At 41.9% G+C, this 139,809-nt stretch overlaps 10 protein-coding genes across 17 annotated transcripts; 6 read left to right on the forward strand and 4 right to left on the reverse strand.

The window, feature by feature from the left end:
• Positions 1-3,950: 3,950 nt before the first annotated feature.
• traf2a (Tnf receptor-associated factor 2a) lies at positions 3,951-16,835 on the reverse strand. 2 transcript variants are annotated; one of them, XM_048243960.1, is made up of 10 exons: positions 16,622-16,835; positions 16,001-16,079; positions 15,584-15,682; positions 14,738-14,899; positions 14,465-14,539; positions 13,902-13,976; positions 12,347-12,847; positions 11,803-11,980; positions 6,852-7,000; positions 3,951-4,674 (listed from the first exon to the last, which is right to left on the reverse strand). In XM_048243960.1, exons 1-10 carry the CDS (start codon positions 16,807-16,809, stop codon positions 4,456-4,458), a joined length of 1,725 nt encoding a protein of 574 aa, XP_048099917.1. In that variant the 5' UTR covers positions 16,810-16,835; the 3' UTR covers positions 3,951-4,455. The 2 variants fall into 2 exon arrangements, with proteins under 2 accessions (XP_048099917.1, XP_048099918.1); XM_048243961.1 differs by lacking the exon at positions 13,902-13,976.
• A 1,392-nt stretch (positions 16,836-18,227) lies between these two features.
• On the forward strand, positions 18,228-43,069 carry pole (polymerase (DNA directed), epsilon). Its single transcript, XM_048244254.1, has 48 exons — positions 18,228-18,694; positions 18,805-18,940; positions 19,104-19,184; positions 19,296-19,340; positions 19,423-19,515; positions 19,850-20,004; positions 21,219-21,363; positions 21,457-21,537; positions 21,712-21,819; positions 22,081-22,191; positions 22,299-22,384; positions 22,486-22,605; positions 23,238-23,370; positions 24,094-24,207; positions 24,539-24,751; positions 24,911-25,018; positions 25,274-25,402; positions 25,658-25,760; positions 27,253-27,399; positions 27,693-27,838; positions 28,118-28,266; positions 28,711-28,803; positions 28,940-29,084; positions 29,213-29,370; positions 30,112-30,307; positions 30,728-30,942; positions 31,541-31,643; positions 31,931-32,134; positions 32,966-33,172; positions 33,724-33,936; positions 34,331-34,474; positions 34,607-34,747; positions 35,437-35,590; positions 35,885-35,991; positions 36,453-36,629; positions 36,835-37,058; positions 37,614-37,834; positions 38,215-38,419; positions 38,549-38,722; positions 38,973-39,098; positions 39,207-39,339; positions 39,578-39,773; positions 40,109-40,240; positions 40,550-40,743; positions 41,367-41,567; positions 42,216-42,341; positions 42,457-42,546; positions 42,705-43,069. Exons 1-48 carry the CDS (start codon positions 18,627-18,629, stop codon positions 42,813-42,815), a joined length of 6,861 nt encoding a protein of 2,286 aa, XP_048100211.1. The 5' UTR covers positions 18,228-18,626; the 3' UTR covers positions 42,816-43,069.
• Positions 43,070-46,087: 3,018 nt separating this feature from the next.
• Positions 46,088-50,760, reverse strand: p2rx2 (purinergic receptor P2X, ligand-gated ion channel, 2). The gene is made up of 12 exons (XM_048243744.1): positions 50,560-50,760; positions 49,553-49,688; positions 49,092-49,163; positions 48,624-48,699; positions 48,443-48,539; positions 48,237-48,317; positions 48,008-48,149; positions 47,719-47,846; positions 46,981-47,071; positions 46,836-46,901; positions 46,663-46,740; positions 46,088-46,544 (listed from the first exon to the last, which is right to left on the reverse strand). The coding sequence occupies exons 1-12, from the start codon at positions 50,697-50,699 to the stop codon at positions 46,446-46,448; spliced, it is 1,206 nt and encodes a 401-aa protein (XP_048099701.1). The 5' UTR covers positions 50,700-50,760; the 3' UTR covers positions 46,088-46,445.
• A 252-nt stretch (positions 50,761-51,012) lies between these two features.
• pes (pescadillo) lies at positions 51,013-64,230 on the forward strand. 2 transcript variants are annotated; one of them, XM_048244397.1, is made up of 15 exons: positions 51,013-51,167; positions 52,012-52,091; positions 52,283-52,436; positions 52,969-53,078; positions 53,174-53,345; positions 53,509-53,598; positions 55,285-55,401; positions 55,506-55,583; positions 55,991-56,080; positions 60,102-60,232; positions 60,710-60,835; positions 61,608-61,792; positions 61,958-62,103; positions 62,231-62,398; positions 63,778-64,230. In XM_048244397.1, the coding sequence occupies exons 1-15, from the start codon at positions 51,144-51,146 to the stop codon at positions 63,862-63,864; spliced, it is 1,758 nt and encodes a 585-aa protein (XP_048100354.1). In that variant the 5' UTR covers positions 51,013-51,143; the 3' UTR covers positions 63,865-64,230. The 2 variants fall into 2 exon arrangements, with proteins under 2 accessions (XP_048100354.1, XP_048100355.1); XM_048244398.1 differs by having other exon boundaries at positions 61,961-62,103.
• A 1,648-nt stretch (positions 64,231-65,878) lies between these two features.
• gal3st1a (galactose-3-O-sulfotransferase 1a) lies at positions 65,879-72,429 on the forward strand. 2 transcript variants are annotated; one of them, XM_048243682.1, is made up of 3 exons: positions 65,879-66,203; positions 69,981-70,128; positions 70,632-72,429. In XM_048243682.1, exons 2-3 carry the CDS (start codon positions 70,001-70,003, stop codon positions 71,776-71,778), a joined length of 1,275 nt encoding a protein of 424 aa, XP_048099639.1. In that variant the 5' UTR covers positions 65,879-66,203; positions 69,981-70,000; the 3' UTR covers positions 71,779-72,429. The 2 variants fall into 2 exon arrangements, with proteins under 2 accessions (XP_048099639.1, XP_048099638.1); XM_048243681.1 differs by lacking the exon at positions 65,879-66,203 and adding an exon at positions 69,534-69,862.
• A 2,373-nt stretch (positions 72,430-74,802) lies between these two features.
• On the reverse strand, positions 74,803-76,425 carry vps36 (vacuolar protein sorting 36 homolog). The gene has a single exon (XM_048243824.1). It carries the CDS (start codon positions 76,333-76,335, stop codon positions 75,187-75,189), a length of 1,149 nt encoding a protein of 382 aa, XP_048099781.1. The 5' UTR covers positions 76,336-76,425; the 3' UTR covers positions 74,803-75,186.
• Positions 76,426-76,552: 127 nt separating this feature from the next.
• On the forward strand, positions 76,553-85,481 carry lztr1 (leucine-zipper-like transcription regulator 1). 4 transcript variants are annotated; one of them, XM_048243820.1, is made up of 20 exons: positions 76,553-77,213; positions 77,407-77,469; positions 77,555-77,611; positions 77,747-77,826; positions 78,097-78,205; positions 78,426-78,506; positions 78,637-78,694; positions 78,872-79,011; positions 79,243-79,444; positions 79,705-79,815; positions 79,956-80,048; positions 80,147-80,242; positions 80,764-81,013; positions 81,250-81,419; positions 81,594-81,780; positions 82,421-82,547; positions 82,726-82,902; positions 83,139-83,244; positions 83,666-83,746; positions 84,210-85,481. In XM_048243820.1, exons 1-20 carry the CDS (start codon positions 77,044-77,046, stop codon positions 84,324-84,326), a joined length of 2,475 nt encoding a protein of 824 aa, XP_048099777.1. In that variant the 5' UTR covers positions 76,553-77,043; the 3' UTR covers positions 84,327-85,481. The 4 variants fall into 4 exon arrangements, with proteins under 4 accessions (XP_048099777.1, XP_048099779.1, XP_048099778.1 ...); XM_048243822.1 differs by having other exon boundaries at positions 81,594-81,750; XM_048243821.1 differs by having other exon boundaries at positions 76,554-77,213; positions 82,753-82,902.
• Positions 85,482-87,375: 1,894 nt separating this feature from the next.
• Positions 87,376-88,760, forward strand: cldn26 (claudin 26). Its single transcript, XM_048244119.1, has one exon. It carries the CDS (start codon positions 87,708-87,710, stop codon positions 88,365-88,367), a length of 660 nt encoding a protein of 219 aa, XP_048100076.1. The 5' UTR covers positions 87,376-87,707; the 3' UTR covers positions 88,368-88,760.
• Positions 88,761-92,240: 3,480 nt separating this feature from the next.
• On the forward strand, positions 92,241-119,631 carry LOC125294519 (apoptosis-inducing factor 3). 2 transcript variants are annotated; one of them, XM_048243346.1, is made up of 20 exons: positions 92,241-92,721; positions 98,871-99,085; positions 103,660-103,876; positions 104,284-104,393; positions 109,007-109,116; positions 109,223-109,267; positions 109,480-109,576; positions 110,819-110,931; positions 111,588-111,674; positions 112,245-112,336; positions 113,957-114,087; positions 114,945-115,060; positions 115,179-115,250; positions 117,040-117,103; positions 117,399-117,475; positions 117,762-117,879; positions 118,075-118,173; positions 118,506-118,581; positions 118,798-118,902; positions 119,392-119,631. In XM_048243346.1, the coding sequence occupies exons 2-20, from the start codon at positions 99,055-99,057 to the stop codon at positions 119,432-119,434; spliced, it is 1,803 nt and encodes a 600-aa protein (XP_048099303.1). In that variant the 5' UTR covers positions 92,241-92,721; positions 98,871-99,054; the 3' UTR covers positions 119,435-119,631. The 2 variants fall into 2 exon arrangements, with proteins under 2 accessions (XP_048099303.1, XP_048099304.1); XM_048243347.1 differs by having other exon boundaries at positions 103,663-103,876.
• Positions 119,632-120,812: 1,181 nt separating this feature from the next.
• si:dkey-98f17.5 (uncharacterized protein LOC569123 homolog) lies at positions 120,813-136,345 on the reverse strand. Its single transcript, XM_048243348.1, has 12 exons — positions 136,029-136,345; positions 134,152-134,263; positions 133,105-133,198; positions 131,535-131,589; positions 128,605-128,745; positions 128,118-128,278; positions 127,468-127,566; positions 124,540-124,685; positions 123,900-124,071; positions 122,758-122,870; positions 122,568-122,656; positions 120,813-122,401 (listed from the first exon to the last, which is right to left on the reverse strand). The coding sequence occupies exons 1-11, from the start codon at positions 136,141-136,143 to the stop codon at positions 122,602-122,604; spliced, it is 1,263 nt and encodes a 420-aa protein (XP_048099305.1). The 5' UTR covers positions 136,144-136,345; the 3' UTR covers positions 120,813-122,401; positions 122,568-122,601.
• Between the last annotated feature and the right edge of the window lie 3,464 nt (positions 136,346-139,809).

A 139,809-nucleotide genomic window follows, 5' to 3' on the forward strand; every position in this document is an offset into this window, starting at 1 on the left:
TAAGCAGGCTCATTTGGAAGTTGCATAACAGCCCCCCCCTATTTTCCAGATATTATTCATCAAAATCAAACAGTCCATTTGGGAGAAATTTTATTTCCATTCCGAAGTAGATGTCTTTAGAGACTCTGTGACTCAGGTGGGCAGACAGACAGACAGGCTTCTGCAGAGGACGGATGCCCCGAGGCAAAGCTGACTCATAGTGTAAGTAATGTAGAAAAATGGGAAATCTTAGTCCATTAAGGGTGAAGTCAACAAGAGAGCCTTTTAGGTTGAGATGATTTCAAATATGCTTTACGCCACTACTTTCCCTGAAGAGATCACACACACACACACACACACACACACACACACGCAAAGGGAAAGGGGAGAGACACAAGAGACAGGGGCCACTCACTCTTTCTCTCTCTATTCCTCTCTTTCTGCAGGTTTCTGTAATAGCCATCATGTCAGGATTATGAGGAGGAGCCTTCCAAGGCCACCCTTTGTTTCCTGAGAGGCAAGGCCAGGAAGGGAGCACCACTGTGTGGGCATACGAGGAAGAGCAGAGATGCTCAGATTAAAGGAGGAAGACACGAGGAGGAAGTGCTCTTGTGGGAGTTTGTGTCTGTACTGTGGATTTGTGTGCAGGCAGTGATTTGATGAAATGAGCAGATGACAAATCTGAGCATATCTAAAACTGATCGGCTGATTGGAGAAGGGATGTGTGTGTGTGTGTGTGAGAGAGAGAGAAAGCGAGAGAAAAGAGAGAGCAAGAGAGAAAAGAGAGCGAGCGACCAATATTGCCATCATTTCACTTACAACAAGAATACAATGCTCATTTCCACACCCATTTTTTTTTTTTCAGAGACAGAGAGAGAGCACCCCCTTGTGGTGGTTTTGAATGTGGTCAAATTCTGCAATGACATTCTATCTGTGAACAGCACACATAAGAGGGAGACACTGATTTACCTTTAACATAACTTCTTTAATTGTTTTGCATCCACTTGCCACTTGTCATTGTACATTTCTAATAATGGATTGGAACAAGAACATTTCAATATTTCAAAGCCAAATGTATAAATGGTTCTTGATGAATCCACTTGGTCAAAAACAGATTTGCTTAAAAAAACTTTAAAGAAGAAATTTCTGTAGATGACAAGTTATTACAATCACAATGACAAAGTTAGTAGCTCACATACATTACTTTGATAGTCCATCAAATGTTACTGGCTTTTCCCCAAAAACTATATAGCAACAATGAACAGGACAATCTGCAGAATGGTAGCCAAGTTACAGATGGGCTGGTACTGAGCAATAGAACTGGAAGAAGTCGTATTTTGTCTCATGTCAGCAGTCAGATACTGTAAACCCCTCTGGTGAAAACTGTCCACAAATCTCAAATGCAACAGCCTAGTTTTGAATCTGGAATAAGTCATTAAGTGAAGAGATGTAAGCAGGTGTCATGTAGTTGTTAGCAGACCTGAAGAATGTTAAAGGGATACTAAGAATACTATGACACATGCTAATGCAAAGTTGAATGTACGCTAAATAACTGATTAGCAATATTCCTATACAAAAACTGCAAGCCAGCTAGCATTGTACTATGGGTGAGTGTATTCAATATGGGGTGAAAGAAACTCAGGAATGGTCAAGCTGCAAAACATCCTGTCTCATTTGTTAAACCTCAGCATATAAACCATATGAAATCTCTTTTACTCTGTCCTAACACACCAGAGAGACAGATGCCACACAGGAGAAGAGGAAGGTCACTTTAAAATAGTATAAATATCTGAAATGGTATATCATACAGTGTGTATCTAAGAGGCAAATTATGTGCCCCAAGCTGAAGAGTGGCCTATACCAAATTAAGGGTTTAGGTTTATTACAACAGCTACTTATGAGAGGCAAACAAGTCGTGTCTACATGCAAAAAAGGCTAACCTGCAACAACTTCCAAGCATCTAGCCTAGCCTTGCTAGCATCACCAAAAGGTTCACATCAGGTTCACAACTCAGTGGCTAACTGTATTTACAAAAGACTGCTTTCGGAATCTCATTAGGGCAAAATAATAAAGCTGTTTGACATAGGAAGTTGTTTTTTTCTCTCAATCTATTAAACCAGAACGCACTCAAATAAATCTGGAGCATGAGAGGAAGAAGACAACAGAGACACACTTATCTATAAAAACGTAGTGTTGGATTATGCAATAGGGAATGTGCTAGAAATGTTCACTGAAGCCCAAACATATTTTGAAACCATCCCAACTTGATATATGTATGCATTATTTAGTCATAGAATCTATAATTACATTATAGATATATATAAAATTCATATTTATGTTATACTCACAGCTCACACCAAAAACTGTGTGACTGCATAATATTTATATTTATACATAAATGAGCAATATAAACACACACACGCACACACTAATACTGCCATATCTATACTGCAATCAGTAATAAAAAATAAAAAAAGGAATAAAAAAAATAATCAAATGTATGGTCTACACAAGTAAACCAATTATTTACAATATGCAATTCCTACTGAAACTTCTCATGCACAGAGAGATTTCAATATCCATCGAGACTGGTTTGAAAATAGGCTGGGTCAACATGTACTGTATAAGGTTAATCTCAAAAAGTGTATGGAATGCCAAGATGAGCACAACCTCCGGAAAACAAACAAGTGAAACAAAATGTCCCAGTATGGAAGACAGTTCAGCCCTTTTGAGAAATGGCTTGTTGCTCATTATGGAGGTTGTCCCAAAATTCTACAGATTACACTGGCTATGTACTGCCATGTACAAGGTCACACAATATTCACACCTCTAAATCTATTGTGATCCCAAAGATATGTCTTCATGCTTCTCAAGAGGGGAAAAAAATGTTTTTTTTTTCTTTTACACTGCAAAAAACCAAGAGCAGTACTTCTTCACGGTTTCACGGAACACTACATCTGAAGGGATATCTCTTTTACGTTCGCAGGAAAACATTCATAGATTATAGTATAACCACTTGCGACTAAAATTCAGGAGTCTATTAGTCCAAAAATAGATCAAACTTTCTTTTTTTTTCTTTCTTGTTTTTCTGGAGTGACGTCTATGAGAAGGCCCAAGCAGCACAACAGCAGCAGAACACCCAAAACAGGAGAACATCACACACAACTAATCACTGGCCCTTAAACAGCGGCAGAAAAACAATCACGCTTAATACCAATGTCCCTCACAAATTTAAACTAATAAAGAACCATACCCATCAACATATATATTCCTTCTGTCAAAACCTGACTGTCTTGCCATCGTAAATGTCCATGTTGTTGTCTGACTGGCAGGGAGCTGAATAATGGATTTAAGACACAGAGAAGTTTAAGTCAACAGTTGATGTGTGTGAACTTTCTCTTGAGGCAGTTGTCTTTTGTCTTGAGCAGAAACAAACAGAGACAACCAACTCCCCCATTCAGGTCAGTGAGGAACCCTGATCTGCTGCTAACTAGAATGTATCTTCCACAGATCCAATATGCAAACCAAGCAAAAAGGGCACCCGAAAAACAACTGGTACTGTAATACAGAGAAGCCAAAAAGAGCTCACACAGACGCAGACACACATGTACACATCACATTCTCCCTAACTTTTTTATATACCTAAAATGTCTGCACTTGGGACCTTATGGAATTCAAGCAATGTCCACCACTACATATAATAATAACCAATAAACACAGGAGTCCAGATCATAGGCACACAAAGCTAAGGAGGAATGTCAGAAGACTTCAATGCATACAGTTTGCCACAGACTAGCAGTTAAGATTATGTAGCAGATTAGAGGTGCGAAAGGCCAATCATGGGCAACCGCTTACTGTTATTGTAACTCCACGTCTGTCTATGCAAAAAATGCACTCAGGTTAAAGAAAATTTAAATGTAGCACGGCTACAGAAGCCAAGATATTGAAGACACTAAATAGAGGAGTGGAGTGGGGGTACTGCAGTCTGCTGAAGGAAAGTCTTCAAATTCCGTAAAAGGCAGTGTGCCTCTCAAACATGGCACAGGCGATAAGGAAAGTTCTGTACATTACAATCACAGCTGACAGCTAGCCACCTCTACGAGCGTGCAGAGGAGAGGGTCCCTTATGGCGGCCGGCCTTCTGGAGTCGGAGAGACCCGTACTCACCCTGACCAGAGCGGGGAAAAAAAATAAATAAAACGCACCATTTGTGGGGCCACATTTCGGCTACCACTTCAGAGCACGGATTAGCAGTGTCCAAATTTACTCTTCTTTTTACTGTTCGTGACGATCTGCTGAACAGCGCCAAACTCCAAGGGGCATTGGCCCGCCCCAATGCTCGAAAGATCAGACGGTAACTCCGACCGCGTGTGGAATGGCTGAAAGCTCAGGCAAAGCTTCTGGAATCGAGGCACCAGGATAGAGAAGGAAGGAAGTGGGTGGTAGTGGTCAGTGGGGGAGTGTTTGGGTGCTACACCTACAGACCAGTCAGGTCCACTATGGCCTTGATGAAGATGGTGTCGTCGCGGATGTAGGAGTTCTTGGAGTCGAGCTTCGAGAGGGGGCAGAAAAGCGGGCAGCCACTGGCGATGTTCATGTCGCTGACGGGGCGCTGGAAGGACGAGGAGGAGATGTCGGGCCGGAAGGCGTCGATGATATGCTCGCGGTTGTTCTGGTCCAGCAGCATGAGCGTCACCTGGGAGGTAGACCAACAACAGGCTTTGAGATTTGAGATCCGGAAGACGTTTATGTTTATTCATTTAGCAGACGCTTTTATCCAAAGCGAGTTACACATGTCAATTATATTACAAGGGCCATTTTCCCCAGAGCAACTCGGGATTAGATGCCTTGCTCAAGGGCACAATGGTGGAAGTCAGGAATTGAGCCCACTGCTCAGGCTACTGCATGCCAGTCCAGCTTCTTAGCTACTACACTACCACCGCCTCATCTGAGAACATCTGAGATCTCAGGGCACTCACCTAGTTCGGTGACCTCACATAGCCAAGGACATACAAGCAACACCCAAAATATACAGTATCCACCTAAGACTAAAAATGACTGTGCTTCCCATTGGCCCTTGTGCAGTTGTAGCTTCGCTTTCGTTTTGCTGTGAGACACCGCCGAATGTGGGTAACCAAGTCTCTTAATACTGATCTTGGTGCAGCAGTGTCAAGGAAGGCTTGGCACTTACTAGGACAGTCACTTTTTTCAAAAGTCAAGTTTGAACGGAATCAAACAAACAACCCCGATCGGGCTTGCAATGAACAGACATTTTTGCTATTTATGAAATTCTGCAGTGTTTGAGGAATAGGAGTGTCATGATTTCGTTTTTAATTTTCGTGACTTTTATTTTTAAATTACATCTCAATCACGAACTTCGAACTCAAAGGTAGAATCGGCGATGTAGCCACACCCCCAATGTCACATCCAGCATGTGTGCCAAGACGTAAAAACACACACGCGCACACACACACACACACACAGAACTGCGGGGTCAACACTCCTCTAATTTTAGGCTGCAGGCAGTTAAAAATACACATCAACCGACCGAAATCGAAGCCCCTCTTGCTGCTCTGAAATCACCGGTGTGGAAGTATTTTGCCGTTCATTCACGTCAATTAACACTAACTTAGCCTACTCAACTTAGCATATAAAAAGATTATCTAGTTACGGTCCAAAATTACTTCAAGGCTTAAAATGCACATTGATAAGTACATATTCCATGAACACTAACCTTGGGTCTCGTCGGAGTGTGTTGAACCAAATTATCATTCTGTGTTGTTTCATTTCACTATGTTCATGTCTCTGTTTAATGTTCTGCTGTTCGGGGGGGGGGCTTGCTCAAATTTGTGAATTAAAAAGTTTTAAAAAATGTTATCCGGTGTGTTTCGTGTCTTTTGTTGGGAAAACTATGTGTTTATTTGTTCAGTCATTCAGCTATTTGTATCATGTCAATGAAGAATGGAGAAATGGAGAATTACACAAAGTTATTCATAACTAACAAAGTATAACAAACAATAACAGCTAAACAGCTACATTGAATTGTTTTTAACTGGATTTTCAACGTTTTTATTACCTCTATAGCTATATTTAATTATTGTTAACTTAACTCATGAGAGCATCATGTTTAGTTGATACTAGTCAGTGTTTCCCACAGAACTGAATTCTATTTGTGGTGGTAGGTTTGCAGAATTAACTTGAATGCAACAGTTGTTAGCAAATTAGCGCAGCATGGTTATGATGCTAACCAGATTTAAGTACAATTTAGTACAACCTGGAAAATCATTGTGTGGTGGTCAATGTTTATATTGTGGTGGGCCGTCACAAATAAGTCAATGTATGGGAAACACTGCTAGTAGATGGTTTAGCTCGAAGAGGCCTATTTTGCCTGTAGAAGTTATTGAGACAACTAATTGAAGACAGCTGACATATCAAATTTGTAAATTAAATAGTTTTAAAAATTAAAAATGTAAAAATGTATTTTGTTGAGAAAACTATGTGTTTATTTACTATGTGTCATTCAACAAAAGTAAAGTTAAGTAATAAACAAATAAACAAAAGTAAAGTTAAGTACTAAAGCAAACAAACCCCCAGAGGTGGAAGTTTTACAGCATTTAGTTTTCCCCCATGTTTGAAATAGTAGAAATATAAATAAAAAAAAAAGTGTGCATACTTAATTTTAGTAGTTCATGTCAGAATCTACATTTTCGGTGTCCCTTAAACTTCCCATTTCTCTGTCTTTAGAATATATCATAAACAAATGCAGTCATAAAACTATTACCAGTATCATTTATGTGAAGATGCAAACTACTGTCCACCATGTGACAGACTCTGATTTTCTAATGTGCTCATGTACAGTTATGGCTTACTTACTTTCTGGTTGAAGGGCCACTTAAGCAGGGCATCACTGTGTCCCCTCATCACCACGAAGAACAAAGACAAGTGAGTGCCACGTCCCGTTCCGTCCCCATTCAGGTAGATGCGGAGACACATCTTGTAGCCATATTTACTAGTGTAGAAGGCTGAAAAACAACAAACAAACACAAACATGCTCAGAGGGGTATTTCACAAAACCTAGATAAGGGATTAAGCTGGGATTTTTAGGTTATCCTGGATGAATTTAGCCCTGACTTGGTTTCACAAAAGAGATGGCACATAAGTTACCATGGCCAGGCTAACAGCCAAGGTAAGTTAATTCTAATGGTAATTTTGTCGTCTTATTGGTTCTGCTAGCTGTCATTCACATCAGACCTCCATGCTAATTTTTAAGGAGCTTTATTCCATTTATAAACTATTTGCTAAATGTATTTGCTCGCAAAACAAAACAGATTGTCTGCCTACTACCATATGGTTATTATTTTAATTGTGATAGCCTTATAACTAGATGTACCGCATAGCGGTACAAAATATGACCGCCGCTCAGTCCTGTACATCCGTTCCGCGAAAATAAATCACACTTCAATTTGTCTCCATATTTTACTCCATCCCCCACTCTTGAAACTTTTGTGTATGCTTGTTTGGCATGCCTGAGTGTGTGTGTGCGGCTGCACAGAAAGTACCCTACTGGTGCTGAAAAGGTGAATAGATTGTAGAATAGCCAAAGAAGATGTAGAATTGTTATAAAACCTTTAAAATCTCTAAACAATCACAAGTAGGGCAGTTCATCACAGTTCATCCATTGCAACTGGATTGATGAAAGGTCACTTACACCTGTAGGCTACATTGTATTTGGGAAAAGCAAAAGGTATCAGCATAATGTTATTTATTTATTTATTTTTATGTATTTATAAACAAAAACATCTCTGTCAGTTCCATGTCGTTTTCAACAGCTATCAAAAACAAAGGTCATTTTGGATGGATGGATTTTTGTGAATGTTTCTTCTTCTACATAAGATTTTAGTCATCTTTAGTTCATGTAATACTTTATTGTCAATGCACAAATTAAGTAACAGTAGTCTGAAACGTTATTGTTAATGCACAAATTAAGTAACAGTAGCCTAGTCTGAAACGAAATGCTGTTTTACATCTAACCAGTGGTGCAAATAACTGACATGTCCAAATGGGCCTTGATGAAATGCGCCGCTAGACTGTTCATACACATTTTAACGGGCCAAAGTTGAAAAGCTTTTGTCCGTTATTGTTAGTGCAAATATAGGCTGATTCATGTTCCCTTGCATTGTTTAACTGAGGTCCATGGCTAGTCTGGCTTTCATCAGACCAAGCTCAATCTTTTAAGAAATCAAAAATAAATAGCTGGCAGATCAGGCTGGGTTCACCCAGACTAGTCCATAGGCACCCGATATTGTTTAATTTTCCGATTGAGATATACACGCTCTGGCTATTCTAAATGCAAAAATGCATCAGGGAGTTATGACAAAACGGTAACTAACAAACTAGATCCTAATAGAAAGTTGTTAGCTTCCCTAAGCTACAGGTAGGATTATAAGGTAGGCCTAATGACAACATAAATTGTCAATAGGCTATGCTGGCGACACAAATAAAATCTCCTTTGAAACCAATGGCTTACGCCTTACAGTATCAAGCGGACTTAAACTGTCATATCGCATGAAAAGTTGTAATAACATTCACGCAGCTCCATGAGTCAAGGAAAGCGCCGAATGAAGTAGCCACTTCTAAATGGGACCCACTACACAGTAGCTTAAGGTGTTTTGCTAAAGCAGCCATAATGAAATGAAGGTGTCATTGTTTGGATACTTCACACACACGTGCTTTTTTAATTTCACAGACTACAACTACCAAGCTGTAATCAAAGCACATCGATTCCCCTCTCACACCCTGCACGCACTTAAAACAAAATAAACAGGCGTCTCAGTCTCACGCATGTATAGGCAAAACTGTATCAGACCGGTGTAACGTTGGTAAATCTTCCATTGCACAGAATGATTTTGTAGCACGTGCAATAAATGACAGTCGAAAGATACAAACAGTGCTGCTATCAATTTGCTTGGTATAACCGCATTTATAGTTTTCTACAAATGCAATCAATCAAATGCCTCCATCACTCAACCAACGCTAACGGTAACATTACCTAGGTCCTTATTGATATTACAAGATTAATGTACCTGCAGTAAAAACCAAGCATGTCCGAAACATCCTTAGATTTATTTCGCTTCAAGAAGAAATGGGAATTACACTTCATGTGAACATCGCCCTATCCTTATTAGATGTTCACGGTAAATTACAGTCCTTGTATGAAGCGCCCATTGTTTTTCCAACCCACTTTTAACTTCCAACAAAATTACGTCTCACTGCAACGATGCGCCATCTAGTGGACAAACGACTACTTCTCGCCAATACTGAAAATGCAGCCATGATGATGATGATGAATATTTATTTTGGCTTTCTTTTAATCCTACTGATTTTCATTTTTTACCGGGGGGGGGCAAATCACAAATGAGTGATTATGAGCCAGGTTGATGTGGGCCCTTGAGACCAACATACCATAAAAGATTCACAGAGAACTGTGTCTGCCCTACCCTCCTTTCGGGGTCCAGTCCAGCGGTGGGCTGCAAAAAAAAACAAAAAATGACGGTTCCATGCTATCCATGTGGGGGTACATGCTCACCAAGTTTTGTGTACCCCGGTCTTTCAGTGTCCCTGAATCCTTTGTTGGTGTATGCGCCACTAAATGTACACATAAATTATTTTATTGTAAGGCCCCCATGAACGAAAGTACACAAAACTTGGCATGCATTCAGAGGGTGTCATAATGATCCTACTCTTTTAATTTCGTGCAGTTTTGACCTTGTCAGCCAGAGATATTGAGATAAAAACACCTCATTTTTGCTTTTTTTTTTTTTTAACTAGGTGGCGCTTTATACATGAAATAAGTGGTAATGGGATGGGTTGACATGCCCCCTTAAGACCAACATACAAAAAAAGGTGGACCTCCTAGGCCCCACGGTTCTCGAGATATTCACAGAAAACTGTCTCCGGCCACCTACAGGCCAGTTGGTGTATAGTAACATAAATTAATTTATTGTGTGGCCCCCATGAACGGAATTCCACAAAACTTGGCGTGCATACATAGGGTGTCATAATGATCCTACACTTCCAATTTTGTGCAGTTTTGACTATGTTAGGTCACAGATACCTTCAATTACACCACCTCATTTTTACTTTTTTTGTGTTTAACTAGGTGGCTTTATACATGAAATGAGTGGTTATGGAATGGGTTGACATGGCCCCTTGAGATCAACATAAAAAAAAATGGTCCTCCTAAACCCTACGGTTTTCGAGATATTCACAGAAAACTGTGTCTGCCCTACCCTCCTTTCGGGGGGTCCAATTCAGCGGAGGGGCTACAGATCAAAACGAAAAACGATGGTTCCATGCTATCCATGTGGGGTTACATGTCCACCAAGTCGCGTGTACCCCGGTCTTTCAGTGTCCCGGGAATCATTGACGGAAATTTGGGCATGCGAAAAAAGAAAAAAAAAAAATAATCTGACTAAACCTATATGACCGCCGCCACAGCGGCGGTCATAATTATTAACATAGGTTATAGGTACTCATTGTTTGCTTATTTTATTGATAGACATTTGATGAATAGCCTAGGGCCTACTGTAGTTGATTGGGAGTGGAGGGGCAAGTTTTCGAAGGTATTTTCAACTACAATATTAATATTGGTATATCATATATGTGCATATTTGCAGTGGCAAGCTTTCTTATTGACGCTATTCGAGACAAGGAAGCACTCACATGGGTGCATAATGAATTTACATTCAGTTGGTCTACCACGCCTACTCCTGCTGTTGTACAGAAATAGCCATGATTCCCCATTCCAAAAAGGACAACTTTACTTAATTGTTAGTCTATGTCAAAAGCCATTGTTCACTTTGTGTGAATGACGCTATTTTCCGCGTCTTTTTTATTCCAACCGTGGGCACTTTGGAGCAGAAACGAGAACGCGCACACATCCTGAATTACTTATACCTGGCTTGACATAGTCGCTCCTACTCATCCTGGATTGGCATTAGTGAAACGAGTTGAGCTAGGATGACCAGACAACGCTATGTCAAACCTCGCTTTATCACTTATCTTGGATGTCTTAATTCTGCCTTTGTGAAACAGAACCTGTTTCTGCTAAATATTACACAAACAGTCAAGGAATAGGCCGATCTTGTCTATAGTATATCTCATCTAATTGGCTATTACGTTATCTATTCAAACAGAAAACAGCAAAGGTGACTGGAGCTTTTGTTGTGCAAGTTTTGGGTTGGGTTTTCTGAAGCGCATCCACACTCAGTGGAATTCTACTCAAGCTATTTACCCATGAAGTCTCTGTTACGACCCCCTGTACCCCTTCAGGCCTGACATGGCCATTGCATGGGCAATGCAGCCCTAGCTTGCCCAAATTAGCTAATCATACACACCTGGTGAAGGTGTGTGGGTATTTAAGGGGTTGTTCTCTCTTGATTTGGGCACTTTTCTGTTAGGCACATTCTGTTGCAGGCACCTCTGGGTTATCGCTCTCCCACTAGCACTTTCTTTCTATCTTGGAACATCATACTGACTTTGGCATACACGCACCCACATTAACACACTTGCATACATGCTTTTACTTTCCCCTAGAAATCCTTAATCCTTACCTATTTTTTGGTAATGGTTATTTATTGCTTTTGGTTACTTTTAAATAAATACTTTATTGGTTAAAGTTATCGCTGTTGTCCCGACTCCCTCTTTACTGTATGTTGCGGCTTAGAGCCGGGTCGTAACATCTCTTAGACCCTTTAGTCCCGTCAAAAGGTGCTACAACCGTTTAAATAATTCATTATGGGGACAACTTGTCAGGGAAACTCACCGGGGGAGAACATTGCAGGAGCTCTGCCGGCCACAGCATCGGCCCTTTTCTTACTGAAGTCCGAGATCTTCCACACAAAGACGCCGTCATAAGTGGCCGCCGACATTTCCTTCATCTTTCCCTCCATCTCCACGATGGAGAGATCCCTCAGACCCACCGTCCGCTCCAACTGACGCACCTGGGGAAAACCAAAACATGGCATTTCAAGCCAACAGCGGAGAGCTTGAAAAGTTAGCCTGGTCCATCTAATAGCACTACAGGTAACAAAGAAGCACTTATGTATGTAAGAGATAATGAGGAAAGGAAATGAAAGGAAAGTCTTTAAGATGCAGGTTCAATGAGATAATAAAAATAACATTAAAAAGGTTTAGATGGACATTAAAACGTGCAAAAGCTACATTTAGTGTTTTTAATATCAAAATGACAGGAGGCAGATTTCCAAGGCAAAAAATGAAATTGAAGATGAAGTGGGAGCAGTTAACATGGGAATGGATGACCTTGTAAATGTTGAACTTCCTTCCACTGACACACGTGGTCTGTTCACCTTGTTGCTGAGTATCTCAATCTTGTCCTGGTCCAGGCGGTGCTGGCGGTTGTAGGCCTCCATGGTGGCGGACGAGCGCTCCATCTCACGGTTGAGCACACACACGATGTTCTCGAACGTGCCCACCTTCAGTTCCAGCTCCTGGCAGCGGCGCCCGAGCTCGGCCACCTTGGTCTTCTCGTTGTGCAGCTGCAGCTCCAGGGCGGCGCCCACGCCGGTGGGCAGCGGCGTGAAGGAGGTGGACAGCGTGGGCGTGGGAAGAGGGAGGGTTAGGGGTGCGCAGGCGCCCTGCACGGGAGCCCCCGCACCCAGCTGGCCCATCTTCTGCTCCAGGTCCTGCAGCGCCTGGTGCAGCTCGTGGATCTTGTGGCTGGCCAGCTCCAGGCTCTGGGGCTGCAAACTCTCCAAGTTCACCTTGATGCCCATGATGAAGTGCAGCAGCAGGTTCAGGTGCTCGTAGGAGCAGGCGCGCTCATGCTCCTGGATCTTCTCTTTCTCCACCTGATAGGGGACGGGCGCACAGACACGCACACACGCATGCAAACACACACAAACCAGGCATTAACTTATACAAAACATGATAAGCATGCAGACCCCCCCTAAACACTACTGAGACACAAGCAACGACACACTAAGGGCGTTTTCACACAGACAGCCTTTAGTTTGTTTTAAACAAACTCGAGGATGTTTGAGCCTTTGTTTCAGTTTGTTTGTGTTGGTCGGAATGCAACAATCGCACTCGGGTGTGCACCAAATTGATCAGTCCGAGACCTCCAAAAAGAGGTGGTCTCGGTCCGCACCATCTAACGAACTCTGGTGCGGTCCTGCTAGTGAGAAACCCAACCTAAAACAAACAGGTCCAACGGTCTAGTTGTAGTGAATTATGGGAGTTAAGATCACTGGAATGTTGGTAAAATTAGGTACATTTAATTTCCTATTCACTTCCTAAATAAATGGCATGCACAATTGGTCCTAACAACGTGAAACATGGGACAAACGTGGATGCATGAGGAGATACAAACAATGCTTCATACATGTATGGTCGGCTGAGTAAATCAGATTATTTTCTAGCTGCAGTCACGACTCATTTCCAAACTCCACAATTTGCCAAGTCACAGATGCCAACAATGAGCCAAGATCACCCGCAAAACTGTCACTCCAATGTGTAGCTTGAAATAGCCGGAAGAAAAAAAACTGAGGAAGCTGTCTGCTCAATTCCCACACAGTTTGGTCCGCCTAGAAACAATGCGTGTGTGAAACCGAACCGGACCAAAGTTTGTTTGCAACATCGTACCAATTTATTGCCTGCTGCGGACCAAACAACCGAACTATAGGTCTGAAAATGCCCTAAATGTGGTGTGTTCGCCTTGTTGCTGTACTGCAATGTGATACAAACATACCTTTAAACAAATTGCAAGTAATGCAATTTGGAAATCGAATGAAATATGCATGTGTTGCTAACATTTTAACATAACTAGACATGTGTTGTTAAATTGTACAGCATACAGTGCATCCATTTAAGAAACAAAACAAGAATCTGGAAAAAATCACTCACTGACATATCGCAGCCCACCACATGAAATCTGCAGGGTGCTCTAAATTTAGTACAGAGCTTGATGTGGTCCACATACTGTCAGGAGAAGGGAAAATGAAAAAGACTAAAACATCAAACAATGCACATGTCATTCCAAGACCAGCCAATGAGGTGAAAAGCACTTTTAATCACACACATAAAAAAAAAATACATTATTACTTAAGCAAAGCTAATTACGTAGCCAAATTCCCGCTCAATAATGCACTTGACTTCCTTGAAATGGAGAATGAGGGGGATGTATGCAACCAGCCTTGAATTTCCAGTTGTAATCCTTCACATTTCCATCAAGCTGGTAGAGGCACTGGGCGTTATGCTGGCCATCTGCTGAGCCACTCTCTGCCCTGGCAGCATTGCTACCTCTGGCACAATGCAATGTCTCATCTACTTAAGTACTGCGAGAGCTTAAATACACCACTCTGATTAGGCATCTTAAAAGCTAGCTAATTTAAGGACAGCACATCCATGTACCTTCTGTTCTGTCAATGATGCAGATCAACAGTGGGGGTAGACTTCAACTTACTGACCTTTTCTCTGGGAATTTTTTTCTTGGCACATCCTTCACATATCATTGGGTATTTTGGACATATTTCATCATGAGCCTACAAATATCAAGACAGAAACAAGTGATTGATTATGCTATGTGTCTGTACAATTATCTATTTAGTTTATTCAACAGAATATAATAACACATATTATTCATTGTGGCTTCAAGTAGAAACGTATGGTAAATACTGGTTGAGTTCAAGAAATACTCTGATTAAATGCATGCTCGTACATTTTGAACAAATGGCCATTACCTTGATATCTTTAAACTGAAAAGGTTCTTTGCAGTATTTGCAATTCAATGTTCTTTCCGGGCATTCTCGTTCATTGTGCCGTTCCAACTCATTAGCCCGGAGAAGTTCTTTACAGGAGGGACATGAGATGATCATATAGTCACACTTTCCTTCGTGGGTAAGCTACAAAAATACAAATTGACAAAGAAATCTTCAAACTTTATTTACAATATTTTAAGACTGCAATATAATATAGTGGATAAACCATATCTAAGACAGATTAGAGGTTCATAGTTGTTCTACCTACATTTAGTATACCCTTAACATAATATTCAGTTGTTAAAGCTGCAGTTGGCAAGTCTGACAGATTGAGGGGACTGTTTACAACTCTCATGCCCCTCCCCCACTACCAAGCACCCTCTCATCGAGTTTGTGCTCGTCAGTGCACCAGACTGCACCAGACTTGACAGTCAGATCTCACACACCCCTGCTCTGATTGGACCAGAAGAACCGGGAGCTGTGGATTTTTGCAAAACAAATAACAGGCTCTAGGTGGAGGTAGAAGTGCGGGTTTTTTCTAAAACCGGCTGATTTATGTTGTTCTGTCGGAGCATAATGTCTTTTTCAGTGAATATGATCAAAAAAAACTTGCCAACTGCAGCTTTAAGATGACTTTTTATGTTAAATTAACATACAAGTGAAGTGTTAAATTAAGCGTTAGAAACTAAGCTGTTAAAAGAGCAATGAAGAGAAATTCAGAAATTCAAGGATCAAGAGGTAAAGAAGGAAATATCTGCTGGAATATAATATTCCATTATTATATTATTATTTCAAATGTCAATAACAGCTCATGAAAAAGCTCTTTACCTCGTATTCTTTAATGCTGCCCGTCCAAGAACAGCCTTCATTAGGACAAACAGCTGCTAGAGCCTCTACCTCTCTTCTTGCTGCGTTGTCAGGAAAAGCCTGAGATTAAAAATAAAACAAAACAAACAAAAAACATATTGCTTATTCTTAAAGACATTCAATGTGGCTTCACTGTGATTGACTACAGTTAGTCAACAAATTCCTCCATTAATATGTTATCTAAAATACATTGAGTGAATTACTTAACTACTGGTTAAAAAGCAACAACAATGTCAGTAATAATTAGGCTACTGTAACAATTTATCCCAACATTTTAGGAAGTCACCAAAACTGATCCATGTAATACATACTATTAAAGTCAGCTGAAGCATACAAGTTGATGAGTGAGTGAACTGAAATCGAGTTAACGTTACTTACACAGCCTTGTTTTAGAATGGATGTTGGTTCCTCAAATATCTCTTCTTTAATACAAGCACTGCATTTCTGTGGTCCAGAACTGTGAAGTCAGACATAACCACAGTCAGCCTCTTTAAAATTACAGACTAACACTAGCATTAAATCCGCCGATATAATTGCATCATGACTTACTAACAGTCAAGGACATAATTTATATTTCCACTGCCTTCATCATGTAGATGTAATACAGTTGCATTACGGCAACAGTGAGAATTGCATCGGGTCACACACCAAAGGGTAGCAATAAGGCAAGAAGGCTGGATAGCAACACATGACAGATTTCAGCCAACAAGCACGCACTGATTTCATTCGTTGGGATCTGGTGTCTTTTGAAACTGAAAGGAACATTGAAGCAGTACACAAAGGAAAGGGATGCATTCGGAAAATACAGATTGTTTCTTTGCCTGTTCAGATCAAATATGTTGTCCTCGACGTGTAATGCCAACGCAGCTTCATTATATGTAAAGCTAAATGATAACCAGCTAACAAATGTTAGCCAACAGGCTTGGGTTAGCCCGTAAATACTAGCCCACTAGCTAGTAACATTAGCTAATAGCATCTTGCCTCAGGAACGGCGCTTACCTCACAGTTTTGTTAAAACAGTATGAACAGAAACGATGACCACATTGGGCTTGGAAAGGCCTTCTTAAAATTTTCTGACAAATATTACACAAATGTTTGTCCTCAAGCTTGTTGGCCAGTATTTTCTTAGGGAATCCGGGTTTGTTGCCTTCTAATGAAGATGGTGGTGATGGTTCCTGTGCAGCCATTATTCCCGCACGGACATGTGACCTGGCTTTCTGCTATGGATAAGGGAGAGTGATTGAAGCTTTATCCATAGCTTTCACTTATTCTGAAGTGAACAGCAGTTGGAAGAAGGAACAAATCTGCAAGGGGAAAAGACACAGTTTTATATTAAATGTGATTAGGGTTTTATGAGACAAGAAGTAGGTTACCAGCCCTTTCAGTCAGTAGAGTCACTACAAAAACATGTCAACAGTGTTTACAAGTTTATACACTGATTCAGAGCCATAGAAAAATATTTTTTTATCTACCGCTCTGCACTGATTATATTCCCTCTACATTTCAAAGAAATATACCAATCAAATGCCAGTTGTCATTCTCACGTTCATTCAATGGAGTGTAAAGTGCATCATTATAATACGCCCACACTAATAAACACGACACTATCTACTGTAAGATGTGGACTACTTTATAATACCTGACTGTTAGCCATAATAATGTCTATCTGTAGGCCTACCTATCAAGACTAATGTATTGTGCATCATAAAGTTAAGGTGTGAAGCTGCAACAAGTAGGCCTAAGCCAAGGGACAATTTGTCCCAATTTTCCTCTCATTCAAAATAAGACAATATCCAATATCAGACATTTAGGCCTAGGCTACTTGGGGGGCTGTTAATTGCCATTACACAACACTGTAAAGGAAGGTTGAAACATAAAGCCTCAAAACCCCACCAGCCAAAATTAACTTCTTGCCATCAATTTCCTGAGTTTGTCCACCTTTTCAGTCACATGATCCTATTTGTCAATTAACTCTAAAGTAGTTTTTTTTTTTTTTTAAAGAGAAATGCTTGCAATTTAAGGATTTTGTGAGACAAACAATACAGAGAAATGAAAGGATGCATCAATCCTCTTATCTGGAATGCTGAAATTACTTCTTTAAAGAATGACTATTATAATCAATTCTTAACCTGTCCTCTGATTAAAAGCACAGAATCAGCAACACACTTTCTTTTTCCTGTACCTTGTTAGTCACATTATATTGTGCATGTTATATTTTCAAACCAAATAAGTAAAGTCCGCTTATTATCATATCCACAAATTGTGATTCTCAAGGACTCACTCACATTCCTCTAATTTAAGGACACTGACAGCTGCAGACCCTGCCATGCCCCCACTCCCCAAGGGCTACCAAAAAAACACACAATAAACACAAAATGAAATGAAATCTACTCTGAATAGTGGAAAAGTACAGTTGATTTAGAACTTTGCCATATATAAAATACTGTGTGGCGGCCCACTATCCGACTGTGACTGTATGAACCAGGTGAAATCAGAGTTGGCAAAAGTTGCTGTGCGTCCAGAAAAAGGAAATGTGGGCGGGGTTTACTTATCCTCGCGGAAGTTGTCAGCTGTTCTCGCGGCAACTGTAGAGAACGCGCCAAATTCCGACTTCTTTGCATGAGGACTGTCAACAACAAGTTAACTGAAAATGGATATAACATTTGGGGATTTTATTTAGCCACAGAAAACAGTGGGCTTTTTCCAAATATGTTCTTCGGAAATAGGGAGCAGTCATTCAAAACAGTTCCCACAACGCAAAGCAAAAACCGAAACGAGGTTTAAACGGTTTTCTTTTGTGCTGTTGTTGCAAGAAAGTTGACCACCACAGGTAACTTGGAGCTAGCTTAGCTATTTAACTTTAACGTTACTGTCAAAAGTGTGATATCTACCTCACGTTATCTTCCCTACGTTACCTACCAATTTAGATAGTAATTGTTCTGTCGGATAGATAGAATTATAATAGTACTTATCTAGGAGTCGACTTCGCCTACGTTTCTCCAAGATGGTTCTACAAAACAGTGGAAGATTCAAAGCTGACAGAGGAGGAGGAGGGGACCAGGAAAACCAACAGTAAGTTCCCTTGCCAGTTACTGCTGATAATGTTACCCTTTGTTGATATTTTTGTTGTAATAATGACCATGAACCATTTGTAATCGTACATTGTTCCTTGTGTCTCCAAGGGATGACATGTCCGGGCAGTCAGCGGCCAAGCGGCTGGAGCGCAGTCAGTTCACTGATGAGATGGATGCACGCTTCGGCTTCGAAAGGATGAAAGATCCCGGGGAGAAAACGGGCTGGTTGATGAATATGCACCCGGTATGTATGTGCTCATTTCATGCGCAGCCCGATGTTTCCTCTATGTAATCATTTATGATGTCCTTGTGCTGGATATATACCGTAGGCCTACTACAAATAAGCATTATGAAAGGGCTCAGTGTATTGACCTCTGATGTTCATGGGGTTGTCTGTGATCATATAGACAGAAATACTGGATGATGACAAAAGGCTGATAAGTGCTGTGGACTATTACTTCATCCAGGACGATGGAAGAAGGTTTAAGGTGAGTCTATTGATGTTAAGTCCGTGCTTAGTGAGTATCCTGGAAGATATTAAAACACAAATCCTGTTTTGATATAAGCATCATATAACCAAACATTACTCCTCCTTGCAGGTGGCACTTCCATTTAAGCCATACTTCTATGTTGCTACCAGAAAGGTATGTCTGGAAATCAACAAAATAATTTGTCAGTGCATCACCCTGAACTGGTATGATGATAGGTTTGTGATTTTTGTTGCAGAATTGTGAGCGAGAGGTCATTTCATTCCTGTCAAAGAAGTTTCAGGGGAAAGTGGCTAAGCTGGAAGTCTGCCCCAAAGAAGACCTGGACCTGGTAAGATAGTCACAGTATTAGTACTCATAGTAGTCATAGCACTCATAGTTGTCATGGTACTCATCGGCGTATTGGGAGTTATTAGGGTAAAAGGGTGTAAAATTCTGATAATGTTGCACAATATGCATTTCTGTTTCAAAACTGTTTTAATAGTTTGACAATCTCTTCCCATTGTTTTCCTGTAACTATAACATATATAACTATTTCTTTATTTCATATATATGAATGCCTTGTAATTAACAGGCTTCTCATTAATACTCATTGTCCATGTCCTGTAGTACCACTTCACATGCAGTAATAAGATCTCTTTGATTTTGTTTGTTGCACTTTGTAGGCAAACCATCTGGTTGGACTTAAAAGAAATTATGTCAAGCTGTCCTTCAACACAGTAGACGATCTGATCAAGGTCAAACGAGAGATTGCCCCAGCTGTTCGTAAGAACCGAGAAAGAGAGAAGTCCAATGAGACCTATACAAGCATGCTGTCCAGGTAGGCTACAGTTAATACTTTTTCATACCACTGTTCAGGGGCCGTATTCACAAAGAATTTTAAGGCTAAAAGTAGCTCCTAAGTGGCGAATTTAGGAGCAACTCCTAAAAATAATGGGCGTGTCACTCCTAACTTTAGGACTCCTAATTTTTTTCACTAAAAGTAATTCACGAAGAATTTTAGACCTACTGTAAAAGTAGCACTTAAGTCTGGGACAGCTTAAAAGAAGTCGAGAGGACTCCTAACTCACTAAGACCTATTCACAAACAGCTTTTTGTGGCATTTCACGCTATGATGTTTTGAAATGCATTAAGCCTATCGCGGCAACAGGAGCTTCCAATCGCGAGGGAACAATTTTGCATTCATAAAAGGGATGCAATAACCCCACCAACAACAACCAAAACTACTCATTGTTAATATGTAAATTAAATGTAACGTTTCATTGTTAATCAAATTAAAATGGTCTCCTCTTTGCAAACCTAGGCATAGCCTATGGTGACAGATTAATTTAATAATGTTGCAAAGGTACTGCATCAATCCGTAGGCCTATGTTTCATTAGGCTAATAGGCTATTTGTTTTCCCTTACTCTTTATTCATTTAGGCTAGGCCTTTTTATTCAGTTATTCATCATCTTCCGTCCTTCGCACTAGGCCTACTTGTGTAGCGCACACATTCTCAGACCTGTCACCTGTCACTCATCATCGTAAGGGAGGTGTTTGGAATCATTCCTGCGTTACAATCATCAGCCAATCAGGGTGGCCACTTCAGTCAAGCTCGTGCATGAGTAATGACGTCATCCATAGCAACGAAGACTCACTCTTAGTTTAGGAGTTGTCATTTTTCCTTACTAAGAGTAGGTCTGAAATGCTTTGTGAATAACTTTTAAGAGAAAACTCCTAGCTAAAATCTTTTAGTGCGATTTAGGAGTACTCCTAGTGGTAAGATAAAAGGCTTTGTGAATACGGTCCCAGGAATGCTGTTTTAGCTACTAGTGACTTAAGCGGTTTGAAGGCTCAATAGACATCATTCACTGAAGACAGAAACTGACAGCTTAAATCTTTGGCCATGGACAGTTAAACATTCTGCTTACTTCTTTCTATGCTTTTGTCCATATACGTTTGGAAGTTTAGAGGAGCTTTTCTTTTGATGGTCTGTAATTTGCCAGTTATGTATCTGGGAAAAGTAATATTGGTATGTTTCTTTTGATTGTCAGTGCATTGGTTGGAGGAAATGTCACAGCAGGGGATGAGGACGGACCGTCCAAGAAGATGGCAGATCAGTTGGATAACATAGTGGACATGAGAGAATATGACGTGCCCTACCATGTCCGCTTGTCCATTGACCTGCAAATCCATGTGGTAAAGACTTCAGTACATTTACTGCAAAGTGAGTTGTAATCATGTGTTATATTACTGATGCCCTCTAATTGCCATTTCTGTTTTTGTCCCAAGGCTCACTGGTACAACGTCCGATATCGTGGCAGTGCCTATCCTCCTGAGATTGTACGAAGGGATGACCTTGTGGAGCGACCGGTGAGTAGGAATAATTACCCGCTCTTTCCCCCTGTTGGCTTAAGTTGGTGTCATTCGCAAACATAACTGCAAACATAAAACTGAGTTGTAGTCAACACTTTTTGACATTTCCCATTTTATCCAGTTAGAAGTTTTGCACTGCTGTGAATTCACACATTGAGTTGTTTTATGCAGGATCCAGTTGTGCTGGCTTTTGATATAGAGACGACCAAGCTGCCCCTCAAGTTCCCTGATGCAGAGTCGGACCAAATCATGATGATCTCATATATGATTGATGGACAGGTTAGCGCATTGTTTTTACATGCTTATGTTGGATGTGACATGATGCTGACTGATGTGATTTTTCACATAGATTGTTGTTTCTCGAGGTCACCGAGTACTGTCAGTACAAAACAGCCAACAGCTAGAGAAGCCAGGTAGCTGCAGTGCTACATTCTGGGAGCATGATTTTAAAGATGCCTCCGGAGTGTACCACTGTAGCTAGACTCTAGCTGGAGTTCTCTTTAATGATTTCACTGTTAACCATGTCCTCTCACTTTTTAGGGCTTTCTCATTACAAACAGAGAAATTGTCTCTGAGGACATTGAGGATTTTGAGTTTACCCCCAAACCAGAGTACGAGGGACCGTTTACAGTGTTCAATGAGCCAGATGAGGTAAGTTGTTGAGGTGTACCTTTTGGACCTGTGCGGCTCTTTGAGGTAAACGCTGACTAAAAGCTGTCTTTGAGTTTTGGTCTAAAAGCAGCTGATCTTTGTTTCAGGCTGCGCTTATCCAGAGGTGGTTTGAACACGTCCACGAGACGCAGCCCAACATCTTTGTCACATACAATGGGGACTTCTTTGACTGGTGAGCCGGACATGCCCACCTTGTTTTGTACATTGTTTTGATGTTTTTTTCTCTCTTTTCTATAATGTTCATTTCTGATTTTTGCCTCTGAATCCTTTCAGGCCCTTTGTGGAGACACGGGCGGCGCAGCATGGCTTGAGCATGCACAAGGAGATTGGCTTTCAGAAGGACAGCCAGGGGGAGTACAAGTCCAGTCAGGCCATTCACATGGACTGTCTCAGGTGAGCGATCCCACATATAAGCCATTTGTCATCTTTGGATCCCTCAATGCAGGGCTGTACAGTGCTACATGTAGCACATGCTACAGAAAATATCAGTCTGTGCTATGGATGATTCACTAGATAAGTGTAAAGGTTGTATCAGCGATTGCAGGCCCAAAAAAGGCCCAAATATACAGTAAATGATCACATTCATCTAATCTTTCCTAACGATCCGCTAGCTGCCTACCCCATAAGCAGGTCGTCAAAAAAATGCGTCTCTGTAGGCAGCCTAGGCTTGGCAACCACTCAAAAGCAAAATAAAGTGTTTCAACCAATAACCGATGAGATGCGCGTTTAGGAGTGTTTCAATTGCACTGGAGGGAGGGGGAGGGAGTAGCGAGCTAGCTCTCTGTTTTGTTTGAACATCAACAGAAGTGACGTTACCCCGCTATCGCTGATACAACCTTTAATGGGAACTTAATGGAATGCATTTTTGTATTTTTGTGTTCATATCTATGGTAGCACACATAAAGGCTTTTTGGTTTAAGTAATCCATGCAAAGATTTGTTTTTCCCCATATCAGAAGCCAGTCAGTCTTGAACATGAGATTCACACATTCTGAAGTGTAAACGATCCCTCTGCGCTCTTCTCAGGTGGGTGAAGAGAGACAGCTACCTGCCAGTGGGGAGTCACAACCTGAAGGCAGCGGCAAAGGCCAAGCTGAGCTACGACCCGGTGGAGCTGGACCCAGAGGAGATGTGTCGCATGGCCACGGAGGAGCCACAGGTGTGCTGACCACGCCCTCACAAAATCACACAATGAGAGCGCTTGCTGCAAAACATACACAAGAAGCAAAACCTGAATTTCCATTATCATAATAATGTTACGTATGATTAAAACGTTTTCTGGAAAGACAAGCTGTGAGCGTATCCTGGCAAATTCTGTAACAGTGCAGTACAAGGTCTGCTTCGACCCTGTTATACTCTGAGGTATTTTGAAGTTTTAATAAGCTTAAAGCAACACCAAAGAGTTTTTTATATCTTAAAATAATGTTTCCAAAATTGTTTCAGTGGTTCATCAACTCGTAACAGGGTGATCGGCAATTCTGCATTCGCTTAGTGCGGTTATAGCCGATAGAGGGCCACTATGTTTGCCAGATCGGGTAGCGGATCTGTAGTTCGATGGAATGAGACCTAATTAGAAACTACAAATTTGACTTGCATCTGATGTCGCAATACATCGTACTTTTATAAGTCATGCAAAATATTCTACCTTGTCTGTGGACATTTGCAAAGCCGGTGCTGGATAAACAAATAGCGTGCGTGCGACAGAGGGAAAGTTCTTTGGTGTTGCTTTAATGCAGTTTACACTGACTGATATTTACATGGACTGATATTTACGTTGGTTGGTCGGTTGGTTGGTTGATTTGATTTATTTATTTATAATTTAACACTACAAAGACTGGAAACCACATGAGTTCTAAAATGAAGTAAATCCTTCTTCCCACAGACCCTGGCCACTTACTCTGTGTCCGACGCCGTGGCCACATATTACCTCTACATGAAGTACGTCCATCCCTTCATCTTCGCTTTATGCACCATCATTCCAATGGAGCCGGACGAGGTAACCAGGACACACTGCCTGGCTAAGCACTCCCTTAACTGAAGCCCCCCCCACACACACACACACACACACACACACACACACACACACACACACACACACACACACACACACACACACACACACAGAGAGAGCATAATCCAGTTAAGTGCCACAGACAGCATTTTTTTAAACACCAGTGAGTAATTTAATTGATATAACCCATATGGGGAGAATGCATCAGTGTTGAGTGTCCATTAGCATGTCTGGGTGAGTTCCATTTGTCTTTTGAATCAAGAGGGTGTAATTCACACAATCATTGACTGTCTTGACTGTGTGTGTGTGTTTACAGGTTTTACGTAAAGGCTCTGGCACGTTGTGTGAGGCTCTACTGATGGTCCAGGCCTTCCATGCCAACATAGTCTTCCCCAACAAGCAGGAGCAGGTGTTTAACAAGTTGACCAGTGATGGTCACGTGATGGACTCTGAGACCTATGTGGGCGGCCACGTGGAGGCCCTGGAGTCCGGGGTCTTCCGCAGTGACATTCCCTGCCGCTTCAAAATGGTACGGCCCACATAGTTTTTGCAAGATTTTCCTACATGATTTCATGCTGTGGTCATATATGTGTTTTTAATGTAGTTCATTTTACAATGTTTGTCTAATTTTTATCTTTGTTGCTTTCTTTTGGTTTTTATTGTTTTTGTTTTTTTTTCAAATGGACAGAACCCTGCAGCATTTGACTTCCTCCTTCAGAGGGTTGAGAGAACTATGCGTCATGCCATTGAGGAAGAGGAGAATATTCCGCTGGAACAAGTCACTAACTTCAATGAGGTCACACATGCTACCTTGATCACCTCATAGTTGACTTGATCTTCTGCTCTGATCCTCTAATCACTGATATTTAAACTGTGACCATTATTTTTATTCCATTTATGGCCACAGTAACAGTCATACACATTGCTGCTGGTTATAACATGCAATATGGTCTTTAAAGGACTAAAAGCAATGTAGTAGTGGATGTTATTCGTACATTACTGGTGCATTACTTTAACAGTGAAGAAGATATTAATCCCCTGGCTTCTACAGGTGTGTGATGAGATCAAAAAGAAGCTGATCTCACTGAAGGAGGTGCCCAACAGGATTGAATGTCCTCTCATCTACCATCTTGACGTGGGGGCTATGTACCCCAACATCATCCTGACAAATCGCCTGCAGGTTAGCACCACAGTCCTAAACTTTGCAGTCATAAACAAATTAGAAAAAGCACAAATCATCATATGAAAGTTTTTAATGTGGCTTGAGAACTTTGCTTTTCTGCGATGGTGTCTGAGTTAATATGAGTGTGTGTTAATATGAGTGAGTGTGTGTGTTAATATGAGTGTGTGTTAATATCACTGAGTTAAGATCAGTGTGTGTGTGTGTATTTGTTTGTCTCTTGTTTCTTTTCTCCTTACTCCTCCTCTCCATCAGCCCTCTGCCATGGTGGATGAGGCCATCTGTGCTGCCTGTGACTTTAACAAACCAGGGGCTAACTGCCAGAGGAGGATGACCTGGCACTGGAGAGGGGAGATCAGTGAGTGATTTATGTCCAGGCAGACCCAGACCCAGACCCATGTTAATAACCACTGGAAAATGAGTTTTGAATTATTGAGATCTCCTAAAGGGTTTAATGATTTAGGACTGCTGCCTTATCCGATGGTTGGTGTGATTGTGTAAAGGCAGCAATGCTCTGTAGGGACTGAAGACTTGCATGGGTGTCATTGAGTGATGATTACATGTGCAAAACAATGTATTAAGTGCAACAGATCAGGTTTTGATGATTATGCGTTCAATGTGTTTATGACGTACAGGTAAATATTTTGTTAGATGAGAAACTGAAGGTCTACGTCAGCCTTTCTCAAACTGACCTGAGGCCCAGTCATGGCAGACTTTGGGGTCATAGGGCCCACCTACACAAACCCAATGAACATGAACACAATTATTATTGTTATGCTATATCATTATACATTTAAAGTGCTAACATTGTTCACAAAAAGTTTGTGAAAACATGCACATCAGAGGACTGCTTTACTAATGTAAAATATAATTACTAAAATAAATGATAATTTATGAGAATTAGTTCTCAAAACAACAGCAATTATACGGGTGCCATTGTTTTGGGATTTTTCCCTCATGCAAGCATCATACATGGTAGGCAAATGGAATAAATAAAATATTGACATGCTTTTTAATGAAATTTCATTCGAAGGCATGAATGTACAGTAAGGATTCAGGAAACACAATACCAGCTATTGTGTATGGTAAATGGCGGAGCAGATAGGCGTAAATCACTGATCTGGAGATCTTTAACAGGAAGACTAATTATGCTAATTAACAAAATTGACTAATTATGCTAATAAACAAAATTGTCTATACAATACTTAATGCTAGACAGACTATTATATTGTCTCTGCTCTGTTTTTATGAAAGTTGCAAGAATCCACAATATTCTATTAAATGTTACATAATTAAATAGCCTTCCAACAGGTTGACGCGGAGCTTTGATACCAACATCGAGGGGTTTCAGTTTCTCTCGCGCAGACACGTACACGCATTCATTGAATGAACGCTCATACCACCGCTTAACTGTATGCCTCTATGGTTGGCGACACCAAATTAGCAAGTCTTTTCCATAGTTTGAGAAACGCTTGTCTACGTGAATCTGTTTTCAGATTTGAGATTTTTCAAAGTACATTATTTGACCATCTCAAATTGCTTAGCAGTCCACCAAATACGAAGGAGCCCTAACCTTCTTATTCATGACCTGGGATGTGCAAATGTGGGTCTTATCAGACCTTACTAGACAGTTTCTGTAACAAGTTTTCCTTTCACCAACTACTTAGGTGTAGAGAGCTTAAGTTATTAATTTCTTCCAGCATTTAGTGAGATATTTACATGAATGCTCGTATGGTCGGGTTACCCCAACATTCTGATTCTATTGCTAGTAAACTTGTGAACATAGTCCTTTCTTGGTGTTTCAGCTGGGGGAAAAAATCAGCTCCTACGTTTTTGCTTGTCTTGTTCAGTGCCAGCGAGTCGCAGTGAGTTTCATCGCATCCAGCAGCAGCTGGAGTCCGAGAAGTTTCCTCCTTTCTTCCCCAACGGCCGCCCGCGGGCCTTCCACCAGCTCGACCGAGAGGAACAGGCTCGTCACGAGAAGAAACGTCTTGCCGGTGAGTAGCGCATCTCACACTTCCTTTGTACTCTTCTCCACTGTTCCAACTCCGTGGTACATCCAAGGCTGATTAAGTGATTAAGCGCTGCTATTAGTGTTAATAATACATGGCGTATGTCCCCTCCTCATGTCATCTTTGCTTCTATTATTGCTCACATGTGGAAGGTGATCAAGTCAGGCAGTTGGAGTTGAATAGATGGAGATTGTTTTGATTCGAAACGTGATTGTAAATAAATGTTCTAGATGCACGTGTGCATGATTGATTTGTCCTTGTCTGCGGTTTGTCTCTAGATTACTGTAGGAAGGCTTATAAGAAGGTGCATGTCACAAAGCTGGAGGCAAGAGTCACCACAATCTGCCAGAGGGAGAACTCTTTCTATGTGGACACTGTCCGAGCCTTCAGAGATCGCCGTTATGAGTTCAAGGGCTTACACAAGGTAGCCTTTATTACAGCACATCTGGGTTGACCGTGAAGCCTTTTCATGCGTAAGACTATCAGGTCTTTGCTCTCATCCTTGCAGACACCATACTGCTTTCAAAACAGATATACTCTTAAGATCTAAGTTGTTAAACACTTAACAAGTTATTCTCAAATTGTTTTTGTCTTCTCTGCATTGTCATACAAGATAATTAATGGTATTGATGGGGAACATTGTAGCTCAGTCATCCTCATCAGATGTTAAGCTGTCACTTGTCTCTCATGACTCTCTTTCTAGGTGTGGAAGAAGAAGCTGTCTCAGGCTCAGGACGCAGGCGATGCCGCCGAGGTGAAGCGCTGTAAGAACATGGAGATCCTGTACGAGTCTCTGCAGCTGGCCCACAAGTGCATCCTCAACTCCTTCTATGGCTATGTCATGAGGAAAGGGTATGAATGAATGAACACACACACACACACACACACACACATATATACACATGCACATCTACAGACACAGATATATATATATATATATATATATATATATATATATATATATATATATATATATATATATATATATATATATATATATATATATATATATATATATATATATATATATATATATATATATATATATATATATATATATATATATATATGTGTGTATATATATATATATATATATATATATATATATATATATATATATATATATATATATATATATATATATATATATATATATATATATATATATATATATATATATATACATACACACACACATACATATACATTCACATGCTGTGAATTATAACACGGCCTCAGTTTCATGCGTGTCTGTAACCAATAGAATCTCATGACTTGGTCCTCTGTGCTCTCTAGAGCTCGCTGGTACTCCATGGAAATGGCAGGAATTGTGTGCTATACTGGGGCCAACATCATCACCCAAGCCAGGGAGCTCATTGAACAAATTGGGTAAGATGTTGGTCCAATGTGGCTCAAGAGCACCATGCTCAGGATGCTCAGTGGTCCTAAAATACTTACTTTACGGCCCGTTTCCCGCTCATTGTTGTCTTGACATCTTGACACTCCGTTCTGCTTGGTTCTGCAGGAGGCCTTTGGAGTTGGACACGGATGGAATTTGGTGTGTTCTACCCAACTCTTTTCCTGAGAACTTTGTCATCAAATCAACCCATGAGAAGAAGCCCAAAGTCACCATCTCCTACCCGGGAGCCATGCTTAACATCATGGTTAAGGTAACCTGACCTATATCATCGATAATGTTTTGGTTTGACTTTTGTTTTGAGTTTTATTAGTATTACAGGTGTTAATGTTTTTGTAATGATTGTTTTTGTTTTGTTTTGTTTTGTTTTGTTTAATATAGGAGGGCTTTACCAATCACCAGTACCAGGAGCTGGTGGATCCGGCCAACCTGACCTACGAGACGCGCGCTGAGAACAGCATCTTCTTTGAGGTGGACGGGCCTTACCTGGCCATGATACTGCCCGCCTCCAAAGAAGAGGGCAAGAAACTGAAGAAGAGGTAATACTGAAGAAACAAACAAAATTAATTTAGTGTTTATATACAGGCTATCCCATGAGCCTCCGCATGGATGGCAAAGTGTTATTATCAATGGCTGTCCATACAGTAACTCTGGTTAGATGGTGTTCCCATTTATTGCGTATTTTAGTCTTGACATAAAACAAACCCGGTGCTGGTGGTGATATTAAATAGTGCTGTATTGCTGTAAGTGCGTGCTGTAGTGTGATGGCGGCATATTGTTGGCAACGGCTACGGTAATAACCGTATCTCCCCGACATCCGCACCTTCTGCAATTAACCTTCAAGCACTGTTCATATACGCGTGTTAACCCACATGACCAACACCCAGTGCATTACACCCCCCAGGCTAAAAGAAGTAAAACCAATAGGTAACTATTAGGTGACTATAAGGTGACTATATATAGGTCCTACAGTTTATTATGATAGGGATTCATGTTACTACCTGTCACTGTGTCTGTTTGTGTAGAGGGATCTCTTAAAATGTGAAGTGATCCATTTCTCATCAGATAAACTCAAGTGACAAAGTTATAAACTTCTTGGCAAATAAACTTGGCACACCTTACATGTTCTTTCAGTAGAGTTCCTCCTTGAGCTGACGTCTCCCTGTATTCCAGGATAACGGGGTGTTAAGCTCCCTACTGCTTTAGGGAATCAGAGATGCTTGCCATGAAATCGTGCCTTTAACAGCTCATGCTGCATCACCTGCATCTCTCCTCCACAGGTACGCTGTGTTTAATGAGGACGGCTCTCTGGCTGAGCTGAAGGGCTTTGAGGTGAAGCGTAGGGGAGAGCTGCAGCTCATCAAGATCTTCCAGTCCTCTGTGTTCGAGGCCTTCCTCAAGGGCACCACGCTGGAGGAGGTCTACGCCTCAGTGGCCAAAGTGGCCGACTACTGGCTGGACGTTCTCTACAGCAAGGTGCGTTTTCTACGCTTTACTATCATATGGTGTTTGGTGGTGAATTATCATAATATTCAGTGTTTCCCACAGAATTAAATTCTATTTGTAGTTGTAGGTTTGCAGAATTAACTTGAATGCAACAGTTTTTCACACATTAGCGCAGTGTGGTTATGATGCTAACCAGATTTAAGCACAATTTAGTAGAACCAGTAAAAATCATTGTGTGGTGGTCAGTGTTGATATTGTGGTGGGCCGTCACAAATAAGTCAATGTATGGGAAACACTGATATTATTCATAATGTCTCCACAATTCTTAATATGCTGTTCTCTCATTAATACATGATTGTAGTCTTCCTTGTCCTAGATAGATGCAGTGATGAATCATGTTAGTTCCTCATTCAGTATGCCCCTGTGGTCCTTACCCCTGCCCTCCTGTAGGCTGCCAACATGCCGGACACTGAGTTGTTCGAGCTGATCGCTGAGAACCGCTCCATGTCTCGTAAGCTGGAGGACTACGGCGAGCAGAAGTCCACCTCCATCAGCACGGCCAAGCGCCTGGCGGAGTTTCTGGGGGACCAAATGGTGAAGGACGCGGGGCTGAGTTGCCGCTACGTTATCTCACGCAAACCCGAAGGCTCGCCCGTCACTGAGAGGTAGATGGAACCTCTGGTTAACAGACTGGATTATTCCAACAACGAACTGAAAACACACACGCATTATGATTAATTAAATAATTACACCAAGGCTACACTGGGTGCGCAGCTGAAGCGCTCCGTTTGCAGGGCATAAAAATAGTTTTAGAAGGCTAAAGGTCTAAAACGTGCCACCATCACGTATGGTGTAGCCAGTTCCATTGATTACAGTGGAAGCTAATTGTTGCAGCAGACAAAACCCAAACGGAACGCTTCAGTTACGTGCCCGGTGTAGCCTCCCTGTTTAATCTTCTTTGAAACATTACAGAAACTGAGTTCCTTAGGGGGCGATCAGACAGGACGTGGTTTTTACCGCTTTTTTTTTTTTTTTATTGTTTCGTATTGGCAGCAAGCGGTTTGCGCACTGCTAATTCACCCAGACCACTTCACGTTCTTTTTGCCTGCTGTACCTCGCGTTTTTATGTAAACATAGTGCGCCTCGCGATTTATAAGCGGCAAAGCGTGTCCTGTCTGATCGCCCCCTTAGATAGTCTTTTTTTTTTTTTTTTTTTCAGACTACGAACTGTTCTGCAATTCTTTCTTCTGTCTTTTCCTGCAGGGCCATACCTTTGGCTATCTTCCAGGCAGAACCTTCAGTCAAAAAGCATTTCCTGCGCAAATGGCTGAAGATGCCCAGTCTTCACGAACTGGACATCAGAACAGTGAGTTATGGCATATCTTCCACAAGTTACTAGTCTAGGCTGTCTGCAAAGCTACAAGACAAAAATGTGATTATGTTAACAAACTAGTATAAGTAAAGTTGGAACATTGTATATGTACAGTATATGTATATATATCCTGTAGCAATCAGTTCAGATATATAGCTTTATGGAAGGTATGTGCTTTTAACTACATACATACACTTTTTTGAAAGGATGTCTTTGCATTAATACCCACAGAACAACCGTGCCTTTGTAACCTTCCCCTTGCGTCTCCTAATCGCTCGCAGATCCTTGACTGGAACTACTACATTGAGCGTCTGGGCAGTGCCATCCAGAAGATCATCACCATCCCGGCGGCGCTGCAGCAGGTGAAGAATCCGGTGCCCAGGGTGCGCCACCCCGACTGGCTGCACAAGAAGCTGCTGGAGAAGAACGACATCTTCAAGCAGAAGAAGATCAGCGAGCTCTTCACCAGCGAGGGAAAGAGACAGGTACCCAATCAGTGCTTATCTCATTTGTGTCACACAAATGCACAATCATTTTTATTTATTTATTTATTGCTCTAGAGAAGTGGTTCTTAACTGGTCTGGCTTTGGGACCCACAATTTCCCGTGTTCATTAAGTCACGACCCATATATCTTTTTACTGATCAAGCCATAGACTGTATACAGTATATAGAGCAGTCTATGGATCAAGCCAACAGATGCGGTGAGCGAAATGCCTGTATGCCTACTTGTTTGGAACATGCTGATGTTTGGCATTACATTTGTGAAGGACAGTACTTGACAGGTTTGTCAGGTTGACAGGTGTTCTTTGTTATGAGGCATTTTCTCAAGTTTCCAGCAATTGTGAACATGGCACACTGGGGTTTCTGCACCATTTTGTCTCAATTAAGTCTATTTGAAATGGGCGATCTCGTCTTTTTTTTTTTACCACAAGCTCCGCGACCCACCCAGAATCGTTCCGTGATCCACTTTTGGGTCCCAACCCACCAGTTAAGAACCACTGCTCTAGAGGGGTCGCCAAAAGTTTTAGAGGGGTCACATATGATTTGCAAAGGCTGCCATTGACCTAATTCCTTTGGTGTTTACACAGCCTACCTATAAGAGAAGACATTTTCTGCCTTTGCTTACAATGCCCATCTCACAACATTTGAAAACCAAATTCCGCCGATTAGAGAGAAGGAGGTCGCGAGACTTGGCCCATGTTTTGTGGGGGGTCGCCAGACAAAAAGCTGCTCTTGAGCATACCACTGCTCTAGAGCATACATCTGTTTGTTATGAGGCCCTGACCACTCCCTCCCCCACCCTGTGCTATCTCAGGTGGCCCAGACGCTGGAGGCCGGGGAGGCCGCGGACATTGAGGACTTTGGGAAGCCCCCGCGGCCGCTGCAGCCGGCCATCCTCATCAGCACCAAGCGCAAGCGTGTGTCCCAGGGGGAGGAGAGCCAGGCCGAATCCCAGGAGCTGGAGCTCACGCAGTCCTGGAGGGAGATCCTCGGCCCGCCGCCCCCCAAGGGACCATCAAAGGTGAGGGGGACACCCATGTGGTGAACAGGCTGCTTCCCAGCACCCTGGGCCATCTCGTGTGTATGTAGCATGCAGATAAGATGTATATCAGTATACCGGTATTAGAGTGTTTGCCTTTGTTGTGGATTGCTTTTGTTACTTTGGGAAACTCTTGTCTAAATACATATTCCAGCCTTACTGAAATCAATGCCATTTTGGTCCCTAGTGAAAGTTTATACTTGCTTTCATCCACAAATAGGCCCTGTGTTGTTTTTAGATCAGAGTTTCCCTTTTAAGATTACAGATTCTTGAAGTTCTGATAGGAAAACGCTTAAGAAAGTTGTTACAGTATGCCTTTAATGTAATACACTCATCACATTGATGTTAGTGTGAAGTTGTCTGTCAGTCTATTCTACCATTGAGAATAGTGTAAAATTGTGGCAGAATGCTGGTTGCTTGATCGTGTGTGTGTGTGTGTGTGCGTGTGTGCGTGTGTGCGTGTGTGCGTGTGTGCGTGTGTGTGCGCGCGTGCGCGTGTGTGTGTGTGTGTGTGTGTGTGTGGGATGATTCAGGAGGAGCTGCTGGTGTGGCTGCGCTACCATAAGAAGAAGTGGGAGCTGCAGCTGCGCCAGAGGAAGGAGCGGCGTAAGAAGCGGCGCCGGGCGGACGGCGAGGCCCTGCCTGCAGGGGGCGGCGTGATCCGCGACGGCCCCACCACCGCGCTGGGCAACTTCCTGCGCAAGACGGCCCGCAGCATGCTGGACATGCCCTGGCAGATCATACAGGTCAGACAGAGCAGTCATGCATACATACACACACACACACACACACACACACACACACACACACACACACACAACCAGTCAAAAGTTTGGGGTCACTTAGAAATTTCCATTCCATTATAGACAGAATATCAGTTAAATTGTTTTTTAAATCAGGGCAGCAGTTTTCAGATTACAATATGTGCTTACATAATTGCAAAAGGTTCTCAATTGTTGTAGAAAGAAATGGATGATCTTTAATACAATATCTACATTGCCCATTATCAGCAACCATTCATCCAATGGTCCAAAGGCATATTCTGTTTACTAATCTGAAATCATTTTAAAAGGCTAACTGAAAAAACATTGGAGAACTGTTTTACAATTATGTAAACATCTGTGTTTTCTCTCCTTTTAGATTGCAGAGACCAGTCACCCAGGCCTGTTTAAGCTGTGGGCAGTGATAGGCAGTGACCTCCACTGCATGAAGCTCACCATCCCCAGAGTCTTCTATGTCAACCAGAAGATCCAAAAGCAAGACGAGGGACCCACATACAGAAAGGTTTGCCTTCCCTTAAAGCTGGAATAAATAAATGTAGCCTCTGTGTATGGATAAGCAAAAGATGTTGTATCCATTGTGAAAATAAAAAATAAGTGAATGTTCGTGAACTGTTTCTGAACTGCCGTTTTGCAGGTGAACCGAATTCTCCCCCGCTCCAATGTGGTGTACTACCTCTACCAGTACACGGTCCCTGAGGACATGTACCAAGAGCACATCAACGAGATCAACGCCGACCTCTCCGCTCCTGACATCGAGGGAGTGTATGAGACTCAGGTACAGTGCTCTGTACTGTTGTGCAGATGAGTAGAGAGAGGCACGTCGGTTCAGATTATACAGCTACATGGACCGGTGGGCACACTGGAACCTCAGCTGGGCTAGTCATTTGTAAACTTGTAGACAGGCTCTAAACCAGTGGTCTCCAGCAGATGGTGTAGGTAGGCAGCGTGTGTGTGTGTGTGTGTGTGTGTGTGTGTGTGTGGCGCTTGTGTTTTTGTGTGTGTGTGTGATCTGCGGTGCAAGCCTATCAGTCGGTAAAAGATGCAATGCCATTTTCCACAGCAGTCTACAAACGGAGAAGGTAAATTGCCTTAAAGTTCAGTCTGCTGCTTTTGGGTGGAAATCAGCTATCTGAAGACATGCTGCTACTCCTATAAATATACAGTATATACATTGGTAGCTCTCGGCCACGTTCATTTAGTCAAAGTAGCTCACAGAGGAAATATGGTTGGACACCCCTGCGCTAGACATTGTAATGTTAAAATAATACCAGCTTTACATGCGTTGTTTAATCTGTCATGTGGTAATTGTGGACAGTATGTGAGCCATGTAGACCTGTCACCTTGTCAGTGACTCTTCCCACAGTATTTGGATCTTGTTTTCCTTGCCTGCCTTTCGAATCCAAATAAAAGCATTTAAATGTGGACAGTTGGTTTTGCTTTAGTCTGACCGTTTCCGTTCCTCAGGTTCCTCTGCTGTTCCGAGCGCTGGTGCAGCTGGGCTGTATGTGCATGGTCAACAAGCAGGCCGTGCGTGACCTTGCCGGCCGAGAGGCTGACACTTTTGACCTTGAGCACCTGGAGATGAGATCACTGGCTCAGTTCAGCTACCTGGAACCTGGTAAGGGATTGCACACAGTCGTATTGTATTGTTAGCACATTTTGTGAAATTGCTTTCTTGACTGTTCGATGTGAAATACTTCCAAGTTTGTTATTACTTTTATCTTGCTTACATGCTTTTTGTTGTTGTTCTGAAGTGTTTTTCCTCTGTGGATTATTTTGCAAGGAGTATTGTAAAGTACTAGCTGCAAACTAGCTGTAAAGGAGTATTGTAAAGTGCTAAATGTAAAGGAGTATTGTAAAGTACTAGATGTATTTGCTGAAATGGCCTCTCTGCTGATGTGTGCTCCTCTAGGCAGTGTGCGTCACATCTACCTGTATCACCACAGCCGAGGACACAAGGCGCTGTTTGGCCTCTTTATTCCGTCTCAGCGCAAGGCCAGCGTGTTTGTGCTCGACACGGTGAGGGGACATCTCTCTTCTGCTCTCTCTCTCCCTGAGCCTCACAAAGCCACGCAAAACAAGTGTCTCAAACGTCCTGTCTCAAAAGTGTCTTTACAGGGTGTACTGAATGTTATGTAGTTGACAACAATAAGTTGAAAAGAAGGTTTCTTTTTATTAGATAAGTTTGTTTCTTTATATCTCAACAACAGCAGCTTAATCCTACTTTAACGTCTTGAAGGTTGGAGATTTCTTCAGTGATTTGGTGTGGTAATATGATGTGCTTGGTGGGAGCACCTTTATGCATTTTGAATTCCTACCATTTTTTTCTGGAGGTCCAGTTTTTCTTCTCTATTTGGCACGGAAAGTTTGCGTTTACATGCATTGCAGAGAGTCTGCACCCCTGAAGATGCATTTCCTGATAGGATATCTGTCTTTTACTCATCTCTGTCTGTGTCCACTCCTCGGCTCGTCTGCTGCAGGTGCGCAGTAACCAGATGCCCAACCTGAGCACCCTGTACGGGGCAGAGCGCACAGCTCTGCTGGAGAAGACCAGCGAGGACCTGCTGCCCCCCGAGAAGCACCAGTTTGAGGTGCGGGCCGAGAACGACGCCAAGGCCATCTACAGAGCTGTGCAGCGCATCCTCCTCAACTACAAGGTACCCACCATCACTCTTATGCTTTTCCTAATATACTGTATATACAACATATGATGTACATAGATATTATTCCTATCGGACCTGACTATTGATATAAAAGCATAGAGAGTGGGATAAAAATAAAAGATTCATTTTTGGATGCTGGAACACTGTCTGCGTGTGTGTGTGTGTGTGTGTGTGTGTGTGTGTGTTCGTGTGTGTGTAGGAGGAGCGCCGTGGCCCCACTCTGATCGCGGTGCAGTCCAACTGGGAGCTGCGGCGTCTGGCGGCAGGCATGGCGGTGCTGGAGGAGTTTCCGGTGGTGCCGGTGCACGTGGTCGACGAGATCAACTACAGCGTGCTGGACTGGCAGCGCCACGGTGCCCGCCGCATGGTCCGACACTACCTCAACCTGGACAGCTGCCTCTCGCAGGCCTTCGACATGGCCAGGTGGGCACCCCCTCCGCCCTCGTCCTAACTTTATGCTGGCTTTGTGTCATGCCTCTTTCACTTTCACTTTCACTTTCAGCCATGCAGTTTTGTAGCCAACCAGATGTAGGGCAGTCGTTTGGGAAATACATATACATTTATTCATTTAGCAGACGCTTTTATGCAAAGCGACTTACATATGTCAATTACATTATAAGAGCCATTGTGCCCAGAGTGTCTTGTTCAAGGAAGCTGGGAATTGAACCCACAACTTTTCTGGCTACTGCATGCTAGCCCAGGTCCTTAACCACTAGGCTACCACCGCCCAAAATACTTACAGAATGATCGTGATGTACTTCTGGAATGAGAAATGGTTGTTTATGTGCAATCAGAGCAGGTCTAGTGCCTGCTCCCTAATTCTGAACACAGTGACAGCTTCACAGTAAATATCACAAAGTTCTTAAAGGCAACTTGCAAATATCATGAAAAGGCAAGTTGCAACTTCTCAATTAAAGCACATTTGTTTATCTGTATGCTTCCCACCAACTTACCTGTGTCTTATTCTCCCTTCTCCAGGTACTACCACCTGCCTGTAGGTAACCTGCCTCAGGACGTGTCCATCTTCGGCTCGGACCTGTTCCTGGCGCGCCACCTGCGCAAGCACAACCACCTGCTGTGGCTCTCACCCACTGCCAGGCCCGACCTGGGGGGCAAGGAGGCGGACGACAGCAGGCTGGTGATGGAGAGCGATGACCGCGCTTCGGTGGAGATCAACAGCCAGGGCTGCTACTCCACAGGTGACCCACAGGGCTACTGTTTATTCTGATCCAGTACATGCTGTTTCATACACTACATGCGGCCCTTTTCATTTAGAGGCAGGCTGTAGGCAGAGCTAGTGTCTTAGATATTCAAATAGCCACTTAATAGCTTCTTTGGTTATATGGTTCCACTTGTGTTTTTGTAGAAAGGGTCTGTGGACATCTTTTCTTGTTTAGCTGAAATCGAAGAATTAAAATGTTTGTAAAAAATGAAAGTTGAAATGACTGAATCGGCATCAATTGTAATTGGGACACATATCCTCCCTGTCAGAGCACTTGTATTTGTTTGGCCACTGAGTGGGAAAGCTCTTACACTCCTAATTCTAAGCTAACTTCGAATTGCCCATGATCTCCAACAGTGTGTGTGGAGCTAGACATCCAGAGTCTGGCGGTCAACACCATTCTGCAGTCCCAACACGTCAACGACATGGAGGGCGGCGCCAGCATGGGCGTCAGCTTTGACGTCATCCAGCACGCCTCCCTGGAGGAGATGATGACGGGCAACCAGGCCGCCACCGCTGTGGCCAGCTACGACGAGACGGCGCTCTGCTCCAACACATTCAGGTTGCCCCCATGAGCTCATTCTCTCATTCTCATTCATTTATATTGTTACTTTTGCAGTGATCGTTTCATATTGGGCCCTCTAAATGGGCTACGGTCTGTCTCTCTTTGGTGTCTGCCAAACATTGACAGGATCCTGAAGAGCATGGTTGTTGGCTGGGTGCGCGAGATCACACAGTACCACAACGTCTACGCCGATAACCAGGTGATGCACTTCTACCGCTGGCTGCGATCACCCAGCTCTCTGCTCTACGACCCAGCCCTGCACCGCACCCTGAACAACATGATGAAGAAGATCTTCTTGCAGTGAGTGCACACACAGTCTAATCCAGAACCTTCCCAACTTATAACACAATTCATTTTCATGCTGTCCCATCCTGTCCACTCTCCTGGAAAGTTCATGGAAGAAGGTGACGTAACATTTGCTAAAATGCAGTGATGACTAATACTGGTAAAAAGCACTATGAAGGTATCTATCGTGCTGTTAGTGTGCCTGTGTGAATTTATCTCCAGGATGGGTTTGTAAGAAACTGTAACTGGCACTGTTCTTCTGTAGATTGGTTGCTGAGTTTAAACGGCTTGGCTCCTCTGTCGTCTATGGGAACTTCAATCGAATCATCCTCTGCACCAAAAAACGACGCATTGACGACGCAATCGCTTATGTTGAGTACATCACTAACAGGTCTGAAGTCCCAACAGCCCATTTCTAGATCTTTGTGGTGTAAAAAGAGGTAAAGATGTTAGGAGTTAAATGTGTTGCTCTGTTTCTCTGGCCCGTCTGAAACGTCAGCATCCACTCCCGGGAGATCTTCCACTCCCTCTCGCTCACCTTCTCACGCTGCTGGGAGTTCCTGCTGTGGATGGACCCAGCCAATCACGGAGGGGTGAAGGGCAAGCTGCCCTCCAGCATCCTCTGTGGAGAGGTAGATATTCACACTCCAAATGTTGCATCTACACAAGCAAACATAGGACTGTGTAGTCTATTAGATAGATAGAGATAGAGATAGATAGATAGATAGATACTTGCACCTCAGTGGTGTTATGTGAACTACCATCCAAACGTGCGTGTGTGTGTGTGCGTGTGTGTGTGTGTGTGTGTGTGTGTGTGTGTGTGTGTGCGTGTGCGTGTGCGTGTGCGTGCGCGTGTGTGTGTCTTTGCAGAATGATGGTGGTAAGAAGAAAAAGGAAAAGGGCGAGGGGTCAGAGGAGGAAGGCAGTGAGGATGAGGATGAGGACGAAGAAGAGGTGGGTGATGGTGAAGAGGATGTTGAAGACCTGATTGAGAGCAACTGGAACATCATGCAGTATCTCCCCCAAACGGCGTCCTGTCAGAAGTACTACCTGATGATCATCTCGGGTAATGTCTCAACTCTCACTGCTGTTGACAAGAATTTCATTTCACGCTCTTCTCATCTTTGGCTTTGATCTTTCATTTAGCCAATCCAAGTGTCCGTTATTCGTAACTGTGCATTTTAGAATACGTAAAGAATTTAGTGAGCTTGACCTTGTAAAAAATGTAATTGATCTTGTAAATGACCATGAAATAGTTTTTTAAGTAACAACATTTACGGTTGGTTGGTTCAGTTAACTTTTCAGTTTTTGTTCATTTGTCATTTTTTGTGTAGGTTTCTCTATCCCTGATATGTAATAAACAATTTGGCCTTACACTGATTTGTGATTTGTTCTCTGTAGCCTATATTGCAGCTGTCTATCACAGCATGAGGGAGGAGCTACGGCGCAACGCTCCAGGAGCCACGCCCATCAAGAGGCGGGGCGGAAGCCAGGCCTCTCAGCAGGCAGCAGGGGACAGCAACTCCCTACCTGGTCAGTCAGGGTCCTCATCATTCACCAATACTTTACATATGGTTCATACTCATACACACTTTTAATTTGATCAGAGCACCTAGATTTAGACACAGCATAAAACTTAACAAGTATTTTCTTTTTATTTGTTGGTGAACAGTACAATTTGATATTTCTATAACTGATGTATGTATGAATTGATATAGGAAGTGTTAGTGTATGTATGTATGTATGTATGATGTATGTATTGATATAGCAAGTCAGCGCGTAATGGTGAAAGTTGGTGTTAATTAAGCCTGTAATAATCCCTCTCTCTGAACTCCCCCACAGGCATGATCAGCTTCTCTCAAGAGTATGTCTCAGGCGAGCTGACCCAGAACTTCTTCACCATCACCCAGAAGATCCAGAAGAAGGTGATGGGCACGCGCAACATGACCCTGCCCTCCGAGATGTTCCCCGCCCTGCCCGGCTCCCACCTGCCCCTCAACAACCCTGCTCTGGAGTTCATCAAATACGTCTGCCAGGTGAGCACCTGACATGTAAACATACTGCATGCATACATGTACGTCATACACCTATAATGGGGACAGTGGTAGCATAGCAGCTAAGGAGCTGGGCTAGCAAGCAGTAGCCTGAAAAGTTGAGGGTACAATTCCTGGTTGCCATAGTTATGCCCTTGGGTCAGGCACTTAACCTTGAGTTGCTCTGGGGAAACCAGCCCTTGTAAGAATTGACATGTCCATGTCAAGTCGCTTTGGATAAAAGAGTCGGCCAAAATGAGGAAGTAAAAGTAAGTACATCCTCTGAGGATGCACCTCTGAAGAGATCCAGCCCCTTTTTTACAGTAATGCCGTAGGAATTTTAGGATGGGACTAAAGTTGCAAATCCACAAGCAGCCAGGCAGCTACAATGCTACACTCTGGGTGGCATGAACATGGTGTGTAGAGCTGTACCTTGAGTAACAGAGATCTATGTGAAAAATGGCAGGATTTCCCCTTTAAATATGTCTAAAACAGGAGTGAAGATGCTGTTTTTAAGCATAAAGAGTAAGCATCTTATATCTGGTGCTCAGGTGATAGATGCTCTAAGAGTATGATGTTTCTGTGGGCGTGGCTCTCGGTTATACTGAAGTGCATTGTCCTCTCAGGTGCTGTCGTTGGATGGCAACATCGTGAACCAGGTGAACAAGCTGAAGCGAGACCTGCTGAGGCTGGTGGACGTGGGCGAGTTCTCAGACGACGCCCAGTTCCGTGACCCATGCCACTCGTACGTCCTGCCAGAGGTCATCTGCCACCACTGCAACTTCTGCCGTGACCTTGACCTGTGCAAGGACCCTTCCATGGCACAGGTCAGTATATTGTGTGTTTTGCCCTTTACTCTGTTCAAGGTACAGAAAACTACCACCAGGAATAACTGAAAGGTGGGACAGTCTTTGAAGGCCAAGCAGAAAATATACCTACATAGAAACAAAATGAATTTTGTGTGTGTGGGGGGGTGTTTTTATAACACAGGTGACATTAGTTCACGGTCACAAACCTGTAACATATGCAGCCAAATGCATATGTTTGCCACAAGGAGTCCCCAAACCTCTGGAAAATGGTATCTGGAAAATATTACCATTTCAGAGAAAGCCCATCTCAGTAGCCACCAATTTCAGAACAGTGAAAGTTGGTGAGCTTTGGAAGAGCGACATGCAAACAGCATGATGAATTTGAACACTATTTAATGGGAAGGGCAGCAATACAGAAACTGCATCTGTTTAATCATATTAGTCATATTTTTATGAGCAGGTATTTGTATTTGAGGACTTTTAAATGTTGTTGCAGTTGTTTATGGAGTTCTTTCATGGTAAAAAGGCAGTCTGGAGTGTCTTTGGGAGTGTTATCGATCGTTTCCATACCATAAAGGGAAAAAATCTATCTAACTAATCCTACTGTATCTAAAAATCTATCTAACTAATCCTACTGTATCTAAAAATCTAATTTCCACTCTGTAGGATGGCACTGTTCTGCCACAGTGGTTCTGCTCCAACTGCCAGGCCCAGTACGAGACGGACTCCATAGAGATGGAGCTGGTGGAGGCCCTACAGAAGAAACTGATGAGCTTCACCCTGCAGGACCTGGTAAGAGACTCACACAGACGATGCCCAATATGATCTCCGCACACTGCTGTCTCTACTTATAACCACAGTGTCCAATTCCCAATGATCACTCTCTCAACCTCTGTCTTTTTATCAGGAGTGTGCTAAATGCAAAGGAGTGAAGGAGGCCAACATGCCTCTGTACTGTCGCTGTGCTGGCGATTTCAACCTGACTTTCACAACCAAGGTCAGTGGCATAATGCATCAAACATCTAGAACTTAAAACGTATCCAACGTCTTAAGTGCGTCTAACATCTAACACTTAAGACGTCTACCATTTTATCATCAAAAATCTCCCACATTCTTTGGCTGTCTTGTTGATTCCTTTGCTTCCTCCCCATCTAGAGCTTGTCCGAGCAGATAAGAGTGTTCCGGAACATTGCGGGTTATTACAAGATGGGCTTCCTGCAGGAGACCATCGACTGGCTGCTTCTCATGAGCCCCCAGTTGGCCTAATGTGACAAAATCCCTATTAATAGAAACTGATGGTGATGGATGTCTGGGTGTGCACGTCGGTGTCCTGCAGATGTTATTGTTCCGCAGGCTGTAAATATCACAACATGGAGAAATTGTACATAATGCATGACCGAGGGAAGCATTGAAAAGCATTTGAAGTTAAAACATGAAAACACTTTTATTATGAGGATCTCTAAAATGAATAATGGACATTTTTGCAAGGTGTGTTTTGGTAATAAATTGTTTTATATTTATAAGCATGTACAGTGACAATCTCTTCCCACTGGTGTTGTCGTCTTGTATGTCTGCAAAACCGTAATACATTTTGATTGTCTTATTGATCGCCTGGTGAGTGGTCCCCATTAGCAGCAACAAGACAAAATGACGGGTAATTGGTCTCTAATGTTCCTCTGTAGTCTCCTGAATCAGCAGCTGGCAGTTTTTATAAGGTCATCGGTGCTCTTGTTAGGTTTGTTGCTTATTGCTTAATCATCAGCATACAATCTGTTTGGACCAACACATTTTTCCCAATTGCAGCACAGCAGTTGATGTGATCATAGACTGATTACCTAGCCCTCACAGACCACATATGTCTACTTTAGTCCCTCAAAAGCTTGTTACAGTGCCTATAAAAAGTACCCCCTCCCCCCAGGATATTTTCCATTTTATTGCTTTTATTTAAATGGACAAGATTTTTTTGACAAGAAGACCCTCTTTCATATTCAAGTGAAAATAGATTTCTGCAAGTAATGTCAATTAATCTTATGTAAAATAAGTGGTTGCATAAATATCCCCTTTAAAGTGACTAACATAATTCAACAGTGGTTCAAGTGATTGCAGTTTAAGGACACCTAGGCTAGGTCCAGTAACTGGTTAATCAGTATTCCTGGCTACAATTAGACAAAAGAACACTTGTAGTAACTCTGAGAAAAGGTTATTGAAAAGTAAGTTTGGACGGATACAAAAAAAGAATTCCCCTGGAGTTCAGTGAAATCCATTATTAAGAAATGGAAGCAATGTGGCATGTGTAAATCTGCTTAGCCCTTAAAGGTGTGGGTTTTTAAACATTCTAACATAAAATTCAATTCTGCAACAATTGACGGTTCTAAAATTCTATGTTGAATTCAATGAACTCAGATATTCTTTAGAACCTTCATTTTCCAACATTCCTTTAAGGCTTAAAGCAGACTGCCCCACAAACTGAGTGACCGTAAGAAGACTGTTGAGGGAGGCCACCAAGACACCTATGGTAACTCTGAAAGAGTTAAAAGCCTCAGCAGCTGAGATGGGAGAGACTGCTTACAACAACTTTTGCCAGGGTTCTTCACAGTCAAAGCTTCATAAGAGAAAGGCAAAGCTCTCGACTAAAGTTTGCCCAAAAACATGTGGGAGACTCCAAAGTCAAAAGGAAGGTTCTTTGGTCTGATTAGACCAAAATGTAACTTTTCATGCTATCAGACTAGATGCAATGTTTAACGGACACCAAACAATGCACATAACTGCAAACACACCAACCCTACTGTGAAGCGTGATTGTGGTAGCAGCAGGCCCTGGAAGGCTTGTAAAGGTAAAGACTGAAATGACTGCCGCAAAATATATGGAAATTCTGGAGGACAATCTGATTCAGTCTGCAAGAAGACTACAATTTGGGAGGATTTATTTTCCAGCAAGACAATGACCTGAGGCGTGAAGGCTACTCAGAAATGGTTTAAAGGCAACCAGATGAATGTTCTTGAGTGCCCAAGACCTCGATCCAATAGAGAAAGTTAAAGTGTCTGGACTTGAAAAGGGTTGATCATGTTCAATCGCTGTGCAATGTGACAGTTTGAGCAGTTTTGCAAAGAAGAATGGGAGTAAAATTGCAGTATCCAGATGTGCAAGCCTAATTAAGACCTATCCACAGGCTCCGTGCTGTGATTGTGACCAAAGGTGTGTCTACTAAATACTGACTTGAAGGGGGTGAATATTTATGCAATCACTTATTATGCATTATATATTTTTAATTAATTAAAATTAATTACTTTGTAGAAATCTGGTTTCACATTTTTTGTAAATTTGTCAAAAAAGCCAAATTATATTGACCAGGATTCCATTTATAAAAGCAATAAAAGGGGAAATATCCAAGGGGGTGAATACTTTTTTATAGACACAGTATATCATTGGATCCTGGAAGTGCAGATCACTGATAATGGGAATGCCGAGCATTTCAACATACGTACATCCTCGCTGAACGTGGCTGGTTAAAGGCAGCCCCGTCCTGAGTCCATCTCCTCTCATTACACTAACCTCATTATCCCACCCACAGCTGGACCCATCCTCTGATTCAAGGCTCCTTGTCGGCTGATGTGTCTTCCTGTGGCCTCATAATACAATTTCACTCCTTGAAGTTCACGGGTTAATTCGATCAAGTGCTTCGGAAAGTCAGGCTTGACTTACTTTCCCGATCACAGCATCATTTAGTTGTTCCTGTTAAGTTCTGTTTGTCATTGAGCGCCCGTGCTGGTCACATCAATTTCCCGGACAGTGTTCTTTTCAGTCCCAGACAATTATTAATCTGTAACTGACAAGTAGGATTTTTCCTCCCAATCACCAAAAGGATAGATCCATTAAATAAAAAAAAACACATTTGGTGTCAGGTTGCTGTCTGAAGTGCTTCATCCATTGTGTCAGAGAAGAAGGTTGAGTATGAGCCTGCTAGCACTCTTCCCCACAATCTTGTTATGGAAGCTATTTTGTGGGGAGAATAATGACCACATTGTATTTGTTACATGGAGCCCTTCTCCCCTGGGAACCCTCACTCCTGTCTTCCAGCAAAATTACATCAATTGGTATCGGAGATGGAATGGTTCTTGGAAATGATGAGATGTATAATTGTTGCAACCACACTTTAACTTTTGGTTTGCACATGCATGTGAATCGGCTACAGAGATAAACCAGAACATATACAAATCAACCTCAACCAATGAAAAGAAACTACAGTTTGGACACAAAACAATAGAATTCACACTCTGTACTGTAATATGTATATTACTATGTTATATGCGGAGCTATGTTTGCATCACTGACAAGCAGAGCCAGCAGTAATACTGAATAATTCTGCTTCTGTTTTTTTCCCCCTGCCAAATATCAATGACATTGAATACAGACTTGACTAAAGTAAGCTATCTATAGACCCTTTCAACAATAAAAACAAAAACAATGCTTGAACGTTCTATTTGGTTCCCAATCTACTTCCTCTGCATTAAGATAACATATGGAATGTTAAAACGGAAGTCTTGTGGGGCCAACTATGATGCTGATAATGGAACTCTCTTGAAAGGGCATTACATTGACATTACACATGCAATTATGACGTAGGTGCAAAACCTTAATACTTAAAGCTTGGTATGTGCACTGCAGTTAGGGAATTTGTCTCTTGAAGGCTTCTAGTTAAGGTTGAGGTTACAGATTTGTCCATTGGAGTGATGGTTGTATTCCCTGTCTCAGACCCTATGGCTATATGTGGCTTGACATTTCTTCACTTCTGAAGCAAGAGTGCCAACAATTCGAGCACAGTCACTGTCCTGTTCTACGGCTGAGTGCTTTCCTGTAGTGTGCTTGTGGCCAAGGGGTGAGAGAGTGAGCCGTCCATCATAGTGGCACCCCATCTGAGAGGTCTGAGTGCGTAGAGCCATAACTTGTGAGGGTGAGGTCTGTAACAATGATGTGTTCGACGGGCTCATCAGAGGACTGAAAAAAATAACAAAGTAAAAATGACAATCACATCGTAGGTTAATTAAAAAGCAGCACAACATAGAGAAGTGGTGGTATCTTTCAACATAATCTCATTCAGCATTTTCAACTTTACGTTGTCAAATTTCCTCTCGCTGTAAATCCCATTTTTGTCAATGAAGGTCAGCATGATCCAGTCACAGATGATGGAACACTGAAGGAAAAAAAAACGTATTTAAAAGTTTAATTGATTATTATTCTAATAGGATGCTTGATTAGAAATTCGATTAGAAATCATGTGCCACTTACAATTCCAACTGATGTCATGGCCGTTACTGCGTTGATGATGGTTGGGACAATGTTGAATTTTCCAGCCTATGAAGCATGTCAGTTAAAAGTTGTTTTTTGTCTGTCTGTACGGACTAAAATAAAAGTTTTACCTGGTACTACTCACATGTCCATGGACAATGATGTCCAGTCGAATCCCGAAGGCCTTGATGAGTGTTCTGTACTCTTCACCATTCTTACTGTAATACTTGGCAAATCTGGGGAGCATTCACATCCAGATAGCATCCAGACAGAGCACATTGCATCCTAACGTATGCATTACAGCTATGTACCGGTATGTAAATTCAACACTTGCAAGTCAAATAAAATGTACACTGATGAGACCACATTATGTGACCATTTTTGTACATTTATGGTATTTGTTCATTTTCATTATTGATGGTTGATATTTGGTATTGACATTATTGTTATTATTACTATCCTTAATGTAGCCTCACCAACTTTCTATAACTGAAGAAGCCTCTAAACGCCACTAATTCAAATAATTTTGCTTCAAAATCCTCTTAGTACCATTTTCTTCCTGGTTTGAAATATTGATTTGCAGGCAAAAACCTATAATGGCTGATAAAAAATGCTCATTTAAAAGAAAAGCGGTCAGATACAGTAGATTTAGAGGGTTTTGCATCTGAACTCTTCAACTGTTACCTGTTACTTTTAACTACTGTTTTGAAATATTTGTAAATCGCTTTGGACAAAAGTGTCTGTTAAATTACATAACGTAAACATAAACATGTGACTAATAATTTTCCATTATTTTCATTCTGAACTTGAACCCTGTGGTCCAGTATTCAGTCCAGTTTAGAAGAAGAATGGGCAGTGGTGGGGTCTGCTAGTAAACACTCACCTATAATTGTAGCCTGAGTGCAGGCTCTTGCGCGTGTCCAGTCTCCTGAATGAGTAAGTGGGCACACACGCTAAAGGGTCCACATCAAAATTACATTTCCAGTTAATGAAGACTCCAATCACGCCTCCCTGGCAGGGCAAAAAAAAGTTATGTTCTGGTCATGTGTTCAATAATAAATTAGATGTACCATAACAATGTTTTGTTACAATATGTATTACAATATGAATTACAACGTGATACACTATATTACAATATGTATTACAGTATGTGTTAGCACAAAGAAACTTACGGTTCTGCATAATTCACTGAATTTCTCCCTGATTTGCTCTGCGATGTAACCCAGCCGGAAGACCGGGCAGTAGCGGTGAGTCTCTTCGTTGTAATGGCACCGGGGCATGTATTTCACCTTTCTCCCAGGTCTGGTGTTTCCCCTAACCAGGAAAATGAAAATAAATGTTATTTATCTATCGTCATCTTCTGTAAGGTTAAGTTCATATTCAAAAATGGAAATGGGTGACCTTAACACTTCGAATTTCGGAAAGTGTATGGTATTTTTGATATATATAGAAAAGTTGACAGCTTCTGCCAATGGTGGTTCTCTGTTGAGAAGAGAAACACAATTAGAATGTCAGTGAAAGCACTCAGCAATATGAGTCCACTACAAAAAGCATCAGCTGACTGACTCTCAGTGCACAAGAGAAATCAAATAAGTTCTACACATCACCTAACAGCCGCAAAGGCTTCAATAGGACACCAAGACTGGATCTCACATGTCTTGAAGGTGTGATTGTAGTACTGCACACAACGTCCGGTTTGCTGTCCTTCAGGAACACAGTCAGTCAACAAAGAATTCAGAACAGTATTAAATGCCAGTTTTATTTAGCAGTTAGCAACCTTTCACCTACCATTGCCATCAAGGTTTATTTCCCCAGCAACACAGTCAGAATCTTTTGTGCAATTTGCTTTGAAAACGCGGTAGTCCTGTAGATGGAAAAAATAGAATGGGGTATAAAACAGAACTTAAGGGGCATTCTGCAAGCTATAAGCTCTGAAATGTGTAACATCCTTTACCAGTATTATTCCCCTTGATAATGCTGTAGAATGTGCTATTAAATTCAGGCATTTATAGCTACAACATCTACAGTATTTTAGTGTACAATAGCATAATTGTCTGTACTAAACTATTGTATAGTTTAAGTTATTCATGATGAAAATATCAGAATATTACAGTAGTGCATTGATACTCATTCATGTTCAATTCACACTCATTTTGTCAACCAACCAATTCATACTATTTTTCCTGAAATTTAAGATGTTGGGGAATATGAAATGAAACCATTTATTCTCTATAGTCATACTAATCAAATGTTTACCTCTGCACACGTGCCCTGTTTCTGGTCATGGGTGACCTCACGCCTCAAGATGGTGCTAATAACATCTCCACCCTGCAAAAAATCAACCAGCCAAATCAACCACATGCCCAGTACGGACATTTATCATTTCTCCATCACCTTTCTCACCTCACCAACACTTTTCCATCCCGTTTCCATATTAGAAGCACATTTATTATAATAACATTGGCTTTTGGATTTCCATATCGGTAATTGTAACCAGAGCAACAGTGGCACATTAATAAACCATAAAATCGTGAAGCCATTTTACACTTCAGTCATTGCTGTATGTGACACACCTCAAAGATGTAGTAGATCTGTGCATTTCATAGAGATTATTTGATGTAGTGTATGTGCCCATTCAGATGGGCATAATGGTTGCACTTCTACTATGGAAATAAAGGCAACTGCAAATGGCTCTCCTTCAGATACATATTGTTTACCTCAGAAGGATGAACATATTCCACCATGTCCAGCACATTGTCCCCCTGCAGGGCCACGCCTCTCATCATGGTGTAGATGGAGCTCTCAGGTCTGGTCTCAATGTCCTGGTACGCCTTCTGACTTATGAACACATACCTGAGGGGACATTACACCCAGTGCACACAATAATAATAATAATAATAATAATAATAATAATAATAATACAATTATTTAAACAAAGTTTAAAAAAAGATTCATGACATGTCTCCATTTTCTGACTCTGAACTCATCATCAGCCAAACATCAAAATACTTTCCTGTATGTTTCATCAAATCTATTCGGTTAATTTTTTCACTTAATGTATGGCAGTATTGGTGACCAGACCCATGTTATGTTCCGGACTTTTCTGGCACATCCATGCATTTCCTTCACCTGACTTTCCCCTTTAGCCTTTTTTGCACAATTAGGAAAATACATATTGTATCCATTTATCATAATACACAATAAGAAAAATGATGATCACAGTGATCAAGATTAGCCTGATATTGAACATTCCATTTACCATCCAAGACAATATGGTCACATATTTTGTTCACAATCATTGCATAATGCTCTGCTCAGTATTTTACAATCAATTGAATTCGTAGTCAGTCTCCGTTCAAAAACCCATTTATCAGTCAACTGCAATATGTAGGCCTAATGTAATGTAGGTAATGTACACCACAAATTAAACCAAGTGCATTGTCAAAAGAGCATCATACACATTTAGCTGAAAACTGTTATCATGTGAAGGAAATACCTATAGCCTTATTTGTTTGTTTGTGTGTAAGTTTGCCAATTTTGATATGAAAAAATAAATAAATACAAGTAGGCTATTATTACATATAGCCTGTACTGTAGATGAGAGGCATCTTGCTGCAATGACTTTGGCCAATGATGGAAGAAATCTGTTATAAAGTTATAAAAGCCATAGATGAAGTTACATTTGCTCCGATATATTTTCAATCATTTTGCAAGAATAACTTACCAAATGAAGTATGTGATCACTAGAAACTGGACTCCTCGGTATATAACTCCAAGTTTTCTGTTTCTCACCACCATTACCTTAGGTGTCTCATAGTCCCAGAAGCCAAGAAAATATTCCTTGAGGAAGTCTTTGACACCCATTTTAATTTATATTTCAGTCTTCCCTGAAGGATGCACTGTCTTGTCGATGAAAATGAATCGGACACTGACATCTCACTCTCTCTATCTCCCACATACACGCGCAAACGCGCGCAAGCACGCACTCGCACTCATCATCACTTGATCTAAATCCAAAATGTAACTTTATATCCAAATTAAATGTAACTGAATTCTACATGTGCTACAATGTAATGGAGATTTTAATGACATGAAAACGATTCAGAGCATGTATATACAATCGTTCACCAAAATAAAACATTTTATCAGGCATATATGCGGCCACCGCGCAGAAAACTGAGGTCCTATTACGTAGGACACAACAGACACGTGTGTTGCTTCCTCTTGAGCAAGCAAGTGGACATGCACTTTGCCTGTTCGTGGATTTTACACTTTTTTGATTGAAATCCCCTGGTTTGACATCTGACAATGGGTGGATTGCAAAAGAAAAAGGTAGTAGAACAACCCATATACATCAGACAACGACTGCAACCTATAAGAAATTTTATGGATTTATGTTGTACACCAACCTTAGCATGGATGCTACTGTAAATTAGACTGCTAAACTAACGCTAGCTAGTCGAACTTTTTTAGCGTAGTTGGATGAAAATCTTGAAATCTTGGCCTTTTTTAGCACAACCAGAAGGTCCACACTGTTATGTTTATAATATGCACTGCTAATTTGAGTAACATTTATGTTAGTCGTTGACAATCCAATCCTAGTCCATTTCGAATTTTGACTTTCTTTACTACGTAATTTAGCATGGTTTCTGCTAGCTCTAGTTAGTTGTTTACTACTACAATCGACAGTCACTTGTTACTACCTGTTTTTTTTATTACATTACTTCACACTTTTTCCACTGTGTAAATTATTCATTATAATTATCTTTTGACAACAGAGTTATGTTACTTACTTGGTAAATTGGCAGGACCACAAGTTTTATTAGCCATGTGACATGGTGTGTAGCAGTTACATGCACTCACTTAAGCTGTCTAGTCTAGTGTACCTTACTCTAATGAGTGCAACAGGAGCATCCAATTATGTTTCGAAGCGCTCAAAGTATTTTTTTGTCATTTGATTTTTATTTATCAAACTAATACAAATGAAGACTTTTCAGTAACATTTGTACTTGACTTAGTATTATTATGTGCTATTCTAGTAGGCTAAAAACTGCCCTTTATCATTTATAAAAAAAAGTTGTTGCTTTATATTTAAGGCAGTAGATATGGTCCTGTTTGATCTGTGATATGTATTTTTTTGTGTGTGGCTAAGCATAATTAATTTTGACTTATACAGTACGAGAGTGGGTCAGCCACAAATTACATCACCAGAAACAAGGCCCGAAAGAAGCTACAGCTGAGCCTGGCAGATTTCAGGTAGTGAAACCATTCCTGGGATAACTGTTTCTTGCATGAATTTGACAACCTGCTCAAAATTATCAGTAGTTATTTCAACCATATCCGTGTGAACACTGTTCTTGTCACAGATTAAGCTCCTGTTTAAACAGGAGACTACTTTATAGTTCAGTGTCTAAAGGACTGAAATAGTTTGTTTACCCTATCTGCAGGCGTTTGTGCATTTTGAAAGGAATCTACCCTCATGAACCAAAACACAAGAAGAAGGTCAACAAGGGTTCCACAGCCCCTCGGACCTTCTATCTTCTGAAAGACATCCGCTTTCTCCTGCATGAGCCCATTGTGGGGAGATTCAGAGAGTATAAGGTAGGTTCCTCATCCATTTCAGTATGTAATAGTTCATTAAATGTACTGCAATACTCTGTCAGCAGGGAGAATGAAAGTGCATTAACTCTGGCTTTGTGCCTTGGTCAGATTGAGTATTTCTAATGTTAGACAACTCCGCTTATTTTCCTGATGAAAAGGAACACTTGCTTTGACATAGAGCTCATGCTCTAGCATCTCGACTTAATGGATTTCATCACCTTGAAATTAGATACATTAAGTATATGTATTTTTGAATGCAACTGGAATAATGTAATTGGCACTATTTTGATGCAGCGTTTCATCTGTCTACAGTATTAAATGGGAATGTGTTTGGCCCATTGCATGAGTTTCATCTGTCTACAGTATTAAATGGGAATGTGTTTGGCCCATTGCATGAGTTTCATCTGTCTACAGTATTAAATGGGAATGTGTTTGGCCCATTGCATGAGTTTTTCATGCTCCATAGGAGAATGGGAGCATAAATAGAAAGTGCTGTAAATAACACAAAGTTGGTCGTCTGTGTGTCGTGCAGGTGTTTGTACGGAAGCTCCGCAAAGCTTACGGAAAAGCAGAATGGACTGGGGTGCAGAGGTTAAGGGACAACAAGCCAAGCTACAAATTGGACCACATTGTGAAGGAGAGGTGAGAACCGGGTGCATTTTCACTATTCCTCCAGTAGATGGCGAGGTATAGCTCCAAATAATATCACTGACGTCTGTTCACGCCTCCGGTCTCAGGTACCCCACGTTCATTGATGCTGTGCGCGATGTTGACGATGCCCTTGCCATGTGCTTCCTCTTCTCCACCTTTGCCCGCACGGGCAAATGCCATGTCCAGACCATCCAGCTGTGCCGGCGCCTGACCGTGGAGTGGATGAACTACATCATCACCTCTCGCGCTCTGCGGAAGGTAGGAGACACACACAGCTGGTTTGAGGTTGCTAGGCTACGAAAGCCCAGGAAGTACTAAAAGTGCCTACTGCCATTCTGCTGCTGTTATGATTGTAGTTTTGAACAGCTTAGTCTCAGACTGCTCTAGATACTCTGAAATAAGTCTTGTGTCTGCCCATCAGGTCTTTCTCTCCATCAAGGGGATTTACTACCAGGCTGAGGTTCTGGGACAGACGGTGACCTGGCTCGTGCCCTATCAGTTTGCTCATGACGTAAGTATGGCATCGTCTGTCATGTCGACTTCTAGCAGCGCAGCTTTTAACATAATCAGTGGGATCATGTTTCGTATCTAATGTGCTTTCTCCGTTTACAGTAGAATATGGTGTTATACTTTCAATTGAAATGTCATTATGCAGAAGACCCTTTGTCCAGTGTTTTTCATTTGTTGAGTTTACAGTTGTCAGTGCAATTTGATGTTGAGAGCGGAATGTGTTGAGTGCAGAATCTGTGTTCCAGAATCACTTCCAAGTGTTTTGAATCTCAATGCTGCCTTGCACATGCACGCATGGAAAGTTCTGGACAGCATGGATGTTTAGTTTTTCTACTACTACTACTACTACTTTCTAGTCCACTGCATTAACAGTTGGTGCCCTTCTGTTGTAGTGGTCAGAAAAGGATTGGAGGGTAAACGGACATCTGCACAGAGCCTTTTCCTGATAGTGATATGTACATCACTCTGGCCTTTGCTACTAGTGGATGCTTAATGTGTAACATTTGCCTATGCATAGTAAATATTCCTTCTGCAACCTAAAGACATGTTTGTTAATTATGTGGGTGACGATACTGGAGAAATATTGCTGATATTTGAACAGCCAAACAAATAGACCCTCCCTTCAGTGCCCCATGGGTTGGGGGTGCTAACTAATGGTACCTGTGTCTGATTGGCTGCAATAGTATTGTGCATATACTTCGTTTGTTTTCAGATTACAGAGCCAAGGTTGTGTAGGACAACCAGAGTTTTTTGCAGTGTTCCCACAGAACCACTCTCTAGCAGATTGCGAGGAGATAATTGTTCAATGTGGCAAAAAGTGTATTGGCTAAGAATCACTTACTTAGTCCATAAAGTCTATTAGCCCATGTGTAATTCACATATTATAAGTCTATTAGCCCATGTATAATTCACATATTATAAGTCTATTAGCCCATGTATAATTCACATATTATAAGTCTATTAGCCCATGTATAATTCACATATTACGGAGAATTGCCTTTACAGTCCAGTCCTTGTGGCTATTAGCAAAGCTGACCTGCTGAAATAATGGCAGCATTGATTGCATTGTGTGCAACCCCAGTGGATCTGTGCCGTGTGCATACATAAATATGGAGTGCAGGTAAAGTATGTGTGGCAGCTTGTTTTGGCTTAACCAATGCCGAGTTAGAGATAATTGAGTCGATGTGCGATCTTGACTGACATGTTGACAGAAGGTTATCTCTTCAGATTAGACTTTTATTTGGGCCAACAAATAGGGGTACTTATCTTCTTTGAAAAGATATCTTTCTACCTCAGCAGGTTGGTAAATGGTTAAGAGAAGATTTGTTTGCGTGGTGGTTAAAAAGTTTTAAGCAGGGCCTTACGCTGTGAGCTGGAGCAGATAACAATACATCTAGGTTCATTGGCCACTGCCTGCTCGATTCCCAGAGAAAGTAAGCCAGTAAGTATAAAACTGTGGCCTCGAAAGGCGTTTGATTATGATGTTGAAATGCAAAACGTTTTATTAGAACACCTACTCCTCTTCCATTAAGTTGGAGGTTTGATCTGTTAGCGGGTGCAAGTTGCATTGTGCGGTCAGCATTGATCTCAAGTCTGAGACTTACTGCAGTGCTGATAGAAATAATGGGATAAGAAATCTAGTGCTAATAACCAATTCATTTGCTCTTGTTTGACTTCATTTTTGCAGCACCCCACTGATGTGGACTACAGAGTAATGGCCACCTTCACAGAGCTTTACACAACCATCATGGGCTTTGTCAACTACCGTCTGTACCAGACTCTCAATCTTACATACCCTCCCAAGGTACCTACTCAACTTAAGCTTTTCCTCTTGACACAACATACTGTATTGTCGTATTACAGCAGTAGAATATTGTGGCAGCGATTGAATTGCTTTGCTTTCCACAGCTGGACATTAAATCTGAAGCAGGCCTGAAAGCAGAGCACGAGGAAGGCTATGCCATGGACTCTGAAAGCTATATGGAGGTATACATCAGTCTTTCTCTGAACACATTTATCTCATAATGTCCCATAAACATTTCTTTGAATGAAGGAGACTGTATTGTACGTTACTTTTGTTTCTCTTGCCATACTCTAATGCTAGTGTTGTTATCCATGATGTAGAGGGCACCTTGATTGTGGACGAAACATTAAGTATTCATTGGAAGATGTGGTGTGTGTCAAATTCATAGTTGATGTTGTAACCAGACAGCTGTTATGTTCTCATTTGAATGAGTCACTAATACAATGTCTGGAATCAACACACATAGAAAACCTTGTTCTAAACTTGCTGTGTTATTAATTTATAGGTAAGCGAAGGCATTAGATGGATCAGAAATATCCTGTCTTGGCGTGAACTTTGAGTGTAAACGTTTGTTCCGTTTTGTCCTCAGAAACTGTCGGCCTTGAGTGCCAGCTTGGCTCGAGTGGTCAACACGGCAGAGGAAGAAGAAGCTGAGGCTGACCACTTTCCTGCGGAAGGGGTAAATATTCACATAACTTTCACACAGTAGACTACATGAAGAGTTCAGATGCAAAACCCTCTAAATCAATCTTTTACTTTTAAATGAGCATTTTTTTAATCAGGCTCCTATAGGTTTTTGCCTACAAATCAATATTTCAGACTAGGAAGAGAGTGGTATTTAGGGGGTTTTGAAGCTAAATTATTTGATAAACGTATACTGTGTGTGGAGAGCATTCACTCACCATTGTAATCTCATTTTTGACGGAGGTGGAGTTAAAAGGCTTTTGCATCTGAACTCTTCATATGCAATCACATACAGTTAAGCCTCTAATTATGTATACCTATACCGCATTTGTATTTGATACCATTTTTTTTCACCATTCACCAAGAAAGCAAAGAAATGCTTTCCCCCTTTATATCTCCAGCACAATCTTTATGTTGATATTCTTAGCATGGCCATATTTTTATTCTCAACGGTAACCAGCTGGTATGATAGCTGTGCAATATGTGTGTTAAGAAAAAACTCCCTCCTGGTGACTTAAGAGGCGTGCTGGTAAGGGATACTAGCATCCATGAGCTTTAGCTCCCTTGCTAGTGCACTCACGTCCCAATCCCAAGGCGCTACAAATCACGAGACGGGTGCAGCGGTGAGCCGGTCAAACATAATGCAATTACATATAGATTGAAGTGTTTGAGGATATGACTTGATGTGTAATTTGTAAACTTTAAAATAGTCTTCAATTAGTTTTTTTTTTTTTTTGGGCTTTTTATGCCTTTAATTAGATAGGATAGTGGAGATTGACAGGAAGTGAATGGGAGAGAGAGTCGGGGTGGGATCCGGAAAGGACCACGGGGCGGGAATCGAACCCGGGTCGCCGGCGTACGGTGCAGGTGCCCCAGCCAGTCGCGCCACAGCTGGGGCTTACAATTAGGTTTGAGGCAATGTTGGATCCAAAGTGTGTTTACTTATGGGAAGAAAGTTTGTTTTGTGATAGTTTGTGTGGGTTGTAAGGTGTGTACAGGGTTACAGCAATAGAATACAATAGGTACATTCCATCATAATTTGGCTCATTCTCAATCTAGTCAAGTTTATTTATATTGCGCATTTCATACACAGAAGTCATTCAATGTGCTTAACATAAAAAAAAGCAAACAGTAATAACAAATAAAAGCATAGAAGGGCAATATAGTCAAAGAATAGTTAAAAAGGTAAAGATTATAATAAAAATAAAACATAAAACGCACAAGTTAAAATAATTTAAAAATGAAGAATAATTAATAACACAAAAAAAAGCAAAAGCATTAAAAAAAGTAACACAAAACAAGGCATATTCAGAATTTGTAACTCAGCGCAGTTAGCGGAAAGCATCTGAGAACAGTTTGGTCTTCAGCCTAGATTTAAAACCTTTTTAATGTCATCCGAAAGTTGGTTCCAGAGCTGAGCCGCATACTAGCAGCTAAAAGCTGCTTCACCATGTTTAGTTCTAACAGCAGGTTTTACTAACAGGTTTTTCAGCTGGGACCTGAGAGGACGAGAAGGTGTGTACTGCTGAAGCATATCTGATAGGTATTTAGGTCCTGCTCCATTTACTGATTTATAAACAAGCAGTAGTGCTTTAAAGTCAATTCTGTGAGTTACTGGAAGCCAGTGCAGGGACTTAAGAATTGGAATAATATGGTCAGTTCTTTTAGTTTTTGTGAGAATCCTAGCTGCTGCATTTTGTAATACCTGAAGCTGTTTGATAGTCTTTTTAGGAAAGCCTGTGAACAGTCCATTGCAATAATCAACCCTGCTGGAGATAAATGCATAAATGAGTTTTTCTGAATCATGTTTTGACATCAGCCCTCTAAGTTTGGCAACATTTTTGAGGTGGTAAAAAGCTGATTTAGTTATCGCTTTCATGTGGCTGTTGAAATTTAGATCACCAAGATTTTTAACAGTATCCTTTGCTTTCAACCCTTTTGTGTCAAGAAGAGTGGCAACCCCAAGTCTTTCCTCCTTTTTACGAAATATAATTACTTCAGTTTTTTCTTTGTTCAGCTGAAAACAATTTTGAGACATCCAGGTGTTGATTTGTTCTATACACTGACACATAGATCAAAGGGGACAATAGTCATTTGGTGACAGAGCAAAGTAAATTTATGTGTCATCTGCATAGCTATGATATGAAATCAAATTATTTTGGATGATTTGTCCAAGTGGGTAGCCTGACGTCACCATTCGCAGTGATCAGTCCAAGGGCTTTCCCTCTGCATGCAATAGGATAGCACTACAACTCATGAGTCCCATGCATTTTCCAACCAGCGGAGCTAGTTGGCTAGTTCAAACTTAAAAAAAGCTTAACTTGTCACGCTGTTCGCCAACAGCAACATCCATCTTCTTTGTTTTCAAGTAGAAGGGAATTCACGCTGAACCGTTGCAACTCTGACATCAATCATTATGTTAAGCCTGCCTACAAACTCTCTACACGGTGTGATTGGCCTTATCGAAGTTTAATTTTTAATCAAAAGTAATCAAAATACCCATTTGATGCTAGGAAGGTGGTTAGTTGTAGCCTAGAAATCTAGACGCACCCTAGCGACGGCAAATTAATTTGCTCAGCCTGTACGTCTAGTATCAAACCATAGGGATTTCTATTGGTTGATGCCGTGGACGTCATCCAATCACAGCGCTCTATTTTGTTAGAGAGTCTTAAGGTGGGCTTAACAGGATAACGACAGTCCTGCGAAGGTGAACAACAAGGAAGGTGGCTATGGCTTAACTAAGAGCGGTTGTTTGAATCGCCCGTTACGCCAACTTTGGAGGAGTTGGACTTTTTTTTTTTTTTTTTTGGAAAGTTGAGCAACACCATGCACTTAAGTCATTCCTTTCGAAGAAGGATGTATTTGCCGCTTTTGCCAATCGGATAATGGATATGGTCGTAGCGCTGGCCTATTGCATGCCTAGGTAGTTTGAAAGACAATTCTCTGCCCGCCCCTTGGATTAAGCGAGGTGAATGGTTCGATTCCAGACTATACATTTCAATGATATAGGATGGCCCGCCAGGCTAGGTTAGTTGATGAAAGACTACTTTTTCAATAATTTTGCCAATACAAAGTAGATTGGATATGGGCCTGTAATTGTTTAGCATGGACATATCTGGTACAAATACTCCTGAGTGCTGACTTTTTGGAATGTAGCACAAGTTGCTTGAATTTCTTGTAATTTTGATAAAGTGACAGTCTGGCAGCAGATTTGAAGACCTATTGAGAGAGCATTGGTAAAGGCTGGAGACTGGTGTACAGCTTCTCGTATAGAAGATTTAATGATGCACTCCAGCCATTGATAAACCCTAAACACTCATCATAGTTCAAGAAAGATACATATTCACTTTTGTTTTTGTTTGCAAAAAGATTCCATCATGGCCTTGAAACAACTTGCATGCATCTCTACTCCGTCTGCCTTCTCTCTGATCTCTGATGTGAGACGTCTGGCGTCGTCATTCACACTGTCCGCTTATTGGTCCACCATCTTGGTGGCTGAATGAACTGTAATACGAGTGGGGTTTCCATACTGTATTCTCAGAGAGAAAATTAATGGAAAGGAACCAGGTCATTAGTTTTGCCCTCTCTGGGGGAATAATTCAGAGCTTACCATGCTTCATTCAGTAATAGGCATTGCCATTCAAAATATTATTTGCATAACACAGACAGGCACATTATTTATACAGGGCACTCACTGGAGTTAGAGGTCAGCAAAGTTCAGATCAAACAAGACTTGGTTGTTCTACTTGGTAAATGTGTGGACGATGACGGTACCCTCTAATTGCCTCCACCAGTGTATCAGTAGGTAACAAACAAGCTCTTTGCCAACAGTTTGACACCTTATGAGAGGTGTGTTGAACAAGAGGGTGCGTTGTCATGGTTTCCCGTTGAAGGTGTGAAACAAACAGTGTGATGCAAGCAGGCGGGGTGTCATACCCTCACCTCTCTGGCTCTGCTTTACCTTTCTTTCCTTTCATGTAAATGTGTTGTTAAATCTCCATGCTGTTTGTTTCCAGGAGGACGTGGCTGACTTGGAGGCTCGGGAGAAGGAGCAGAAGGAGCAGGATGCCCAGAAGCGTCTCTTCGAGGGGCTGAAGTTCTACCTCAACAGGGAGGTGCCCCGCGAGTCCTTGGCTTTTGTCATCAGGTGAGCTGGGTGTCTGCACGGAGACTAGCGACTATGGGGCTAGACCAGTGTCTCAGTCCTATCTCTTCCTAAGGCACACGTCATCTAAATCTGTACATCTTCCCACACACAACTGCAGATCTCCACTGGAAATAAAAATATATGATCTGAATAATTATCATTCCATCGGTTAAAGGTTTTGTAAATGTAAAAATGTACAGTAAATGTAAAATGGCGGTTCCTGGTATGCTTCATAAAAATGCTCCTTCCTTAAAGAACTTGGATATTTACAGAGCAAATATAGTGAAGTGGTTTCTTATCTAGTTTTGCTCAGATTAAGGAACTTTGTTCCTCGCTCCCTAACCCTAACCTCCAAATGTTCATTCATATTGTTGGCTGTGTTGACCCATCATGAGTCAGTTTCCCAGTGAGCGGTGGAACACATAGATTGTGCATAGTAGTGCTAATTAGCGCTTCTGTCATCCCCCCCTCTCTCAGGTGTTTCGGTGGCCAGGTGTCATGGGACAAGTCTCTGTGTATCGGTGGCACGTATGAGGTCACAGACGAGACCATAACGCATCACATCGTGGACAGGCCAAGCATAGATAAACAGTACATCAACAGGTAAGTGGCGACTACTCTCCTCCTGCTGCTTTGGAATGATGTACGGAACAAGCACTGTGTTTGTGGCTCTTGTTTTTAGCTTGCTGTTATGTCTTCATGATGTCTGCTTGCGGTTATGCCTCTATGACGACATTGAAATGGCTTTAGGCGTTCAAAGTTTTGTTGGAATGTCTGTTCTGTGTGCTGCTTAACGCTGCTCGTGTCTGCAGATGTTCCAATAGTTTTCTTGTTCTTGGGGTTGCTGGGGTGGTTGTGTCTTGTTTTCTGCCCCACTTTGCTCAGAGGGGTGACCAGGCCAACAGTGGCCTTCTGTGAGACACCCAAGTCTCAATGGCCCCCTATTGTGGTGGGCTTCCTGTGGGAGGAGGTGCGTGTGGGCGTGGGGTGGGGGAGGGTGATGCCGGCAGACACACATGATGGATCCTCAGCCCCCCCTCTCTCTCTAGCTCTGCTTTACATAGCAGTGGGACAGAACAGCCTTTATTCCAATATAAACCACCCCCACACTGACATGCATGTGTAACTATATACAGCATTCACTTGCACATGTAAATGTTGTTGTTTTCACAAAGCTATTATTTCTCTACCTGCATGTATTCTGCGAGCAGTTCATGTGCAAAGCTTAAGATATTAATTCTGAAAATGCTTAATTGTGTCTTTAGTGTGGAGGAGTCTATACTAAAATGCATACAACTCTCATTGGCAGTTAAGGGAAGTTCCACTATCTTCATACAAGTCCTGAGCTCACCAGGTCAAAACTTTCTGTCGACAGGTACTACATCCAGCCCCAGTGGGTGTACGACTCCATCAATGGCAAAGTTAAACTCCCGGTTGAGGACTACTTCCTGGGAGTCAACCTGCCCCCTCACCTCTCCCCCTTCGTGGAGGAGAAGGAGGGTGACTACGTCCCTCCAGAGAAACTGAAACTCATGGCTCTTCAGCGTGGGGAGCAACCAGGTAACATCCACCCTTCTGCTCCTCCCCAAACTCAGAGATCTGTTGTTGTTATTGTTATTATTATGGTGAAATTATTAACCACTGAAAGCTTAGATCGGCTCAGTTAGTGCGGATTTCTTGATTTGTTTTTAACACACTAACTCTATTTGTACCCTGTACTGGCAGAAGGGGAGGAAGATGAGGATGACGAGGAGGATGAAGAAGAAGAAGAAGAAGACGACGACGACGAAGAAGAAGAAGAAATGGATGAGGAGGAGGCTGAAGAGGAGAGCAACCTGAAGAAAATAGAACATCAGCGTGGCCAGGGCAAGGTAAGAGATGACCCTCCCTGCTGGTCCTTGGACTCATTGAAGCATTCATAATCTGAATGCTTGTAAGTCGGCTTGTCTGCCCTTGCGTAACTGCTGTTAGGTGTTAACGTGTGCCTGTCCTCACCAGGTGCCCTCCGTGAAGGTGACCCCTGGCAAGGTCAAGCATGAGGACAGGAAGCGCACGGAGCAGGAGGAGCAGGCCGAGGAGAAGCGACTGGCCATCATGATGATGAAGAAGAAGGAGAAGTACCTCTACGACAAGATCATGTTCGGCAAGAAGAGGAAAGTCAGAGAGGTGAGTGCAGTAGCATCCTGCGATTACCAACTGAGGTGTGGTGGCACCTTTTCAAATGGATCAAAAACACAAAATAGACAGTGCATAACATGGTGTTCTTCTCCTCAAGAAGATACAGTGGCTTGCAAAAGTACTCAACCCCCTTGAAATGAATCACCAGAACAGTATTTATTCCTACAGAAGCCACCCCACACTGATATGCATGTTTAACTATCTACAGCACTCACTGTTTGACTTTATATACAGCACATGTAAATGTTGTTGTTTTCACTAAGTTATTATTCCACAACTTGCAAATGTTCTGTGAGTAGTGCATCTGCACAGCTTAAATCCAACTAAGAGGCTATGGGGCAACAGTGCAGGATCATTATCCATCAACCAAGTTGATGAATTGGGGCGAAACACTTTAAAACAGTGTGCAAAGCTGATAATGTCTTGCATCAAATCCCTGCTGAAAAAAACAGCCTGACCAGCTTAACACTTTGAGTGCCAAAAACGCAATATTGCATTTTTAGCTTTTTTTTTAAAAATTACGAATATAGACACTCTAACACACCTTATGTGCAATTTTGGGAACTATGATGAATAGAACTGAAATAGATGACGATCGAAAACTCATGAAAACGCACAATCTGGACATTTTATCATAAATAAAATTTTTGATGGTTGCCGCTTTGGGTCGAATCAGTGACGCATGCACGTCAGGTCAAAACCAGGCCATTTTTGTGGGTTTATCACTAGGTGGCAGTATCGCTAGGTCACTTCCCGGAAACTTTACAGGCAACACTTGAAACATGAAAGACGCTATATCTCCATTTCTAGAAAAAAAAACCCAGTGAATTTGATGAAAACTAGCCACTTTTTAGGTTGGGAATTCTTAGGAACAAGGCATGTAGAAATAACAGGCATATAGAAATAAATGGTACTAAATTGTACCCACTGAAAGTATCACCTTTCAAACGAGCCATAGTATGTGTCCATAGCTATTACATAGAATACGCTGTTGCTCTACAAAAATCGTCAACAATGATCTAGATTGCTGCCACTCTGAGCCAAAGCAGCGCGGCATTCAAAGTGTTAATTAAAGTGCTTTGCTGGTTGACCAGCTTGTTTTACCAGCCTATGATGGTTTTCAGCAGGTTATATTCAACTGCTTAATTCATATGAATTTTTGCAACAGACAAGCAAGTTTTAGCCTTCAGAAATGTACTAAGTAATAAATGTTTACAATGAAAACTCTGATTGGGCAAATATTTTTAGAAACTGTGATGATTTGCAGAGGGTTTGAATACTTTTGCAAGACACTTTATATTTAAATGCTCTTAAATTGTTTGCTTTTGGTAAATTCTGAATTGGCTAAAATTGTTGCTTCCCTCCAGGCGAACAAACTGACTGCGAAGAGGAAGGCCCACGACGATGCCACCAAAACAGACAAAAAGCAGAAGAAAGCAAAAAAGACGCAGTGAGCACACACTGACACCATCACTAAGGACTGGTTTTATTTGTATTAAAAAATATGTTGCCAGAAGCAATGTTACAATTGTTTGATCTGTCATTATATGACTGATTCATTGAAAGAATCAGTGAGGAAGTTATCCACTTCATTCAAATCCCCATCATCATGTCAGTCTGATCGGATGTTTGACCAGCAGTAAAATACATGCCTTTGGTCTCAGTACCATTATATTATGACATTTAATCCAATGTTGTAGATTGTGATCTATATGTGAAGTAAAGTTTTTTTGTCTGTGCACGGTTATTAGAATTCAATGTTATGGGAGTTTTGTACAATGAAATACCAAAAATAAAGAGCAATTTTATTGTTAATCATGCATTAGATTTCAAGTGGGACCTTTACTGACTGCTTTTACAATTAAATAATTGACCAGCTTTGGAGTGGGGCCAAGCTTCTTTTTCCCCTTCAACAGAAAGGCCCCAGGCCCGAGTTTCTCACACACACTGGTTTAGTAGATTGAAATGGACGAGATCGGCCACTAAGGTTTCACTTCCCTCGCCCCAAGCCAACTGACACCATTCAGTCCTTCATCTGGCTGCGGTGTCTAGTAGACCGGGACACACCGCCCACCTGTTGGCTGCTTTGCATCTTTATTTCCCCCCCCCCGAACTCCGCTGTAGTAGCCCTGGGTTCTCTTCTCACTGCCGCACAAGCTCTTGGCATTTAAAAGGCCACCCAGAGTGGACAGGGCGTTGGAGCTTCGACACAGGACGGGTGTGATGTTCAGCTGAGTGGGCAGCCGTGACGAGTTTTCCACTGAGCACGTGTGTGTGTGTGTGTGTGTGGACATGAACGGCCGTGACCCCTACGGGGTAGGTGGTCGTGACGAGTGTCCGTCCTTCGCCCCTGGCTGCTTCTGATCTCTGGTGGGCAGGGGGCCAGGCGAGTCATGCCCCGAGCGGCTCAATCTCCTCTTTCACGGGCCGCCGCGGCCGATCAGCATTCTTCTCGTGCCCGCCCCAGTCCTCGGCTCGGCCTGGCACTGCACGCTAGAGGCAGCGGGGTGAGTCCCAACCAACAAAGAACCGAGTGTTGGGCACGCAGGGCACTGCAGGGAAGGGTGGGAGGAAGAGCATAATCCATTACTTGATACCTCCGTGCCCGAGGAGACTAGAGCTAGAGGCCCAGAGAAACTGTCTGGAGCAAAGGCTGCTCAGCAGCAAACAACAGATGTAAGCAGCTTTGCCCCCGACTTGTCTTAGTGCTTTGTTTACTGAGTTAGTGAGCCTCACTCAACGACTTGAACCACTTAAAAAATCACATCATTTTAATTTGCAGCGCAATAGGAATGGCATGATGGTATTCTATTATAGTATAGATTTGATATGGTATGTCAATATGGTATGCTTTTTATGCTCTCTCGGAGAACCCATATGTGAGACTTAAAATGGACACATATTGACATTGGAAATTATTTCTCCCAGCTTCCTTGATATTTTAATTTTTAGAAACTTTTTGAACTAGCATGCTTTCCAGCCCTGTAATGTAACAGTACAGTGCATATCAAGTGTACAGTCAGCGTGAGGCTATCGGGGAAGTGCAGAGCCCAGTCCAAACTACACAATCCCAGCCTTTGTTTGCGCTGTTCCCCAAGACATTATGCACTTGCATTATACCCATTTACAGTCCCCATCTATCGACTTTCAGCCTATCTCTGCTCAATGGATGTCTGTGTGTGGAGATCTGTGCAAAACAGGCTATGCCTTCACTCTCTCCCTCCCTCCCTCCCTCTTTTCTTCTCACTTTCCCTCCATCTCGCTCATGCTCCCTCCTGTTGTAGTCCAAGTCACACCCACTTGTAGGCTGCCTGGTGCTTTGTCCCATCGAGGCTGCTGCTTGACGTCAGTGATGACAGAGCGAGCCTCTGTTTCTGCTTGGTTGTCTTTTCCAGAGTGGGCACCCTTGCTGCTCGGAGAGGCGGGGGTTTTGAAGGCATCAGGTGAGCTGAGCGGAGAGAGAGAGAGAGAGAGAGAGAGAGGGAGTAGAAGGAGGGAGGGAGGGAGAGAAACCCATCGTGGACACAGCAGAGTTGGGCTGCAGGAATACCATAGATAAGGGCTTGGCTAGTCCTTCTGGCATTGGGGTCAGGTCAGTGGCATGGCAATCAAGGATGTGATGATGGTCTGGGATGGTCAGAGTGAGAGCCTCTGTGAAGCCGGAAGGGAAGCTAAACATTTGGACTGATCTAAAGCAATCATGCCCCTCTGATAACAAACTCAACAGGAAGCGGCCAGTCTGCAGAGCCCTCCGCCTAATCCGCAGAAGAAGATCTGCTGATCTATGCAAAAGGTAAAGTATACTACACTACAGTACTTCATTGTATTATCTATTATGATTAGGACTTTTTTTCATTATCTAGTGGATAATACAAATGCACTGAAAGTGGATCTCTAATCTCTCTTAGGCCATAAGGCAGCATATCAAATATATATATATATATATATATTATATATCACATTACATCTGAAAGATTATTTAGAATGTAAAAAAGATTTTACAGGTGCATCTCAAAAGATTAGAAAATGGAGGAAAAGTCCATTGCTTTTACCAGCCTAAGGAAACCATTGCCAGTGGTTTGACTTAATTAACTAGATACATATGGATATGTGAATGTTATTTTAATTATTTGAAAATCAAATTTGACATATGGGGTGAGGTTTTATCCTGTAGTCATAATTTTAAAAGAGGATAAAGTTATTAATGTATTTAGAATTTTAATATGATGTTTAACACATTTAATGGCCTAAAATCTTATAGCTGAAGGGCTTTTATTTGCAAAAAAAAAGTTCCAGTCTTTCAATGGTTTATAGGATCAAAGAAGATACTCTTTTTTACGGTGGAGTGTTACTGTACACTGCCTTGTCAAAAAAGTCACGCACGCTAATACTGTATATCTTTGGACCACCCTTAGGTTTTTATTGTAATGCCATTTCCTGTGGCATTTTTTCGACAACTTTACACAATGGCACAACAATCATTTCCACCCAAGATCTTATATTGACAAATCACTCCATCTTCTCCAGCATGTCCCACTTAGGTTTAGGATCCTGTGGTGGCCATTTCATGCATAAAATGACTCTATGCATCCTGAACTGCAATTTTACATGGTCACAGTTTTAACCCGAATAATCCTGCACTGTCATCCTTGAATATGCCTGTGCCATCAGGGAGATTAATTGATGGAATAAACTGGCCATTCAGTACATTCAGATAGTCCGCTATCTTCAGCCTTTTTGCTGTAAATTACTTAGCCTAGACCTGATCAGTTAAAGCCACCACATTTGCTTATTCCATTCCAAATAGCAGGAATAATCAGAGTGTAGAATCAGATGGTGTAGTGGAAAGATCTTGGTTTTGTGTGCTCATCTTCATACAGTTTTCTACAGGATCACAGCGTTATTATTTTTCCCCCTCAATGTTTGAGAGCTGCAACAATATAATTTACAACCTGAAACTTTAGTGTACTTTGTGAACAATGAAATGTTCTCTCACTCAAGTGAACAATGAAATGTTCTCTCAAGTTCATAGTTCAAGCTTTAATATGCTTGTGTCAAAGCCTGGTGTCTTGCAAAAATCTGAGAAAATTGACTTGATTCATCTGTTGCCAACACACTTCTATCTCCTTGGAGTGCATTTGAAAAGCACCGTCATCGGAAATGACCAGGCTCTAATCAGCAAACCTAAGGGAACCCTCAAGTTCCACAGCTCATTTTGTGCTCCTCTCAGGAGGATAGGCAACCAAATCTTATCTGATGAGGCACAGTCAGAAACAACACAGCTCAGACAGTGCAAGATTTTTACCACATTCATATGTACACATCATATTGCACATTTCAAATAAGATCTGGATAAGGCCTACAGCAGATCAAAAGCATCTTTTACTTTTGTATCTCTATGATAAAAATTCCCAAATGAAAATATGTATCTATAACATAATAACAAATAAAACAAACATGACAGGCCTATGTAAGCCAAATCTAGATTGGACATAGGTTTAAAGAGAATAAAATAAAATGGCTGTTGAAATAAAAACACAATAAAAGAACAACATCGGAATTGCAGTGAACCTGACCAAAAAACCTCTTGGTCAGTTAAACATTTGATTTGGTTATGTTATTTCCAATCCAGTATTTTACAGTCAAAGATCAAAAGAGACAGTAAATGGTCATGACCAGTGCAGCAGATACATTGGTGGCATGTAATGATAAAATGACCACAATATATAACATGATATTGCATGTTATATCCTTGACCATTAAAATATTTTTTTATCTGTGCTGTCACGTTTGGAGATATGATGCAAAATACCTAATTTGATTATATGGCAGAAAGTGAAATGGCTGCCATTGGGCACCACAAGACGTATAGTTGTTTTATACTGTGCTATTGTGACATTAATCTATGACCTAGGGGTAGACATTACTTTTGGCGTAAGAGGCATCATGCAAAATAAATATTCAGCATGGAGGAAAGTTGAATGGCTGGTTTGGCCATCATGAGAGGTTTTTGCAATGGCTCCATTTCTGAAAATGTTTGGGGGCCCAAAGTGTACACATCTACTCACAAGTATTCCAATGTATACTGGACGTGACGATTTATCTCAAATGTGGCGCATAGGCCTTTTAAAAGTTTAAGGAAGTGCTAATGTGCTACTTTACTTGAATTGACGCCCTTTGTCAATAGACCACAACACCAACAAAGAGTTGTAATTAGATTTCAAAAGGATACTCTTTGGGACAATCTAAAGGCATATATAAATATGGATAGTGTGCATTCCAGTTCCAGATATAGCTACAGAGAAGAAAGACTTCAAACAAACGTGTCATATACAAATATAAATATCATTTTCGTAAAGGGCACACATATCATCTCATAATAACATAATGCAATTCTTGGTGTCTTGGGTCTTCTTGTATATTGCAGCATCCTGATAGAAGAGCCAGAGGTGGATTTAAATTTTACAACATCCTCATCAGGAACATGATAGTCAGTCAGATATGCTCTTGAGTTGTGATGGAGATGGTTAACTATACTGCATGACTTTTTTATGCTAAATCAGCTATCAGCTCTCCTGCTGTGGGTTTCTGATTACAGACAGCTGGGGGCACCGGCTGAGTTCAAACAGGATCACTTGCAGTGGTGATGCATTATTCATCCCATGAACAGACGTGATGTTTCCAAGCATAGTTTCACCATATCATGAGATAAGATTAGTGTAGATAGCATTAGCATTTAACTCATATCCCTAGATGAATGGGTGCTGACATTTCAGGTGTTTGGTTAGCAAACTGAATTGTGTCCAAAGATCCATATGCAGCTATCTCTTACCAGGCGACTTAAAGTGTTACATATCACCTTCCTGAAAGGATTCATAAAAATACCTTCAGAGCTTTTCGGCTCAGACCATGCAATGGCAGTGAAAAAAGTAGAGATGCCATTGACATGATGTGAAGAGGCAGGTGTACACATCAATCCAAACCCCTGTTGGAGATTCACATGACAGCACAGCAGTCTCAGTAATTGGGCACAAGAGGAAATGATGACGTTAATGTATTATAATGATGAAGAATGCCATGCAGCACTTGCTTGCTCATCCTTGCACAAACATGAAACTATGAGGTCAGTGTTACACTAGCTAAACAAAGCTGGACTGAGTAGTAGAGTCAAGGACTTATGGGAGGACCTAGGCTGCTCAATATTTTCCATAATGTCTGCATTGTTCTCACTGATCTATAAAGTGTTCTTTGATCAGTGATTGTTCTGGTAATTATGATGTCAGAAATCTTAAGCGAAAACAAATCCTTATTTAGAACATTGGAACCTCTTCAATAAACTGCTTTAACAAACTGCAACAGCTGGTTGTGGTTATGATTTGTAGGCTACAACAAATAAAAATAAAAGTTACTTGGGAACAACAGCTTGTATTATGGTTACGGAAAACTGCATTTGTAAGTACCGGTATGCTACATGTATTATACAAGTGCAGCTTCATCCTCAACCATTTTTTTAAATGTATATCCACAGTTTGTGGAATTATTGTAAAATATCTTTATCTCTTTTTCTCAGCTACCTCCTTTGATGATACCATGGTTGTCAAGCAGGGGAGGCAGTGGAGGTCTATTTGCAAAGGCCTTGTACTGGGTACCCTCCTAACCAGCTGCATGATCCTGTTCTACTGTCTGTCATCACCGCAGATTCAGTTCAACCTACCTGAGTGAGTCTGACCTTGTAAGAACAAAGGCAATGTTAAACTGGCAGCCAAATCAGATTACTTTCTCAAATCAAATCCTTTAAAATGAATGACTGTATACTCTCAGTTATTTGAGCCAGACTATCACCAATCTGTGTCAGTTGCTAACATTGTATACTATAGGCGTGAGTATTAAAGCAATGAATCAATCTGCATTTTTCATCAAAAGTCAGATTTAATGTAGTTCTCACTGTCAAGACTTTCAAAATAACCTGTATGGGTTGGCAACCTGAACAAGGCCTAATATTTTAGATGCTAATTTGATAGCATCTAAAATATAAAATAAAAAATGAAAAATGTTTTTGTTGTGTTTCTTATTATAATGGAATATACAATAGTAATATTGTTTAACATACCTATTTAAAAATGAGGGAAATATAGGTCTACATTAATCAAATACAGTTTATATGCACCAGTTTATATTTGAGCATTTGTTGAAGGAATTTAATTCCTTTTTTTTTTTGCAGACTGCCTGTGCCTTATTCTTGTGCACACCGTCCAGCACACACTGCTTCCAACACAAACACCTCTGAGCATGGCCAGGACCAGACACCCTGTGTTCCCAAGGTGGACATCATGTTCATGAAGACTCACAAGACAGCCAGTAGCACATTCCTCAACATCCTCTTCCGTTTTGGCCAGAAACATCGGCTCAAGTTTGCCTTCCCAAGTAGCAGGAACGACTTCTCCTACCCGTCCTCCTTCCATCGCTCCCAGGTGAAGGACTACAGGCCGGGCATGTGCTTTAACATCATGTGCAACCACATGCGTTTCAATGCGACCGAGGTGGCCAAGGTACTGCCCTCTGACACCATGTACATCACAATCCTGCGAGATCCAGCAGAACTTTTTGAGTCCTCATTTCACTACTTCCACAACTTGGTGCCTCTGACCTGGAAGATCCCAGGGGAGGACAAGTTTGCTGAATTCCTCAAAGACCCGAAATACTACTATGACTCGAATGGCTACAACTCATTCTACCTCAAGAACTTGCTGTTCTTCGACTTAGGACAGGACAACAATTTGGAGCCGAGTGACCCGAGGATTGAGGTGAGCATCCAGGCCATCGCCAAGCGCTTCCGGCTGGTGATGCTGGTGGAGCACTTTGAGGAGTCCCTCATCTTGCTTAAGGATGCCCTCTGCTGGGAGATGGATGATCTGCTCTTTTTCAAACTGAACGCCCGCAAAGACTCGACCGTGTCGAAGATGACTAGAGAGCTGAGAGCCAGGGCTCTTGAGTGGAACGCCGCCGACTGGAAGCTGTATCAGCACTTCAATACCACCTTTTGGAGGAAGGTCGATGCCTACGGGCAGGAGCAGATGGCACGAGACGTGGCTGAGCTCCGGCGGCGGAACGCAGAGATGGCGGGCATTTGTATCGAGGGTGGCCAGGCCGTGGATGCAGGGAGCATCGAGGAGACCGCAATGCAGCCCTGGCAGCCCATTGGTGAGAAGTCCATCATGGGTTACAATCTGAAAAAAAATATGGGCAAAATACATCACAAACTGTGTCGCAAGATGCTCACGCCAGAGCTGCAGTACCTCTCTGACCTAGGGGTGAACCTGTGGATCACCAAACTGTGGGGTTACATAAGGGAAGTCATTAACTGGTGAATCGCACTAGTCCTTAAAGAAGGGACTAAAAGTCACCAAAGAGGACAAGTCATGGTTTATTTAATAAGTAAGTCCGTAATACTGGCATATGGTGCTCTTTTTGTCTGTTCCACTAGCTCATTAGTTCTAATGCTCTGTTTCTTTGAGTTTATAGGCCTGAAACAGACCATTTTAAATATTTAGATGCAAAATGTCATTTATTTTGTATCACTAAAAAGCACATTCCTGTTATCCGATGTAAGGGATAGTTTCACACACTGATGGTGGAGGCCAATTTGCAATTTGGAATTTGAGATGAATCGGTGTGTGAGGTAAGTACATCATCATGATTACAAAGACAAATTCATATATTCATTTACAGAAAACCATGAATCATGAATCACTAACAAAATGGACACTTGTCAAGGTTTTTAATGAGTCAAAATTGTTCTGGACTATTTGGTTCATTTCCAATTGTCACTGTGGAAAAGCTTTCAAACTTAGTGAGATGAGTACTGCAACGGCAGCCTACTACTGGAAAGCAAAAGCATTACAGCCTACGTGTGGTTGAGGACCAACATATGATTCACCAGGTGTACTTCACCAAGTTTGTCCTGTTTGATGTATTCTTTACCTATGATAAAATAAACTCATCTGTTCTGTGTTGTTTTACTCTTGGTAAGATTGTCATCAACATTAACTGATTTGGGACGCTTTAGATGGCATTGTTTGACATACTTCTTAGAACTGAGTTACAACCAAAGAATGTCATTACAGGCAACATTATGCTACTGGTGGGATTAAGTACCATAAAGACAACCAAGGCCTTTGGCTGCATGGACATCCTCATTTGACATTCCCAGATACACCAGTTAGTTGTTCCGACCGTAGAGGTGTGCAATGCTCGTCAAAAGTCAAACGAGTAAATGTATTAAAATATATTTTTGTCAGTCTACACTGAACATTTCAGTGAAGCGCAAGTTTTGGGAGAGATGTGTCAAGACAACACAGTTCGGCCTCAGCAGTCTTGAGCTTGGGAACCTCGGATTTAGATAATGCACAGACTACACAAACAGTCCTTTCTGTACCCTTGTAAAGTTGAAAAGTAGTGATTAACTTTGACATAGCGAGCTTGCCCCCAAGGCTATTGCCATATGTTATTTCTTTGTAAATGCCTATTCTGTTCTTACTCGTTACTTACATTCGTTATTTTGATCCATATGTTTACACTCGTTATCACCCAAAAATAGACCCTAGGTTGTTCTTAGAACAGACTTGTCCTTTAACAGTGAGAAAAGATAGGTTGTCTGATGGAAACTCACCATCTCAGAATCAGGATGAAGATCTGGAACGAATACCAACAGTTTGTTCAGATTAACCCCTCACCTGAAAAGCAGACATTGTCTAAAGTTTGACAGTTTTTTAAACTTTTAAAGTACAGTTTAAACCTTTTTTTTTTTTTTCTCAAAACTGCAGCTAGGTGCCACATTTCTGCTTGTGTCATTGGATAGATCATATGGGTGCTCTACCACTTCAGCCAACTGATGGTGATGTTGACCTTTGACCCCCATGAGCACCCAAACAGTCCATTTAGCCTATGTAGTCAGGGGCGCCTGCAGGAATTAATGCTATGGTACGCACACCCATCACCCCCAAAAAAAACGGCGTGGACAATTTTTCCTTTAAAACGATACATAGCATAACAACATCCACATGCAATAATGCAACAACAACGTCTACAATTACCTATTCATTTGGGCAACTTTATACATCCCTATACAGGCTCAAGCTACCTTTAGTTGTGTTATAGCTACTGTAACGTCTGGCTTTAAACAGCTGTAATGCAGTCGTTCTGACAAGCACACCATTTGCTTAGCCAACCTTGTTCTTGCCCATCTTGAATAGCTCCTCTAGCTTTGCTGCCTCCATCCTTTCTGTTTTTGTTGTTTAAACTTGTGATATCCATGATGAGTATTGAGTTAGTGAATTAGCTCAACATTGTGTGCTGATAACCATATAGAAAGCCGAGTAAAAGAAAACAAGTAGCCTATGCGTTGCAAGGGCATGCGTATTCTCTCCTGCTCAAACATGTGTGCGCGTTAATTTTGATGTGTTCACTAACTTTACTTAATAGAAAATTGTAAATAGCCTGATGGCATGCAACTAATGGGATACTGTGCATAGTTGGAAAGGTATGGTAGGGCCAATATGGTGTGAATATACACACACACACAAGGTAAATTTTCTCTCGTTGTTGAGTGATGGTACGCACAGTGCGTACGGACGTACACCTGCAGGCGCGCCTGTACTGTATGTAGTAACTGCGGCTATCTTATCCTAAGAGAAATCATAGTGCAGAAAATAATAAATACATAATGGAGAGATAATAGATATTAAGATTTAGGTCAGGAGGTTCCATGATTTTCTTTGTACCGGTACATCTTTCCATATTCTTGGATAGTTTGTGCCTGAATGAATTAGCAGCAGAAATCTTTTTAGAACCATATGAGCATATGAATTTTAGGTTCATATGTCTTGGTTGAATAGGTTGCACATGCTAAATCCAAGGAAGACTACAGGATATCTGCATCAGGGTTACATAACAATAATGGGCCCAAGTTGCAGAGCACTATATGCTCCATCATCACATGATCAAGACATGAAACCTATAGCAGTTTTGAGATGAAAGCGTTTGAAATTGCATGTTGCCATCAATGCCTAAAACTTGCATGACCTGGTCGGCAGGTGAGTGATTTATCTGAACTATTTGACTACTAGATGACACTCGGTTAATTTTAGTGACCATGAATTTTCAGTGTTTGGTATGTCTCTGGGCCCATTCTAAAAAAGGTTGCTATTAAATAGTAAGCCTATTAGTGTTCCGCTTCATGTATATAGATCAAACCTAGTCCTAATCTAAAAGCTTTTTTTCAGTGGAGATTTTCCATGGACTATCTTTATACAGGAAACCAGCCCTAAGTGTCTAATGGCCAAAGATGGAAAAAAATGTAAGATTATGAAAGCTGTTTCATCATGGGGGTCAATGACTTGCTAGAAAACTAAAATCATTCCAGTGTTATTTGACAAATAGTGATATTTTATTCCAAGACTGACAAGGAGATTATTACTGATCCACCAAAATGCCAATCCTCAGGCACACAACTAAGAATTGGTTTGATATTTACATATGGTGATTATGCCACAAAATATGAGAAAAACTATACAGCTCTGAGAGGAAAATGTCCAACAAGCAAGTTTAAGAAATAGGTATTCAAAATAATGTACTTTAGAAACTCACCACCAGTATTCTACACAGCAATTATTCTTTATCAGAAACAAAACAGTCCATCCTACAGCTATGTGACAGTTGCCACAAACTGAATTAGACTGCAAAAGCATAGGTGTTTCTTTAATATGGGAGATTGTGCATTAAAATAAATTTGGATAAAATCGTAATCCCTCTACTGAGTCATCCCGGCACAAATGTCCCATCTTTTCAGCCAGCAGTAGTCTCTCCTTAGATAGAAGTACAGACAGCCCTAAAAGTTTGGCAAACTCTTCAGCGGTCAGAGAACCCTTGTCCGACACATTATCCAGAGCTGAAGCGATCATCTCCTCTTCACTATGGGACTGAAGCTGCACCACCATGACGCCACTGTCAAAGACTCGCAGCCTCAAAGGCAGTTTCAGTGACTCAAACATCTTACAAGCGTTTACTAAGTCCTCAGGAGACAGAAGCTCCATCCCTCTGGCCCTGTTCACAAGGCAGTACACCTCCGTCAGAGCCATCATGCCGCCACGCTCTTCCAGAGGGGCCTGCAGCATGTCACCCAGCTGTTTCGCCAGCTGCATATGATAATGTGTCCCTGAACCGTGGGTCTCTCTAGTTACAGGGTTGGCTATGCCCATGCTGAGCAAGTATGACTTGAAACGGATGGTTTCATCTTCTGTGATGTCCCCTTGCTTGTCTTTGATTTTATTGGCGATGGATCTTGACAGTTCTACCATCTCTTTGGCTTTCACCATGAGCTTACTGAGGTCCTCAAATGCCTCCGATATGCTCTTGTCTGTCTCTTTGCGTTTCTCCTCCAATTTTCTCTCAATGCCTACTATTCCAACTGCACGGGTTCTTCCTGTCTTAGATCCTGTTGCTGTAGGCATGGGTTCAGAGGCTGGTGTGTTCTCCCATCTCTTTTGTGTCATCTCCTCTGTCAGTCTCCGGTAGAACTCAATCTGCCCGTGTTCCTTGAAGGACAACTTGATGTGGGAGAACTTACTGTGCTGGTATGGACCAGGCTCCTTGTTCGAAGGGTTTGGGTGCAAATGAATAACTATCTTTGCGCTCTTTCCAATCCCAGCTGCTTGTTCTTCGAAAAATATAACCTGAGAGAGAGGTATGGAAATGCAGCACTCGTGATTCTTCTGATCCCTCCATATCAGCCGATGGGTAGTTAGCAAGACTATCCCCAGGTCCATTTTTGCCTTTTCATCTCCATCATACAGTCTGATACCTCTTTGCTGAATCACCAACGTTTCATTTATTTCCAATAAACCATTAGACCACGTAAAACGATCCATTTCGTCGATTTCGCTGAGTAATTTGCGAACTTGCTGCTGCACGCCTTATGGATCAACAATATTTACTTCCTGTATGCTGTTCTACCAAACTCTTCCTGTCATGGAAAAACCAAAGGTGACGTCCATCATGTAGTCTTTCATGGATTCGCATGAATTGGTTTAGACGGTAAACGAACTACAATAACCATCAGCAACCCCTTGGGGCGTTATAACTGGCGGATGGGACTTTAGCAGAGCTTGGCAAAACAGCTGGATTTATTTGAGCAGCATTTTAATACTCAAGCTTGAATGTTGATTCATCCTCTCATGTAACGACTTCCGAGAGTACACAGTGTACGTCTATGACTGGACATAATGCTTTGAGAAAATATGTCAAGCTAGCTGGCCAATGCTCTCTGTCCATTTAGGCTGGCTGGCTAGCTGGCTAGCGTTAGCTGTCTTCTCTTGGAAATAACGTTATTTTAAGAGGAACTTCAAGCGATTTGGATTATTTTATTATTTATACATTCATTGAACATTGCATTTTTCATTGGGACTAAAGGTTCCTGCTGTGTACCGTTAATCCCTTTCGATCCTCCAAAGGTGCCGTCAGGTTAGCAATCGTAGATCAACGCTACTTTGACGTTTTGTGGAACTAACGTTATAACGTTAACGTTAACTTTTTAAACCGGTGTCTCATCGGAGACCGTCGTATAGCGATCAAATTGAATGTCATGGTTTCCAGGAACCATGTCTTGTAAATCCAAAGTTGCTCCGAGTGTTGACTTCGATCACAGTTGCTCGGACAGTGTCGAATACCTGACACTAAACTTTGGTCCTTTTGAAACTGTCCATCGTTGGAGACGACTTCCACCCTGCGACGAATTTGTCGGGGCAAGGTAACTGAATGGCTTGCACTAGTATTTCCAAACCTTTTGATGTTATTTGTACTACAATATATAATGGTTAAAACATGAACTACAGACCAAAATTTCAGGAGATTTTCCAACAAGAAGTGCCATTGATGCTCTTAGGCCTACTTATTGTTGACATACTCAAGACACAACATTGCAATGTTATTGTCGCTTACAGACGCAGTAAGCATACAGTGGTGGCATACAGGGACGCTATCTACGTATTTGGAGGAGATAATGGGTATGTCTTACGCTTTTTCTGTTTTCTACACTATACAATGTACAAGTTACTTTATGTTCACTTTATTATGTATGGACAATTGCAGAAAAAACATGCTGAATGACCTGTTACGTTTCGACGTGAAAGACTGCTCATGGTGCAGGTAAGGCATGTTGCAGGTGTGGTCTCTACAGGTTATGGACAAACAGTGCATCTTAATACACTCAGAATGTGGATGCCTTGTGGCCCTCAGCTTTGTGATGTGTTGTTCTAAAGACCCCTGTCTATCTCGTAACAGGGCTTTTACCACTGGCACCCCACCTGCACCAAGATATCACCATTCTGCTGTGGTTTATGGAAGCAGTATGTTTGTTTTTGGTAAGGAATGGTTGACCTCATTCTGTACCTTGTGATTAATTTTGGTGGTAGCATCACTTCTATTCAATGAATTATATAAAAGATAGGTCAAGCCACTTGTGTGTGCCTCTCTAAAACCTTAGCACGAGTGATTCTACAGTATGTTAATAACTCCAGTAGTAGCCATAGGCCTAGTTTGTCACCTGAAGTGAAAAAGAAGTGAGACTGGGTGATTGACAGTGTTGCTGACACATGACTTCAAATATGGAACTGTGTTGTGTGACCTCTAAGGTGGCTACACTGGCGACATTTATTCCAACTCCAACCTGAAAAACAAAAACGACCTCTTTGAGTACAAATTTGCCACTGGGCAGTGGACAGAATGGAAGGTGGAAGGCAGGTAATAAAATCTTGCTTATTTGTCATATTTGTACTCTTGTGAGTATTGAAGCAATTGTAGAATGGTATATAATAATAAACAAAAAGAATTGTTGGCAGTGCAAAGCATTTATTGTGACTGTATAAGTTGTATTTGCAGTCATCCAGGCTTGGAGCGAGGGGCTTAGCAGCATCAAATTAATGTTTTGATTTGACTTCATTCTTACTTTTTTTTAAATCAGATTGGTCGCGAGGTCAGCGCATGGTGCTACAGTGTATAATGACAAACTCTGGATTTTTGCTGGATATGATGGCAACGCCAGGTGAGTGAGAGCGCTCACTTATTGTACATACTGTATATGCATGTACATGGTGCTTCCATACACCTTGAAAATAAAGCAGCTGTAATACATGGGAAATAACACCTTTTTGCCTTTTCTTTTCTTAATACAGATTGAATGATATGTGGACTATTGGTCTGCAAGACCGAGATCAGGCTTGCTGGGTAGAGGTGAGTGTTTCTTTGGTTCCTTTGGTTTGTAGCGTCTGCTAATGCTAATAAGTTATGTGCATTATTGTGCCACTTTACTCTGAGTTTACCCCTCTGGATAAACATTCAGGTCAGTCAGGTTTTAGATGTTACTTGCGTTCTCCTGCAACTGATGCAGTTCTGCTGCTGTGTTGACAGATTGAACAGAGTGGAGAGATCCCCCCCTCCTGCTGTAACTTCCCCGTGGCTGTGTGCCAAGACAAGATGTTTGTCTTCTCAGGACAGAGTGGAGCCAAGATCACCAACAACCTCTTCCAGTTTGAGTTCAATGGTCACATGTAAGTGAGACAAGGATATGGCATGACTTTGTATTCACTGTGCCTCCTACTTTCTATGTCCCACTGGTATACACATACATACACATTTTCATTCATTCATTCATTCATTGTTATGGATTTTCATTCATTCATTCATTCATTCATTCATTCATTCATTCATTCATTCATTCATTCATTCATTCATTCAATCAATCAATCAATCAATCAATCAATCATGTCCCACTTGTGCAGATGGACTCGCATTCCTACTGAGCACTTGCTCCGGGGCTCCCCTCCTCCCCCGCAGAGGCGCTACGGCCACACCATGGTGGCCTTCGACCGCCACTTGTACGTGTTTGGAGGGGCGGCGGACAACACCCTGCCCAACGAGCTGCACTGCTACGACGTGGACTCGCAGACATGGGAGGTCATCCAGCCCAGCACTGATAGCGAGGTGCGGTAACGTGGATACTCTCAAGTGCACTTTTGAAGGGTGCTGAGAAAGCACTGAGGAGGTGACGCCACACTCTGAGAAAATTGGCTCTGAGTGGGTGCTTTCCAGAGCTATTTTAGAAACCCTGTTGTAGACAGAAAGGGGCTCGTTGCACTGAAGAGCATTTGCAGAGGAGCCTTTAAATCTCATTCTCTCATTCCGTGGTCTCTCAGAAGCAAACAACCATCTGTAAAAATGCCAATCTTCCTTTGGTCTCACAGATGCCGAGTGGCAGGCTCTTCCATGCAGCAGCTGTTATCCACGATGCCATGTACATTTTTGGAGGGACAGTAGACAACAATGTGCGCAGCGGAGAGATGTACAGATTCCAGGTTGGCTCCTTAGAATTGAAAGAATCTTAAAATGAAAAGTTATATAATGTAGCAATATGTTGATAATCATGAATCACTGCTTGTCCAGACTGTGGTGGTGTCAGTCTCCTTTGGTGTCATTCATTTACTCTCCTTTGCAGTTCTCGTGCTACCCCAAATGCACCCTCCATGAAGACTACGGCAAACTGTGGGAGAATCGTCAGTTTTGTGATGTGGAGTTCATCTTGGGAGAGGTGAGTTCCAGGCTTACAGTACTGCTCAGGTGATGTTGAAAGAGCCTGCTCAAAGCCTTACTAATGACTGCCTTTTGATCTTGTTCTCCTGACTGCAGAGAGAGGAGAAAGTTTGGGGTCACATTGCCATAGTGACAGCACGGTGCCAGTGGCTGAAGAAGAAAATCCTTCAAGCAAGGGATCGTCAGAAACAGGTGTGTGTGTGTTTGTGCGTGCGTGCGTGTGTGACAAAATAAAGCTCAAAACCCTTTGACAAGGAGGGACAGGACTGAAAAACTGAACTCTCATATTCTAGGTTCTCAGTGTCAAGTTTAGATTCACTGTCACCCTATGCTATGTACATGTAAGGGATAATGTATAGAACGCCGGTCATTATTGGGAAAATAAGTCCCGACAGTTCTTTAGAACACAGTTGATCAACCATCTGCCTTCACTTTTGAATGAAAATTCATTGCCATTGACAGCGGTCATTATTTGGAGGTCCTTAGACAAAAATAATGACCGGTAGAAAATCCCATTCAAATCAATGGAGCGTTCTACTTGCATTGTGAAGAGCCGGATAATAAGTACACATACATACTGTACACCAGCAAGTGAATTGCAACTGAGCAACTGAATAGTGCTTTGGCGAATCAAGTCTTTTCTTTTAATATACCTTTCACCACTATGTTCAATAGTACTCATGGCCATATTGCTGTGTCCTGCTGTTGTGTAGAAATGCAAGCAGGAGGTTGCTGAGGAAGGAGAGGAGGCGGCAGCAGCAGCAGCAGCAGGTGGTGGTGGTGTCCAGAAGGCCAGTCCAGCCAGCAGCACCTCCAGCAGCAGCAGCACCATTACCAGCTGCACCACCCGCGCCTCTGGGTCTCCACCGCTGCTGGAGGTCTGCATCCGCGAGGCCGAGGCCCAGCCGTTTGAGGTGCTCATGCAGTTCCTGTACACGGACAAGATCCAGTATCCACGCAGAGGTCAGGCTCACCGCAGGGCTCATGTTCTGTCATATAATATTTCTAAATGCCCATTGGTCAGCTTTGTATATTTGGACAGCCGCAGAAGGAACCAATCACAGAACTGAGGGGGGACAGCAAGTTAACCACGAGTTGCTCTGGGGACAGTGGCCCTTGTAATCTAATTTGGATAAAAGCGTCTGCTAAATACATAATGTAAATGTCTTGTTGTGTTTGCCTCCCTCGTCTGCTCACAGGTCATGTGCAGGACGTGCTATTGATAATGGACGTGTACAAACTGGCCCTGAGCTTTAAGCTTTCCCGGCTGGAGCAGCTGTGTGTACAGTACATCGAGGCCTCGGTGGATCTGCAGAACGTCCTGAGCGTGTGCGAGAACGCTAACAAGCTGCAGCTGGACCAGCTCAAGGTAGGGCCAGAACAGCAGGGGAACAACCCAGCACATATTTAAAATAGAACTGCTGACTGGAACATGGCTGCTCATTTGTCATTTTCTTGTTTTTTTACCCTCTCTTTCTTTCTCTCTATCTCTTTCCTCTTACCCCCCTTTTCTCCATCGCTTCCTTTTTATTCCTTTATCCAGGAGCACTGCCTTAATTTTGTGGTGAAGGAGTCACACTTTAACCAGGTCATCATGACCAAAGAGTTTGAACATTTGTCCACTCCGCTCATAGTGGAAATTGTGCGCAGGAAACAGCAGCCACCTCCCAGAATCTACTCAGACCAGCCTGTGGATATAGGTAATGAAGGCCCACTGGTGGTCCATAAAGGTATTGCAAGTGTTTTCAATTATATACTTTGAATGTTGGAATCACTATGTTTTTTCCTCAAACCTTACAACCATGGTCCTCAGGTTCCTGTTTAGTTTGAATGGTGGTTCATGGGTCACAATCAGTTGAAAATCCCTGCTGTACATAGATTAAGCTTTGTCCTCAACTAGAAATGTTTTATTTGTCTTTCAGTAGATATCTCTATTGAAGTTCTCTTTAACTCAAGGGACTAGGCTTAATGGAGCAATTTTTCACACGGATCTTGTTTCTCGAGCTCACCGAGTGTCGGTACGAGAAAACCCTGAAAACAATCGATTTTACCTAGCTCGAGTTGCTACAGCCAACTAAAGCAGCCATGCAGCTACAGCACTATACTCTGGGGGCATGAACATGGAGGCTAGCACCATAGCTGCCTGAAAGCCCTTGAAAACTGTTGTCTGCAGCAACTCACTCGAGCTTGGTAAAACTGATTGTTTACGGTTTTTTTCGTACCGGCACTACTCGATGACCTTGAGAAACTGAGAACTAAATGAAAAATCGCTGAATTACTCCTTTAATCTGTGTATGAGAAACCCACCTATAATGTTTGTGTATAATCTAGTGATGACCACTGAATGCTGTGCTGTTTTGTCTGGCTCAGGCACATCCCTCGTGCAGGACATGAAAGCCTATCTGGAAGGAGCTGGACGAGACTTCTGTGACATCATCCTGCTCTTGGACGGGCATCCGCGTCCAGCGCACAAAGCCATTCTTGCGGCTCGCTCCAGGTAGCACCCAGCTATGTGTCAAACACCTAAGTTGTGTTTTAGCTATAAAAAGTAGTTTCAATTTTAATTCTGTGTTCACTCACAAAAATAGAAAAAAGCAATGAATGTATGAAATGGATCTCACCCCCATATTTGTTTTGGGTCTAAGAAGATTGTATTTGTTCTTTGCTGTATTGAGTGATGGATTGAATGGATTTTTCGACAGCTACTTTGAGGCCATGTTCCGCTCCTTCATGCCTGAGGATGGCCAAGTGAACATCTCTATCGGGGAGATGGTTCCCAGCAAGCAGGCCTTTGAGTCCATGCTGCGTTACATCTACTACGGAGACGTCAACATGCCACCCGAAGACTCGCTGTATCCCATCATGCAGTTCACTGTTCAGTTTAGATACCAGCAGGGTAGTTGTAGGTTTTGTGTAGTTTTCTGTTGTCTAGAAAACAACTTGCTTATGTCATTGTTCATATGTTGCTGTTTTTTATTTTTATTTTGTTTGTTTGTATGTGTGTATAAGTAGTGTCAATACACATCACATGCATTCTAACTATACAATGTCACTGTACTGGAAGAGTGCACCCTTAACTTGAGTACAGCTACCTGTTTGCAGCACCATATTACTATGGGTTCTCCAACAACAGACTGCAGGCCTACTGCAAGCAGAACCTGGAAATGAACGTCACGGTGGAGAACGTGCTACAGGTCAGAGTTCTGTTCCACTCAACTGGCACCAGTCCGCCTCTTGAACACACCCCATCGCTTCCTCCCTCATTCCTGTTGAGAATCTTCTTAATTAAGCTTGTTAATGTTATTAATCACATTTTGTTTATGATATTATTATTGATATTGTTATTATTACGCTTAATGTAGGCTTCTCGACGTTTTTTAAACTAATAAAGTAGTGTTTATATACAATGAGTCGCTTTGGACAAGTATCTGCCAAATACCATAAACATAAATATAAACATTTTTTTTAGTGGACCTTTTTTTAGTGTGAAAGACTCTTAAATGAATGATATGTACTTCTCAGTAGTCCTTGTAGAGAAGAGTAGAGATTTGCCTAATTCGTACAGATCACATGTTCACATCTTGTCCTTGTGCTTGTGTCTGGGGGGGGGTCCAGATCCTGGAGGCTGCCGATAAGACTCAGGCGCTGGACATGAAGAAGCACTGCCTGCACATCATTGTCCATCAGTTCATCAAGGTGGGTACGCTGTTGTCCGGAGCGCTGGGCGTCTGCTGGCTCACACCGGAAGGCTGAGCTGCATATCACTGACCCACAGCACAGAGCATGCTCACTGAAGACCAGAGGAGAGGAGAGGCTTAACCCCAAGGCGTGCGGTTTCTTGGCCGTGTGCCAAAGGAACATCCCATCCGGCCTGTGCTGTTTGAATAACCACTGGAGACTTAATTTGCCCATTAGGGATTTAGTTTAGCCCATGACTTCTCCAGTGAGCAGAGATTGGTCATGTGCACTCATTGATCTTTGCACTATCATTACTTTTGAGTAGAAAGCTTCGGAAGGCAATTCCTCTTTTTTTGATTTATTTAAAGTATGAGTTCTTCTCCCTGCATGATTTTTGTCTTGGGCTTGTTTTGTGCCTCGTTTCTGACCTCCATTCTGTTGTTGTGTTTGTTCCTTTGCCTCCTCTCCCTTTCTCTGGCAGGTGTCTAAGCTGCCCAACCTGCGCTCTCTGAGTCAGGTCCTGCTGCTGGACATCATCGACTCGCTGGCCTCCCACATATCGGACAAACAGTGTGCCGAGATGAGCTCCGACATTTAGACACGGATCCCGCTCCTTCCTCGCTACTCCATCCCATTAGCCAACTTTTTTTTTTTTTTTAACGCTACAATGTTCTTAAGAGCCCTTTGTTTCCTCCTCCTCTTTGGCATGTGTGTTTTCGTTTCTGCTCCTCAAGCGCCACCTGCTGGCTCGTGTCATAACAGAGGCTGCCTGTCGGCTGGTGCTCTTGACAGAGATATGTGAGCCTGGTGAGAACCAAAAGCGCGTGGAGGCGGTGGAGGCTGTGGGAGAGCGGAGCAGCCACCGTCCCACTCACTGGGCAGCACTGAGGACGGGTAGACCAGGCAGAGCTGACGCCCCCCGGTGGTAAAACTCTGTAAAGAGACATTTCCGACATTTCCTTATATTTGTTCACTTTCAGGCTTTTCAAGTGTTATCTACCATAACTGTAATTAAAGGCTAGAATGGGATTCTGTGAAATCGCAGGTGGTTGTTGTAAAGAAAGCTTCAGGACCTGTGGTGTAGTACTAAGGACATCACGTAAAGAGTGCTTCTCAATACGTCCATGCTTACTACAGTATGCATTGTATTTCAGTGTTCCTTGTGCATTTTTATTTGTCAATAACGTTAAGTATGGTGAAGAAAGACTGGGAAAGAAAAGGCATTTGGATGCATACAATACTCAGTGATATGCTCAGAGAGCACTTAGTGCCTTTAGCGTCACTCCACCGTTAAGAGGCTGTTTTACTTTCCAAAAGCAAAAATGATGTACTGTATTTGTTATGGAAAAGTCATGGTTCATATGCTTTATTTTCAGAAAAGCTGAATATTACCTAGTAGCTATGCCATATAGTGTATTTATTTGAATCCATGTACAAGTCTCTCATTGATATAAACTTTTATGTTTTGGTGTCATGCTACAGTACACTTTTACACTTTGTCTTGCTCTGTAATGTCAGATATCTAAAGGCAAAAGTATCCTGAAGTTGGATTTTTTTTAACATGTAAATTTAACCTGTGAATACACAGTAAATGTAAATGTGTGTTGACGGCTTATAAACCAATGTACAGCTTTGCTACCGTTTATTTGTTTTGTAGTAAAATTGGCTCCATTATTGTTCATGTTACAGAACTGTGTACAGTATATGATATATGCGTGCTCAATGCCTTAATAAACCATTACTGTCACCGTCACTCGACTTGCTTCTGACTTCTTCACCATATGTGTGGTATGGATTGTTTTAAATTTCTGCCAGCAATGTCCATGAAATGTTTTTTTTATGGCATTTTCTCACTTATGGAAGCTCTTTATTAAGCTTGTCGCAATGTTTACTTCATCAAATGAGGGGTAGTTCCAGAGAAAGTCATTCAGGGATGCTTATTTGAATCAATCTGCTTTCAAAAGTTCCATCACTCCTTTGCAGTCTCACTCTTTCTTTTACGTCACCTAGGCTGTCCAGTGTCCACCATCACATGACCTCCCTCCCTGTGGTGAAACCTAAGAGATGAAAAGGTGCTTGACTTTGGCCTCCAGCACAATGGCCCTTATTCTGCCTGAGATGGACACTCCAGCCAGGGCTGCAACTGGACCCTGACCACACAGGGAGCCTACTCTTCTCTCTCAGAGGCAAAAGGGTATGAAACACTCATGTCACAGCTTCCCACCAATACTGAGGCCACAGGATGCAGAGGTCTTGTGTGGCTGATGTAGAGACTGACCTCTTAAGATACAAAGATCAATTACAAGGTGTCTGTTTTGGTGCATTATGACCATGTGACCTATTTTCACAGCTGAGAATGGGGAATGGCTTTCTTTCCTGACTACACTCTCTACATTGTCATCTTCATCTCTACTAGTCTCGACTAGCACACCAAAAATAGCAACGGATTTTTCTATAAGGTTAAACAATGACAGTGTATAATTGAAGGATTGTGTGTGTGTGTGTGTGTGTGTGTGTGTAACTGGAGGATGGCATGTGTGTGTGTGTGCTTGTGTGTGTGTGTAACTGAAGGATGGCGTGTGTATGTGTGTGTGTGTGTGTGTGTGTGTGTGTGTGTGTGTGTGTGTGTGTGTGTCTATGGAGGTTGCAAAGAGAGCTGTGGGGGCTGATTTTAGCCTCTAAATTGAAGGAGACCTTTAAGCTTCAGTTGTTAATCCTTGGCCTTTACCTGCGTAAATTACACCTATCTGTCCACAGGTTGAGTTAACTTCGATATGGGAGAGATAATGCAGCACAATGTGGCTTTCAGTTCACCTGAGTGATAAGTCATGGTGATGAAGGTAATGGAAATGTGTGCTGAAGCACCTCACTTAATGCACATTTTGCTTCAAACTATACAATGCATCATTCATGTCTGTTCTTTAGATTCAGAAGTTGTTTTAGTCTTAAGATTTGTTGGTAAAATTGTGCAAAGCAATGCAAAAAAAGAGAGAATCATTTGTTCAAATGATTTCTTACTAGCCACTTTTGTTGTAATTGGGACATGCCTTGGAACCAGGGCAGAGTGCTCTGGAGTCCCAGATGCATATTTTCACTGTGATTAAAGTGTGCATTTGTTGAGGTAGAGAGCATCTAGTCGGGGGAGTGCAAAAGCTCCCATCTTCTTCCCTTTTGTTAGCTCTATTTGTAATCTTATAAATAATGGATGTACTTGTAATGGAGAATGAACGATGGGGAGTCAAGGGGGAAATCAAACCACCATTCACTGAGGCAGACAGAGTAGCTGGCCAAGTGTCAAAGGTTTTGTGGGGGCCTAGTGCTGTTGAAGCACAAGCTGCCATTCAGATGGATGCGACACCTGAGCCTACTGGCAAGCCAATAGGCTTTCTGCAGATCCCTTCTGAAATGAATGGAGGGAGACATTGGGGACCAGGCTTCCCACAGGCCAGTCTCTTGGGTCGTCCGTATGCTTCGAAAAGCACTAAAGAAGAGGACAATGGCACCTGCTCAAAAAGAAAGAGCAAAGCTCTTTTGAAAGACGCTTTGAAGGACTTTGTAGTCTTTTCTCCACCTTGCTCTCCCCTTTTTTTTTTTGGAGTTTGCCCCTTCAAGCCCAGCGTACTCGTATTTCCCTCCTTGGAGACTCAGCGTGCACACACAGGTCAGCTCAGCGCTGGATATATCCACTTTCATGTCCAAAAGGGTGCCCATTGTTTGCCCCTGATGATATTTATCGGTGAGACAAAAACCGAACGCCTGTTGAAATGCCTCCAGGGCCTTGGATTATGTGGCGGCTATCAAGTGCATCTTTATTAAAAGTTGGTACGAGGAGGGCCAAGCTGGGACGGGCTAAGGCAACAGACATGTAGAAGGGAGGGACCATTTGGGGGGCCATGTTAACTCCTGTTGGGACGGAGAGAGAAGAGAGAGGCCACTGTGGAGAGAGAGAGACTAAGACGAGAGAGGTGTAGAGGAAAGGATGGTGTTTCTAACCACCAAGCTCGTGGAGAGGGTGTCCCTCTTTGTGTCTTTCGGGGGCCTGGTGACGTCGTTCGTCACGTTCTTCCTGCCCCTGTGGACGACGATGAACTCGGACCTGAATGAGATGGAGAACTGGTACGAAGGGCTGTGGCACCTGTGCATCTTCACCGAGGAGGTGGGCCTGCACTGCAAGGCCTATGAGTCCACGCTGGCGCTGACCGCCGACAAGCTGGCGTCGCGGGTGCTCATGTTCATCTCCGTGGGGACTGGGCTGCTCGGGGTGCTGGTGGCGTTCTTTGGGCTAGAGGGGGTGGTCGACGGCGTCGGGCAACGGCGGCGGCTGAAGAGGGGGCTACTCATCGCAGGAGGCGTCCTCTCCTGGGTGTCGGGTCTGACCACCCTGGCGCCAGTTTCCCTGGTGGCCTACGTGACTGTGGTGGAGTTCTGGGACGAGAGGATTCCCGATGTGGTGCCACGCTGGGAGTTTGGAGAGGCCATGTTTTCCGGGTGGATTGCGGGACTCCTTCTGGTGGTCGGTGGCTCTTTCTTGTTCGTGGCTGTGTGTATGGGGGATTATGAGGCCCACCAGGCTAAAGATTTAAACTTCTTCAAGGACACCCCAAGGTCACAGCACTACCTAAAGACAGAGGTCCTATAGCTTTATTCTCTGCTGTTGAAGAGCCGGGCGTGATAACTATCAGAGCTTTAAGATGGTCAGTTGCCAAGGTCAGTTGCAGGAGACTTGGAAAGGTCACCTCTGAGTCTATCTAGCTTTCAGTGTTTAAGTGCCAAGAAAAAATGCAATGTTTGAATGTAAAAAACCCCCCACAAAATTCAATTTTATGGCAAATCTGTAGTTTTACCACTGTTGAATGGGCACACACAGGTAATTTTCATCTGACCTTTTAACAGTGTAATTTGAAGCGTGCTGAGCGTTGAGTTATTTCAGAGTCACTCCTAGGAAATCTGCGTCAATTGCAAATTTGGGAGCGATCAGCATGATGATCTCTCTGCACAATCATCTGCCTATATGAGATTATTTTCTCCCTCCTCTGGCTCTAATCTAGATTTATGTCCTGAGTGTCACATTGAGTGTTATGTTCTACTTGCACACCCATTAAAATGAAGTCATTCTGAATTTTAAAATACTTTGGGATACGTTTTCTTTTTTCTTTTTTAATGCAGCAATGCCTGTTCTATCTGAGTGTAAATGTACAGTAATTTCCTGTGTATTAGTCACATTGTGTATAAACCACAGGACAGTGTTTTATGCAGTGAAAAAAATATACAACCCCAAAACAGAAAAAGTTGGGACATTGTGTAAAATGCAAATAAAAACAGAATGTCATAATATACTCGTTAAGTCTCGTAAACCTAAATTTAGTAGCAAAAAGGACATAGACAACATATCAAATGTTGAAAATGAGAATTTGGACTATTTCATGGAAAGTATATGTTAATTTTGTATTTGATGCCAGCAACATGTTTCAAAAAAAGTTGGGACGGGAGCATGTTTACCACCGTGCTGCTTCACCTCTTATTTAACACAATTCTGTAAATGTTTAGGAACTGAGGAGACCATTTGCTACAGTTTTGATAATGAAATGTTGTCCCACTACTCCCCGATATAGGATTTCAGTTGCTTAACAGTATGGGGTATTCCTACCTGGGTCAATCCTACCTGTTGGCCAGTCACATTCACATGGTGGAAATGTGTATTGGTAAACACACAACAAGAAAAACTCCAAGCATGCATTTTTACAATAAAATGAAGGGCTTTCCTAAAAGAGTACACCTGAAAACTTTTTGAAATTCTGGGGCAATTAGACATTTGTAGAGAAGAACGCTAATGGATGACATATAAATATGATAGACTTAATGATGAAGGAAAAATAGTAAACAAAGAAGTTCCCCTAAATGTAACAGAGAGTCCCGGCATTCTGATTCTTGGCAACTGATGAGTGTGAATGTTGATTGGCTGATGTCATTCAGGTGCTGTTCAATGGTGTGAATCTTAAATGACCAATAGCATATGCACATTGCTCCTAAAGCTGTAATAGGGATTTGAACTCTCAACCTAACAAACACCAGCACTAGGCATTATCCCACTGAGCCACTGACGATCCTAAATATTGGGTAGTCACATTCACATGGTGAAAATGTGTGTAGGCAAACACACCATCAAGAAAATTCCTAGCATACATTTGACAATAGAATTAAGGGCTTTATAAAAAAGAGTACAGATCTGAAAATGTGTACTGTTAATGGTATCGACCTAATGATGGTTGTATGGTTGTTATCCAAGAAAAAAAATTACTCATATAAGAATATAGGTGATATAGGATAAATGGGCTGAGTGGTCGAACTTTATTGGCCTATATCTCCAAATTATAATAAATCCAAATTATTTTGATAACTTTTGTGAGGCTTTGTCTAAACATTGTCTGTGAGAATTTTGGTGAAGATTTAATAATTTTTGAAGCCTGTGAAATTTTATGATGTTTGGCTTTTCTCTGAAATTGTGGCAAAAGTAAACATTTTTAGAGCATAAGACCAGGGTGAAAAAGATGCATCTGAATGTAGAGATTAATATGATGAAACAATTTTGAGTCTAGGTCAATCTGGTAAGGAGAAATAAGCGTTTTTGACAAGAGCGCCACCTTTGGGTGCAGTACCTCAAATTTTGGGTTATGGGTAGTGGGGGGTACTGGTAATATTATGAAAGAATTTTGAGTCTAGGTCAATCTGGTAAGGAGAAATAAGCATAATTAACTTTTTTTTCCAATAGCGCCACCTTTGGGTGCAGTACCCCAAATTTTGGGTTATGGGTAGAGGGGGGTACTGGTAACCATACCTGAAAATTTCAAGAGTTTTGGAGTTACGGTTTAGACTGCAGTATGACTTTTACAGAATTTTGGCAAAAAATGAACGGTACAAAAAATGAACGGTACAGAAACAATAGGGGTCCTGCAGCTACTCTGCTTGGACCCCTAATAAGTGTGCTGCTTTCAGCAAGCACACTTAATAAAACTTAAGAAGAACAATAAGTGTGCTGCTTTGCAAGCACACTTAACTAATTGCCTCTATGTTTCAGGTTTTGCCTTTTGGGTAATGAGGTGCCCCTGCGAGAAATTGAAGCACAGAATCTGCTTCATTCCATGAAGTAGTGAGATTATTCTCTTTCAGCATCCCAGTATTGATCTTGAAATGACAAACAGCCTATCTGCCTCATTAATGTTTAACACATTTCCTGAGAGTAGAGCTAAGTGTTAATATCAGATATTGACTCTATTCTGGGGGGGTCCTACAGGAGAGAAAACAACACTGCAGGGTGTTGACTGAAATTTAGCAAAGCTGTTACTCTCAATAAATTATTCAGTCAAAACTGACCTTTTAATTAATCTGAAAAATATGAAGGGGCTGTATAGATGTGGCATTATATGAAATGTGTTCCTCTGAAAGTGAGATCATCAGTTATAGCTTGCTCCTCTATGCTACAAGGATCTCGGTGACTTTATTTTATCTTTTATCTGCATTTCCTTTGACAACCAGCAGAGGGCCCAGTGAGTACTGTATGCAGACTTAGCTGCAGCAGAGAAAAAAAATGGCAACACATTTTTGTAGGGATTTGTTTGTAATCTTTGCTTGTAGTGCAGTAGGCTAGGTGTTTGCAGTCAGCTCATGCTCCCCACTCTAACCTGATAGAGTCATTGGGAAAGAGAAGCACATCTCAGAGGTGCCTTGACTGTACAGGGGACTAGATGATATGATGATCACTGTGACAACCACTGGGTCTTAAGATTAAATTGTAAAAAAGTGACAGTGCTAAACAAAAAACACTCTGCATCTGCATATATATATTATATATTATATATATATTGTTTCACTATAAAAAATATTCACCTTTTAGGCATTCATGCAGAGTGTTTCACATGACCCTGCTGCTGTGGCAGTGAATGACAATGTGATTTAATTGATCCAAATTACAGTCTCAATCTCATCACCATTGATTGAGCATGACATGCATATGAAAAGTGAAACCAGACCTTGGTTGGTTGGTTGGTTGATCACTGACCTCTCTGAGAGTCAGTGATCTGAATATTAAGCTAGTCAGTGTATCAGCTCACTGGACTCTCTGAGGTCAAACCTGAGGACCGGTTACTGTGGGCAGACTGCTTACTGACCAACAGACTTGTGGGTGATCAGACCGCAGGATGGGACAAGACACTCATTTAGGGTGACACACACAGACAGCTGAGAAAACGAAGGGGTACAGCACTGCTTTTCAGGGATTGAAACAAACTCGGAGAAAGGGAGAGGGGGATAAAAGTAGTGTAGAAACAATGTGAGATCTAAACTGTGAGAAAAAAAAGTGAAGGAGTTGCGTTTGTGTGTGTGTGTGTGGGGGGAAACAGGGAGAGAGGTGAGAGAAAGATAAAGAGAGAGAGAGAGAAAGGAGAGGGGAGGGGAAAGTGGGGCGCTCTGTGAATTCATGCTGTGTTAGCATCCCCTAAGCAACTCCATCAATACTGCATACAGCTGAGAAACTGGCAAGGATCCCTGGTGCTGCATTGGCAGCCTACGATAGCGGGAGGCAGAGAGAGTGGAGGAGAGAGAGAGAGAGAGGGATAGAGAGAGAGAGGAAGAGGGAGCTTACAGTATTGCCACTGAGTGCTGCTTGCTGCTGCTGCTGTGCTGTGCGCTGCACTGAGGAGCTTTCTCACTGGGACTCAGCCCCGTGTGTGGAACTACTGCATCCGCTGCAGTCAGGGAGAAACAGACAGGGGAGGGAAAGGAGGAAAAAAGAGTGAGTGAGAAAGAGGAAGAACACAGAGAGCAGGAGGAAGACGTGGGTCGTGGGAGTAGTCTGTGGGAAGGAGCCAGTTCTGCCGGGGGCAGGGATTGTTTCTTGAGGGGGGATCTGTGCTAGTATGTTAGCGCACTCTGCAGGGTTGGCTAAACACCGGGGACTGTAACAGCACCTCAGTGCACCTGCTTCAGACAGGCTTCGGGTGAGTACCTCTCTCTTCTCTCTCCCTTCTCTCTCTTTCTCTCTCTCTCTTCTTTCAGTTTCTTTTGGTGTGGAGGGGATTATGATGATGAATAATTTAAAATGCTTGCTCATAAACTTGCTGGGTGGTGTTTAGTTGAGTTGTCAGGAGCTGTAATTGCTGTGTCTGTGGTATGCGGTGTTAGACATCCCACACTGGTCTGTCAAGGAAGTTGCCTTGGTACATAGCTGAGTTGGGAAGTGACATTTAGAATAAAGTTAATGGGACATATCAAGACAAATGACACAAATTGCTTTGTTTTCATACATTTACTTACAAATTAACAAAACTGCATTTTAACAAACAAAAAAAAAAAAAACTTTTTTGCATTGAACACATGTATGCAAACACACACACACACAGAGAGAGAGAGAGAGAAGGTTTTGCCATTTGCAATTGAAAGGTTTAAATAGGTGTACATAGAACAAGGAAAACAGTGCTATCCATCTTCATCAGAATGGGCAAGCAATGAATCCACACTCTTTCTATTATTGACTAATAGAGGTCAGAGTCATTACCTGACATGATGTCATTCATTTGCCGCTCATACTTGCTCCTGTTGATTGTAAATGTTGTGAGTTAAGCTTGATAATTTATGTGTGTGGCACTGATCTGGATGCCTCTAGGCATTGCCAGCAGTTACCAGTGGACTACAGCAACAATGTCTACATGGCTTGAAATACACTGCATTAGAAGCAATTTTGTAGTGTTGGACATTTTTTCTTAAAATACACAGCACAATGCAAGCAGATGATGATTGTGATTTGCTGTTCTCTCTTTACTTTGAGGTCATGGTGTATGCTCACTGGTCTTAGGTGTTAACCATATATGATCTTCGTAGTCGTTTAATATATAGATGGATCACCACACTTGCTTGTGGCCTCCCGTACCCACGACTCCACCACCAATTAGCCAGTGAATTCAATAACAAGCTCAACCACATGAACTTTAGTGCCCTTAGCACGATGGAAAAACAGCTTGTGACTCCATCCATTCCCTTCAGAAATGAAATTCCCCTCTCAGAGCTGCTGATCTGAAGCTGACAATAATGGTTCCTCACCTATGCACAGTTCTTAGTTAGGTTAAGTGAGGTTATGGTGTAAAAGTGTGATTGACGCAAGTTCACATTTGAGACCTAATGTATTCACTGATCATGTGAAGTTGGGAATGTTGGGGATTGTGGCTTAGTGAAACTAAAACAATGAGAGGTCCTCTGCAGTCTGGCATTACTTTGGGAGAACATGCAACCAAGCATGTAGACATGTAGACAAGTAACCCTAGTACAATAACCAGGCCAAATTGTTTCTTTCTATTCTGGAGTGTATAGTGCGGAAATCTGATTAGCTGTAATCCAATGTTTATTGTGCATTTGCAATGGAAGGCTGACAATATAAAAACAAGTCAGTCCAAAGCCTCTTTCCATGCTGTGAATTACAACCTGGTATGATTTTTCACTTTGCCTATTCAAAATCCTCTGTGTGTTTGGCTAAAGTATGAATTTCTGAGTGAAATAATTGAACAATAATTGCTCAATAATATGAACAATAATTGCTCAATAATATGAACAATTAGCTACCTCTATAGATTATGTTGGCACAGCAATAAAGGGACATCCACAGCTGCTTTTTGGAAAAGATACTGCCAGCAGTTTTAGTGAACTTAAAAAATAAAAGCCCTGGTCAACTTTTCAAGAAAACAATGTGAACACAGCCTTAAGCAGTTCCCTTCATACGACACTCTGCCAAGAAATATCTGAGAGTTGTGGAGGTTTGACAACAAGAGAGGTGTACTGCTGGAGTCAGTACCTCGGGGTAAACCACATGTTGTGCAAACAGTTATGGGATGACAATTCAACAAACATGAAGAAAGAGATGCAGTTAAGAAGACGTGGGGGACACAACAGGGGGGGCGTGGCTTTAGGTTGGGTGACAATAGGGGATGAATTGTGTGGGGGGTGAGGGTGAGTGTAGAGCATTTACCTCTTGGGAATGTCTCCCCTTATCACATCTGGATCAAAGCAGTTGGCCTAATATTTAACCAGCGTCTCGTTCAGGTGTCGGAAGATCGAGATAGGCCAACACATTACGCTAACACAGTTCAGTGGTTGGAACCATTGAGGCTTTGGGATTTGCTTCTCCCTTAGGGCATAGATCATTGTGTGCCATTCAGGTAACCCCAACCCCCCCCCCCACCTTTGTGTGATATCTGTTTCTACGTGTACCATACAGCAGACATTGCTGAAAGAGGGCAGCTTTGGTCAGTTATCTCTTAGTAGCTCTGTTAGCCACCCTTATCTTGACCTCTGCACGTGTTTAGCAACAATCCTTAGCATGTCCCAATTACCAAGCATGTCATTATCTCTATCTGCTGTTCAACAAAGCACTAACCTGTGCATAGCCACTTGTTTCCTGGGTCCAAAGTCCATGCTTATACAGTACAAAGATGAGGCTGCAATTCTCTTTTGGTCCTTGTCTCATATGACACAGTGCTTCGGCTCTGCTCTGAGTGTAATGACATTTTGCTCCTCTACTTGTCACACAGAAATGGGATGAGGAAAGGAGATATGTGGGCTTCCCTACGTACATCAGCACATTATATAGATTAGGTCATAGGGAGGTTGTTTGTGCATATCTACCTAAATTAGCCTGGAATTTGTAACAGCTCCAAATGTAAAACATTCACTGTTAATCCTTGAAAAGACCTCACACTGCGTCTTCTTCTTATCCTGTTTTTGACCAATGCCAGGTGTTGTCTGAACACTTGCTTTGCCTCTTATCCCCCTCAGCAGCCATTGAGCTCTGTTTCCTACCTACCACTCAGTTTCAAATCCAGAGACCACATCAGTCTGCTTCACATTCATGGTTAATTCCTCAGTGTACATTCCGGTAAACTGCAGTACATTTGCGGGAAAGTTAGCGAGGCTGACGGCTTGTTTGCTTGAAAGGGTATTAGCCCAGCTTGGGGACGGGCCCAACAGGGAGAGTCTGGGGGTAGGGGTTAGCCTGGTGTTTGTGTGTTGGTATGTTGTGAAGACTAAATCTGCTTAGCCTACTTTGAGTTGGAGTAAAATATCTTTAGCTTGCTAGCACCCCAGGAAGACCATCCAATATGGTATTCAGTGAAAAGTGTAATGATTAAAAGTGGTACTATCGAGGGAATAGAAGGCTCACGGTGCTTCTATTGTACATTTTTCAGTGACACTAGAGCCTTGTAGCTACTGTAATGTTTCATTGTACCCAATAAGGTAAATCAGACCTTAGCGCAGCAGGAAAAGGATGCAGGCACAGAGCTGCAGTTGCTATGGAGATGTTATGAATTGTGCACGAAAGACTGGGATGCCCTTCTTTTTGCCAAGGGTAGAGTCTTTTTTGTTCTAATGTTTGTTGGAACATGTCGGAATGCATTCTATTTTATTTATTATTCCATCAAATACACTCAACCTTGTTGGGCTGTTTATACAAATGATGCACTATTTGGTCAGAAAGTGTAAGATACATTTTTTCAGAAATAAAATGATTTTGATTTCAATGGCAAAATAATAACTAGCAGTATGCTTGTTAGATGTTAACATGTGTCCAGAAGGTGACCAGTGAGAAGAGCATTAGACATGACCAGCAGCACAGAGAGCGCCTAATTTGACAGATGGGGCAGGATTCTTCATGGTTTTGTTTAGTCCAAGAGCACATTGTTGACCACTCCTTCATTGAGCCCGGTTCTTGTGTTTCTCTCTCTCTCTCTCTCTCTCTCTCTCTCTCTCTCTCTCTCTCTCTCTTTTTTCTCTTCTCTTTCACTTCAGGAGAACTCTGGTGTGATCAGAATATTAATGGACCTTTTGTGTCCTGTCTTAGCCAAAAGAAGTTGCCTGACAAATCAAACACTTGCACTTAATGTGGTACACCTACTGGACTGTCAGTGTTTGGTTCCATTTTGTTCGTTCCCATTCGTGTCTGTCATGAAATATCAGAGCAGTGGCATTCTGATGCGAAATACCTTAGCAGCCACTAAAAGGTTTCTTAGCATGGCTATGGAGATTTCTTTTCCACGTTTCTGTAACGTGGGTGAACTTTTCAGGGGAATTGTGGAAGCCTGGTGTCAGGAAGTTAATGGGTGTCTTAATGATGTTAATATGTAACTGCTATTCAGCTGCCGCATGGAAAAAACACAGCCTATTAGCATTGTTGTTCTCACTCAAAGAGATGTATACATGCACACAAACACATAAACACATGCAAACACAAAGAGGGGCACTTACAGTACGATACCAACATAGCTCACACACACACACACACACACACACACACACACACAGATACACACTGACATGTGAAAAGGCATTTTTCACCCAGTAGGACATCAGGCCTGCTAGGTCTGTCCAGGACTCCCTGAGTCACTCTGACACATTGCTTCCCGGAAATGGTTGCTAAGATATTGGGATACAAGGGGATACAATTCTGGCACACGACTGTGGATTTCTTTCTTCAGTCCCATTACCAGGACACCTTATTTACCCCCTCGCCCACCCCCTGTCTACCTCATCCCTTGTGTAGCCCCTGTGATGTGTACTTCTTTGACCATCAGCAGCCTGTGGGGTTTAGGCATTCAAATGAGGTTCAAATGAGGACCCAGATGAACTAACTAACTTCAAAAGTTGTCACCAAGGAAAAGGGGAAAACGGCAATGTTCTACTGTGGTAAAAGAAGCCTTGTCAAGGCTATTGAAATGGTTGCAGTGCTGAGTCTGAGGTCTCCCCTGAAATCCACCGGCCTGTCAGCTCTGTCTCCTCCAGTCCCCCTGACGCAGCTCTAACTTGATGGGATTAAGTCCTTGATATGAAACAGAGCAACGAGGCTGCCAGTGTCGTCCCAGCCGATGTCATTATAAGCGTGTGATTTCCAGCAACACTTATGCTGATACAAGCCCTTTTTAGGACCCTGCGTGGTGTATTTGGGAGACATTGTGTGGTATAGAGGAGGCCTTCAGGGGCTAATATTCGCTGCAGATTATCCAGATACAGGGTTACATTGCTGTGCTTAATTTCACAAATTTGCAATGGGTCTGCATTTTTTTTGAATGGCTATCCTCAGTTAGATCTCTGTGTGAACTGACTCGCTCTTTCTCCTGGTGTCTCTCTGCACATATAGACTACTCTCAGTACTATGCATTCATTATTCATTAGCAGAAAATATCTCCATGGCAGAGCATGTCTTTTCACTCGCACTGAAACTCGAATCGGCTTGACATCATAATTCCTTTTTTCACATTCATATACCAACCGCCACCTTTGGTCTGCCACTTCCAGTACGATGGATCAGCCGGTTAAAAAGTCACAAGGGTGCCATGATACACATCTCCAGCACAGTTCTGGGTGTCAGAGCGGACTCCAGTCCAGAGTAGATTTCGATGGCTGCCTGTTGGGAAATACTGACCTTGTGACATGTTTCAGCAGAATGTCAGTCATACTAAGGTGTTGTATCCCACCCCAGGGGAAAGAGCACTGCGTCAATATTTACAGTCAGATGCATCACGTTTTTGTATTATGTATGCACAACAGAAGAAGATTGCTCACAATCAAGGGTCTTTTGTTCTAAGTGTTTAAACACAAACATTTAAGACTCATGACACTAGATCTCTGCTGTTGCTATACAAGTAAGAAATGTGTTATTAACATGCCCCTGGGCTTTACTATTGTAGCGATGAATGAATAAATAAATAGATAAAAGTCATAGTTCTCTGGCTGCTGCTTTGTTGACAGGACTGCTGTTGCATTCTGTGGGTGAATGTAAACATCTTTTTTTCCTCTGATGGTGTTTACCTAAACAGAGTGGTGTGAGTGGAGTTCAAATAAAAACAAACATGTTCTACGCTGCATTTACTCTCCACAATAAAACACACACACATCCACAAACAAGTCTGTTGTTATCTTATCTACATTTGTATATGATCTGTTTGCATTATCATTTAGTGGTAGTTGCACTTCATGAGCGAGCAATTCTGTGAGAGCTGTAGCTTCCCTCTTTCCCTGGTGTGCAGATGAGCACTCGGCAGAGGGCCAGCGTTGCGTGGCCCATTCGGCTGTCACAACAGTTTGTCTGTTGTCTGTTCCCCTGCAGGCGATGCGGAGCGACTGATGCCTGCAATGGCAGACCTGGACCTGCAGGCCCTGATACCACCACCCCTCCAGCTCTCCAGCCAGCGCCAACACCAACACCCCCAGGCCCAGGGGCCCAACCCGAGCATCTGACCCAGCCCGACCTTCTCCTCTGGCCTTCCTCCTGGCTTCACTCTGGGCCCACCATGGGAGGATGCCTCTCCAAACCCAAACCAGGTGACCCTCCAGCACCCTCACACACCCTCACCCACACACACCCATGACCCCCCACACACACACACACACCTCCAGAAACCTACCCCCTTTTCAAATCCTGTAATAATTGGCACTTGTTTGGCCCAAACTATATATAGGTCACAGAAATGACTTGCCTGACAGCCTTTTGTAGCATGGGCGTTTGGTGAGGGAGGAATTTTAATGCTCTCTAGTGCAACTGCATTCAAGAGGATTACATGGTTAACATATGAGTATGGTTTCAGATATTGCACAATGCAATTGCTGTTGCTCCTTTGATGGCTGAGAAGAAAGGGGGCCAGTGGCGGTCAGTCGTGCAGGCGGGCAGGCCTAGAGCTGGGCTGCTCAATGCAGAGGCTGTTCTGCTATGGCTGTTGGTGTGGGCTTTTGGAGAGCAGAACAGTGGCATAGCAGTCTTGTCACACAGTGGGAGTGGGATGGGATCTTTTCCTTTTTAAGACCAGTGGCTGTGCTGTTCTGTGCTGCGCAGTGCGTTTTTGATTTTTGCCAAAAAGGCTCTTAAGAGACATACACTGTGAGAAGCCAGCGGTGGAGAGTTGTGATGTTAGTCAAAGTGGATCGGGGGAAAATGATGTATGCCACACTGTTTAGTTTTACCTCACTACATATAGACACCCATGATCACACAGGGGAGATGTGAACATGTTTGTGTAGTTGTTCAACCTGTAAATTGCAGAGGTTACCTGTCAACCATAATTACACCCCACCACAGTGAGTTATGTGGACCACAGGGGCATTCAACTTTGACATGTTTAAAAAAAAAAGTGCTCTATAGTGAGGTATGTGGACCACAGGGGCATTCAACTTTGACATGTTAAAAAAAGTGCTCTATAGTGAGGTATATGGACCACAGGGGCCTTTCTGAAGAGAAAATGCCACAACACACAGCAGGGTCCAAAATATGAGGTTGGACAATTACAGTTGATTTGTAAGCATATGCTAAATATGCTACAGCTGTCACAGTTCACAAATTCCTAAATAGTGTTTGTGTATGAGGACGTCCTAATCGCTACAGGTCATCCACTAAACCACAAGAGGTGCAAATTAGCAAGGATGTAGATATTCGGGATGCAACTGACATTGTTTGTTTGAGGGCAATTCCACGCAAAACTGTCACATCCATAACGCCAACACAATGCCATGGTATTTAGTTGGCGTTATGGACGTGACAGTTTTGCGTGGAATTGCCCTTGACAGTTGACCCTTAACTTCCCCCTAGACTATAACAGCGATGACAGCATGCGTGGCAACACGGTGGCCTGTCAGTCCTGATACAGTGCTCGTACCTTCTTACATAACAACCAAGCCTCAGCGTGACTCTGACATTTAGCATGGCAATTTGCTGTTATGAACTGCTAGAATGGGAGCTATCCTATTTGTGTTTTGCTCATTTTTAGGGTGTAATTTAGCAACTTGATGTTTTGTACATGTTCTGTGTGACAGCTCTGCTGTAATGCACTGCTGGAACCTGTCATGTTGTTTTTGTTGTGGCATAGTCTTGAGGCCTGAGTTTGCACACATTTTAGGACCATATATTAACTAGCCTATAGCAATGTCATGATCATTCTCTTATACATAGGGTTTACATTGCAATAATAGCAAGGATATAGAGCTGATTATTGGCATGAATTGACATGATGGATTTTTGAGCCAATGTTAAACTATTTTGGTGCATTATTTTAAAACAATTGCATTTAGTTCAAAATAAAAGGCAACTAGAGATTAACTTCAATGTTTTACTTTGATAAAAGTAAGTGATTCTATATAAGTGAATATACTGATTAATATATTCTATCTAGGATGTTTATTGATCCAGTCACACAAATTGGTAAACTGGACATTTAGATTGCATTGGATATAAAATATTTCATTAAAAATGGAAGGTAGAGTATTTTGAGTGATTTAGTCTATTTATTATTTCACAAGTAAAACAAATAATATCTGAATTGTGTGCTATTAACTGAATACAAATATGATTAATGAAGTGAATGGTGTTGGTGAATAATGGTTGTGAGTGTGAATGGTGAATAAGGTTGTGAGTGTGATATGCTTACTGCTGCCAGATGATTGTTTTGTGAAGCATGCCTAATAGAAACTGCTATAATTACAGGGAAACACTAATGAGTCTAGTTCACCTCCTGTGTCGGTAGACAGAGATTATAATCTGAGAACTGTATCCCGTGGTAGCAATCCACTTCCCTAAATAAACTCACCGGTTCTAAAGCAGACTGGAAAATACTGTAGTTAATAAGCTCTCAAAATGCTGTTTGTTCAAATCCAGAGTGTATTATTGGTTTGTGTCGTCTAGCAAGTAAGTAAAAAGAGATTGAGATCTGTGAGGCTGTGGGACTGCTGTCTGGCGAAACAGGATTTGAGAATTGATTTGAGATCAATGAACTCATAAATAAATATCAATGTTTCTGAGATTGGTTGTGAGATGCCAACATTGTTGTCACCCTGTCTTTTCTGGAAACGATTTTGGCACAGACTTGGAAACTGTCGTGTCTACGTTTTGCAGTGGATACTTCTCTTCTTAGACACCCACACCCCCTAAACCCCCCACACACACACACACACACACACACACATACACATACACACACACACACACACACACACCCTAACCCACACCCCTGTACCAAATGTTAGTCCAGTCAAACACAGATCTACCATTGGGCCCTGGATGGCGCGTTTTCTTTCCTGTTTCCTTGCCTGCATCTACAGTCACTTATGATTTTCCATTCATTTTAATTAAGAGTCGCACAGCAGGCTGAAATTCCAGCCAGATTAAGTCGTAAGAAGCGGACGGTCAGCACATTTTTCCGGCTGAGGAGAGTTCTCCTCTCCTGGCTTCCGAGTGAAAAAATGGTTACACAACCACTTTTTCAGATGATCAAAATCCTGCAAGAGACGAGCGTGGCAAAGAAAAGAGCAAAAGAACAGGACAACGGTCCCGCAAAAATGTTCCACAAATGAGGACACAGAAAGGCTTTGTCTTGGGTCTCTGTAATAGCCTTCTCTTGATCCATGTTTTCAAATGGGTATTTTACGGCACTCATTTCTAAACCCTGACCGACTCAAAGAACGAGATTGTTCAGTTCAGGCAGTTCTCTGTAGCAGTCCTGCTTTTGACTGTTAATGGACCCTCAACCACACCAAATGAATGAGTACTAATAGCCTGATGTATTATTTATCCTGTGTTGTGCATCTAATTCATCAAGTGGATGGCACGACAATGCTCTCACATGGATAAATGTCATACATAAGTGTTGATTGAACACATTGTATTGGATGTTGTGTAACAAATTAATAATGCTTCTGTTGGAGGGGCCAATATTGGCACATGCTCCATATGTATGAGCCTGTCTCGGCTATCTCTTGTTGGCTTGACTTCAATGATTAATTGGATTGATCTTCCAGTCAGGAAACATGCAGACTCTCAGGAAGTACATTTTATGTGATGGACATACAATATTAATGTCATTCTTCTTATTATTATTATTATATCTAACAGATTAATTTAATATAATTTTACGACAATGAATTTTGCATATAACATCATTCTTGCTTGGTCAAGTGTACATAACCGCTTCATGATGGCAACATTGCTAGATGTTTCAAAATGTAGCAAGTAACATGACATGTAGATGGTACTTGCTTGGCAAGAAGCCTTTTATGCATATTATAGGGCCATGTGACAGATCTCAATCAGGATATAACCGTATTGGAGGAATGTCATGATAGCCCAAAGTAGAAAGTCATGTGCTTCTTAATGTTTGTGTAAAGTATGGAAAGAGAGAAGAAGGGAAGACTTGAATTCTTAAAAACCTCTTAAAACTAATTAACTCATATGAAAGCTTGATATTTAATGTTGCAAAACACAACGCTGATGGGTGTAAGCTTGAAATGCCAGCATATGTCATCAGTGAAAAACAACACACTCAGTTTTCAGTGGGAACTATTGCTTCCTTAAACACTATTCCTCCCAAAACTAAGCCATATTGTCTGTGGCTGATGGTCAGATGCATTATCTCTATTGTTTTATTCCAGTAAAGATTTAAACTAGACATGGCTGTCATATCTAGTTCTTGGTATTTCTTTCTTCGTGAGATTGCCTGATGGCCTTGGCCTGTCTCACCAGGAAATTAGACTTAACACAACACTGACAGCCTATAACCCCAACTCAAAACATGCTGAATATTTCATCATTGAAACATCAAAACCTTTCCCAGCATTTCAAATAACCTTGCACCTTCCCAGAATTGATGAAAGGGTAGGGGATACTGCTGGGAAAGGTGTACATACACACACACACACAAACACACACACACACACACACACATAAGCATATGTATACATACATATTGTATATGTGTTCAGTTTTTACACAGATAGATTACAATTCCCAAAGATCTTCAAACTTATTTAGAGACGGTAAGACAGGAAAGATAAATAACAAATGCAAACCAACCAGCCTGCAAACAAACAGTCCATTGAGGGAAGGTGTGTGTTGTGTCCCTTACCTTTGCCTGCAGTAGAGGTCAAGGTGGAGCTCACCCTGCTGGACAAAGAGAAAGAGGCCGACGTGATGTCTCCCAACGGGAAGGCCAGCCCCTTCTCCGACTGCCGACCCAACGGCGCCCTGGGTCACTGCTCCGATGAGGACGCAGCGGCCACCTACAGGACCTCCCACAAGCCCCGGGACTACGTGGAGGCTGCCGTGTGTCATGTGAAGGACCTAGAGAATGGACAGTAAGGCCTGTGGCGTGTGGTGCCATACATGAGTATTGTGTTGCCGGATGTCATTAAGCAAATGCATACACAGATGCATAAGAATTAATTTGGTGTGTTGTTATCCAAAATGATTATTTTATTAACTATTTACCAAACTGTTTCTACTGTGGGAGAAAGTATGAACAAATTAACCAACTTTTTTAATTGTTTGAAATAGTTTAGAATTCAGTAATTTTTTACTTGTTCAGATGAGCTGCCTACCAGTAATTTTTATACATTTTATTCATATTGCACATAGCAGTCACGACGTCACTAAATATTTGGTAATGGACATTATACAACATTATTCTGAACAGCCTAGAGGACGCCATCTTGATTAATTCTGTGATCCACAACTAATATTTAAGGTCTTGACACTTCCACAGGATGCGAGAGGTAGACCTGGGGACAGGCAGGGCTTTGCTCATCAAGGAGCACGGAGAGTTCTCTGCCATTGCACACAAATGCCCACACTATGGGGCACCATTGGTCAAAGGTGAGGAGCTCTGTCCTGTTAGCCAGATGGTGTTACACAGCTCATTAGGGACTTTACTTCTGTGGGAGTCACCTTTGTAGTGTATTATGTAAGCCATTTTCTCTCCCAGCTCCAAGACATACAGTACAGTGTTTAACATTCAGTTGCGTTATGGCATATTGTATTATTTACAGTGGCGGACAGAGTACAACTCTTCATTACTTGAGTAAAAGTACAGATACGCTTTGCTAAATTTTACTCAAGTACAAGTAAAAGTATAACAGTCAGATGTCTACTTAAGTAAAAGTACTGAAGTACTTGTTTTTAAAAGTACTTGAGTATCAAGAGTACAAGAGTAGCCTACATTTTCTAAATATTGCATTGCTACTGCCACAGTGCTTACATTTATGTACAGAAACGTCCTACATGGAGTTATGAAAAATGTTAATGTTAATACCTTGGAGAATGTAAAATGAATTGGAAGTAAAATCAAGTCATTTTCATCTTTTTACCATGTTGCCAGGGATGGGCAGTATTTCTAATACATGTATTTAAAATACGTATTTCAAATACAAAATACTATTTTGTAATTGAAACACTTGAAGCAACTTATTTAGGGTTTCCGAGATTTTTCTTTTTTCCTTTTTTTTAGAAGTAGTAACGGGTACTCACGGTTATGCATAGAAATGTAGTCGAGTAAAGAGTACAATATCTCAAATGTACTTGAGTAAAGTCATGAGTACTCCCCAAAAATGATACTCAAGTAAAGTACAGATCCCTCAAAGTTGTACTCAAGTACTGTACTCAAGTAAATGTACTCTGTTACTGTCCGGCTCTGATTATTTGTATTATTTATTTTTACTTAGCAGACATTTTAGCAAAGAGCAAATACATGCATTACATACATTTACATTTGTATTACATACATTTACATTTATTTACATTTATTAATTTATTTAGTGTATCTGCATAATGAAGTACAGTCCAGAGGTGTGGACTCGAGTCACATGACGAGTCAGACTCGAGTCATGATTTTCATGACTTCAGACTCGACTTGACAAAATTAGAAATGACTTGTAACTCGACTCAACTTTAGCCTCAAGTTCATCGTTAATGTTACACCTGCATTGCAACGTTATTTTGCATGGAATGCAGGTCTCTTATCTATTGTGAGAAGGGATGAACATCACTGAACATGCTACCATTTTCCGTCTGACTTGGATCATGTGATATTGTGATGGATCCTCTGATCCCTTTGATGTGGTTCGATGGGTTCGATATAGCCTAAACAATTTAATTTGCTCCACGGAGCTAACCGAAACGATCAACAAATCATCATCAATGACTGATGGCATTTCAAGCTTACACCCATCAGCGTTGTGTTTTGCAACATTAAATATCAAGCTTTCATTTGCGGTTTTCTATCGCTCATTTGCACGTCAGTGGGGGCCGTATATTCTGTACTGGAGCATGTGCTTGCTGCTGAGGTCTCACGCACAGAGGTTAGAAGGAGGATGGCTTTGCATTTTCTACCAAAATACTTTAAAGGTGTGTATTTTTGTAGTTTAAAAATACTGCCAAATATTCTTGGTAAAACCAATAGCAGAGGTGAACAAAGTAGCCTACAATTCCTTTACTTAAGTGAAAGTACAGATACACCTTGTCAAATATTACTAATAAAAAAAATTGAGTTGAAGTAGAGAACTATACTGTTTTTAAACATATGCAAATATCAAAAGCACAACCATTTTTCCTTTTTATTGTAGCCTAATATTTTTTATACACAATAATAAGATGTAAATCCTTTGGATGGTCACTAGGTCTACAGGTCATTCACATGAGTGCATTCACACTGATAATTTTGACAACAAAGTGCGCTGCAAGTAGGCTATACGGATGGTGCACTCATAATGGTAAACAAGTTGAGCGTGGAGCGCTGGACACTCTTCACCCTCAATGATCGCATGACCATGATGATAGAACACTTTGTTTAATTACTAATGGTCTAAAAAATTAGCCTGCATCGGTCCTCTTTCTTCAAATCCCCATGCGGCACTGTTATTATAGTAGGCCTATTGGTATAACAAATGACTAGACAGTTTTATATTGTAAAAAAGGGGCGGGGGCATTTACGTTCAGTTGTGAAGACCATTACTCTACATAGCCTACATAACATGTGTTGCTGGCTGCACTGCATTCTAAGCCATTCTAACATTTTGAATAACAAAACAGCTATGGGGTGTGTAACATAGAATGGCTTAGAATGCAGTGCAGTCAGCAACATATTTGGGGACATTGAGCACAAGGCTCCAGGCATCTTGAGGGAGAATGCACTGTAGGCTTAGTTCTTGACTTGTTAGGGACCAGTTGCTGAGATAGTTTCGATCGTCAAAAGGTCAGAATCGCCAAGCATCTTGTAGGGGCTGTTTTTTAAGAATAGCCTAGAGATTGTCTGTGCTGTGGCAAGTGAGACAAGGTAGGCTCACTGGCGCCTTAATGCAGGGGCTTACCTGGGCTTCAGCCCAGGGGCCTCGACCAATGAGGGGCCTCCTAATAATAATAATGATAATCAATAATATTAAACGGCCGTGTCCGTATTTGCGGCGTCAGTCATAGCCTACTCTGGAGCTAACCTAATTGAGCACATCGCACTGCTCTACAATGACATCCATGCAGAGGCCCCCTTTGTCTTCTCTTCTAAAGTGTAACAAAATGTAACAAAACTTAATAAATTCCAACGGGTGTGTAGAGGAGCTAGAGGAGAGGCTGAAACTGACTGACAAACTTACGAACTCTGGAGATAACTGGGTAGGCTAGGACTGAAGCAACATAAACGAATGACGTGGATTCCTGTAACTGTCCATGAAAACAGCAGGTAAATATCGTAGCAAATAGCCTGGCAATGAAAGGGCTTTAAAAGGATGTATCACTTGTCTCACTGGAGTGAACGCAGAACATGGGCTGTTGCGCAAAGAAATTAATTAGTGATCAGCATCTCCGTTCACCAAAAGCTAAGTTTGTGCTAACCCATTCGCACAAATAATAGCCTATGTTATGCTTTCTCCATTGTTAACGTGAGATTTGTCTCCATGTAGGGTAGTATAGTGATAATGCATAGGGTAGCCAATGTTCACGTCACATGAGCCAGCTGCTTGTTCTGTAGGCTAAAAGTATTTATGTCCCTTCCAAGCTGCGTTAAAGGGAAACTTGGCAGGATTTCCCCCTCTGCTGGAGAAATTGTGCATTATGCTATTTCAAACTGTGGAAAAAGGTAAAGATAAAGCACATGGATTTGTTTACAAGCTAGCAAAGCGGTTAGCATAAGTTCGGCAGACAATGTGGATGTTACAAGGTAAGAAACACGATTTAAAACGAGTTTCTTGTTTCTCACTTCTCTTTCCGGGACGGTAGTCTCAATGTTGCAAGGTTGGTGTTCCGCCTGAGGACGCTAGGGGCAGCGGGAAAAGTCACCATTTTCACCGGAACAGGTCATTTAACCATCCAAATGATTTCTAAACGGGTTTATTACGTTGAAATAGTTGCCAAGTTCCCCTTTAAAATGGTGTGTTAAGTGGACAGAATTTCAAAGAACCTCCTGGGGAACACCCCGACACGACAAATACATGCACTTTTGAAAAGCTTGAAACGTCCATGTAGCCTAACGCATCTTTTAACTTAGCCAGCCAGTGTTGTAAGAGTTCAACGCTTGTTTTCGTGCAGTAGGCTAGCCTTTTTGATAAGCGATGTCAGGGGTAGGCTGACGTGATTAAGAAGAGCTTTCTGTTGCTGTTTATGTAAAGGTTTTACATAGGCTCAATAATGATAGGCTACACTGCATGTTATAGGCTAAATTAACCAAAAGCGCACGTTATGTAAATAGGCGGGTCAGATCGCAGGCCGGGTATCATTTAATCATGATTATGGGGCTTAAAAACAATTCGCCAGGGGCCTCAGGTGGTATTAAGGCGCCCCTGGGTAGGCTATGTGTTGCGTGATATCTCTGCACCCACTTCGCCCCAATATACTGTAGTCTCAAGTCAATATATCTGCCTAAATCGCCTCGTCTTCTTAATCTGCATTGCCAGTTGTAGCCTACTCGTTGTGAAAACCAGGCCACAAGTAATTAGGGATTTTTTTTATTGGTTCACTTTGCTGACACTCACTAACAATGCAATGAGAGATTCCATTCACTAAGCTATAAGACAATGCATGTAAGGAGACAAAAATGCTTTTGCTCACCTATCTAACTCTAGGGGAGACGGTGAATAGACTAACCCAATTCCACACCATATACATATCACATACTTAGGCTATCACATACATATTCCATACCACGTACATATCGCATACATACTGTATCACATACATATTCCATACCACATACATATCGCATACATACCACACATGAAAGTTTCGTGTACTAATGATCTCTAGGTACACAAAAATAACATAACAAAATAAAGACAACATAAGTAGGCTATGTGATACATATTGTTACATAGGTTGTTACACTGTACTTCATTATGTAGATACACTGGAAGAGCATCTACGTTCCAGTAGTCCTGCTAAATGTGTTCTAAGTTGTTAACTCTACAAGGGACCAGTCTCACCACAAGTGTTACTATTTCCTCCAGGTGTCCTATCCAAAGGGCACGTTCGGTGTCCGTGGCACGGTGCGTGTTTCAACATCGCCACGGGGGACATTGAGGACTTCCCGGGCCTTGACAGCTTACCCACCTTTCAGGTGACACTCCTCTGTTTCCATGTCTCCCCCTGAAGTGTGTGTGCAGTCCTCTCAGTACTGGGGAACTAAAGATAGCTCCGTGCCCTTGTCTCTCTGTTTGGTTCAGGTCAGAGTTGAAAAGGACAGGGTGATCATTCGAGCAAACAAGCAGGTAACACATTCTTCTTCTGTGCTAGCAGTATTGTGTGTTAAGTTAGTGTAAGGCTGTAAGCTACCTTCAGTCACTTGAATTTCCCCTTGGGGATCAATAAAGTATCTATCTATCTATCTATCTATCTATCTATCTATCTATCTATCTATCTATCTAGTCAGAGGGTTTTGTAGAGTTGTCTCATTAACTTTGTGTGAACACTCCCTGCCCAGGCTCTTCAGACACAAAGGCGGACAAAGGCCATGTCAAAATGTTCAGCTGTCATCAACTCGAACACAGGCTTCAGCCATGTTCTTATCATTGGAGCAGGTGAGAGGTCTTTGAGAAGTATATGTCCACAACATAAATGGGCCACAACTGGTGTGTGGTCTTAATCCCCCCCACCCGCCATATAATTACATTAAATCAACCTGAATGCAACTCAAACCGTGAATATTAATAAGACAAAATAATACCTTAAAAACACCAAATGTATTATGCGTCCTCAGGATGGCAGCCCTGAGTCCATGTACCACACACACACACACACAGACACACAAGCACAGACACACACACACAGGTATGCACACACACAGACACACAGGTATGCACACACACACACACACACACACAGTAGACATGTAGGCATATGTATGTACGCACGCACATGCACACACACACGCACACACACACACACATAAACACACACACACACACACACACACACATAAATACACACAAACACACAAACACAGATACGCACACACGCACACACCCACACACATAAACACATACACACACATTGTCTTGTCTTTACCGTGGGATAGTGAGAAACGTAATTTCGATCTCTTTGTATGTCTGGGCATGTGAAGAAATTGACAATAAAGCAGACTTTGACTTTGACTTTGACACATACAGTAAGCAAACACACACACACACACACACACACACACACACACACACACACACACACACACACACACACACACAAAAGTAAACGCACATAAGCACACACTCATTTACATACACAAAGGTTGCAAGAATAGTAGGAGATGGAGACAAATTGGCAAGCGTGATTTATTTTTGCGGAGAGAATGTGCAGGACTGAGTGGCGGTCATATTTATACTTTGCGGTACATTTAGTTTGAACACTGAACTGTAGGCTAAACATTTGCCAATAAGCCTAGGTTCGGTTGTGTGACATTTCAGGCCACTCATGTCATTTAGTAGGTGAAATAAATCAGCTGATATAAGTTTAAAATTGCTATTTGGTTAGCATTAGCATTAACCACTTTCTTGTGATGGTGTGTGAGTCTACGCAACAGTCTCTGCATTTAATGGTGTACACTTTGGTCTCTGCTATTCCTTCTCCATTCTGTTCAGTCCTAGACAAACCCTCTCCGTGTTCTGTCAATCATCTTGACTCTCAGACTGATTTAAGACATGAGAGGTATAACCATTATGACTGAGCTCAGCTCGCCTGGTTGTATTGGCCAATGAGAGGAGAGCTTATGTATCAATCCTATGCGACTGTCAGCTCCAACAGCGTGCTTCCCTCTCCCCCATTCACAGGCCCAACTGGACTGGTCTGTGCTGAGACATTACGACAGGAGGGCTTCACCGATCGCATCGTCATGTGCACAGTGGACAAGCACCTGCCCTATGACAGACCAAAACTGAGTAAGGTTTGTACAAACATTTACCACTCACTTGAGGGACAACAGAAGTTCTATTGCAGTCTGGAGGATACTCAAAGTTGCTACTGTACATGTGTGGTGCAGTGACCAATATCCAACTTGATTCATAGAACCAGAGCATATTTATGGCCTGTGCTGGGAAACGGTGGCAATTAAACAACATGAAGAACCAATCCAATAATACCACTAATCAATCCCATCTTATTTATGAAATGAACTATTCAAACATAAAAGGGCCCATTTTCCTATACGTTTCCTAATACTAGACTAGAAACGTTTTTTCAATGGAAATGTCCATTGAAGATCTCTTTTAGTCCATGACTAGTCCTAATCAGTGTGGGGAAACTGGCCCATAGAGTTGATGCCCAACAGGATACATATCTGATCTGATTCAATTTCAGCTTGGCATCAGAGCAGTGACTCAACTCATTGGGCAAAATCTGGCTTGGCAAAATTCACTTTGCCTGGGCTAATTCAATACATTATGAAATAATAAATGAACATATCACATATACAAGGGATCTAAAGTGACACCATAAGTTAAAAACAGGATGGTTTTGACACATAAGCCGAGCAGTTTTTTATTTATTTATTAGTCAGAAGTCATTAGCTCTATTTGATGCTTATAACATGCCTGTTCCCAGTCCCTGGAGAGCACGGCAGAACAGCTCAGGCTCCGCTCCACTGAGTTCCTGCAGACCCATGATATTGAGTTGCTCACAGAGAAGGAGGTAAGTCCCCAAACATCATCTATGTATCTCATATAGTTGCATACATCAATCATTTGCTGAGATCTTACATGTGAGATGGCGTGTTGATATTATAACCCCTTGATATATCCCAAAGGATCATTGTGCATCCTGTATTGACATGCACAGTATATATACATACTGACCAATGGATATGATCAGTATCAGTATTTTTTACTTCCAAAGACCTGAGGCCTACATCACTTATCTAGAGATATTAATATTACCGGTACTTTAGGCCTCCAGACTTACATCAGCAAAAATCAATGATTTTGTAACTGAAAATATCTGCTGGTATTACTTATGCCCACCTCATCTAACATTAAATAATATGCCTTCAGCGTATGAGGGCTAACACGCGCAGATTAAGAGCTATTATTGATCGCCCAGAGTAGACTGTTTTTTATTATTATTATTTATTATTTATTATTTATTATTATTATTATTATTATTATTATTATTATTATTATTATTTATTAAGGAACTCTGATATCACTCTCCTCTACTTTTCAACGTTCATCTCATGGCATGTTTGTTGTTTGGACATCTCAGGTTGTGTCTGTGGATGTGAAGATGAAGACTGTGACTTTTCAAGATGGCTTCAAGATGGAGTACAGAAAGCTGCTTATTGCTACAGGAAGCAAGTAAGGGTCTCCAGAGGACTTCTGACTTCCTGTTCCATTAGCCATCTCAGGGTACATTGTACTGGTCTAGATAATCTACTGACCAGTTTGGATATAATATTGAAAATCAGTATTTGGATGTACTGTATTCTGTAACAACACGTACTTCCAACACATTAATGTAGTAAGTATTGGAAAGGTATTTTTTAAAGAACGAGGAGTTTCTGAAGTTTATTATGTTTCATTCTGACATATTCAGGAATATCTAATTGAGTACTTAAATATAGTACGAGAATAAGAGGCTGATTACTCCTTTTATTGTGTCAGATGAGCATATATTAGCATGTTATGCTAATATACTAGTCTGCAGATAGTCATGGGATAATATGATTATGTAGGACTGGGAAAGTTCAGGGTTGTTTTCCAGATTTTATGTCATGGGCCAGGTGTCTGGTGTGACTGGTATTGCATTGATCCAAAATAATATTTTTGTTAGTGAAGGGAAGTTTGCTCAGAGTTTGATTAATTGGGTCGAGATATCTTTGGAGTCTTTCTCTATCTTTTAACACTTCCAAAGGTCTTTCATTTCTCTCTCTTCCTGCACACACTCTCCTCTAATGAGGTGGCTATGCATTGTCCTCTAAGTCATAGTGGGCCACAGCTAGAGAGCTTTATTACAGTCATTGACTTGATTCCTCGGCTCCGCGATCATCATTTCAGAAGTCTAATTGGCTCAGTGAACAGGATTTGGACAGCTTATACAACTCTTACCAGTTTTCTCATTTTAGGATGTTGCCTTCTCTGGTGATCTGCGCATACATCTTGTTTCCTCACAGCCAATGTTTTTGTGAAACTCTAGAAGTAATAGCAGCTCTGTTTATGGTCTTTCTGTATTTTAGGAACTTTGTAGTAGCCTATGTCTCTGTTTAACCCCCAAATCCAGTTGCATCATCTACTCAAGTTCAGCAGGGCCCTTTTCGCTCATATCTCCAAATCCTGTCCAGTTTGTGTTGTTAGAACAGAATGAATGCTCTATGATGTTAGTATGCTCTTCTTTATGTGTAGTTTGATATCATGCTCTTCTCATGTGCATGAGGGACTCCCTTCTCTCAAACTACTGTATGTCTCCTGGTTTCCTATTCTGTATCCATGTCAACAATGTGCCTTTGTCCTCCAATAATGGCAAACTATATATAAAAAAACACCCCTGCTCATACTGGTAACTTTTCCCACCTAGTAGGTCTTAGATTATAATAATATCCACCCATGTTGGTCTCCTTCTGTGGTTTTCTGCTTTAGGCGGTCAGTGTTGTCCATCTCGTCTTGTCCTTCGGTCTTTTTCCTGCTGCTTTTCAATTTGTCGATTTTTCAGTCTGCTATAGAGTAGGCCTAGTCATGTTTGTTGTTTATTCAGAGAATGAGATGATGAATTACTCCAAAGGCATATCTAGACAACATGATATGCTGGCTAACGTGCCATTTTTCCATGCACCTATCTTGATTTTCTTGGTCCTTGTTTTGAACAGGAGTTGGATCAATTGATAAACTCCTGACCACCACTGTACCGATGTCTCCTTGCTTCCTCATCCTACTCTGCATCTGTCAACAATCCCATTTCATTTGCTATTATGTTCTGTAAAGGGCCAAGCCACTAAACTACAAAGGAAAGGAAGTAGAGAATGTGTTCCACCTCCGGAGCCCAGAGGATGCGAACCACATAGCTCGGCTAGCCAGCAATAAAAACGCTGTCATCGTGGGAACATCCTTCGTAGGTCAGTGTTATGAGCTCGATGGTGTTTTAAGCTCCCCTCGTCAACTTCAAGGTAGCGCTGCGACCGTCAACTTCAAGGCACCTAACCTTAACCTTGAACCTAACCCTAACCCTTGCCTAACCCTAGTGCCTTCCATGCAGCACTGCCTGGAAGACGATCTTGGGGGCTTAAAACACCAATCACCGTGTTATGATGACTGAATGTGATATTATATGAGGGAGTTATTCTAATATTTTATGTGCATAAACATGACACATAATACATAAATTATTTTGGAAGAAATTCCTTATTATGTTGGATAATTTAACTATCGGCACATATTATATGCCCAAGCTAACATGCAGGTAAGACTCCTCTAACATGCAGGTTGCACTCCTCTGTATACTGCTCCCTTATGGACTAAGTTTAAAAAGGCAAGCATGCAGAACCTTAAGGTTGCTTATAATGACTGTATGAGGATACTGCTCAACAAACCCAGGTGCTCTAGTGCAAGTGACCTGTTTTATAATGCAGGGGTCAGCACCTTCCAGGCATTATTGAGGAGTCTGATCTACAAATTCATATGTCGCCTGAACGTCTCCCAGAACAGCATTGTTATGCTGTTGGCAAATCCTAGGTTTAGTGCCATACGATACCAATCATCACTATGGAAACATTGGTATAAGTATCTTTTATAGAAATGCAGTATTGTTTTTTATTTTTATTTCTCTGTATATGTATATCCTTGCCTTTTTAATGTAAGTTGTATGTCTTGTCTGTGTCTTCTGAATGGACCTTGAGTCTGGCAATAAAGTTGTTGATGATGATATCTATCTATGATTTACATGATAACTGTGTGATATTGTGGTGTGATGTAGGTATGGAAGTGGCTGCAGCCCTCACAGACAAGGCCCATTCAGTGTCAATCATTGGAATAGAAGCAGTCCCCTTCCGGAAGGCTCTTGGAGAGAAAGTGGGCAAGGCCATGATGAAGGTATAGCTTTAATATAAATAGACAACCATCTAAAGTCGATTTTCTGAAGGTGTCTCAAACACTCTGCCCTGAGAGATGCCATTTTTTAACACCCCTTCTTTAATTCCTCTTTCTGCAGCTCTTTGAGACCAACAGGGTCAAGTTCTACATGTTGAATGAGGTGTCAGAGATGCGTGGCCATCATGGACAGGTACCCATAAAGTGAGAGACCCGGCTTGGTATTAGGAAGCCTGAACCTATAACAAAGGGGGCGATTTACTACATTATTTGACTGTTAATATCCAACTACCAAGAACCCTTGCTAAGGTCTGTAAAATACCTTCCGGACAATTAGCAGCAGTAAAAGAACCATTCAGCTCTTAAATAAAATGTGGGAAATTCTAACATACAAGCTACAGTACCCTCCAGAATTATTGGCACCCCATGCTAAAGTTGACTAAAATCTGGTATAAAAATAATCTGTTGGTGATTTATTGTAATCTCACAATGAAAACAAATAGGAAAAATCCAACCCTGAAGGGAGGCAAAAAAAAATTTCAGAAAAAGGAAAATATCATAAAGAAATAAATATTTTTAACAAAAACATGTTGCTCACAATTATTGACACCCCATAGAGTTGGAGAATATAAAAGCAAGAAATTTAAGACTGTTGGCCTTTACAAAATCTCCCCAGATCGTCCAGATTCCTAGGTCCACACATGTGCATTCTCCTCTTAGACTTACCCCACTGTTTTTTCTATGGAGTTTAAATCAGGGGACTGAGATGGCCGAAGCTTCAGTAAACCATATTTGTTTTGATCTGGACATTTGTTGTGGTTCATTGACCTGATATATGATCCAATCATGACCAACGTTTAGTATCTTGGCAGAGCGCAATTTTCATGTCATCTGACAATAGACCACACAACTCCTGCCATTTACATTGGTAATTAAATGACTTGACAGGCGTTTACCTAGCATGCCCTCTAAATAAGCTATTAGCAGTGAGGTCACTTTTGAAGATTGTTTGGGGGGCTTAGTGACCCCAAGATGACACCTTTATCTGTAACTCTCTGTCTGTAACTATGGAATCTTACAATCTTCCATACTGTACGTGGGGGCGAGATAACCATGGGTCTTTGTCCAAGCATGTTTGTTACATTTCCAGTTGATTAGAACCTTTTAATCATTGTTTTAACTGTAAATATGGGCATTTTCAACAAAGTACCTAGTTTTTATAGACATTCACTGACTTACAGATGTCAGCACACTTTCTTTTTATTTAAATTTAGTGTATTCTCTTGTCTTTCTGATGCTGAAAAATGACAAGAGGATTTAGCTTCTGTGTCACTTTATTTTCATACCTTAGTGAAAAACAAAGTAATGAACTACCTCTGAAAGTTCACAGACAATCTGATTAACTTAACAAAGTTAAAATTATATAGGGAAATGATTCTGTTAGGTTTTGTATGTAAGATTTTCTAGGGGTGCCAATAATTGTGAGCAACGTGTTTTCGTTAAAAATATTCTTTATTAGATTTTTCTTTTTTCTCAGAATACATTTTTTTCCCTTCATGGGTGGATTTTTCCTTGTTGTTTTCATTGTGAGAGTACAATGAATCATCAAAAGATTATCTTTTATGTCTGTTTTTAGTCAACATTACCAAAGGTGCCAATAATTCTGGAGGGTACTGTACAGTATATAGAACTTTTTCTAAAACGGCTTGCCCTGGTGTAGCCACCATCCAGCGACCTACACGATCCCTGATTGAGAATTTAAGCCCAGACACTTTTGTATTGATAGTACTACAATGTGTAGCCTGGAGTTATTTGGCAAAACTGAATTCCTTAAAAAATATGTAAATGATTCACTGGAGACCAGGGCGCCTCCAGCTGCTGTAGGCAGAATATAACATATACTTAGTCTATTTGCATTTCATGTTGATTTTGATACACATTTGTGTGTGTTTGTGTGTATGTTTATGTGTTTTCTCACGCAGTTAAAAGAAGTTGTCCTCAAAAGTGGCAAGGTCTTAAGAGCTGATGTGTGTGTCATTGGTGCCGGTGAGCTCAACAGCTAATTTACTATTTACCCTTTCAATATGTTCCTAGAGAGTTTCCGGTTGAAATGTTCAAAACCAACGCAGATACTTGAAATGAAAATTAATCTGACTTTAGCGTAATGCTCTACAAAATGTTGACTTTAAAACCTGTTTTTTTTTTTGCTTGTCCCCAAGTTACTATTAGCTCAATGTTGTTTTCTGTGTCACCGGAAATTTCTTAGGAATGCACCTGTTTGTTTATGCAGTTGAAAGGGTCTATATGAACTGTTATAAAACGTTGTCACATATCGTCACAGGTTCTGGTCCAGCCACAGCGTTCCTGAAACAAAGTGGTGTGCACATGGACTCAAAGGGCTTTATCCCTGTCAACAAGGTACTGAAGATCCACTCAGTAATGCCACACCAAACACTTTTATCTAGCTTTTCACAGAATTTAATGCTTTTCATACTCATGTTAAAGTCAGGTCAAGTCACTTTATTTACATACATAGCACATTTAAAACAACAGGAGTTGACCCAAAGTGCTTTACAGTTGAGGCATTAAGAATTGACAATACAGGAATGCATTTGAGGAGCAATCAAGTGGATCGGGTAATCAAGTGCTACACCTTAATTTCATCTGTGATCACACTGTGCATGTGATTGTGTTTCTTCTACAGACGCTACAAACCAACGTGGAAGGAGTGTTTGCGGGGGGAGACGTGGTCACTTTCCCTCTCTCCCTGCGCAATAACAAGAAGGTGAACATCCCTCGCTGGCAAATGGCCCATGTACATGGTGAGTCCTGATTATCAATAACTCAATATCTTAGCTTGGTTATCTAAGATATTGAGTGCTGTCTTTTTGCATGGGGGGGGGGGGTCTGAAAAATACATAAATGGTCAATAAATTGTCACTCTGTATTGCACACTCCCTCTGTGCTTTCTTATGGTAAATGAAAAAATGCTAAATGACGTAAATGCTTCTCAAAAGGGCGGGTGGCAGCTCTCAACATGATAGGAAGACCCACAGAGGTGAAGACAGTGCCTTACTTTTGGACTGCCATGTTTGGGAAGAGCATACGCTATGCAGGTAAAGCTGTTGGCCTAACACAAATAGCATGTCCACTATTTCTATATTCTTCAGACAGCTATGCTGTGCAGGAACATGGTGTGCAATATTTTCTTTTTTACAATAAAATGGACTGCTCATAAGCCAGTCTGAATTTAATTGTGCTAAGAAGACAAATTAATTCATGCTGACAGCCATTTTCTGTTCACAGGAAAGGGAGCTAATTTAGTATTTTAGTGTGGTCCATGGTGCAACATGTGTGCAATTCAAAGCTATAGCTAAAAATATCTTTGAACAGAGCACGAGGCACAAATATGTTCATAATTTCAAGTCTCCTCTCATTTGTTGTCAAGGATACGGAGATGGGTTTGATGATGTTGTCATCCAGGGAGATTTGGACGACCTGAGATTTGTTGCATTTTACACAAAGTGAGTCCTCATTTCAAAGCACATGAGTATGTTTCTGTGGACATATATGCTCTAGGTATTTTACATCTCTTCTGTATCGTTTATTCACACCAAATTAATGTAATCTTTGACATCTCAGTGTCATTCTTCAATGCCAGCTCATATTCAGAGGAAGCAATTAATAACACTGTAGTCTATGAGGAAGTAAGAGCTGCTGGCCCATGTTTCTGCTTGCAGGAGTGAAGAGGTGGTGGCTGTGGCAAGCATGAACTATGACCCCATTGTGTCGCGAGTGGCCGAGGTGTTTGGCACGGGAAAGACGATTAAGAAACGTGACGTGGAGTAAGTGACATTCCTTTACATAAACGTGGTCCCACGGCAGGGACAAGAGAGACAATGAATGTTTTATGTTTGGAATGGTTTCCCCACACACAACATTGAACAGTGTGACTGAATGTTGCAAACACGACACGCAGCAGGAGCTATATGTGGACTTATCTTCCGAACTGGAGATGTATTTTAAGAGAACTTAATGACTCATATCAGAGAAACCATTGTCTTTTTAACCAAATACAGAAAATAAATTTGGTTACTATTGCATCATTTTACAATTTTTTTTGTAGCTTACTTTTGTACTTACTAATGAGGACCAAATATACCATTTGTCATGTCACAGTCACAATCCTCTTTGACTCAACACAGAGATTGTAGTCCACCTCTACCCCTAACATCTTTTGCATACAAAATAGCCACCTTTTGACATAATACTTTCCAGGCTATTATCCTACATACTGCGTCATATTTATGTCTATCACCATTTCTCTATTTCAGAACAGGGGACATGTCTTGGTTAATCGACAAAGGCTCACAGTGAAGTTCTCATTGCCTTTAAAAACACAAGGCTACCAGTGACAGCTGAAAAGTTCAAGGGTGTGGGAAGACTGGGGGGGTACCCAAGAGACACTCGAGGTGCCTAATGAACAAGAGGCTTGGCTGGAGGCAGAGGAGAGCGGATAGCGGAGTGTCGGTGTGCTCCAGCCCAGGGACGTCATCTCAATGAGGGCCCCTCTCCCCCCCACACACACACACACTGCGCTGTACATACTCATCTGCTTAAGGACTTCACACTCCACAATGAGCCATACATGAATTTGGAGCTAGATATTGGTACGGTCCTGATTTTCTCACATTTGTGTGCCGGCAGAGCAGAGCAATACGACTAAGTGTGGAGGCATTGCTTGTGCATGATGTAACTACCTGTACACTTTTTTGTTTATATAAGGGTCGGATAAGGGTATTTTTTTGTACATGCCACTTGTGTATAGCTGTAACCTAATTGCATTGCATCGTAACTGGACCATACAATTTCTACTGACCTTTTGAGATTTTGTTTTCTCTTTTCTTTCGTTTTTTGTTTCTTACTTGTCAGACCTAGGCCCATTTGTGTTTATCAGCCTAGTGGACTGTGCAGAAAGTAAGGGCCCGATGCATTCAGTTTCACATGCACAACTTTCATACAGCCAAGTGACTTGCATAGATGCCATAATGTCCTCCTAATTCTAGATGCCAATTGAATGCCCCCCACCCTTCCCCCACAAAATAGCATGGGAGCCACACAAGTGGTAATATTGCTAGCATAATGTTCCTTCATGGAATACAATGTACCTCTTGCTAATGGTAACCTTTGTTGCCTTGCTAGTAAATTGCACAAAAAAAAACAGAATACTCAAAGATACATTCTTATCAATAATAATGTTAGTGTGATAGAATTACATAGGCTTGCACTTCTTTAATTGATTGTTTTCTAGATGGTATGCAATAATGCCTGAATGCTATTTTTGGTAGATGATGCCTCCTATGGACACTCTTTGGTACTAACTCAGGGAGCTGAGGTTTGTGGCCTGGTCATATCGGGATTGGTCCTATTGCAAAACAAAATAAATTTGTTGCTTCTATTTTCTACCAGACATCTGGTCACTACATTTGCAACAGTCTGTTTGGATTTCTTTACTTTTAAGAGCAAATATGAATTGTTATAGGTATGAATGACTTTTTACTAGAACAGTGTGCTGTGTTACAAACATTACTTTTTAGGTGGAGTTATGCTTAAAAACTATTTAAAAAAAACTATTTAACAGCCTAATTTGTCTAATTACAGCTAATGGATTCAAAGGTGCATTTTACTTACTGTAAAAGGGACATTATAGTAATACATGCACAACGCATTCAGTTATCACAGGTGAAGGAACACATAATTTGAAATATTTATTTACTATTCCATTAACAAGTAGTCCATACACAAAACAATTACATAGCAGTCTGACATTAACATAGCCTTTGACAAAGCGACAACACCAGATCAGTCAGTTGTGGAAGACATGTTGGCAAACACCTACAGAAATCACATTATATTGTATAAAATACATCTGAATCATAATCAAAAATACACATTTGTACCTTTCAAGAAATTATAAACGTTCTGAAATCACTGAGGGCTTCATAAAATCAGCAACAGCACCAATACAAAGATCAAATGAGATGTCTGAGTAATTGTGCAGAGAAACAAGAGTGTTAAATAAACATTCACAGGAGTTTGATTTGGAAACTTCAGGTAATTTCTTTTTAAAAACAGTATCCCAAAAGAACCCCAGGAACCCCTTAAGCTTGAAGTAAAGTGAAAGAACGATAAACAAAGTGTAGGCCTACATGGCATAGAGGAGCAGGTTTAAAACGGCATAAAACACTCACAGAAAAGAACTGGGATGCTGTATGAGGTCAAGACATATGTACTTCAACAGAAAATGGAGTAAAAATGAACAGATATTGAAACTTTAAAATGGAGGATACTTGACAACTAACACTGATATTATTATTATATTTCTACTGATAGCACGAGTTTCATCAGCATTTATGATTCAGACATAACAAGATTTGAATAGCATTTAGAATAGCAGAAAGTTACCAATATGCATAATTTATTTGGACAGATTATTTTAATTTTGATCAGTCTATCCTGGATAAGGATGGGAACTGATAACGTTTATAGTCCTTAGGCCTATATGACTGTAAAGAAAATGCTTGTTACCAAAACGGCAGTAATGCTTTCACACACACAGACACCTACACACACTCAAAAATGCACACAGACACACACACACACACACACACACACACACACACACAATCAAATAAAACAAACAACAAAAGAGACCATGAATGCACCTCAACTAGAAAAAAGGCAGTTAAAGGTTATTGAGGGAGAAAAAAATAAAAAATTGCAGCTTCATCTTATGTAAACAGTCCTGTGCGCACTTTCAGATTTAAATACATAAAAAAACATACAGAATCTCAGAAAATGGCAGATTCTAAAACTCAAACTCTGTGAGGTCCTATTGTATGTACAATCATATTTGCTTATTCATTCACATTATGCAAAGAAAGGCACTGGGGGGGGGCGGGGTTAGAGCCAGATCTAGTCTCTGGCTTGGGTGAGGGACTTAAACCTATGGAGTGACCACAACCTCATAGATTAAATATAAATATAAATATAGTATAGGTAGAGAATTAAGAGTGTGTTATGTGAGGAGGGATAATTCCCATGTGGTTTTGGCTTAATGACAGTACACAGTACATGTCACGTATGTGGATACTGCATTGGCTGAGATAATTGTTTGTTTTCTGCATACTTCAAGTCCTCTGAACTTTTTGCTTGCTGGTTTGTTTTTGGAGTGTGAAATGCCCACCGATAAATTGCCACATCAATGACCACACACACTGAAGCTTAAGATCAGAAGTCATATTCCGCAGCACACTCTTGGAGGAACTCCTCGTACAGTCTCTGCTGTTTTGTGTATGAGAGAGAGAGAGAGAGAGAGAGAGAGAGAGAGAGAGAGAGAGAGAGAGAGAGAGAGAGAGAGAATGTTAATTCACATGAAAAATTAAATTAACATGTCATATCATATAACTCAGTTTTACAGCTTTAATTTCCCCTTCCAGTTTTCTCTTACCTTTTTGGCTTTGACTATCTCTCGGACAAACTCACTATACTCTGCCAGGGTCTTCTTCTCCTTTTTTGGTGAGGGTCTTGCTCCCCTGGCTAAAGAGCACAGGTCAGCAATCAATCACACGCAAAATGTCATCAGGGCTCGCTGCATGTTTAAGCAGAAGGTGGCCTCATCTCTGACTATTTTTACTTACCGGCCAAAATACTTGGCAAGGAATAGGAGGAAGTAGCTGAATACTCCAAGTAAGATTACAAATAATATTTGCCCATCCTCTGGTATCCAGTCCCACAATAGAGCCATGATTCCCTGTGGAGAGACAGATAGAGCCATGTTGACACCAAACATTGACTTTACGAGCAGAGAACAGGTGTGTTCAAAATGTGAAGCAGTGATGATCTAAAGTAACATCAATCTGGGTTTCCATTCAACTTCTTAATGCGCATGTTGACGATTCAAATAAGAAATTCGGACTGGAAACACTTGAAATTGGGATTTAATCTAATGCAAATTAGAAGTCCATCGGCTAGAGGGAGGTGGATATGCTCTCAATTTGTAGTGAGTATAATGAGACTAAGGTTGATGGAAATGAGTTTATTTGCATACATTTGCATCCAATGAATTCTTACGTGTTACCTTACCTATCTTATGCTTATCCAACAGCTGTTCACAACTCCTCCCTTAGTTAAAGAGACAGCAGATGGAATTGCATGCACAAGTACCTTTTTTTTAGCCAAATGTTCATAAATGCACTTACAAAATGCTAACAAGCTGATTGAAAACCCAGCTACTAAGACTCCTCGACACTGGACACTGTTCCTCGCAACTCTGGCATTGCTTCCAACATTCCAAACATAGAACACATAGAGTGGCTGTTGGGGGGGGGGGGGGGGTTGAATGCTGGGTAAACACTAATGTTGTGTTCCAGACACATTTTTAGCCCATAAGTTACCCGTAACTTCAAGTCACGACTCGCGACTTAGTAGGCAAAGGCATAACAAGTCATGACAAACCCATCTGCGGCTGTTGTTTATGTGTGTGTGACGTCAAAAACGGTAACTACGAGTACAACGATCTGGTACGAGTTCACGGGTAGTATGTTACGGGTTTGACTGCCATGCCAGGCCACTTTCACGGGTAGAAGACTGTGAAAACACAGGTTACGGGTTGCCTGGAATGACCCATAACATCCTACCACAATGACACAACATCCGGCAGCTGTTGGGTATTGCATTCTATTGGCATTAGCTGACATTTGTTTGTTGGGGTGACGCACAGTGAAGTAGCCTACGGTCAGCGACTCAACATCGGGAGTGAAGAACACAGGAAGTGACATACTGTCGAGAGGAAGAGGGCGGTCGCAAACCCCTCTCCCACCAGGCTGTCCAGCTCCTCCCTGGTGAAGGTGTTGACCACGAAGCTGAGGATGAAGAGGGCGGGCAGCAGGAGACCCATCAGACCGCACATGAAGGAGTGGAACCTGGAGCTGTTGTTGTACCTCACGTTCTCTCTGCAGCGGCAGCACAAACATGCGGTGTTGAGCGTCCGTGTGGAGGGACAAATCAAAAAGATACAACTCATATACAGTAAAAACTTTCACTGAGGGGTGAAATTTAGCATCTGCTGCTGCTTGGCAACTTGAGAACATTATTAATTATATGCAGGCTATGGCCTTTATACGGGCCACACAAAGTGACTAACAATCAATACATGAGCAGTAAGGCAGAAAATTGCTTGGCTGTAATTGATGGAAAAGAGCGAGTAGAATAAAGTTTGCTAAACTACAGTCATCTGGGACGCAAGCATTTTATTTTAGTCAAAGTACAAAGGGAAGGATCTTCAGTGCAATTTCATATTAAAGCTGACAGCTGTGAGAGCAGGCAGCAAGACCAGCACACTAGACAGTAAGTATTGACGTTACCAGCCAAAGCTGAGTCAGGTGATTGCAGGTAAACATGTGACTCTGCGCCTACTGCACCTGTCCTCTGCCAGTTTGTTGGTGATTGTACTGCATATGAGGTCGCAGTCCTTCTCGAGCTGGTCAAGGGTCTTCTGGACAGCTTGGTTGATGGTCTTCTCTATGGTCTGACACACCTCATCAATCTGATTGATGCACCTGCTCGGCTGAAAGGAAAAAAAAACAGGGGAGAGCGCAGAGCTTAGCGACCTGCTTATACACAGTAGCTCACACTGTTCTATGCGTCAGTCTGCTGGAAAGGCAGGGTATCAACAAAGTGCATCATTTAAATTCAATTTGGTTTCTCAAAGAGCCGCTGCATGGAATATTAGATTACATCTGCTCTGCAAATGAACAGCAATGTGAAGCTTGTGAATATGAGTAGGAATCCTCCTCAGGCACTCAGGACTAGTTTCCTTTGCTTGGGAGACTCACTCGTCAGATGGGTTTCAGATGGGCTTCACCAAAACACATTCATTTTAAAACACATATGTTACTAACTTTGTTTGTTTGTTCTTAATTTCAAAGGGAAATGATTTAAAACTGACAATGATGATCAAGAGATCAAGAGGGCTGTGTGCAAGTAGGTTACCTCCCCTGACATATTTCTCTACATATTTTAACCATGTGCTCTAGCTGTTTGTAGTTGAAGTTCTTCAAACAATATCTGATCGAAATAATATTTTAGATTTGATGATCTAAAATGTCAAAATATTTCATAAACCACACGATGATTCTTATCTGTGCAAAAGTTTGGAAATGCAGACACATAAAAGAGGCCAGCAAATGCTTGTCAATAAACACAGACACTAGATATACCGAGGCAAAACTGAAATCTCAAGCATTCTTCAAGTAACGGGCAACCTTGGGACATTTCCACTGTTTTATCGTCTTTTGCATAATATGCTTTCTTTGCTTGTTGTGAACACAATGTCAATATGAAAAAACAAAAAGACAACTTGTCTTTTCTAAAAGAAAAAAAAAAAAAAAAAAAAACGAAACAACAACGGAAAGCTGGGTTGTCCCTCAACCTGACCCAGCACTGCAGGATGGTCCAAGGATTAGCCATGCCTGCATGTGTCACTGATGGACGCAGCCAATCACCACCCCTTGTCTGAATCCAGCAGCCTGCAGGTGCAGTGCGTCTCTGGATGCCCGCTTGTACCGACTGATTCATCCTAAACCTGAAACACAAAACCGCTAATACTCCCCTCCAAACCCTGTACTGTCTATATACAGACACATGTATTATTAAATGCAGGCCACCAGTGGGGTGTTGAGTGATATATCTGGTAAAAACAGAATCACACATGCAGTATATGTGTCTTTCAAAATAACATTGACATGTTATGGAATAATTGTTAGCTAGAGAAGAATCAATTAGATAATTGCTTATTTAGACTATGCCCTTATTCAGAATAAGGCAATCAGGAAATACTGTTTACATGGCAGCGTCTTATTTGGAATACTGTCTTAATCGGGTTAATATTAATGTCCATGTAAACATACTCATTGACCCCATTGAATCAGATTTGAAGAAGTCAGTGAATACCAGGGGTCAGGCCTGACACACAAGCCTACATTTTGAAGGTGTCTGGTGCTGAGCCCCTGCACATACTTAGCAGGCGCCAGTCATTTTTGCACATATCCTCACTACACTTTTCTTGTTCTTAATTTAAAGTAAAACACATTTTCACTGCAAAGAACATACTAATAGGGATGTAACGGTATGAAAATTAAACATCACGCTTATAGTGACCAAAATTATCAGGGTTTTCGGTATTATCGCGGTATAAAAAGACGCAGAGTGGCTACATAATACAGTACACGTTTTACGGTGAAAATGTTCCGCCTTTTAAAGTCAGGTGTAACCTAATCCGAATCGAAGTTAAATCCATCAATTAGACAACAGAATCAGTAGGGTACCATTTTTTTTCATTGTGTCAAAAGCAGGCTTGGATGAAGCTGGGAAGGATTAAACACACGGTGTCCACACCGTGGTAATCAACTGCTATAATTATGATATTTGAAATGAAAACGGTAATTGTTATCGTCAACATTTTTATCGCGGTTTACCATTATACCGGTAATCATTACATCCCTACATACTAATAAGACAGGAAATTGCAAACAGAGTTTTCTTTTTTTCTGTCAGTAGGTTGAAGCTACGTCAGCCACTTGTCAGATGGCAGAATGAGGTAGTCATAAACCCAATAACAGAATATAGCATAGTCTGACCATTTCATGGCTATAATGTTTAACGTGTTTGGTTCACCTTGACGTACACAAGGCTTCATTTAATTTTACTTTATTAAGATTTATATGACTTCAATTGCCAATGTTAGTTAGATAGGCTGATCTATGTTCATAAATGTACATTTCCCTTCAATTCGGAAGTTTCAGAGGTACTTGAAAAGTGGAGCAAATCACTAGGAAACTACAGGGGAGCTACAAGGAAATGACTTCAGTTGAGACAACCCCGCTACATAACAAATCCTAATTTAACCACTGAATGTCAGGGATTTTATCAATTCAGTGTGACTATTTGCTAAGATATAATGTGGTCAAATGATGTTTGTGCTCTAAATGTAGTGTACAGTTCTTTAGTTAAAGTACTTCAGTTACAGTTACAGAAATAGGCTACTTCTCATGGCTTGTTCACCCTGTACACAATGAAAATGCTTTTGTTGTGGAGGCAAAGGACTATCAACAGGCAAAAACTATCTCCAAAGTGCTCTATTTACTGACAAGGTAATGTTTCACGATTCTCGCAAGATGTCTTCGGGTCGACTTGATTGCTGGTTCTCTCGGTAGCAACCCGCTATGGCCATGCTTTATGGCTATGCTCGGTGAACGATTCCCTTATTACAAGTTACATGTGTAAACCGATGGCTGTTACTATTGACAGAGGGCTGTAGACAGAGCAGGTATTTCCTGTTGCTGGCTCACCTTCTGGGGATTGGGGATAAAGATGGTGGGCATCTCAAAGCCACACTTATTGAGTCCCGGGCGGCGACACAGCTCCTGAACGATCTGCATCATCACTCTCTGTGGAAAGACAAAGATGGATAAACCGAGGAATGATAGATATGCTGGCTGACAGATGAACAGACGCATGCATGTTTGGATGATACAGTAGGATGATAAAATGGAATACAACTTTGGGGTTCAGACTAACAATGGATTCTTGTGAGTAAAGCTTATGTTCTACTTAAAAAGGTACACATGCAACTACTCATAGTTTAGTTTGAAGTGTCAATGCACATTGCTTTCCTTGAAAGCTGGATTCCCATGACTTTCATAAAACAAGCATTAACTGTTGTATTGTGTTACTGTAGTTACTGTGTATTGTAGTTACTGTAATGGAATCTGATTTCATGCACATTACACGTTATATATTGCTACTCATTATGGATAAATAACTGGAGTGTATATTAGTCGAGCTGAGGCTGAATATAGCTTAATACAAATAAGTCCTGATAGGGCTAAATGAGCAAAGATAAGAAAATTGAGTGGATGTTGTCATTAAAATGCTTTTAACAAATAAAACTGTCATGCATTATGATTATAACAAGCATGAGAAGGAGAGGACTGCGCACCTGTCTGTCCGTCTCTTTGCCGGCCTCGTCCGCCTTGCTAAGGTAAAAGCGCAGCTTGTCTGCGGACGTCTCACTCAGCTTCTCCACGATGTTGAGCGTTCGCTTGCACAGCGCCTGCCCCATGGGATCAAAAAACACGAAGATCAAGTCCGCCTGTTGCCCTGGTTGTGAAACACACACACACACACACACACACACACACACACACACACACACACACACACACACACACCCTTAATAGCTCAGACCACTGCACCAAACCAAACTCTACATGATAAATTGCAGACCTACTTCTTGGGACAGTTGAAAATCTTTTTTTTACATTAGGGGTATCACTTTACTGAATCTTCACCCTAATTATTTTATTAGAGGAGCATATAAAATGGATACCAAATGTGTACTGTATAAAAGATTAAAAATATGTAATTTTTTAATAAATATATAAAATATAAGTCAAACTAAGTTGAAACTTTAAGCAGTCTCTTACCAAACGATGTGATGGCATTGTTGACGTCGAAAGGATAGATCATGTCTCCGTCCACCAGGCCGGGAGTGTCCACGAAAGTGACCAGACTAAACTTCTTCTGCTTGGAGGTGGAGATTTCGGCCGAGAGGTAATCCGTGACACCTAAAATACAGAACTAGGTCCATACATAAAGGTGCTCCCTCATAAGGCTGCAAAGCACTGACTGATTAATCACTTATTAAGCAGAGGAATTGATGCAGTCTTCTCCACCAGCATCTGCCTTGTGCATACCAGTCCCGATTGGGCTGATCACTGCACTTGAGGAAGTCCGTAATCAATGCAACGATCTTTAATTGCACAACACAATCATTGTTTCACAAGAAACACCTTACGGGACACATACACACACAGAATCGGTCGTTGTGAAAAGGCTGTTGGTTCGAGTCTCCTTCCTAAAAGCTGCAACCCCAAGACTTCTCCCGAGTCCCTCATGCCTCAGCAGACGTCCACTGCTCCTCGCGCAAAACCCCCGTCGAACGTTGTCCGTTGTCATGGTCACCCACAACAGCTCTTCAACTGGCAGCTTTAGGACGGACACACATAAAGCTAGCCAGTGAAGAACGACTGTGAAGCAACGCACTGCAAACTTACCCCCCGACTTCTAAACCAATCCCCAGCCATTCAAAACAGGCTGTGGACAAGCGGTCAACTGAAAACACTAAGCAAAGTGTTTCCACCCCAACCCCCCCAAAACCCTCCCATCAAACGGCAACAAGGGTCTTCTGTAGGTGGTGCTGCTGGTGGTGGTGGGGGTCTCGGGAGCACCGGGGGTGGGCATGCGGGAAGATGAGGTGACACTGCAACTCTTTCATCACACGGAGGCAGGTGTTCAAAGACCCGGCACAAACTGATTCCTTGTGCTTTCATGCACTCCGATCTCATTGGCATTCACGCCGCGCCACTCTCCAACGACACATCTCCCATGCCAGTCCATCAATCTCTCTTCCCGTGACCGCCGTCTGACATCCTAGCCGTCGCTATCAGGTACGCAGCATGCACACCAATGCAACAGACCAGCCTGCAAAACACTGACAGCCAAAAACAAACCCAACCATTCTGACTTAGCGCAAGGCCGCGTTTATATTGCAAACCCTTGCAAAGGGTTTGACCGGCACAGCTTGTCCACTGTAGACATGGGGTGTGGGGATCTGACCAGGGTCAGTTTTGTTCCCCCTGCAGCTTATTCCAGTGCGTATTAAAATAGCCTGCCAGATAGATTTAGCCAGACAGGACGGAAAGCCAGTGCATGCTAAACCGTGTGCGTGGGATTCTATGATCGCCACCAAGCCAGTAAGCCATCTGAAAGGTGAAAAGGTAATTAAGAGCGATCCTCGTCCCTCTATGGCACTGACTGCCCCGGCTTGGGTGACTGGAGATGAGTGGCGGGGGTGTATCCAGTGCCCCGTGGAAAAGGCCAAGGGCCAGCCGACGAGACGGGCAGCATCTCCCAAATCAGGACGGGAGTCATGGAGTGATGGTGCCTTGGCTTGACGGATCCTGGACGCAACCCTGAACTTCGGCCCGGCCACACCCTGAAACTATGCGTCATCCATAGTGTCCCATGCACCAGCGCAAGAGGGTGTGCTCGCCCACCCACGCATGCACGCACGCAACGCACGCACGCACGCACGCACGCAACGCACGCACGCAATGCACGCTTGTCGCATCGCCAAGCCTCCTGCCAGAAACACGCCCCAACAATCCATCAGTTGCAGGAGAATCGAGAGCACCCGTTTGCCGGCAACCCAAAATAACCAGTGACGACGGCATCAAATGCGCTTCATATAGCGGGTCATTTGAAACCGAAGATAGTGATGAGTCACCCTCAGGCAGAGACAAGAGAGACGTGCAGCTAGGTGTGTATGTATGTGTGTGTGTGTGTGTGTGTGTGTGTGTGTGTGTGTGTGTGTGTGTGGGGGGCAGAGAGTGAGAGAATGTACCTGCGTGGACGAGTATGCGTGTGTGTCTGTGTGTGTATCAATATCCGAGACATCTCCTGTCCTGCCCTTTCCGTCCATGTTGCTGCAGCAGTGGCGCGGAGGTCTTTAAGACGGCCTCCTCTAATGGATGTGACATTTCTGCCGACGGAGCTTCGCTCGCTCTCTCTCCACCCCGACTGAACTGCACTGCTGTCAATGGGAGCATGACTCACTCCCTCACTGCGCCGAGACAATCCATACGCACGGCATATCAGCCTACACATCAACCCGACGCACACACGCCACGACTGCAGCTTTGGCCACACACACAGTCGGACTCGGACGGTCTCACACCCGCCGTGACGCAGACACACCTTGCGCGCCGCAGCCGGCCCAGATGCGGCGCAGCGCCCGCGGCCCTGACCTTCTTGGCTATGACGGGCGTGTCACCACCACCCATCTGCTCTTGGAGTCCCAGGGTGCCTATGCAACCGAACCCTCTCAATGCCGCGGACACAACATAAACCAGGACAGGGAAAGGCAGTGCGGTGCTACTGTTAAGCAATATGAGCGCAATTGTATACCACAGGCTGTGACTCAGAGATATTCGTCATGACAAACACCTCAACATCAAGCTGAAGCACAGGGGACTATGACAAACACACAAATCTTTATTTGGAATCATCTAAGCAGATATAGGGATATGGATATTGTGCTCTGAACGAAGGTCCCTCTCTGAAGCATATTTCCACATAACGTGAAAATCTCGTTTTTTACGTTTATGCACACATCCAAAAAACTGTCTATGTTAAATCATTTGCCTCCATGCAAAGTACAAGATAGCCAGCTGAGCAAGGCACTGAGAAAGCCACCTCGGAATCTACAAGTGCCCCACAGAGAGACACACAGAGAGCCTGGGAACCAAGGACTAGCCCTGAAACCATGTCCCAAAATGATCACATGAATCCCTACCTTTAAACTCCAGCAGGGGTCGGAAATGGGGGTAGAGGTGTAGCGTTGCATTGCCCTGTAAGGAGAAAGAAGAAAGAGACGCATGAGAGACAAGCCCAAAAGCTTCACGCAAACAGAAAATAACAGAGAGGGAGAGAGGACAAAAAGGATTATGAGCAACGTAGAGAGAGAAATTGCTAACAGCCGATAAGACAAGCAGGCCCTAATAAATGGAGCGTCTGCTCTGTCTCTCCATCTCTCTCTCACTCTGCTCCTCTCCCTCTCTCCTGTAGTCGAAGCGACACTCTCTCTCTCCCTGCCAGGGGCTTTTCTGCGGCTCACAGTTCCGCCAGGCGTCGACTCTAAGCCCTTCCTGTATATAGCAGATAATCCGTCGACTCCAGGTCCTTCCCTCTAATTCATCTTCATCTTCATTCACCTTCTAAGACAGACAGAGATTGAGACAGAGGGATGAATAGAGAGAAGGAGAAAGAAAAAGAGAGAGAGAGAGAGAGAGAGAGAGAGAGAGAGGAAGAAGGGGAGAGTTTGAAGCTGCGGAGATGCGAGTCCTCGTGTTGTTTGAGCACCAGCCCCTGTGTTCTCTGAGAGAGAGAGAGAGAGAGAGAGAGAGAGAGAGAGAGAGAGAGAGAGAGAGAGAGAGGAAGAAGGGGAGAGTTTGAAGCTGCGGAGATGCGAGTCCTCGTGTTGTTTGAGCACCAGCCCCTGTGTTCTCTGAGAGAGAGAGAGAGAGAGAGAGAGAGAGAGAGAGAGAGAGAGAGAGAGAGAGAGAGAGAGAGAGAGAGAGAGAGAGAGAGAGAGCAGCAGCAGCAGCAGCATCCTCCTGATGGAGCTCCGCTCTCCAGCCTCGCTCAAGCCCACACTCAGGCTCTCAGTCGACGGCTACTCACACCCTCAGAATCAGCACTAGCGCTGGTGCTCACTCGCACGTGCGCGCGCACACATGCTCATGCTCACACACACACACACACACACACACACACACACACTCTCTCTCTCACAATCACACACACACACACACACACTCTCTCTCTCTCTCTCTCTCACACACAATCACACTTCTGTCTTTCTGCCACTACTATGCCTAATATATAATACATACTGGAGCAACACCATCATTTGTTCTGCTATTCTGTCTCTCTTACTTCCCCATAAAAAACCTAAAACCTTAAAAAACCTGTAAAGTTACATGCGCTCTTGACAAGCAATGCCTGCATAACCTCTGCAGTTACCAATATATATAAAAAGTGTCCTTAAGGGGTGATGCTGCAGTAAGCTTAAGACCTGCTTTGGGCATGGCCGTTCACGTTTGAACTAGTTGCTTGCCGTTTCACTTGCCACAACAGCATTACTTGTCGACTGCACTTCATGTAATGACTAGAACAATGCAAGCCTGTCCTCCTGAATATTTTATGGAGATGATTTGTGGTTGTAAAACCACATTCCATTCAGCTAGTCACGTTTATAGTGCTATGATTAGCATACAAGGTGTATAACACAGACCCATGTGTAAAACTGACTTGAAACATCGACAATCATACATGGTGGTACAAACCCTCAATCAAACTCTTACCGTTAAAGACTCTCTTTTTCGTCCACTTGTTATAAAGGTAAACCCTTGCGTTTCAATAGCCACTCCTGTTTTCTGAATGTGCTCCTCCACATACCTAGAACATGAAGAATTTCAAAAGGTAAGGTACGGCCTTGTGCATGCTCTAGGTGTTCAGTCTGTAAAACACACACACACACGCACACTGATTTGCATTCAGACATACATTTTATCACTGGGGAAATCACAGTCTGATGAGTAATCACCCTGCATCGATTCTGAAGCTCCTCCAGCAGGAAAAACCCAGACATGGCAGATTCCAAGCCACGCAGCAATCTGCATGCAGCAGGGAACTGCCACAGACTTGCAGCTTTCCACTAACATCTTTATGAGCACTCATAGTATCCATGAATACTCAACTGACTCACAACACATTCACTCTAGATATGTCTTCTTGATGGTCTACTAGACTTTGTTATACATACATATACACACTGTCTACTAGCAAGTCACTAAACAGAATGAAACAACAAAAAATAACGGCTCCATTACTAGCAACAAAGTGAATAGAAGGTTAAATCATACAGCACATCACTACATTACCATATTATTTACTCTTCAAGCATGGGGTGTTCCTCGGGAATCATGCTGTTGCTAAACTGTTGATGGTAAAAGAGGACCACTAGCCCAATGGGGTCATTACACCCCAAGTTCTGAAATTCCCCAATATAGTAACAGATCCACTACCACGTGCAAATGATCCCTAAGCTTTCTTCTACTACTGAAATGTGGTGACAAGCCTAGTCATGGGTCTTCCCTATGGCTTGCTGCGATGTACACTGTGGGGGCAGTGGTAGCATGGTGTCTAAGGAGCTGGGCTAGCGTGCAGTAGCCAGAAAAGTTGCGGGTTCAGTTCCTGGCTACCACGGTTGTGCCCTTCAGAAAAGCACTTAACCCCGAGTTGCTCTGGGGAGAATAACCCTTGTGAATTGACATAATTGTGTTAGTCACTTTGGATAAAAAGTGCCTGCAACTAAATGCAACTGAAGACATTCTCTAGAGGGTTATTACCAGTTGATAAAGGAACTCTTTCCTGCCGAATGGTTCCCCATTATCATCACTATGATTTTCTTCCGTGGAGGCAGCAGCAAGAGACCCAGACCAGTCGCAATTTTCACCAGCCCTGTAGAAACACCACCACATATCATCAATATATCCATACACAGACACACACACACACACACACAAACACACACACACACAAAGGTGACCATATCACACCAGAAACCAAATAAATGCTGATACTGTGTTGCAAGGCTATATGAAAAGCATCTCAAATACCTTTCAACATAATTGTCTATTGTTTCATGTATGTCAATACAAAACAGTTAGATTCTAGGTGTTTGAAATGTGTTCCACCAATAGGTACACCATGTGACTTTGATTATTGAAACAGAACTGTGAAACAACTTGGCATATTGAAACAGAACTGTGAAACAACTTGGATTATTGAAATAGAACTGTGAAACAACTTGGATTATTGAAATAGAATTGTGAAACAACTTGCAGAATCAGTTTTCAGTTGTTTCAGGATTCCTATCTGTCCATCTGTGAGCCATGCTGCTTCACTTGACCAGGTACGACACAACAGTGGGTCGGGTCAGTCAGTGTCCCACGCAAGCTGACTTAGACGGTAAGAGTTTCCGTCTACCACTTCACTATCTGATTAAGACACTATACTTAGAGAGCAGACAGTCAGGACTCCATTACAGTGGTGGCATTAGTGGTGCTTAAGGGAAATGTCCTTCCACTTAGACCAAGGTGATCCAATGAACTACAAATAACAAGCTAATCTGTCACAATGCCCTATTCTTTAAGCAAGTAGTAGCCTAGCTCCACTCAACATGTGCTTAAGAGGATACGGTTAGTTAACCTGCTGCATTACACAAAACAAAACATCCACCATTACAATTAACACATCAAGGGTGGTAATTGTTATGCTGTACAAAAACGAATTATGCAGCCTTGATACAGCCACTTGAATACTGTACATCACTTTAACACTGTGCTTTCACAGGGTTCGAGTCGAGATATGAGTGTAAGTGAATATTGGGTCTTTGAAGAGTGGTACAGTTTGAAAACTTTGGATTAGTTTAAAACTGACTGTTTTAGCACACCATCATCTGAAACTAAGTGGGGACTTCTGGGACACATGTCAGAAGACAATGAACTCTGATTTACAAAAAAAGGTTTGCCTCACCAAATGAGGGTATTCCTTAAGTGTTTGAAATCCCTATGCAAAAAAAGCAACATCTGTTTAGTATAAGATAAATCTTGTTTGGTTGCAGTCTAAGGCTAGGCCTAATCCTGACTGAGGCTTCATCAGACCGGTTGGTAAACAGCTGTGGGATTTGTTGGATAAACTGAGAGGATGACATCATGAAACTTTGCTGTCGCACAAATGACATTGGGCGGGTAGGCTACATAAAAGCAACTGAATGGAGAGGTACAGCATTCAGACGCAGAAAACAAGTCTTAATCTTGATGATAAGAAGCAACTTTGGAAAGTGACACAAGACACAGAAAGTTGGTCTTGTAGGCCTATGCTTGTTTCCTCCATTAGAACCTTTGAACATGGCTACCACCTATAGCCTACGTTATCTCTTAGCCTATTATTCAATGAATATGGCTGTTTCAGAACTAATGCACAAGGTGTTGTTATGAATAAACCTGCCAATCACAACAGTAACGTTACTTCTGGGTACAGTAGCATTAGCCAGTGAAACCGGTTACAATATTTGTTTCCACACACGTTTACAGTAAATGGGTATCGTATATAACCTTACTCTAACTTCTTCGTTGTGGAGCTCGCTACTTTGTTGCATAACAGACCACGGTTCTGTGTAGCCTGGGCCAATCGTGTTAGAAATATAGCAATAAGTCTTTACCGTTGTCGTTGTCGATATACAAATTGTGACATTGTTTCAAAATTCGTTCGCTTGGTGTAGTTATAGCCGATTCCAATGGGTTCGCGACCGAGCGGGGCTTTCTACCGCCCGACATGTTGAGAGGTTAACGGAATCACTCGTTTTCACGTCAGATAAAGGGGGGCCGTTAAAAGTGTTGCACCACATTTGTCACAGAGGCATTTCTTGCCTCCATGTGGCCACCACTTGAAACTACACTATTTGGATGTGTGTAGGTCTACCAACCATATAGAAAGCTAGATACCGCATTGACTGTCGAGTTCTAGGTGCCATCAGAGAAATTGTCTAAGTGGCATCGTAAACGCGGCCGCCATATTGGTGGGGGGAGCACCTTTATTGTCTATGGGCAACATTTGCAGGCAATCACCTGTCTGATTTCCAGTCAGAGTCACGTGCTCCTCCATTGGCCTCCAGTGCTGCCAGTGGGCTACTCCAGTGATTGCTGCCCCCACCAAAATAACGTCGCTATTTACGTACGTTCTGGAGCCCAATGCGGTATCTAGGCCTATCTATGCCGGTCTCGCCCTAACATTTCCACTTGATCCGATGGCCCTCTCTCTCCAGTCTCATTCATGGCTGTTTGTTTTGGTTTTTAAGAAGCCTAAGTAGCCTATAGGTCTTTCCAGCAGCTTAACCTGACTGACTTGCATAGATAGTAGGGGGGCCTATGTGTAATTTGGGGGCTTGTGGGATTCGCATGTTAATTTTTGGAGAGTATTATATCTTTGTTCTAGGGGTTCTTAAGAGTAAAAAAAAACATGTCTCCTTTTCTTTGAAGGTTTTGAAGGACCCAAATCAAAGGTCAAATTTGGTGTTTTGTCCATAAACCTCACATTGCTGGGATTATAGCATAGGGTTTGGTGCCAAAAAGCAAAGATATTCTACAAGGTAGTGTGCAAAAATAGACCACATAAACAATACAACATTATAAAACATTTTTAGGCTGATGATTGATCTCTTTAACAAGACATTGTGCCTAAAATGCTCAAAATTGTCCGCTTAAAAAATAATACTTCAATATCAATACTATCAATTCATGCCTATTTGTGTGCTTGAGTGTAGGCCTAGCCTGTTCTGCCAGTTCTTTTCTACACCCATTCAGAGCACAAAGTGCAGAGAGAAGTGCAAAATGCAGATTAATAGACTTTTACATAGCTAGTACCAGCTGAAGTCTGTAAAGCCTTCCGTAGCCTATGTAAGTGTGAAGAAAAGAAAGGGTAAAAGGATCAGACAAACAGACAGGTGAGTGTGTGTGTAAGAGAGAGAACTTAGAGAAAGAGAGACACTAGCAGTGACAGTTGGCTGTTGATAGCTGGCAGTTATAGAATTTAGAATATCGAATAACACATAGCTGTTCTTCATAGTTGGTGATATTAGTGACCTTCTAGCCTTCTACATTTGAACAAGCACATTTTCATAGTTCATGGTGGCACAGTCTAGTTAGGTTATATTCTGAGGTGTGTCTTTCTGTTAGTCAGGTGATGGCACACATATTCTCTACAGCAAAATAAACAGATTTTGGGCTATGTATCCAGTGCCAGATATGTGTGGACTGGTGAATGACCCTATGACATATGCCAAATTTCTTGTTTTTGTCCATGAGAGAGTATGGAGATGGTGATCACAGATCACAGAACGATTACAACGTTACAGTGCAGTTATATTACAACAGAACAAAGCAGTTTGGCACAGGAACTGCTACAAATCCACCTGTAACAGTGAGCATCTGCAGCATGCTAAGAATCATGTTAAGCAGGCACGACTCAGTGGCTTCAGAAAAGACGTGGTAGGCCATCTTCTGAACCTGCAGCAACACCTGCAACTGCATCAAGTCCATAGAGGGACTTTGTACACTTGTTCAGCAGCAGCTGCCAGCATAAATGCTTCTTCTGTCAGAAGCAGACAAAAGAGCGTCTTCATGAGGTGTCCTCTTTCAATGCAGGCAACCAACCAAGAAATTTAAGTAATATTTTGAAGTCAATAACTTTTTACAGGTAGCCAGTGTAAAGATGCTAGGATGGGGGAAATAATATGTTCATATTTTGTGTGTGTGTGAGCAGCTGCATTTTGTATACGCTGTTTAGACAGGTATTATTACAGCCAGCGTATAGAGCATTGCAATAGTCTATCCTTGAGGTGACAAAAGCATGGATTAATTTCTCAGTATTTGGTAAGGATAAGGACTTCCTTATCTTGGAAATGTTCCTTAAATGGTAAAATGACGTTTTGGCGATCTGTTTTATGTGATTATTTAGTGCTAGGTCCTGGTCAATTATAACTCCTAGGTTTTTAACACTTGTGGATGAGGTCAGTGGAAGATCACTAAATAGCCTGTGATGTGGATCATCTTTTTAGAACCTAAAACCATGACTTCTGTTTTATCTGAGTTCAAAAGCAGGAAATGATTCGTTATCCATGTCTTTATATCTCTTATACATGTGTCAAGTTTGGCTAACGGGGTTAATTCATCAGGTTTTATGGAGAGTTATAGTTGTGTATCATCTGCATATCATCTGTGTATCATCAAGCCTAAGTAGTATGTCATGGTCTGGTGTCAAAGGGAGCGCTGAGGTCCAGGAGGACCAGCATTGCTACAAGGCTAGGTTTTTTGAGGGAGGGCTTAATAACAGATGTCTTAAACGACTGCGGTACATGCCCTGATAGCATTTAATTATTTATAATCTAGAGCAAAACATTATCCAGGAAGGGGAGTGCAGTCTTAAGAAGGTGAGTAGGAATAGGGTCTAGTAGACTAGTTGTAGATTTTAATGAGGAAATTGTGGAGGTGAGATCTAATATGTTTTGTATATGTAAATGAATTAAATGTTGTTCGAGGTCTCATCTGTGATTCTGTTATGTTTTCGCTATCTTTCAGCAATGGAGTATGTCTATTTGGTGAAACTGATTGGTTATTGATCTTATCTCTAATTGTTTGACATACAATCATAGTCTTGACATACAATCATACTGTTGAAAATAACTGTTTTGTGAACTCTATTCAACATAGCCAATGATTTATGCGAAATGTATGGTGTTAATTACAGTGAAAATAGGTTTGAAACAGGTAAAAAAGAGACATAATTTTTCTCCATGTTCAATGACCCCTAAAGACAGTCCAACCACTCTCCAAAAATTAACATTTCAAACCCACAGAAACCACATAGGCCCCCTGACTAAGATAGACCTGTGGATAATCAACCCTGGAGATAAATGCATTTTGAGTTTTTCTAAATCATATTTTGACATCAGCCCTCTAAGTTTGCCAATATTTTTGAGGTGGTAAAAAGCTGATTTAGTTATCGCTTTCATGTGGCTGTTGACATTTAGATCACTGCAATTAATTAACCACATGTTTTAACAGTATCCTTTAATTGCCTTCAACCCTTTTGTGTCAAGGAGTGTAGGAAAGCATTTTCCTCCTTTTTGCTAAATATAATTAGGCTACTTCAGTTTTTTTTTGTTCAGAAAAAAATGGAAAATCATTGTGTGGTGGTCAAAGTTGATATTGTGGTGGGCCGCCACAAATAAGTCAATGTATGTACTGGTGTTATTTGAACTTCTACTGATAATGTTAGAAAAGAAAGACTGTCTTGCTTTCCATATTTCAGAGTTATATGTGCGGAGCATCTCTTTATGGATTTCATAGTGGATCTGAAGTTTGTATTTACGCCATTTTCTTTCAGTCTAGTTCCTACACTCTCTTTTTAGGAGTTTAACCGCTGGATTTTGCCTCCATGCTTCC

Source organism: Alosa alosa, chromosome 5, assembly GCF_017589495.1.
Source record: "Alosa alosa isolate M-15738 ecotype Scorff River chromosome 5, AALO_Geno_1.1, whole genome shotgun sequence".
In the NCBI taxonomy this organism is placed as follows: Eukaryota; Metazoa; Chordata; class Actinopteri; order Clupeiformes; family Clupeidae; genus Alosa; species Alosa alosa.

Coding starts and splice junctions, on each gene's coding strand:
- traf2a (XM_048243960.1), bottom strand. CDS start 16,809: ATGGCTGCACAGGAACCATCACCACCATCTTCATTAGAAGGCAACAAA. Junction 12,848..13,901: donor TGGTGGGCTGCGATATGTCA/GTGAGTGATTTT, acceptor GTCCCCTATCAG/GTGGAGAAAGAGAAGATCCA. Junction 11,981..12,346: donor TTGAGATACTCAGCAACAAG/GTGAACAGACCA, acceptor GGTTTTCCCCAG/GTGCGTCAGTTGGAGCGGAC.
- pole (XM_048244254.1), top strand. CDS start 18,627: ATGGTTCTACAAAACAGTGGAAGATTCAAAGCTGACAGAGGAGGAGGA. Junction 38,420..38,548: donor CTCTGCTCCAACACATTCAG/GTTGCCCCCATG, acceptor AAACATTGACAG/GATCCTGAAGAGCATGGTTG. Junction 39,774..40,108: donor CTACCTGATGATCATCTCGG/GTAATGTCTCAA, acceptor TGTTCTCTGTAG/CCTATATTGCAGCTGTCTAT.
- p2rx2 (XM_048243744.1), bottom strand. CDS start 50,699: ATGGGTGTCAAAGACTTCCTCAAGGAATATTTTCTTGGCTTCTGGGAC. Junction 48,700..49,091: donor AACAGGGCACGTGTGCAGAG/GTAAACATTTGA, acceptor TTCCATCTACAG/GACTACCGCGTTTTCAAAGC. Junction 46,902..46,980: donor ACATCATTGTCCATGGACAT/GTGAGTAGTACC, acceptor CATGCTTCATAG/GCTGGAAAATTCAACATTGT.
- pes (XM_048244397.1), top strand. CDS start 51,144: ATGGGTGGATTGCAAAAGAAAAAG. Junction 52,092..52,282: donor CTGAGCCTGGCAGATTTCAG/GTAGTGAAACCA, acceptor CCCTATCTGCAG/GCGTTTGTGCATTTTGAAAG. Junction 53,346..53,508: donor CCTCTCGCGCTCTGCGGAAG/GTAGGAGACACA, acceptor TCTGCCCATCAG/GTCTTTCTCTCCATCAAGGG.
- gal3st1a (XM_048243681.1), top strand. CDS start 69,841: ATGGTTACGGAAAACTGCATTT. Junction 69,863..69,980: donor GGTTACGGAAAACTGCATTT/GTAAGTACCGGT, acceptor TCTTTTTCTCAG/CTACCTCCTTTGATGATACC. Junction 70,129..70,631: donor ATTCAGTTCAACCTACCTGA/GTGAGTCTGACC, acceptor TTTTTTTTGCAG/ACTGCCTGTGCCTTATTCTT.
- vps36 (XM_048243824.1), bottom strand. CDS start 76,335: ATGGATCGTTTTACGTGGTCTAATGGTTTATTGGAAATAAATGAAACG.
- lztr1 (XM_048243820.1), top strand. CDS start 77,044: ATGTCATGGTTTCCAGGAACCATGTCTTGTAAATCCAAAGTTGCTCCG. Junction 78,507..78,636: donor GGATATGATGGCAACGCCAG/GTGAGTGAGAGC, acceptor TTCTTAATACAG/ATTGAATGATATGTGGACTA. Junction 81,420..81,593: donor TGCAGCTGGACCAGCTCAAG/GTAGGGCCAGAA, acceptor TCCTTTATCCAG/GAGCACTGCCTTAATTTTGT.
- cldn26 (XM_048244119.1), top strand. CDS start 87,708: ATGGTGTTTCTAACCACCAAGCTCGTGGAGAGGGTGTCCCTCTTTGTG.
- LOC125294519 (XM_048243346.1), top strand. CDS start 99,055: ATGGGAGGATGCCTCTCCAAACCCAAACCAG. Junction 109,577..110,818: donor TGTTCTTATCATTGGAGCAG/GTGAGAGGTCTT, acceptor CCCCATTCACAG/GCCCAACTGGACTGGTCTGT. Junction 110,932..111,587: donor ACAGACCAAAACTGAGTAAG/GTTTGTACAAAC, acceptor GCCTGTTCCCAG/TCCCTGGAGAGCACGGCAGA.
- si:dkey-98f17.5 (XM_048243348.1), bottom strand. CDS start 136,143: ATGTCGGGCGGTAGAAAGCCCCGCTCGGTCGCGAACCCATTGGAATCG. Junction 124,072..124,539: donor AACAAACTGGCAGAGGACAG/GTGCAGTAGGCG, acceptor CTGCCGCTGCAG/AGAGAACGTGAGGTACAACA. Junction 122,657..122,757: donor CTTGCCAAGTATTTTGGCCG/GTAAGTAAAAAT, acceptor TGTGCTCTTTAG/CCAGGGGAGCAAGACCCTCA.